Source organism: Amblyraja radiata, chromosome 18 (genome assembly GCF_010909765.2).
Source record: "Amblyraja radiata isolate CabotCenter1 chromosome 18, sAmbRad1.1.pri, whole genome shotgun sequence".
Lineage (NCBI taxonomy): Eukaryota > Metazoa > Chordata > Chondrichthyes > Rajiformes > Rajidae > Amblyraja > Amblyraja radiata.
The window spans coordinates 17,987,724-18,131,902 of record NC_045973.1 but is presented as its reverse complement, the minus strand read 5'-3'; the positions used below and the strand labels follow the sequence as shown (position 1 = coordinate 18,131,902).

The 144,179-nt window shown below is 43.0% G+C and overlaps 1 pseudogene; it reads left to right on the top strand.

The window, feature by feature from the left end:
• The first annotated feature begins 35,336 nt into the window (after positions 1-35,336).
• LOC116983605 lies at positions 35,337-35,443 on the top strand (annotated as a pseudogene).
• The last annotated feature ends 108,736 nt before the right edge of the window (positions 35,444-144,179 follow it).

Here is a 144,179-nt window from a genome sequence, read left to right as displayed (position 1 = left end):
GAATTTCCCCTGAATAAGGGGATTAATAAAGTTTAATCTAATCTAACCGCTGCTCCACATCACTGCAGGAAACATCCGTTCCATGTGCACAGCCACTTGGCTAACGCTCTTGATCTAATGGAGTTCCAGGCTGCTTCATGGCCTCCAGAAGTTCACTCTGCTAATGTAGCCTTGTTTTTCTTCAGCACTGGGTAGTTACCCGTCTTACAAAAGCAGGTGGGTTTTTCGGAGAGGATTTTGACTTTAGAGATATAGCGCGGAAACAAGCCCTTTGCCCCACTGAGTCCGTGCCGACCAAAGATTGCCCAGTATACTAATAATTTTCTGCACACTAGGCACTATTTACAATTTTATCAACTTTACTTAACCTACAAACTTGCACGCCTTTGTGTGGGAGGAAATTGGAACACCCGGAGAAAACAGCAGTCACAGTAAGAACATACAAACTCCATACGCACTGCACCCAAAGTCAGGATCGAACCAGGGTTTCTAACGCTGTAGGACAGCAACTCTACCGCTTCACCGCTGTACTAACCTGTTACAATTACTGACGTTGCAAATACTTCCACCGGGTTCCTTGCATCTGCAATCTCTTGTGCCTCTAAATAGTACATTGTACCTGCCTTGGGGGCCATTATAGCTCTGCTCAGTTACAGTTATCATGAAAGATAAAATCAAGCAATTGTGGCACAGAACCATTGGCTCAGATTCTCAGTATAATTTACCTTCTAACAATATACTGTATGGTTTCTGATCAACTATATCTTCATGATTGTCAAATTTCTTATCATCTCCTTGGGTCTTTTGCAAATCATTTAAAATCTGTTCCCATCTCCCTCTTACTGCTAACTGTTACTTACTATCCTACTTCTGTTACTGTTTCTCTCTGACAACTCAATAGCAAACTTATCATTTGAACATCTCTATTAAATCGCCATTCAAACTGGACAACTCCAAGACAAACGGTCTTAATCCAGCCACCAGTCTCTCCAAATAAAGTAAGTATTGGATCATTGGTACAGTCTGAATAACCTCCTTTCCAAATCCTAGAAGTCCTTCTAAAGCGTGGAATCAATTATTAGATGCAATAGGGCAGATGAGGCTTGGCATTACTCGCTTATTATTAATTGACCAAATATATTTAGAATCATTTTGCCACATTTTGGGCCTTATGATATGTTCACATTCAATAACAATAATGTTTAGTTCATTTTAGTTTAGAGATACAGCATGGAAACAACCTCTTCGGCCCATCAAGTACTTGCTGACCATCGATCACTTGTTCACACTAATTCCATGTTATTTTACTTTCTCATCCACTCCCTACACGTAAGGGGCAATTTACAGGTGGTGATTAACCTACAAACCCGCACGTCTTTGGGATATAGGAGGAAACCAGGGCAACCAGACGAAACCCACACCTTCACAAGAAGAACCTGCAAACTCCTTACAGACAGCACCCGAGGTCAGGACTGAACCCGGGTCACTAGTGCTTTGAGGCAGTAGCACTAACAGCTGAGCCACTGTGCTGACCACAATGTGTGCAGACCACAATGTTTACAATCTAACACTGAACTCACAAAACAGAAACACTTTTCCATGCTCTGACATGTGGAGGGAGTTTGAGGCGGGTGACAGAGGGGGATTTGGGGGGGGGGGGGGGGGGGGGGGGGGGGGGAGGGGTGTAAGGATGTGTTGAAGAGATTAACAGGCAGGTTACATAATATACTCAAAGCATCCTTTTATAGAAACAAATGTCCTAGCACATGGCTACTCAGTGGCAAAGGGCATTAACTAAACTAAACAGGATGATGTAGAGAACTACAAACTGCATGCATCAGGAGCAAAGAAGCTGTGTGCGGCTCAGTGGCGCAGCAGTTGAGTTGCTGCCTTACAGCGCTTGCAGCACCGGAGACCCAATTTCGATCCTGACTACAGGTGCTGTCTGTACGGAATTTGTACGTTCTCCCCGTGACCGCGTGGGTTTTCTCCAAGATCTTCGGTTTCCTCCCTGACTCCAGACGTACAAGTTTGGAGGAAATTTGGCTTGGTATAAGTGTAAAATTATCCCTGGTGTGTGTAGATGGTGTTAATGTGCGGAGATGGCTGGTCGGTACAGACTCGGTGGGCCGAAGGACCTGTTTCAGCACTGTATCTCTAAACTAAACTAAAGCCACAGAAGGAGAGCACCATGTCACAGATTCTCCTTTCCCTTAACCCATGAGGCTCCTCCTGCCTCAAATATGTAAGAGACTGCGATTCACACATTGATCTTATCAGTCACTTCAGAACCCATTGACCCAGAGTGGATGCAACTAATCATCAATTCCAAGGGCCCACTCAAGAAGACCAAGATCCATGGTTAGATTTATGTCCATGTTTACCCATACTCCAAACATTATTTTCTAGTACGTTCTATATTTACAATTCGTTTCCATCCTAGACTTAGTGATTGCACTGTTTATTAACTCATTTAAGCAATGAAGATGGAAAGAAAAATATTGGGCCTATGCATGATGATATTCAGCTACATCATTCCTAATTATTGGAGAAAGATGAGGGCCCTTAAGCAACATTAATCAAAGTGTAAGAGGTGCAAGTCTCTACATTTCCTGGCTGTCTGTTCAGTCTTTTGCTTTGAAACATCTTCATTGGCACAAACACAATGCAAAGTCACAAATAATTACCAGTACTTTAATAAGCTCATTCTAATTTGATTTCTTGTTTGTATTCAAACAATGCCTACTATCATTAGAAGGTTGTAGAGTCCTATGGGTGCCAAGCAAAAACATAGCCAATGCTGAAATGTAATCATTTATTTGTTCACAATTAAATGTTCAAAAAAATCAATATATCCTTATAATATATTTCAGTGCTTGTTATTTCAATTATTTGCTGCTCTCGCCAATCCTATTTTGCAACTGACAGAACAGCTTTCTCCCCCAACCTTAACATCTTCTTGTCTATCTGCCGTACTGATAAACTCTGGACCCAGTGATTAGATGCAGCCACTTGTGGCTCCTGCTGGGAAACATCTTGTTCTCTGTAAGTCTACCATTAATATTGTCCATGTCATTGATGTATAGTTATGAAATCAGAGGAATGCACGTTTGTCTGCACAATCAATACTATTCTGATTGGTATTTCAAGGTCAAACATCCCGATTGGAAGTAGAAATAAGGAACTGCAGTTGCTGGTTTACACAAAAGGAGACAAAGTGGTGAATTAACTCCACAAGTCAGGTGGCATCTCTGGAGAACTTGGATAGATGACATTTCAGGCCCCGATCCAAAACTTTACCTACCCATGTTACTGAGTTACTCCAGCACTTTGGATCCTTTTATCCTTATTGGCAAGTATGATCGTTTGTTCATTCAATCAGAAAGGTGTTTGAACTGTATCACTTTACCCCACAATCAAAACAATACGTTAATCAACTAAGTTGATGAGAGGTCGGGTGAATATATTGGCTCCGTTGCAAAAACACCCAATTTTACAACACTCCCTACTTTTCTTTCAAAGATAGACACAAAATGCTGAAGTAACTCAGAGGGACAGGCAGCATCTCTGGATAGAAGGAATGGGTGACATTTTGGGTCAAGATCCTTCAATCCAGAGATGCTGCCTGTCCTGCTGAGTTACTTCAGTATTTTATGTCTATCTTCGGTGTAAACCAGCATCTGCAGGTTCTTCCTACACTACCTTTCTTGCAGTTGATTTAGTTTAGTTAGAATTACAGCGTGGAAACAGGCCTTTTGGTCCACCGAGTCCGCGGTGGCCAGCAATTCCCGTACACTTGCACTATCCTACATGCAAAGGACAATTTGCAATTCTTACCAGAGTGAACTGACCTACACACTTTTATGTCTTTGGAGTATGGGAGGAAACTGGAACATCTGGGAAAACCCACTTGGTCATGGGGAGAACGTATAATCTACATACAAACTGCACCCATAGTCAGGATTGAACCCGGATATCTGCCAGGAAAGATTCCAATTCACTATCGCCTCCTCTGCATGCCAACTACAGCCAAAATCTGATTGTCAGAGAATTTGGGAAAGTTTGTAAACTGAGTTACCTTAAACTAACATGAGCAAACTGCTTCAACTGAAATAAGCATGAATGATTAATGAAGCACAAAGACTTTCTCTTTGAACCAACAGGAACTTTATGTCTTGGGAATGGTCTTTGAGGAATCTGGAACATAAGGGATCTGGTTCTTCAAATTGTTTTTGTAAGTTTGATTAAAAGGCGTGGCATAATGCAGTGGGCGACATAGTGGCACATCTGGTAGAGCTGCTGCCTCCCAGCACCAGAGACCCGGGTTCATTCCTGACCTCAGATGCTGTCTGGGTGGAGTTTGCACGTTCTCCCTGTGACTGCATGCGTTTCCTACAGGTGCTCCGGCTTCCTCCCACATCCCAAAGATGTGCAGGTTTGTAGGTTAATCGGCCTCTGTAAATTGTCCCTAGTAGGTTGGGATGGGATGAGAAAATGGGATAACATTGAACTCGTGTGAACGGTTGATTGATGACTGGCATGGACCCGGAGGGCCGAAGGGCCTGTTTCCATGCTGTATCTCTAAACTAAAGAGAAATGATTTATTTGCTTTGGATCTGTCTTTTCTACTCTGTTTCCGTATTGTTCTGTTCCTGAGGTAGTTTTGACTAAATGATTCCGCCCTATCTCATGTCTCAACAACAATGGAGCTAGTTTTGCTTCGGGGGGGGGGGGGGGGTTGCCAATATTAGCTGGATGAGTTGGCCAGTTCCGATGCAAATCCACTCCTTAAATATTCAGGATATTTAAATAACAGATTATTCTATGCAAAGACATTTTTATATCTAGCAACCTGATTCTTTGCAGTAATATATTGTTTTGTTTGGATTAGATAAAAATAAAGCCACAGCATACAAAAAGCTAAAACAGTAAATATACGAGCACTTAGAATTTCCTTCGGGTGCAACACTGTGGGGAACTCTAGTTAACAGGTAATGAGAAGACCTTGAGCTCAATACCTTGACTGAACTAAAGAGCTTAAAATTGCAGCTTCAGCTTGTTCCCAGAAACTCATTTCACAGGCGATGACCAGTGCCATAGGAAGTTCACATACCAAGCTCATCAAGAATCTCCCCTATTCCCCTTGCGCTAACTGGTCTAAATTTATAACCCAAAGTTCTGAAAGAGCTAGATGCAACAAACATGAAGAGGCATCAAGCAATACATGAGCCAATTATGCTATCAACATTTTATAACACAATGTGATTATTCAATCTTTCTTCGCAGTACAGATGTCAGAGGTTATCTGGAGAAGGCAGGAGAATGTAGTTAGGAGGGAGAGTTAGCATTGATTGAATAGCAGAGTTGACTTGATGGTCCGAATGGCCTAATTCTGCTCCAATTCCTTATGATCTTATGAGTCCGTTTCCCTCGGTATTTTGAAGGACACATACTGTAGTATAGCTGGTGAACCTTTAGGATAACATGGATAGGTGACATTTTGGGTTGGGACCCCGCTTCAGACTGATTGTGTGTGGGGAGGGGGGAAAGATGCTGGGGAATCCCTCCCCCCTTGACCGCCCACAATCAGGCTGAAGAGGTTCCTGACCCAAAATGTCACCTATGTGTTTATGTTCTCCAGAGATACTGCCTGACCCGCTGAGTTACTCCAGCAATTTGTGTCCTTTTATGTAAACAAAGCTTCTGTAGTTCCTTGTTTCGACTCCTAGATTTTTGGTCTCAATGGGATTTGATGACCACGTGTGGTGTTTATGTTTATAAATTATGTAGTAATATCAATAAAATTGAACGTATACTGTTGATGATGCTCTCCTCCATGCTAGGAGGGTCAAATCTCTTTTATGTTAGGGATACAGAGCGGAAACAGGCTCTTTGGTCCACCAAGTCCACACCGAGCAGCGAACCCACATATTAACACTATCGTTCACATATTAGGGACAATTTACACGTATAACAACCCACTTACCTTTGTAGTGCGGGAGGAAACCAAAGATCTCTGATAAAATCCATGTGGTCAATGGGAGAACATACAAACTCCATACAGACAGCACCCATGGTTGGGATCGAACCCTGGTCTCCGGCGCTACAAGCACTGTGAGGTAGCAACTCTACCACTGCGCCACCGTGCCGCCTTAACTTGTGCCACTGCTTTGGTCTTTGGTAGACACCATTTTGATTGATGCCTGAAGGTGGTTAGATTGCAGGCATGTGCACTCAGCAAGCCTGAAGAAAAGAAATAAATATGCTGATGGACATATCTCAGCCTCCACCTTCTTTGCATATTAAGATATAACAAAGTGTCGTGTGAACTTTAATGTGACTCTGGTACATGCCGAGGTGAATCGATGGGCGGCCATGTTGCTAGTGAGTTGTCATTGTCCCTACTGTGGAAGGGGCATTTAGCATCTCAGCCAGCTCAAAATCTGGGTTCCAAACTTATCCATCCTACGGCCAAATTCTATTTTGACATCTGCCTCAGCCAGAAACATTATTAGATTTCCTTTCTTGCCAATCGAGACTGATGAATTCCCATGTTCAATCTACACAGAATTTCACAGATTCACCTCCCTCTGGCCAAAGAAATTCTTCTTCACTTCACCTTCATTCTAAAGGTATATATTTGTATTCTGAAACTGTGCCCTCTGGTCCTAGACTCCCACTATTAGAAAAATCCTCTCCACATCCACCCTGTCTGGGCCTATGTAGGCCTATCCAAGCAGGAACCATTTATTTGACTTGAGAAAGAGAAATAAATTAGCCTGGGTAGCAATGAAATGTGGACAGGAGTGAAAGGGATTACTCTGATAGAGTTTTGGAGAGATAATTTATTGAAAAGATCATGGAAGAGAGGAGAAATGTTCAGGGAAGCAATTTCAGAGTTGAGTAAATGATAGCTTTTGCCTCTACTATAGATAATGGAAAGGATTTGCAAAAAAAAGAGCAGATTCTAGAATATGAAGATAAACAACTAAAGTTCTCCGCAAGCTTCTTAAGTAATGTTTTTATTAGATTTTTTTTCTTCACTTAAACAGCAAAAATGGCATTATATATCAGCACACTAATCAACTTATTATTTATATTACACCATATAACTTCAAGCAATATAGGTAATATTTTGTAATTTCTTCAGATTTCTCTATTACAGGATGTTTCTGCTGGTGTTAGGTATTGTCACTTTAGTTGGATTTATTCTTACTGCATTTAACAGATTTATTGGCCATTCATAACTTTTCGCTCTTGAGACTGACTTAGTTCCCATGATAACCTGTCATCATATGTTCCTATTTTTTAATTGATAAAGTTGCTTATTGTAGGTCAATCCAGAAGATTAAGATGCATGAGATCTATGGTAGTCTGGTCATATGGATTCAGAATGAGGTTACCCGCAGAAGGCAGAGGGTTGAGGCGGAAGGGTGTTATCCTCTTTCGATATATATATAGAATATAGACTTTTCTTACTTCTAGTTAGCCTTACTTTCCTTCTCTCTCCATCTTCTCCCCTTTTATCTGTTTGCTTTGTTGTTACCTTCTTCCAACTAACAATGATCTATTCTACATTTTTCCTTGATCTCCATTCCCTCTGTCCTGTTTTCATGCCTTACTTTTCCTTACCTATACTCTTCCTTATCTATATACCTCCATTCCCCTGACATCAGTCTGAAGAAGGGCCTCGACCCGAAACATCACACATTCCTTCTCTCCAGAGATACTGCCTGTCCCGCTGAGTTACTCCAGCATTTTGTGTCTACCTTCGATTTAAACCAGTATCTGCAGTTCCTTCCGACACATGGTGTTATCATAGCTGGATATCTGTGACCTGTGGAGTTCTGCAGGAATTCATGATGTTTGTGTATATAAATAACTTCCCGGAGACTATTCTGAGGGATATAACATATATGCACTTGGATAAACAGGGGTTCATTGGGGATAGTCAGCATGGTTTAGTACGTGGAAGATCTTGTCTTACAAATCAGATTTTTTTTCTTAAAACGCACATTGAGGTTTTTAAAGAACAAAAAAAGGGTGATGAGGGCAAAGCTATAGATGTTGTCTATATGGACTTCATTTGATATGGTTCTGCATGATAAGTTGCTCTGGAAGTTTACATCACGAGATCTATGAAGTGCTAGCTGGATAGAGAATTAGCTTCAAGAAAGGAAGCAAAGGGTGAATGTGAAAAGCTGTTTTTTGGACTGGAGGCCTCTGACTAGTGGTGTGCCTCCGGGATCAGTGCTGGCCCAATTTCTGTTTGTGGTTCATATCAAAGATTTGGATGAAAATGTACAGGCATGATTAGAAAGTTTACAATGACACTAAAGTGAGTGGTATCGTAGATAGTAATGATAGTTATCAAAAATTACAGCAGGATCTTGATCAGTTGGGCAAGTGGACTGAGGAATAGTTAATGCAGAGTAATGCAGATGTGCAAGGTGTTGCATTTTGGGAAAGTCAAACCAGGGCAGGCCCTACACAATGAATGGCAGGACTCTGGGGGGTATTGTCAAGTGGAGGAATGCAGGGTTATGGGTCATATGCAGGCAGAGGAGGTTAGTTTACTTTGGCATCATGTTCGGCACCAACACTGTAGACTGAAGTACTTGTTCTTGCATTATACTGTTTTACGTTCTATATTCTGGTCCTTTTCCGAGTCAGGAAGTAATTGGTTAACCTTGACCTTTATATCATTGTCTTTCTTCAAACTTATATTATTGTATTTTTGCAGAAGCAGAAAATAATTTAATTTCACAAGCTTTCTTCAACTGAATCTGTTTATGTGTGTTGGATGACTTTCTACTCTGCAGGTTAATGCCTAGTTGAAACAGAAAGACCCCTGGTCTTGGCTGGGAAATAGGAGCAATGAATCAAAAGTGAAGATAATTACATTTTGCCCTCCTCATTTCTGCAAATTTCTCACACACTAGACGTCTCAAGATTTATGATTCCTAAATATTCTATTTGGATTCATGTTCATAAGACATAGGAGCAGAATTAGGCCATTCGGCCCGTCGAATCAACACTGCCATTCAATCAAGGCTGAGCTATATTTTCCTCTCAACCCCATTCTCCTGCTTTCTCCCCATTACCCTTGATATGAGTGAATGAATCAGGCCTCTTATTCACACCCAAATGTAATCACTCCACTAATACCATATGTTCACATTTTTCCTCATGACACATTAGCTGCCATTTTGTGCTATGGAGATTAGGTTGTTCACAGACCTATTAACCAAATAGGTCCCTGTAACCTGTAACCAAACAGGGTGGCATGGTGGCGCAAAATTAGAGTTACTGCCTTACAGCACCAGAGACACGGGTTCAGTCTTGACCACGGGTGCTGTCTGTACAGAGTTTGTACGTTCTCCCCATGGCCTAAATGGTTTTTTCCTGGGAGCTCCGGTTTCCTCCCACAATCCAAAGACGTACAGGTTTGTAGGTTAATTGGCTTTGTAAATTGTCCCGAGTGTGCGGGGATCGCTGGTCGGCATGGACTCGGTGGGCAGAAGGGCCTGTTTCTACGCTGTATCTCTAAACTAATCTTTAATGCAATATAATCCATCCTATTGTGGTATCTAAACATCAGGAATAGTAAGATTAAACGAGAACTTACCAGTTTGAAGTTTGATCTGTATTTTATGAGGAGTTACGATGAGGGATTACGTGAAGAAGCCCGCCAGGCGCATGCGTGTCATTCTTCAAAGCAGCGGTGTGGAATCACAGATAACTGTAATGACTAAACATAGTAAGATTAGAGAAGAGGTACCAGTTAAGTATATCATCTGGGTGGGAGCGGAGGGCACGTAATCCCTCATCGTAACTCCTCATAAAATACAGATCAAACTTCAAACTGGTAAGTTCTCGTTTAATCTTACTATTTTACTTCGGAGTCACGTGAGTGACTACGTGAAGATTTTAAAGCTCTGTGATTTCATGCCGTGGAACGAGTCCATGCATCACATCTGCCTTGACTGTTGGGAGGATTGTGTTAACATAATTTGGACATGAATTCGACATTGAAATCATAAAAATTTTAACACAAGTTTATAACCCCTTTATATGGGTTTAAATTAATTTACAGAACTTAAATTGTTTCTGCAAATGTTCCAGGTTTCATTACTGGTTTATTACAAATAATTGGAATGTTTTTCCCCTCCAGACCATCCTGCTGCCTTGAGGATTTGGTCCATTGGTACATCCAACTGTATCGCTGCCGATGTAGCTGCAGCCCTGGTGGAAAGAGATTTTTAAAATTTTAGTATCCACCCCAGCCTGTGTTTAGCAACTGTTTCAGCCATCTTGAGATGGTCTGGACCGTCACTCTTGGTGTGGTTGCTAGTGGCTGATAAAAAATGTGCCTTTTCATTGCCTCTTAGGATATTCGTTTTCTCCATGTGTAAAGACAGATGTTTTATTATACACAGACGGTCATCCGTTGGGTATGACCTAATTGTATATAGAGGCCTGCTGATCCCTTTTTCTGTTCTGCTTACTATCTCATAAATATGAAACGTAATATTTCCCGTTGAGAAAGTCATGTTGTCCAGTCTTGTTTTGCAGTGACTGTATCCTCTGTGCCGTGACCAATACCATTAGCATGACCGTTTTAATGTCAGTCTGTGTAAGGACAGAACTGTTGCTGGAGACCACTCCTGAGCATCTTCAGGATTATACTCACATCCCATATATGGGAGTATCTGGTACTCCTCATAGGCTTTGTACCAGTGGGTCAGTCCCAACAGTGTAATGGTCTGTCCCCTGCCATAGGTAAGTCGATAGGGCACTTCTGGCGCAGTTGATGGCACTGTAACTGAGCCCCTCATCGTAGTGGAGGCCTGCCAGATATTCCAGAACAGATGGGATGTTCATGTCTCTGATTCCATGTTTGATACCACTGGGAACCATGGTTGTGTAGGCCAATCGGGTACTACCAATTCCAGATGCAGAGTCTGTTGTATTTCCTTAATACCCGACTGATGAGGCAGGAAAAGAGGGAATGCGTAAATAAACAATTTCCCCTCCCCTCCAATGCAGCGAAAAATGCATCTGTCGCCGCTGCCCCAGTGTCTGGTTCCTGTGTAACATAACTTGATAACGGGACCTGGTGTCTGCCACTGAATTTAGTCTTCCTGGTAGATAAGTGGTTGATATCCAAATATCTTTCTGGAGACACCATTGCCAATTTGTATGGCCAGATTGTCACATGATGTCGATTTGTTTCCACCCTGTGGTTAATGTATGCTACCACGGTGGTATTGGTATTGGTGGCTCCGCACCAATTGTACTGGCATCAGTTTGTAGTACCATGGAAAAGGTTACTGACAATGCTTGGATAGGAACAAGGCTAGAGTTATCTATCCACCATTTTAGTTCCATTTTAGCCTGATTGGTAGTTTCACAGATCTGTCAAAGTGACCTGCATAATTTAGAGTGCTTGTTTTTTGCTCTCTGTATGTTTTGGTAATGTAGAGGTCCAAATTGTGTGGCTGGAAAGGCAGCCATCATTATGCCAATTACTTTGGCTACCAATCTGATGGATGGTTTGCTGATGTCAGTGAGGTTTTTATAAGCCTCTATTAAATCTGTAGCCTTTCCCTTAGGCAGAGTCACCGACATGTGAACTGAGTCAATGGTGAAACCCCAGGTAGTCCATAGTAGTGAAAGACGTTAGTTTAGATTTAACTGGATGAAATGAATCCCAGTTCCCCAAATAACTTTTTTGTGGCTGTTACAGTTTGTTTGGCCAATTCCAAAGTTTTTGCACATAATGAGTATTTCATCTAAATATGCCATGACCATGTGTATACGTTTCCGTAGAAACGCTTGGGCTGGTTTCAAAAAAAAATTGTGAACAACCTGGGCTGATGATAACCCATTTGGCAGTGCTTTATACTGCTAGAGTTGTCCCATCCAGTTGAATTTAAGTAACATCTGTGGTCACCTCGTATAGGCACTGAATAGTAAGCATCTTTAAAATGATGCTGGCCATTGAAGTAACCTTTGGGAATTAATTGTTAAGCAGTAACAAAGGTATCTATTTTGTTAGATCTATGATGATGCGATGACCATCATCTTTTTGTTTATATATCGGACACAAATTTTAATGGTTCGTGTTGAGTTTTCTCAATTACACCTTTTATGTAAAGCCGCTTCAGTTCAGCTTGCGCTTTTGATTTCTTTTATCAGAAAGCACGAACATTCGGTTCAGTATATGTTGAACTCGAGGGCTGTACTTGTGTATAAACTCTATTGTATATCCCTGGATGCTGCTTAAGATATAGATATCGGTTGTTATCATGCTCCATGCATTCAGAAGAGAGTGTTATCTCCACCCAATCTCCGTGCCCACTGTTTGTAGGGAACCAGACCCACCTACCTCCATAGTTACCAGTGGCAGGTTTACATTTTTGTAGGTTCTTCGCTGTTGTAGCGCTGGATTTACAGTTGGTTTGCGTTGGAGGTCCCGCATCTTCCGAGAAGGCCGGTCTGGGCCATGGCCTAAAAGACTCATGTTTTTGAGTACCGGTCCTTCGAGCTTTCACCAGTTTTGCTGGTGGGTGTGCTAGGTTCCAGTAGGTTCTCTTGTTCCTGCACCCCTTGCACACTTTCTTCTGCGGACCCCTCTTCCAGGTCAGCCCAGAACTGACCCGCAGTGCTTCTCTCTGATGAGGTAGAAGCACTGTGCAGCCCTCAAAGAGGTACTGCTGTGGGTTATCATAGGGCCCACAGTGACCCGACTCCATGTCCCGGAGTCTGTCACGTTGGAGCAAAGCTCCATACACCGCTTCTTCCCGCTCCAGCGCTCTCGGGCGCTGGCCGCCGGCGGTGATTCAAAGTCGGACTCCTCTGAGTCCACGACCTTGTTTGTTTTGTGTCTAGCTTTTCCGCCCGGCCGCGTGGATCTGGCCGGTGCGGAGGCGACATCGGGCACAGCTGATCCCACTATGGGTGATGCAAGTGCCGCTGGCTGCCGCCGGCTGGTGCCGGCTGCCGCCGGCTGCCGCCGGCTGCCGCTGGCTGCCGCTGGCTGCCCGTTGCTCCACGGTCCTCCTTCTCCAGCTTTGTCCTTACTGTCCTTCCGTGGAGTGGTTATGGCCGGTGTGGAGGACATCTGGCACAGCTGATTCCATCTAGCCACCAGCTTTGTCGCAGCCCGTTGTTTCTGCACCTGCAATCAGCATAGAAATGCAAAAAAAGACCGCAGCTCTTACCTGCAGGTCCAAGTTTAAATCGTTGCTACGGGTGAGCGTCATTCTACCCCGTCTGCTGCCGTTAATGACTGGTCAAGTCAACGGCCCTATTTGAATGGTCTCCCGCCCGGCCGTGGTGTTCTGGCCGGCGCGGGACCAAAAGTCGGCATTGCTCTCCTTATAACGGGAGATAAACGTGCCTTTGGCTGCTGCTGCCGGCTGCCTGCGACTCTGCTGTCTTCCCCAGCCAGCTTCACTAGCAGCACTGTGGACACTCCTTTGTCCAGCTTCCCCTCCTATACAGACCTAGCGCGGGGAAACATTAGTTTTGCTCCCTCTCCCGCCCGGCCCGGTGCGGGAGCGAGTCGGGAGCGAAAGTCGGGTACAGCTATTCCCATTACGGGAGCCGATTCCGGCCGCAGCTGTAGTCCCCTGTTGCGCTTACCCCACCTGGCTTAGCCACGGCAGGAGCGCAATCACCTTTTGTCCCCTAATATTAAAAAAAAAAGGGGACAGAGCACAAATACAACCCACTGTCTTTGTGGGTTGTTGGCTCCGATTTCCTCCACCCGTTTGGGGTGAAGTTTGGCACTCGCTCCCGTTATGGGAGATAGTGGTGCCGACGTCCGTTGCTGGCTGCCTGTTGCTTTTCAGCGGCAGCTCGGCAGCCTTCCTGCAATGAAGAAAAAGGTAAGGAAATCTCTTACCTGTGTTGCTGGTTCTCAACCTGCCGTTTCGGGAGGAACGTCCTTCCTCCCGCTGTGATTTCCGCAGCTCCACGGACCCATGTAGCGTCCTCGGAGCTGTTGTCCGAGTTTGTCGGACTGACGGCTCCGGAGTTGGAGCTGAAGACGCACGGACTCCCGCTAAGGGAGACTGTCGTGACACTGGCCGTTGCTGGCTGCCTGCTGCTTGCAGACTCCTCCCCCGCCAGCTTTCAGCAGCCTTCTGTAGAAAAAAGGTAAGTATGGAACGAAGTTCCCTTACCTTACTGTTGCAGGTTCGAAATCCTGCCGTTCGGGAGGAACGTCCTTCCTCCCGACAATGACGAGTTGCAATGCGTGTAGCGCAATGAAACGCATGCGCCTGGCGGGCTTCTTCACGTAGTCACTCACGTGACTTCAAAGTAAAATCAGCATTAAACTGCATTAAGGAAGAAATAACTAAATTTAGTTTTTTTACTGATACTCATTATGGAATGAAGCAGATTAATCCATTGGAGCGCTTCTGGACTTTGTAGATTCATTAACTGTCAAAATGTATAAGACATAACATATTAGGATATCTGCCCTATCTGTGATTAAGAATGTAAGAGATAGAAATAGGAGCCGACCTTGCAACTCTCAGTAGATCAGGGGGGAAATCTATCTCAGCACTAACTGTTTACCTGCACTAACCCCATCTACTTTAATGCCCTTAATATCCTTTAAATTAATTGTCAGTACTATGTGTGTGCAAGCACAGCCAAATCCTGTTGAATATCAATGGGCTTCAAGCTCGCATTATTTAAAAAATATATCCTAATGGGCCTGTCCCACTTAGGCGACTTTTTAGGTGACTGCAGGAGAATATGCAGTCGCTACAGGGTCGCCACATGGTCGCCACATGTTCGCAGGTGGTTGCGGGGAGTCGCCTTCATGGTCGTGAGGTGTTCCCACATTCTGGGAACTAGTCGCGGCCTTATGTTGAAAAATTAGAGGCGACTAGAATGAAGCCGCCACGGAGAGTAACGAGAATTCTCGAGCCGTAGGTGGGTCGCCAGGAGGTCCTAGTGGGTTGCCAGGAGGTCGAAGGTTGAAGGTTCTCGTAGGTTATAGCCAGTGCTGACCGGTGAATTTCATTGACTGATTGGGGAAAAAAAACGTAAGCAGTAGTTTTCAGAACCAAAGATAACCAATGGGTAATGTTAAATGTCCGCCGAACTTCACAGCTGTGTATCTCTGGCTTATTAAAACTTGTCTAGCTTCTTAAAAGTTGTCTCCACTCCTTCTCCCTCCTTCTCCCCACTCTTCCCCCCCTCTTTTAAAGTACTTACCGTACACTGTGCTTTAGCTGTCTTAATTACAGCGCCAACCTTCCTGTTCATCGCGGTGTGTGTCTGTATCACCTTGGCTTTGCACCGTGTGAATTTCAGACAGCGCTCCCCCTGCTTGCCCTGGCCCCCGCCTTCGCGATGTATTTGAGATGTGTTGACAGTCGCCGGCAGTGCGCTGAAAAATCGCCTAAGTGGGACAGGCCCATAAGTTGTCGATGGGGCTGTTTCTGTGCTGTACTGTTCTATGTTTTATGTTATACGTTTTATATTCTATATTCTATATTTTATCCTCTATGATCTGTGCTATTTTTTTCCATCAAAGTATATGGCCTCACATTTTCCACCTACCATGTCTTTGCATAGTCATTTTAAGTTCTCACCTCTTAATGTAGTTTCCCAATCCTCCATAGTCAATTCACATCTCATGTGTTTGTAGTTCGGTCCATTCAGATTTAAGGCATCGGTTCTCGATTGAACTAAATCATTCTCAATCTTCAAATGGAATTATATTATATTATGATCATTATTCCCTAAAGATGCCTTAACTACCACTTCTGCAATAAACCTTTTCTCATTACACAGAGCTAGACCTATAATAGGTTGTTCCTTACAGCATATCAGTCTTGAAAACCAATTCCTAAATGCACCACTCCATAAATGCATCATCCATCCTAGCATTTCTGATTTGATTTACCCAGTCTGTTTGTTGATTCTTGTGATACCCATGTTACACCAACCTCAATTTCCTGATTTATATTGTTTGAAGACCTACAGAGAATTCCTACCCTTGTTTTCTGCCCCTTGCTGCAAATTGCTACACTAAGTACTCACCAATCAATATAAATTTCCTGAATGGTGCTCTCCTTTGTAAACCCAGAACAATTATATTCCCTGTATTTATAGCAAGAGTTATGGCCAAGTGCCAGAAATGAAACGAGACATCAGTAATGGGATTGTTTGCAAAAACATGGCTGGATTTTGCTTACGCACAGCATTGCCTACATAACTGCCCACATTTACTGTCCTGATCCAATTGTAAACATGGCTCATCTTTTCTGTTCACGTCACGGTGGAAGTATCTCTCAAAGATCTCAGAAGATCAGAGACTCTCATTGTAACACATAAAAAAACAGAAAGGGATGAGAACTGTGCTGCACTTAGACTTTAGACTTTATAATTTGGGGATGCAGCGCAGAAACAGGCCATTCGGCTCACTGAGTTTGTGCTGACCGACAATTACCCCGTACACTTGCACTGTCCTTCACACTGGGAACAATTTACATTTTAACAAAGCTAATTAAGCTACAAACCTCTACATCTTTGGAGTGTGGGAGGAAACTGGAGCACCAGGAAAAAACCCACGCGGTCACAGGGAGAACGTACAAATGCCATTCAGACAGCACTCATAGTAGGAATCGAACCTGAGTCGCTGGTGCTGGAAGGCAGCAACTTTACCGCTGCATTAAAAAAAAGGGTCAAAATTAAATTAATCACCACCTCATCAGCATCTATTCTTTCTGGCATCCTTATACCTGCTCCTGACCCAATTACCTGGGTATAATTTTGAGTCTGCAATCTGGCAATTTCTGGGTACAATTAGCTTCATACGATTATGAAATCCTTTAAAATGGCATTGTAGGGAGCTGCTATAAAATCAAAGTATATTAATGAATGGACTGTGGGATGAGTGGTACAAGGTACTGGCTCACCCGCTGCGGAACCTGTAAACCCACCTGTAGAGGGAAGCCACTGAGCCTGGCCCCTGTACGCTCTAGAGGACGGTAGAACCGAGAGTCGGCGACGGTGGATGTAAAACCAAAGGGTTAGTAAAAGGAACCAGGGTCTTACCTTGCATGCCCTTAAGGTCGGCTGCAAGAGGCGCCCTCATGGTACTAAGGCTGGATGGTGGCCAGATGAGGAAAAGGATAATGGTTCGCTGAATGGAGGCCTTTATGGCTGCAGCTTGGACTCTTGTATACTATCTCAATGTATTATCCCTATACACCTGTACTGAACTAAGATTGTGCTTATGTATAGTAATTTCAAACTGCATGCAAAAAAGGAATTTCACTGTACTTTGGTACATGTGGCAATAGAGTACCATTGAACCATTGGACCATTGGACTTAGAAAATGGCACCAAACCTGGTGACTGTTGTACATGATCTCAGTGGGCTATTTCTATACACTTTAACTTAATCTGGGATTGTGTTTGTACATAGTAATAATGTATTCACTGTATACACAAAGTGAATTTGACTGTACCTCGGTACATGATAATAAAGAACCATTGAACCATTGAATGGGCAGAAGATAGACTCAGAATGCTGGAGTAACTCAGCGGGACAGGCCGCATCTCTGGCAAGAAGGAATGCGTGACGTTTCTGGTTGAGACCATTCTTCAGAAGTGACCCTAAACATCACCCATTCCTTCTCTCCAGAGACGCTGACTGTCCCGCTGAGTTACTCCAGCATTTTGTGTCTATCTTTGGTTTAAACCAGCATCTGCAGTTCTTTCTAACACATTGAATGGGCGGCACAGATTGCTGTTGCAGACGTATTTGGATTTACTAAAAGCCCATCATTCGTTTTATAAATGTATTTGCTTGTTGAGATGTGGCCATTGAGGGCAAGGTTTTTGCCTCATAAGTGGACTTTGCTTTTGATGGGACCACATGGATGCAGGTAGATTCCAAGCGACTTAAAAGAAGAGAAAACAGAGAAAACAATTATAAGTAAATTGTATGTGATGGCAAGTGATGGGTTTGGTCCACAAGAATCCGTGCTGGAATCTTGAGCTTTAACAAGTAGACATATAATGTCAAGATTTTCAGTACATTTGATCATAGCTACACCTCATTGGGCGGCACGGTGGCGCAGCGGTAGAGTTGTTGCCTTACAGCACTTGCAGCACCAGAGATCAGGGTTCACTCCCGACTACAGGTGCAGTCTGTACGAAGTTTGTACGTTCTCCCCAAGACCGCATGGGTTTTCTCCAAAACCTTCAGTTTCCTCCCACAATCCAAAGACTTACAGGTTTGTAGGTTAATTGGCTTGGGTTTGTATACTTGGTATCTGTGTAAATTGTCCCAGGTGTGTATAGGCTTGTGTTAATGTGCGGGGATCACTGGTCGGTGCGGACTCGGTGGGCCAAAGGGCCTGTTTCCACGCTGTATCTCTAAACTAAACTAAACCATGATAGAAAGAATATTAAAAATGCTGATCAGAAAGTCCCTTCCAAAATGAATCATATTAATTTGACAATCTTAATTAAGGTGGTTCTGCCATGAACCAGAATAGGTAAAGCGTATTCCTACGTCCAATAGTTTATTAGTCAAGTCAAGAGAGTTTATTGTCATGTGCCCCAGATAGGACAATGAAATTCTTGCTTGCTGCAGCACAACAGAATATTGTAGGCATAAATACAGAACAGATCAGTATGTCTATATACCATAGACCATATATATACACATAAATAAACAGATAAAGTGCAATAGGCTGTTATAGTTCAGAGTTTGTTTGAAGTGATGTTTAACAGTCTGATTGCTCTGGGGAAGGAGCTGTTCCTGAACCTGGATGTTGCAGATTTCAGGCGCCTATACTTTCTACCTGATGGCAGCGGAGAGATGAGTGTGTGGCCAGGATGGTGTGGGTCCTTGATGATGCTAGCAGCCTTTTTGAGGCAGCGACTGCGATAGATCCCCTCGATGGAAGGGAGGTCAGAGCCGGTGATGGCCTGGGCAGTGTTTACAACTTTTTGCAGCCTTTTCCGCTCCTGGACGCTCAAGTTGCCGAACCAAGCCACGATGCAACCGGTCAGCATGCTCTCACCTGTAGAAGTTCGAGAGATTCCTCCTTGACATACCAACTCTCTGTATCTTCTCAGGAAGCAGAGGCGCTGATGTGCTTTCTTTATAATTGCATCAGTGTGCTGGGACCAGGAGAGATCTTCGGAAATATGCACGCCCAGGAATTTGAAGTTCTTGACCCTTTCCACCATCGACCCGTTGATATAAACGGGATTGTGGGCCCATATCCTACCCCTTCCAAAGTCCACAATCAGTTCCTTGTTTTTGCTGGTGTTGAGAGCCAGGTTATTGTGTTGGCACCATTTGGTCAATCGGTCGACCTCACTTCTATACTCTGACTCGTCCCCATCAGTCATACATCCCACACCAATGGTGTCGTCGGCGAACTTGATGATGGAGTTCGCACTATGTCCGGCTACGCAGTCATGAGTATAGAGTGAGTAAAGCAGGGGGCTGAGCACGCAGCCTTGAGGTGCTCCCATGCTGATTGTTATCGAGGATGACACATTTCCACCAATATGGACAGATTGTGGTCTGTAAATGAGGAAGTTGAGGATCCAATTGCAGAGGGATGCGCAGAGACCCAGTTCTGAGAGCTTGGTAACCAGCTTGGAGGGGATGATGGTATTAAATGCCGAGCTGTAGTCAATGAATAACAGCCTGACATATGAGTTTTTGTTGTCCAAGTGGTCCAGAGTGGAGTGGAGAGCCAGTGAGATTGCATCCACCGTTGATCTGTTGTGGCGGTAAGCGAACTGCAGTGGGTCCAGGTTTTTGTTGAGGTAGGAGTTGATTTGCTCCATGATCAACCTCTCAAAGCACTTCATCACCACAGACGTTAGTGCCACTGGTCGATAGTCATTGAGGCACGTCATCACCTTGCTCTTCTTGAGCACCGGTATTATTGATGCCCTTTTAAAGCAGGTGGGAACCTCAGACCTCAGTAGTGAGAGGTTGAAAATGTCCGTAAAGACTCCAGCCAGTTGGTCTGCACATGTTTTTAAAACACGACCGGGTATACCATCAGGTCCAGACGCTTTTGGAGGGTTCACCCCTCTGGAGGATCTTCTGATGTCGACCTCTGTGACTGTGACTGAAACTGAGTGACTGCCATTTTGGGATGATATGGTCTAGAAGGCTGTCATTCAGAGGCATAATGATGATCGATACCCATTTACATGTAGCACAAATGTTTAATTTGCTAATTCACATTTTGTGTCATGAGGGAGAGGGTCATTCGGGGACCAGATGCTACCTGTTCATAGACTGTCAAAGCCTTTGATCCTGGCTGCATCAGAGAATAACAGCACAATATCAACAGAAACCTGAAGCCGCTGCAATCAGCAGATACAACCACTGCGTGTCTTTATTTTACTCACACCTTCCTTCAATCTGCAGTGATGAACCCGAGTGACACTTTTGATTGGGAGCGATGACATTTTGCTCGAAGAATTTTACCTTCTGGCAAGATGAAGCCAATTCTTTTTCCAGCTGATAACTATAAAGCCAGGCTTCCCAAACATCAGCTATCGCTGCCTCCCATAATCTGTCCACTGAGATAAGGAGAGTGGTGTTAATATATTTTGTACCTCTCCAGGATGAAATGAGAAATGAATGGCAAACTTCAGATTAATTTTGCTGCAGTGCCTTGCAGCCCATGCATGAACAGAGGATATGGCATGGGGCCGCATGATGGCGCAGGGGTAGTGTTGCTGCCTTACACTACCAGAGACCCAGTTTGGTCCTAACTATGGGTGTTGTCTGTACAGAATTTGTACGCTCTCTGTGACCGCATGGAGTTTCCCCGGGTGCTCCGGTTTCCTCCCACAAAGGCAAAGGCGCACAGGTTTGTTGGTTGATTGGCTTCAGTAAAAATTGTAAATTGTCCCTAGTGTGTAGGATAGTGCTAGTGTAATGGGTAATTGCTGGTCAGCATGGTCTTTATAGGCAGAAGAGCCTGTTTCTGCCCTGTATCTCCAAACTAAACTAAACACAGGAGATGTTCATACTGCCGTGGTAGCAGCAATGAACAGGAAAGTCCACTGCTACAATGACATACCTATACCTTGCCTAGCTTAGAGGGCTGTAGCCCCATCTTCCAGATGACACTTCCCATGGAGTGTTCACTGCGGCTAGTGGCTGCTATGCTCAAATAGCCCATGAAGTCAAACCTATTGAAAATAGAAATTGGGTTGCTATGGGTGGCACAGTGACATGGCTATAAAGCTACTGCCTTACAGCGCCACAGACCGAGGTTCGATCTTGACAAAGGGTGCTTGTCTGTATGGAGTTTGTATATTCTCCTCATGACCTGTGTGGGTTTTCTCCAAGATCTTAGGTTTCCTTCCACACTTCAAATACGTGCAGATTTTTAGGTTAATTGGCTTGGTATAAATGTAAAATTGTCCCTAGTGTGTGTAGTGTCAGTGACTCAGTGGGCCAAAGGGCCTGTTTCTGCACGGTTTCTCTAAACTAAACTAAACTAAACCAACATTAACATCACCACCGATGCTAAATTTGCTTGACATTGGTTGGAGCATGCATCATGCACTCTCCACAGTCACCCATCATCCAGTATCATTCAGCAGTCATAGAGTCAGAGTCATAGAATGATACAGTGTGGAATCGGGCTATTCGGTCCAACTTGCCCACACTGGCCAACACGTTCCAGCTACACTAGTCCCACCAGCCCGTTTTTGGTCGATATCCCTCCAAACCTGTCCTATCCATGTATCTCTCTAACTGTTTCTTAAATGTTGGGAGAGTCACTGCCTCAACTACCTCCTCTGGCAGCTTGTTCCACACAACCACCACCCTTTGTGTAAAAAAGTTACCCCTCAGATTAATATTAAATCTTTAAGCTTAAACCTATGTCCTCTGGTCTTCGATTCAACTACTCTGGGCAAGAGGCTCTGTGAATCTACCCTATTTATTCCTCTCATGATTTTATACCCATGTGAGTCCATGTGAGATAGAACCAATGGACCATTACCCCATGTTTGTGAACCAAGAACAGCGGAAACATTCCTCCTGTCCCCACAACATCAGTCTTGATCTCTGAGGTTTAGCTCACTTTTCTGTGGGTTAAGTCCTACATTCCATGGACTTGTTAGAGATACAGCGTGGAAACAGTCCCTATGGCGATCCCCGAACATTAACAATATCCTACACATACTAGGGACAATTTTTAATTTAACCAAAGCCAATTAACCAACAAGCCTGTATGCCTTTGGAGTGTGGGAGAAAACTGGAGCTACTGGAGAAAACCCATGCAGGTCACGGGGAGAATGTACAAACTCCGTACAGAGAGCACCCATAGTCAGGATCGAACCTGGGCCTTTGGCGTTGTGAGGCAACAACTCTACTGCTGAGCTTCAAACCCAGTGCTGGTAGTGTTTGAGGTGAGGTGACCTGACCCAAGGAACACCATTTCTGACCAACTTTCCCAACCCAGTGAAAGTTAACCCCAGGATTGCTGAAGACATGTATATTTTCTCACCATTACTAAGTTAGAGCATGTTTTACTGAACACTCCTATGTTACAAGAAAGTGAAGTTAAATAAGAGTCAACTTGAGTCTTTTCCAAGATTAAGAGAAATACTGTGTAGGAAGGAACTGCAGGATGCTGGCTTACACCAACGATAGACACAAAATGCTGGAGTAACTCAGTGGGTCAGGCAGCATCTCTGGAGAAAAGGAATAGGTGATATTTCCTATTCTTAAATGTCATCTATTCTTTTTCACCAGAGATGCTGCCTGGCCCGTTGAGCTACTCCAGCATTTTGTGTCTATCTTAAGAGAAATACTGCTTGCATAAGAGTCATGTTTTTTTAAAATCACTCCTTGCATAGGTTTGTTCTTGATCCATGGACATAGCTAAATTGATCTTTATAGAACCTTCTATTAAACTGCATAGGGCTAGAAGATCCAGATTGCTGTGCGATGCTTTCATGTAATAATAATAATAATGGATGGGATTTATATAGCGCCTTTCTAATACTCAAGGCGCTTTACATCGCATGATTCATTCACTCCTCAGTCACACTCGGTGGTGGTAAGCTACTTCTGTAGCCACAGCTGCCCTGGGGCAGACTGACGGAAGCGTGGCTGCCATTCTGCGCCTACGGCCCCTCCGACCACCACCAATCACTCACACACATTCACAGGCAAAGGTGGGTGAAGTGTCTTGCCCAAGGACACAACGACAGTATGCACTCCAAGATATTCCGCACCAGTCTTGCAGTCACTAACATTTGTACAGATGCTCATCTGATTATAAAACAGCAGAACATTAACAACCATAGGAAAATACCCTGTAAGCTATCATTTTCTAATCTCTCAGAAGGTCAATAATGTTGTACGAGGAACGTTGGAAAAAAAAGCAATAAGCCATTTAGACTCATAAGCTTTTTCACTATTCAATAACATTATGGAAGACCTGTGGCCGAAATCCATCTACAACCCTTTGTCTTGTCATTCTCAGAACATTTGGTTGCAAAAACCCATCAGTCTCAGAATCTAAATGTAACAATTGATCATCCATTAATTGTGGTTTGTGGAAAAATGCTCCAAATGTCCACTATGGTTTTCAGAGTGACATTTCTGAATTGCAGGGATTATACAGGAGTTATGGAATTATGCGGCTATGGCAAGCATTAATTCAAACAAAAACTGGTCTTCAGGAAAATCTGTTCTAATGAAAATTAGATTCTATTATAAATTAGGATGGCACAATGGTGCAGCTGGTGGAGCTGCTGCCTCTCGGTGCCAGATAACCTGGCTTGATCCTGACCTTGGGTACTGTGGGGGTGCTGTGTGGCAGTCTCTGCTGCCGCGTGTATCCCACAGCAACTTGCCTGCCCAGATTGGAAGGACTCAGACAGAAGGCCGGTGAGCAGAACGGCTGCGGGAGAGAGTGCAGTGCCTCGATGGTGGAGTGGGCCGCCGGAGGCCCTGCAGGAGCCTGGAGCTTGGCTGGATTGGCGCCGCTCCAAGAGGCCAAGCGCATGGAACGGATGCAGCCTACAGCGATGGGGTAGCGGCAGGGGACACCATGGCTATGCTTGACAGGCCTTCCAACGCGGCCAGGGCAACGGGCCTTCATGATCAGGTCAAGAACCCTGCACTAATAAACTAGGACTTGAAAATGGTGCCAAATCTGGCGACTCTGTGTATTGTCTCAGTGTATTACAGCTCTATATTTGTACTGCATCTGAGATGTTTATATAATGCTTATCTAAGTGCTTATGTATAGTGATATTTGAACTGAACTGTATACATAAATGAATTTTACTATACCTTGATAGGTTTAGAGGGTATGAATGCTGAGTTTAGTCGATGAACAATAGCGTGACATATGTGTTCAAATTGTCTCAGTGGTCCAGTGTAGCGTGGAGAGACCGTGAGATCCCACCATATTGATCTGTTAATTGATCATGTAATTCTGTGAACGCAAAAAATTGAAGTAAACAATGTCATTGTAGCTATTAAAGTTGTATTAAATCACCTGCTGTTATCTTTGTTCTAAATAGTTTAAAAACTCGATGTATTTGACTCGACTTGAGTTCAGAGAGATTCCGCTGAAAATGGCTCCAAGAGAATGTCTGCATGTCATGGTGAATAACGACTTTATATCCTCCAACTTCAGTGTCTCCAATGGTTTAGTTCACTGTCACAACTCTACTTTATCCCTGCAAGCAGGATGCTGCAGATATTGGAAATCCGAAATAAAGGCAGAAAATACTGCAGATATTCAGCAGGTCAGGCAGCTTCAATGGAGAGAGAAACAGAATGAATATTTACAATCAATGACCCTTCAGGAGAACTTTGGATGAAAGGGCTTTCTTGTTTTTATTTATGCACTTACAATAACGTTACAATATACAATAAGTCTGGTGGAATGTCAGCCTTTGACATTGTTGGTGCCAATTTGCATCAATTGTGCTGGAGTGCAGGAAGGCGAGAATCAATAACCAAACTTTGGTTAGAATTATCCAGAGTATTGAAAACACTTCTGGGCACTGCACCTCAAGAAATGGAGCAAGTCAGATGCACATGGCTGATCTAGGGCCCAAAAAAGAGTTTAAACATCTGTTAGCGTTGTTTAAGCATTTTCTCTCATGTTTACAGAACATGAACAGACCACAATCTGCACACATTGGCAGCAACACTTTCTCTTGATAACTATCAACACAGGAACGCCTCACGGCTGGGTGTTTACATATCTGTTATGCTGCTGCAAGTAAGAATTTTATCGTTCCATTACGGGATATATGACAATAAAACACTCTTGACTCTTGACACTTGACTTGATTGAAGGGTTATCAGTTGATGTGCTTGATCCTTAAAAGAGCTGCCAGGTTAAATGGGTAGAAACAATGATCTCCAATGGGTAACCAGATCAAAAGGATGCCATTTTAAAATTAGTCCTTGATTGTTGATGGTCCTGGGTTGCAGCCAGGCAGCATTTATTCACATAAAAGACGCTCTTGTAAAAATCTAATTGAGGACAGAGGTCAATTGCAAATTTTAAAGTTGGGGATTAACCCATTCTTATCAGGTGTGGCTGTTAGGGTTCTAGAGATAAGGCAGAAAGAAAATTAATGGTTACTTATGAAGGTTGCTGGGTCTACAATGCAGCAGCTCCAACGCTAACAGCATTGCGGAAGCATTTTGACCAGAAGAACTGCAGCAGTTCAAGAAGGTACCGCACCAGCACCTTCTCAAGGACAATTAGGGATGGGCCATAAAAGGTGGCCTTTCCAGTGATGCTCAGATCCTGAATAATGAATACATTAAACAAATGATTTAACTGAATTATGGAGTAGCGTTAAGGGTCTGAATTGCCTATGCCTATGCCCATTGCAAGAGTCCTAGATTAGTAAGAAATCATTTGATTCTAAGGTGTTTCATCTTTAATCAGAATCTGAAGCACTCTCTCCTTCCTTCCACCATTTCTCAAAGTACCAACATTACAAATTGATGAGTTTAAAATGTCAATTCAAAATCATTGACCCTGGTCTTTTCAAGGGCATTTCTTACACATTTGAGTTACTCAACCATAATTATAGGAATTAAGTGTGGGGACCGGCACTGCTTCGAGACATTGCTGCCACACTAGTCCCACTGCTGAAAGATTTGTTAATATATTGAAGTATTCATTAAAGAAAATTGAGCAACACATATTCATTTATATCGGATCATTACTCAGGCTTTTCGGAAGCTATGCAATAGGAAGAAATAAAAAGGCCAGGAATTCTGTTGGATTGTATAACAATTTTTGTGTGCTGAGGAAGTAAAAATTGAGAAAAACAAAGTAAAATGAAGCAATTCATGCAGTCCACAAAATTCTATCGTCACATCTTGCTCTAAGCTTTCTTTTCAAAAGCAGTCTTTGAGAAGAGTTTGGTTAAGCCTAGAAAGTGACATAACAATGTACAAAACAAGGGCGGGAATAGGTCAAGCAGTACCTTGAATTTGTCAAGAGTTCTCAGAAAATCTAAATTTAACTTATACACTGGCTCCCTTATTTATTCATCAAGATCATGGCTGATCTTTTCCCAAATCCCTTAATTTACAGAAATCCATGTCAGAGGTTATGGGGAGGTAGGAGAATGGGGTTAGGAGGGAGAGATAGATCAGCCCTGATTGAAAGGCGTAGACAATGGGCCGAATGGCCTAATTCCACTCCTATTCCTTATGATATGATCTCGGCTTTGAATTTTGCTGCAAGGAGAGATTAGGCAAACTTAGATTGTTTTCTCTAGCATAGCAAAAGTTAAGGGAAGACCTGATTGATGTATATCAGATTATGAAAGGAATAGCTAAAGTAGACAGTCAGAATCTTTTTCCCAGGGTAGAACTATCAAAGACTTCTTCTTCTTGCGATTGAGGCAGCAGGCATCTGCAGCAGGGTGATGTGATCCGGTTCGACATCCGTAGGTGCCCGCCCTAAAAAGGGCGCAATGTCCGGGTTGGCGACTGAGGTTGCATTTCTGCTGCTGTCTCTATCTGTTGTTGTTCTGAGGTCAGTTGACAGGGCTCACCACCGGGAGGTCGACAACATGAGCCTGAGACTAAGGCATAAGGGTAAATTTAAAGGAGAGGTGTGGGGCAAGTTTTTTACACACCCGGAGGTTGGTGACGGAATGCATTGCCAAGGGCGGTGGTGGAGGCAGATACGATAGTGGTGTTTAAGAGGCTTTTAGATAGGCACAAGGATACGCAGGGAATGGGGGGACCTGGATCACATGCAGACAGATGAGATCAATTTATCTTGGCATCATGTTTGGCACAGGCATAGTGGATCAATGGGGGCAGTTCCTGTGCTATACTTTTCTATGTTCTATCTTCTATGAATTAACTCAGTGAATGAGCACCCACAGCCCTTTAAGGCAGATAATTCCAAGGGTTTGCCACCCTTTCAGTGTAGGGATTTCTCCTCATTTCAGTCGTAAGTGGATTCTGAGTAGGAAGGAACTGCAATGTTGATTTATACCGAAGATCAACACAAAGTGCTGGAGTAACTCAGCGGGTCAGGCAGCTTCTCCTTTTTCTCCAGAGATGCTGTCTGACCCACTGAGTTACTCCAGCACCTTGTGTCCACCCTTCATTCTGTGTCAGTGACTCCTAATTCTGGAAAACACAGCCAGGTACACCTTCTCATGTGATAAATTTCAATGAGATTACCAGTAACTGTTTTAAACTCTAGAGAATACAGGCCCTCGTCATCTGCTAAATCTGCCTTAGCAGAACTAGACGGGTAGATTTTTTGTTTCACTCCCCTATGGTAAGTATATCTTTCTATTGTTAAGGAGTACTAAATAGCACAAAATCACCAAGTGCAATCTCACCAAGGCCCGATAATTGTAATCAAACATATTTACTATTGTGTAGGAACGAACTGCGGATACTGGTTTACACCGCAGATAGACACAAAATGCTGGAGTAACTCAGTTCAGACTGGCAGCATCTCTGGAGAGAAGGAATGGGTGTCGTTTCGGGTCAAGTCCCTTCTTTACTACTATATTCATATCCTTTTGCAATGATGATCAACATACCATTTGCCTCCTAGTTTTTTCTGCATGGCAGTTGTCAATGCCTTGTTACAAACAGACCCCGGTCCTTTTGATCATTCACATTTCCCAATATATCATCATTTTAAAATAACATGCGTTTGCTTCTGCTTAGTGCACTAAAGTGGATGATCTTTGCCGACTTAACTTTTCCATATTGCTTTGAATGAATTCCCTTTACATTTTACTCCTTACTCAAGTACAGATCTCTGGGGTACAGCACAAATCACAATCTGCAAACCTGAGAAAGGCCCATTGATTCCCATTCCTTGCATTTCATTTGTCAACCAGTGGCCACTCCAACTCTGCAAAGTTTGTTGATCAGTTATCTGCGCTGGACCTTATCGAACGCTCACTGAAAGTCTAAATACACCACATCGACTGGCACACCTTGTTTATTCTACTAATCACATCCTCAATGAAATGCAATCAATTAGTCAAACATGACTTCTTTTTCTTAAATCCATGCTGATTCTGTTCGATCCTATTGCTCTTTTGTTGACGTTCTGGTATTAAACATTCCAGTACAGATTCCAGCATTTTCCCAAGTATTGATGCTTGGCAAACAAGCCAGTAATTTCCTTACTCTCTCCCTTTCTGAAGTAATAGGGTCGTAAGATAACCTCAGCATATTGAATATTAAAAGTTAATAGTTAATCCCATCTATCTCTTTCGATAGTTATTTTCACAATCTGGGATATGGATCATCTAGACCTTGGGATTTCTCTGCTTTCTGTCTCATTATCCTTCTCAACCCCTATTTTTAAGCTCATACTATGTTCCTTCAGTTCCTCTGTTCAGGCTTCCAGACGGGTCGCGCGGTCAGAAGGCTTCCCGGCGGGCTGCGGCAGTGGACAGGGAATGTGACCAGAGGCCTTTATCGAGGTGCCGCGGTCTCGGTGCCGCCCGGATCGCCGCATAGAAGTCTTGTTCGGGGCCACAGATGCGTGAAGTGTGGCGTCAACAGTGGTGAAGCCTCGCGACACTGGGGCCTCGGTGGTGGTGAAGCCTCACCGCGGCGGCGATGCCTCATGGGTCGATGAGAGAGTGGAGGACCACTGTGAGGGAGGAGGGGATGAGCAATGGTGGACCCGGTGTGGGGGCACTGCCTTGAGGGAGGTGGGGGGAGAACAATGGGCAATGTGGGGGGTCAATGGAACTGTTGGGGGGGGGGGTATCAAAAGGGGGAGCTGGCATGCATTGTAATGCCCCTGTCCCACTTAGGAAACCTGAACGGAAACCTCGGGAGACTTTGCGCCCCACCCAAGGTTTCCGTGCGGTTCCCGGAGGTTGCAGGTGGTTGCCGGAGGTTGCAGGTAGTGGAAGCAGGTAGGGAGACTGACAAAAACCTCCAGGAACCTCCGGGAAACGCACGGAAACCTTAGGTGGGGCGCAAAGTCTCCAGAGGTTTCTGTTCAGGTTTCCTAAGTGGGACAGGGGCATAACTTTGTCATCGCCGTAGGTGTCTGCTATTTACATTGTGTATGCAAGGAAAGAACCTCATTGTGTCTAATCACATGTGACAATAAAATATTCCTATTCCTGTTCCATCCTCTTCTCACTAGACTCTCGATTCCCTTGTATTTTGGGCAGGGTTTCGTTTTGTGTCTTATTCCCCAAAGACAAATTCAAAGTACTTGATTAATTTCTCTGCCATCCCTGTTATGAATCCTCCAACTTGTTACATGCAGCTATTTTCAGATGGCTTTGATGTCTCTTGCTTTGCTTTATGAATATGAACTATTTGAAATTTTGGATCTGCTGACCCTGGCCTGCTGCCTCATTTCTCCGACCCACAGTGTTATTACACCTCGTTTCACCTTTGCTGAATTCTATACAGATCACAATCCTTTTGCTAGTTCTACCTCTAAACTTTATAAACCTCTTCCACAAAGTTAACATGAACTTTTCTTGTCAGTCTCAGATGGGCCATCTTGCTATTGATAAAAAGGAGACAAAATGGTGTCAGACAAATGAAGAATTCAGCCCGAAACGTTGCCTATTTCCTTCACTCCATAGATGCTGCTGCACCCACTGAGTATCTCCAGCATTTTTGTGTACCTTCAGACAAATGATTGCTGTTTTTATTACAACTCTAAACTGTTTCCACCCATCTGCCAATCACCCCCCCCCCCCCTCACCTGTATCCACCTATGACTTGTCATGCCCCATTTTATTTCCAGTTTTCTCCTCTGAATCAAGTCTTAAGATGCCTGACCTGTAATGTTGCCTATCCATTCCTTCCTCAGATGCTGCCTGACCTAGTGAGCTAACCAACTATTCGGAAATAGTTTTGCATTTGCCTCACCTAGTTAAAGTTTGTTACCTTTTCCATTCAGTGGGGCTCCAATTCCCATGCTTCCTTTGCACTCACCATGGACACAGATATTTGCGCTTTTTCTTCTCATCAGGGCCCTTGTTCCTACATCCCTTTTCACTCACCAGGCTCCCATCCCTGTGCTACATATACTCCCACCAAAGTCCCAATTCTTTGCTCCTTTTGACTAACCAGAGCTTCATTGAGCTGAAATCTCTTTCCACTTACTTCCTGCACTCCTTTTATACCCACTGAGGCCCTCGTTTCCACAATCATTTTCAATTTATCTGGTACACTTGAAAATATATTATCATACTATGTAACATCTTAAAAAAAAGTGACTAAACAAACTGCTGAGATGTTAATAGAAATACCATCCAACAGTTTGGAAAATCTGACCGTCAAAGTTCCAGAAATACTGAATTATCAGACGTTTACAGACGTTTACCCCTTTGCAAATATGATGCCTGAGTGACCTCTTTGATGCTTCAGGGAGTTGCAAATTGTGAAGGATTACAGATAGAATGTAGGATGTGGAACAGTTCAGGGTGGACACAAAACGCTTGAGTAACTCAGCGGGACAGGCAGCATCTCTGGAGAGAAGGAATGGGTGACGTTTCGGGTCAAGACCCTTCATCAGACTGTATCAGACTCAGTCTGAAGAAGGTTCTCGACCCGAAACGTCACCCATTCCTTCTCTCCAGAGATGCTGCCTGTTCCTCTGAGTTACTCCAGCATTTTGTGTCTGCCATCGATTTAGACCAGGATATGCAGTTATTTCCTACACATAGAGCAGTTTAATACAGCAACAGACCTTTCAGCCCACAATGCCAACCCCAAACATGATGCCAAGACCAACTGTTCTCTGCCTGCACATTATATATATCCCTCCTTTACCTGTATATCCAGTTGCCTATCTAAAAATCTCTTAAATGCCAATGCTATATCTGCCTTCATCACTACCCCCAGTAACACATTCCAGACATCCTCTGTTTAAAAAATTGCCAGTACATCTCCATTAATAAGGAGATCTGATGTAATTACTTGAAAAGTCCCTGTGGCAAGAAAGTTGAGAGTCAACATGACCTTGACACTGGCAGAGAGAGCAGCGCAGAATTGAAATAATGTCCTCAGGTTCTCCTGCAGCCTGCAACATATGTCATTAAAGACAGCCTTGCAAAACCGAACTGTGCAAGCGTATTATTCATCAGAGAGGAATTGGTTTGGTTCGGGAGCGATGTCTCTGAAGATGTTTTGGGTGTGATTCATCACTGATGGATATATCGTTGCCTTCTACTGAGAAGTCCCCAACCCATCCTGCGTGGCCAGCCATGGCAATCATTATGTGTCTAATAATAAGCTAAGTGTAGAAAGGAACTGCGGATGCTGGTTTATACCGAAGATAGACACAAAGTGCTGAAGTAACTCAGCAGGTCAGGCAGCATCTCTGGTGAAAAAGCATGGGTGATGTTTTCGGGGTCAGGTCCCTTCCTCAGACTGAAATTAGAGAGAAGGGAACTGGAGGTAAGAAATGAGCAGAACAAAGCAAGACAGGCAACAGATGACCACAACAGGGTGGAGCCCATAATGGCCCAATGCTAATACACCCAAAATGCTGCTGTAACTCAACGGGTCAGATAGCAACACTGGAGAAAAGAAATAGGTGATGTTTCAGGAAGTCACCTATTCCTTTTCTCCAGAGATGCTGCCTGACCCGCTGAGTTACTCCAGCATTTTGTGTCTACCTCAGTGTCAACCAGCATCTACAGTTCCTTCCTACACACTTGGCCCATTGTTGGCTGGGGAAGAGGTGATAACAAAGGTATACAAGGATGGAACTAGTAGGATGACTAGGGCGAGGGAGAGGGGGGATGGGGGGGGGGGGGGGGGGGAGAAGGGGAATGGAGGGGTCACTGAAAATGAGAGAAATTACCATTCAGCTGCCCAAGAATAATAAGTTAAGTTTAGTTGATTAATGACACCTGTACTGAGGTACAGTGAACTAAACTAAACTAAAGTGCCTCCACAGAATCTTCACAGAGACACCTGATACATTACAGCAAGCATTGGAGAAAACAATTTTAAGTGGGTGAGGTACACTCTCCAGACTCTGATGTGTGTGTGAGATGCCTGCTTTTATATCTGGGACAGCACAGACAGACTTCCCAGTATCAGAGGATTGCTTAAATAACAAGAGGAGCCTTAGAGGAACACCGTGTGCCACAGTTCTGAGACTGTCTCTCTCCACAAAGCGTCAATATGATGGAAAGTGTGTGTCACACAAACAGCGATGTTATTAGGATCATATCTGAAGCTGGGAAAACATTGGAACATGTAACATAAAGCGGACTCACAAGTGTCCTATCTAGATCTCCAGCAGCCATCTGTAAATATTTGCTCACACAATCTGCTCCAGGTTAAATAGATTTGTGTATGATCAGGGCGATGCAGTTTCCAGGCTGAGATGTCTGACATTTGCTTCTACATCTCATTTCAACTACAATGCATTTTTATCAACATGACAGGAGTATTAGTGCAGCCAATAATCACAAGGATTTCATAGTTTTCCACAGTAAAATTTCACAAGATTTTAAATGGAAACAGTAGAGTCTGACAGTTTCACTACCTTTCCTTTGAACTATCGGGTGCTGAAATACAGAATCAGAGCATTCCATTCATCAAGTCTGCTCTCGTGTTTATCTCCACAGTTGCAGTTTGCACCTTTTGTCCTTTAGTATTTCTGTCTTTAAGGTTAATTCCTATTTAACTGAGCTGTCTGGCTGCTGTTTTCAATGATAGTCTGCAAGAGACTTCTGCATTTTAATCATCTGCAGTGGAAAGAATATTTTCCAAATTGTTCCTTTAATTCTATGTTTTACTTCGGAGTCACGTGAGTGACTACATGAAGAACCCGCCACTACGCACGTGTGTCATTATCGCTACACGCATTATGAACAAGTCATTACGAGGGGAGGACGTTCCTCCCAAATGGCAAGGTTGAACCTGCAACAAGTAAGGTAGGAGAACTTAGTTTCTTGACTTACCTTTTTTACAGGCAGGCTGATGAAAACTGGCTGGGGAGAGTCTGCAGAACTGCAGGCAGCCAGCAATGGCCGGCGGCACCACTATCTCCCTTAAACGGGAGCCGGAGCCGACCTCAGCTCCAGCAGGACGCCGACAGCGGTGGAGCATTCTGGAGCCGTCATTCCGACGGCTCGGACAACAGCCCCACGGACCTATACTACATGAGTCCGAGTGGCTGGAAGGTGCTGGGGTTTTCCACAGCACTAAAAATAGCGGCAAGCGGTCAGTGCCCGAGAGCACCGAGTACGCGTTGGAGCCGCTGGGCCTGGGTCGCGAGCGGCCAGTTCCCCGAGAGGACTGGACCACGTTGGAGCACCCCAGGCCCAAGTGGAGAAGGAGCGGCACAGTGCGGGAAGCACTGCACCGCGTTAAAACTGCCAGACCTGCGGCTGCGAGCGACCAGCTCCCCGAGAGGACTGCACCGCGTTGGAGCACCGCAGGCTAACGGCAGTACGGGCGGCTCAGTGCTGTGAGCACTGCACCGCGCTTTGGAGCACCGCAGGCCAACGGGGAAACAGGCGGCACAGTGACCGTGTACACTGCACCGCATTGGCACTGCGGGGCCTGCACCTGCGAGAACATACCGTTTTGCAGCGATGCAGGTCCAAGAAGAAATCCTCCAGTGGGTAAGTCCCATAGCAGCACCTTATACAGGGCTGTATTTCACTTCTACTATTACAGGGAAGTGGTTGAGGAAAAGACAGACTCAGGGAGAAGGAAGCAGCACCTTTTCTATAGGGCTATAATCATGCTTCTCTCTCCCCAGTAGACTCTTCTGTCAGAAGAGTGCTGAGGTCAAGTCTAGGGCAAACCCTGGACAGGTAAACAGATGTAAGAGCTGTAACAATGAGGTTATGCCTTTTCTAAGTCACAAAGTACATAGAGTGCATTATTGGTAATTTCCTGATAGAAATACAAGAATACTTATGTTGTGACTGAAGGATTTAGCAGTCCAAAAACAAATTCCATTCCCATCTGGGACGTCACACGGGACTGTCTGTCTATGTTTCAGGGGGAACAACAGTACAGCTGTGAGTAAAGCTAACTGGGAAAGATCTACAAACCAGGTTAGAAGCCAGCATAGACCATATGTTTTCTATCTACTGCAGGGGCAAACATTAGCTGACACCATAGCTGTCACTTGCCACCGGGGATTGTAAATCCCTGAATGTACTAAACTAATCAATTTATGCATCTGGTTACATCCAACCGGGATTGGCGCGGGCCTGTGTAAACCCGAAACCTCCTAGCAAAATCTATTTATTTGGGGGTGACCTATCTAGAAGGTCAAGGAGTTGGACAATGAAGCCAAACTGGAGCTCATCTAAACGTCCAAACATCATCCTCAAAGGTATCGCCCCTATGCTGGAAGATTTGTACACCCACAACACACGGCCTCGGGGATTCAGAAGAAAACAGTAAAACCAGAAGGAAGCAAGAGGTTGGTGCGAGAAGACATCGAATAAATAACTTTTTGACACTCATATCTTAAACAGTATCCGGGGATACACAATAGAATTTTACAACACATAATCTTCTAGTCGAGCTGATATATCGAGAGAGGAATTTGGAGGAGAACACCAAATGGATATTGGGCTATAGTATTTGCTGATGTTTCTACACGATATGGAACACCAGATGCCGATCTACTCGTATCCAGACATAATCACCAATTACCAAATATGTCATATGGGATACAGACACTGGACATCAGCAACAGATGGGGTTTTAGCTGCATTGCAAGGGAAGAATTATTATCTACGCATTCCCTTCCTAACAAAATAGGATATGGCGCTTGACGCATCAATCATAGATCAGATCTCGGCTTTTTGGCTAAGATCAAGTATAATATCTGTTCTTATCAGTTTAAATCTGATATGTCCCTTATCTAGTGACCATGTATTATAAAAATAAATAAATAAATACATAAATAAATAAAGATGAGCATTTAAAAAAATAAAATAAAATTTAAAAAAAAAGTGGAAAATAAATAAAACGATATATTCGTTTTAAGAACAGAAACCTTTTCTATTGTTAAGTATATCTGTTTTAAGAACGAAAATGGCAAGCATTGATTCAAAGGATGCTTACAATTTCAGTACCCATAACAGGTGACCACGGACGTTATTTTTATCTAATTGGATGGCTCAGCTCTAGCAATATAGAGCACTACCTAATGTGTTTACATTAGCACCTAGGTTATTTACAAAATATGACAACCAGCCACACAATGGTAATGGCTTCTTTGGATGACATACTAATTGTGTGGAAACTTAGGACGGGCTGAACAAACGGTAACAGCCACTTAACAATTATTTGGAAACTAGGATCATTATCCATCCAATTAAATCAAAATTAAAGCCTTCAAACTAAAGGGATTATTTGGGGTTCACCATTAACTCAGTTCCTCATGTCAGTAACTTTGCCAACAGAGGTTACAACCTTAATAGAGGCATACAGCAAAATCATTGACATGAGGATAAACCATCCATCAGACTGGTAGCAAGAATATTGGCAACATATGGTTTCCAGCCACATAATTCAGACCCTTACATTATAAAGATTTACAGAGGGCCAAAATATGAGCTCTTAAAATTAATGGTGATCATTTCAATAGAATGATGAAGCCATACAGAAGCCATATTGGAACTAAATGGTGGAAAGATAACATTGGGCATTGCTCCAATCCTATCATTGTCAGCAACCAGTCTATGGTCCTACATATGGATACTATGCACTAGGATGGTGTGTTACCAATTCCATCTCCAGCTGTGGAGGAAGATGGAATACACAGCAAGCATCATTATTACTAACACTGGGCATAACTACCTGGAAATGTTGGGTGTTTTTTTTTTTTTTTTTTTTTTTCATGGCCTAAAGTCATGTTGCTCTGGAATATATTAAACAGGTTATTAGATTATAAATTAACAACACTACTGTGGTAGCACATATTAACCACATGTGTGAAAGGGAATCTACATCATGTAACAATCTGGCCAACACAATTTGGCAACCTCATCAGGGGGGGGGGGGTACTAAGGGAAATACTACGAGACTCTGCGTCTGGTGTTTTTAATAGTACCCGACTGACCTACCCAACCATGGTTCTAGGTGGTATTAGGGAATGAGATTAGAACCATGCAGCACCATCCAAAACAGACGGCCAGAGCAATGGACATGATCACAGCGGGCCACAGAAAATCAACCTAAAGACAATGTCTAAAATACATAAACTATTGGGAGATGTGTTGCAACCATAATACATCATCCAGCCTGTTTGGAAGCTTTGTTAACCTACAGGGGCTTAGTATTAGTGACATCAACTGTGCCAGAAGTGGCGCATCTACTTACCTATGGCAAGAGAACGGAACAACAGCTTATGAGGGACACGTTTTATGAGAATTCCCCAAAGACCAGGTATTCCCAAATATGGGACATCAGCATCGTCTTAACGTTGTTAAAGAACTGGGCTCCAGCCACAGCGCTGTCATTACAGTTTTTGACATTTTACAAAACTGTCATGCTGATGGCTTAGGTCACGGCACTAAGGACTCAGTCCCTACCAAATTAAGGCTGGATACCTTGACCAGTTCACCTGGCAACTTACACTTCTATATTCAGGAATTAGGGAACTAAACAGACAGGGGTCAGCAGGCCTTAAAATAACATTTTTTTTTTAGAGCCTACCCTACAGATGATTGACTGTGTTGTGAGACATCTACAAATATACATGGAACAAACCCAGACCATCAGTGGCACAGAAAAGGAACTTCTCATCAACGACAGACAGCCTCATTAAAGAATAACAGGCCAGGCCAGCTAAATGGCTAACATAGTATTGACAAAAGTTGGTGTAAACACTAACTGGGTTAAAATCTCACTCCACCAGGCTGCAGCAACGTCGGCAGCATTTAAATTGGAGTTTCCTATGGATAAAATCCTCAGGACTGCAGGATGGCCATCGGAAAGAACATTCTAAAGATTATAACTAACCAGTAATGGAAACTGGAATTTTTCAGAAACATTGTTAAGTTTCTGTACCATAATTTACCCCAAAAAACAGGGGCTATCAATTATTATTAACTTTATGGTTATTTATATATATCATATTGATGTTCAATTTGTTATCACTATTCTCCCCAAAACCAAGGCAGACGTGATGATGGACTCGTTCCACGGCTTGAATCACAGAGCTTTGAAATCTTCATGTAGTCACTCACGTGACTCCGAAGTAAAATAGTAAGATTAAACGAGAACTTACCAGTTCGAAGTTTGATCTGTATTTTATGAGGAGTAACGTTGAGGGAATACATGCCCTCCGCTCCCACCCTTGATCATAAACACAACTGGTATCTTTTCTCTAATCTTACTATGCTTAAGTCATTACAGGTATCTGTGATTCACTCCGCTGTTTTGAAGAATGACACACGTGCGTAGTGGCGGGTTCTTCATGTATTCCCTCAACGTTATTCCTCATAAAATACAGATCAAACTTCGAACTGGTAAGTTCTCGTTTAATCTTACTATTAAATCCCCATCGCCTTAGAAATACACAAAATGCTGGAGTAACTCATTGGGACAGGCAGCATCTCCGGAGAGAAGGAATGGGTGATGTTTCGGGTTGAGACCCTTCTTCAGTCTGTCTGAAGGAGGGTCTTGATCCAAAACGTCACCCATTCCTTCTATCCAGGGATGCTGCCTGCCCTGCTCAGTTACTCCGGCATTTTGTGTCTACCTTCGGTTTAAACCAGCATCTGCAGTTCCTTCCTACCCGATCTCCTTATTACTGTTTCACCAGGCAGTGGGAGAAATTTATCACATTCACAGAGTGTAATGTTGTTTGAAGTAGTAAAGCGGAACCAGGAGATGAGATATCTTGAGATGTCTTGATTAACATGAAAACAGGTCCTTCGGTCCACCGAGTCTGCACTGACCAACAATCACCTGCACACTAATTTTATCCTATACACATTATGGACAATTTACAGCAATTAGAACATAAGCAACCAATAACAAGCTGGATAAGTTGGGATGGAAAACCTATTGAATGAAGTGTGAGCCAAAATAGTAAGATTAAACGAGAACTTACCAGTTTGAAGTTTGATCTGTATTTTATGAGGAGGAACGTTGAACCCGCTTACGACGCATGCGTGTCATCCTTCAAAGCAGCGGTGTGAGGTCACAGAAACACTATAATGACCTAATATAGTAAGATTATCAAAGAGATACCAGTTTAAGATATGACTAATCGAGGGTGGGAGCGGAGGGCACGTATTCCCTCAACGTTCCTCCTCATAAAATACAGATCAAACTTCAAACTGGTAAGTTCTCGTTTAATCTTACTATTTTACTTCGGAGTCACGTGAGTGACTACGTGAAGACTTCAAAGCTCTGTGACCTCATGCCGTGGAACGAGTCCATGCTTCACAACTGCCTTGGTTGTGGGGAGAATGATGTTAACATCATTAAACATAATACGATATTGAAACCCAACTGTAAAATATTAATTCCAATTATTGCCCCTATTTATGCGGTGAATTATATGCAGAACTTAAAATTGTTTCTGCAATTCTTCCAGGTTCAATAACTGGTTTGTTATAAAGTCGTTGGATAGTTTCCTCCGTTGACCATTCTACTGTCTTGAGGGTTTTGTCCATTGGTACGTCCAGCTTCATAGCTGCCAATGTAGCTGCAGCCCTGATGGAGTAAGATTTAATTTCTCCTTAGAGTCCACTCCAGCCTTTGTCAGGACTAGCTTAGCCATTTAGAGATGATCTGGACTGTCACTGTTTTGAGTGGCTATTAGTAGCTGATAAACGTGACATTTCTTCCCTCTGATGATCTAGCATACTTCATGTATGATAGTAAATGAGTTATAATACAGCAACGACCATCTGTCGTATAGGCTCTGTACTTTGTTTTTAGGTCTGCTGACCCCTGTCTGTTCGGTTTGACCCTTTGATTGATGTGACAGGTTTAATTCCCTGATGAAATCATCATGTTGTCCAGCCTTAGTTTCTGTAGTGACTGGACTCTTTGCGCCGTGACCAAGGCCATCAGCATGACAGTTTACATAGTCAGTTTCTGTAATGACAGAGCTGTAGCTGGAGACCAGTTTCTTAACTTGGTCAGTACAAAACTCACATCCCATATATGAATGTACCTAGCTCTTGGGGATTAATTTTAACATGCCCTTAATGAGTTTTGTTACCAGTGTGTGTGTCCCCACAGAATGTCGCTCTGTACCTTCGACAGGTATGTAGACAGAGCACTCCTGGCGCAATTATGGTACTATGACTAAGCCTCTCATCGTAATGGAGGCTTGCCAGGAATTCCTGAACAGATGGCTGTTTATAGATCTGTGGGTGATAATGGTTATGAACGTACTTCCTATTTCTAGAGAATACCAAGTACTGTTGAATGAGTGGACTGTCTGCGACCCGCTAAAAAGATTCCGCCTATGGTCCGTCAGTCCTAGGTGTACAAGAGGTGCTTTCAATTGTACAATAAATAGGTTAATATAGATAGTAACATGGGTAACTCTCCATGTTGCTAGAAAGAACCAGTAAGTTAGGTCTATGATGGATGGTGATGAATGGTTCTGCCTTCTACCACCGTTGTTTATAATCTTATATGGCTGCAGGCAATATCATTTCGTTCAGACCTAAATGTCTGAATAAAATAAGAATTCAATTCAATTTACAAATAGAGTTGGCCAGATAGTCACGTGGTGTCGGTAAGTTTCTACCCATAGTTGACATACTACTCTCGGTGTCCATAAAACTGGTCACTGTTAATGTTAGGTTATGACCATGCCTAACAAATGTACCCACATCTAGCGCCATAGTGGCGTCAGTCGGTTACTTCATTAGCCTGTCAGAATGACCCATAAATTGTTTGAATGATGCGTGACTGCGTTCAGAATTAGATAATGTCTGATATTATATGCTTCAATTTGTTGCTTCTTTGTCTGAATGATGTTCAGTTCAGTACATGCTGAACTAAGGAGCAAGTAATGAATACCTCCACATTCTATATCAGTGGTTTGGGAGGTTCCAGGTTTGCATATAAGGCCAGTGCATCCTGGTGAAGTAGTGTCATGTTTATTTCTAATAGTGCGGCCGTTAATATCCCGCTGATAGGACTTTAGAACTTTCTTTCGGTTCAATACCTTGTCCTGTTATGTTTTTGGTTACTGCTAAGACTAAAGGATCCAGCAGTCCAATAAAATTCCTGATAGATAGCATTCCCATCTCAGGATTACACAGTAATGTCTGTTCCAATAATGTCTGTTTCAGGGGAACAAAAGCACACCTGTGAGTAAGGCTAACTGGTCAGATTTGAAGCCAGCATCCTGACCAACGTGTCTCCAAATACTTCAGTTAACACTGGTCACATTCAGAGCCCCACAATTTCCTGGAGGTAAATGTCTTGCCAACACCTCAGCAAAGGTATTGGCTTGCAGGTGATGTGTAGACATGTACTTTTATCCAACCGCTCCTGCCGACCTTCGTGCTCTCGGGCACTAGTCGCACACGGTTTTTGCCACAGCTGGTCCCCATGCCTACGGGCACTGGTCGCTCCCGGCCGCCCCATATAATTGTGCCGTTGCTCGCAGTCCCGGTACTCCCCGGCACCTGTCGCTGACGGCCGAACATGCTGCAGCCACTCGTACCGGTTTCCCAGCTCCGCAAAAGTGGCCGCTGCTGGCTCCGCTATATCCTGCAGCTGCTCATCCTTACTTCGGTATCGGTAAGTATTATCCGGAGGCTGTTTCTCCACATCACTTTTGCAGTGATGTACTTTGCGCTTTGCCTTCCCGCCCGGTCTAGGATTTGATTTTCCCGGCGCGGGGTTTAAATCCGGCACAGCTGATGTCTCCATACAAGTTGCCTGTGCCGGCGGCTGCTGCTGCAGGTCCCCGGCACCTTCGCCACTGACGTCCTGCAGCTTCTTTACAGCCTTTCTACGCGTTGCTCTGTCCATTTCCTACACAGGGTGAAATGCAGAGTCCACTTTCTCCCCTCCTTCAGGGTTATGTAAACATGTGCCTTGGTCAGGGTCTGACCAAATTTGGTCCTGCCCACTCTCCTCCGAGGAGTAAGAGATATCTTGCGGCCCCACACGGGGTACCGCTGTGGGACTTACCTTTTGCCCACTGTGGCTAGCCTCCATATTTCTGGGACTGCCACCATGGAGGAGCTCCTCCAGCCGTTCTGGTGTGATTTGCATTCGCTCCCTTTCGGGAGATGGTGGTGCTGATTCTTTCTTTCTTCCGCCCGTTTTGGTGTGATTTGCACTCACTCCCTTTACGGAGATGGTGGTGCTGATTCTTTCTGTCTTCCACCCGTTTTGGTGTGATTTGCACTCGCTCCCTTATTGGGAGACTGTGCCTCTCGCTCCCTGCTGCTCTGTCCGCTCGTGGCTGCTCCTAAAACCCCTCCAACCGACCCCCAGTGCGCACGGGCACTGGTCGCTCGCGGCTATTCAGAGTCGGACTCCTCGAAGTCAACGACTCTGATTATGCCTACCTCTCCCGACCAGCCGGGGCCGGCGCGGGAGCGAAGTTGGGAGCAAAAATCGGGAGGGAAAGTCGGGAGCAAAAGTCGGGCGCGAAAAAAACGGGAGCAAAAGTCGGGGGGGGGGGGGGGGTAAGTCTGGCACAGCTATTCCCATTACGGGAGTTCAGCCTGTTGCTGCTGACTGTTCCCCCCCCCCCCCCTGCCTCTGCGGTGGTCCAGCGGGTCCAACGGGTCCAACGTGTACTCAGTGCTCTCGGGCACTGACCGCTCGCCGCTATTTTTAGACCTGCGGAACCCCTGCTCCAGTGACCGTTGTCCTAGCGCTAAAGTCGGATCCGTTCCTGTTTAAAAGCAATTAACGGGCCCCGGCCGCTGCTGGCTGCCTGCAAATCTGCAGACTCTCCCCAGCCAGCTTCATCAGCCTTCTAGATAAAAAAGGGTAAGTAAAGAAAAACGAAGTTTCCTTACGTTCCTGTTGCAGGTTCAACCCCTGCCGATTTGGAGGAACGTCCTTCCTCCAGCGATGACGAGTTCGAATGCGTGTAGCGATATGACACGCATGCGTCGTAAGCGGGTTCTTCACGTAGTCACTCACGTGACTCCGAAGTAAAATGACCTTCGTAGGACTTGACTTTAAGATTCTATTACAATGGAGGATACCTACAAATAATTTAAATTGAATCTGATAAAATTGTTCTTGCAAAGAAAAAAAAGACCTGCACTTGAACTCAATTTCTCTCTTCAATGAAGGTTTAAATTAATACATTAAAATATGCATTAATATGGCTTTAAAAGAATTTTAGTAGGATCATCCTGACCACTGGAATGGGAACGGAATCACTTGGAGGTATATTCCCTAGGATAGATCAGACGTTACAAAACATGGATAATGTGGAAATAGATTTGCTCCACAAATTGTCTGTACATCCTTTGAGATTGGGTTGAAAGAGTTCCTGTGGAAAATTAAATGAAAATCTGCAGTGGATGCAATGCAGTTAATAAGAAACCTAATAGGGAATTCTATCCTTTTCAATAAAACAGCAAAAGCAATTTCTCCATACAGTTTTAAGAATTAATTATTACCATGGGCTGTTGCCGCAAAAGGGAGGAAAAGATCAGATTGCAAGCAAAAGGATAAAACTATTTAGAATATCTAAAGAGGGGCTGTCTAGAGAGACTACAAAATGTGCTGGTTTTAAATATATTGATCATAATAATATGTGTTGAAAACATATTGTAATTATTTATATTCTATGGTGAATGAGATAGAAAATTAATCAGCAAATTTAGTTGAGCTTTGACATAAAATAATAGAGATGTTGGTGTAGATCCTGAATCAATGAGTGGAGGAAATGGTGCAAGTGAGCAGTTGCCTTTTTTTTACATCTCAGCCAATTTATATTCCCCTCCAGACATATGAAGTTGTTCCTGTTGAGCTGCTGCACTAATAGCTTCACATTTTAAAGGAGTTCATTTTACGTGAGATATGTAAAACGTTTATATGTCAGAGATGGTGTGGGTAGGGTGCCCTCATAACTGCCTTTATCTCTGTGCTTGTGAGTTCAACCTGAACCTGTCCAGGTAGGAATGGTTAAGGCTCACAGAGCAGTGCAACTCGATTTTCTTTTGACAATATATTATGTTTTAAACTACGATGTAAACACTGCAGAGCAAGGACTACCCAGTAAGAACTGCTTATGTTATATACATACTCCAAACACAAGGTAAATACCAAGAAATGACAGGAAAAAAAACTACAAAATGCAAAGTAAAAACTAAAAACAAGCTTTGGAAATACCACCCCTTTCATTCATTATTGCTTTTATATGCACTCTCATTTGATATTCTGCCTAAGGGGATCTTCTGCAGCAGTAGAGCTGCTGCCTTACAGCGTCAGAGACCTGGGTTCGATCCTGACTACGGGTACTGTCTGCACGGAGTTTGTACGTTCTCCCCGTGACTGCCTGGATTTCCCCGAGTGCTCTGGTATCCTCCCACACTCCATAGACATAGTCAAAATCAATTTTATTCGCCACATACACCCGAAGTGCAATGAAGTTTATAGGTAAATTGACTTCAGTAAAAAAAATTGTGAATTGTCCCTAGTGAGTAGGATAGCGTATTATGGCTGATTAGCATAGACTCGATGGGCCTGTTTCCGCGCTGTATCTCTAAACCTAACTGTAGCTGATTCTGAACACAACGCACTCTGGTGATCATTCCTGGTTGCATGGTTCTGCTCAGGATGATCAAGTTAGTCAAGGATGATCATATAAAATGTCTTTGCAGTTGCAGCAGCACAATCCTGGAAGTTCCTTCACAGTGGCACTATTTGAGTTCCTTCAAGTCAAGTCAAATTAAGTTTATTGATATATGCACAGGTTCGGTGAGCTACAGGTAAATGACAATGTTGCAGCAACATCATATTCACGTAAAGACAGGCAACACACAACAAACATAAATTATACATAAAGTCAGAAATATACAATTAGTAAAATAAACAAGTCCACGGCCGTGCAAGAAGTATCAGTGTTCCATTGATGACGTAGGTGTTAAAAGTATGTTTTAGTGTTCCTTGGTTTGTTTTATGTAGGCGGGTGGGGGTGGGGTGGAGTTGGGGGAATTTTTTTTTCAATCTCTTAACTCGACGGAGATGTGATTTGTTTTCCATATCGTATCCCCATCCCCAATGGGGCCTAACATCATGTAGTTGGTGGTCTTTCCTGGAGATGAACCCGGCGCCCCAAGCCGCAGGAGTCTGCGGGACTTTAACATCGCGGAGCTTGCGATCCCTTTGCCAGGGATCAAACTCCAACCGCGGGGTCTGTTGACTTTAACAACGTGAAGCCTGCAGTCTCTGGTAAGAAGAGACCGACTCGGGAGCTCCATGTCGCGGTGAGAGTTTCAACCGCCCCGACGCGGGTGTTTCGATCACCCCGACGGGGGCTTCGATCGTTGGATGCGGGGGCTTTGATCTCCCCGACCGCGGATAGTTTGACTGCCCCAACCACTGGAGAACAAAGAGGAAGAAGATTGAACTTTATTGCCATCCATCTCAGTGAGGAATCCACTGTGATAGATGTTTATGTTAACTTTTATGTGGTTGTGTATCTTGTTGCTTTTCACTTAGTATGGCTGTATGGTAGCTCAAATTTCACTGTACCTTAATTGGTGCACGTGACAATAAACTGACCTTGAAACCTTCAAACTTTGAAACCTTGAGGATTGGGGGTGAACGGGTCAGTTCAAGAGCCTGAGGGTTGCAGGCAAATAGCTGCTGCTGGAACTAGTGGTCAGCAGAAAGACTGCAATAGTTCAAGAAAGCAATTTTACTTTGGAGTCACGTGAGTGACTACGTGAAGAACCCCGCCAGGATGCATGCGTGTCATATCGCTACACGCATTGCGAAACAGTGAGGCGGGGTGGAACGACGTTCCCCCGCAGCGGCAAGTTTAAAAGCCGGAACCTGCAGGTAAGAGATACTCTGCGGTCTTTTTTGTTGCTCCCATACTGTTTTACAGGTGGGGAGTCAATGGACAAGTCCAAGAAAATGACGAGGGCTGCGACAAAGCTGGCGGGGGAGGACCGCGGAGTTGCGGGCAGCTACCAGCGGCCAGCGGCACATGAATCGGGAATAACAGCTTTCGCCCGCACAGTAGATGAGAAGGAGATGTCGCAGGATCAACAGGATGTACTGGCACTGCTTTGCAATACACAATACGAAATAAACAGCATCAGGAAGAGTGCCATCCGACCTGCTTTAAACCCGAAATTCGCAGGTCTGTGCAAACCTGGAAACACAAAACCACCAATTTTACTATTTGGAGGAAACCTATCCAAGCAAGTCAAGGAGCTCGATGAGGAGGCAAAAACCCTGGGGCTCATAAAAGCGACATCATCAAGAACCTACTACGGCCATAAACAGCACCCTTATGCTCCCACCAGTAGAACAAGACAAACAGGTGAAAGCTCGAAGGTCCGGTACACCGAACATCGGTCTTTTTTAGGCCATGGCCCAGACAGGCCTTCGTGGAAGATGCGCAAACCTCCAACACCAACCCAACCACAAACCCAGACACCGGCGCCTCAACCTCCACGAAGAATTTACAAAAAGAAGTAAACCTGCCACTGGTAACCATGGAGGTAGGTGGGTCTGGCTCCTTACAAATTACAGGGAGTATGGAGGTTGGTGGGAGATTACACTTCTTTCTGGATGCATGGAGTATGTTAACTACAGACACTTATATTTTAAGCAGTATCCAGGGATATACCATAGAATGTATACACAAATATAGCCCTCCAGTTCAGCATGTACCGAACCGATTGTTCGTACTTTCAGGTAAAGAAAAATCAGAAGCACATGCTGAACTGGACCGGCTTTACGCAAAAGGGGTAATTGAAAAAACCCAACATAAATCGCTGGAATTTGTGTCTAATATCTTTACCAAAAACAAAAAAGATGGTGGTTGTCGCATCATCATAGATTTGACCAATTTGAATACATTTGTACAATATATTCATTTCAAAATGGAAACCTTTGTTACTGCTAAACAATTGATTTCCAAAGGTTACTTCATGGCTAGCATCGATTTAAAAGATGCTTACTATTCAGTGCCTATACGAGGTGATCACAGATGTTATTTAAAATTCAACTGGATGGGACAGCACTGGCAGTATAGAGCGCTACCAAATGATTTAACATCAGCCCCCAGGCTGTTCACTAAAATTTTGAAACCAGCCCTAGCGTTTCTGCGGAAACAAAAACACATGGTCATGGCATATCTAGATGACATACTTATTGTGGGCAAAACTTAGGAATTGGCCAAACAAACTGTAACAGCCACAAAACAATTATTTGAAAAACTGGGGTTTATCATCCATCCAGTTAAATCTAAATTAACGCCTTCCACCACAATGGATTATTTGGGGTTCACCATTGACTCAGTTCACATGTCGGTGACTTTGCCAAAGGAAAAGGCTATAGTCTTAATAGAGGCTTGCAATAACCTAATTGACATCAGTAAACCGTCCATCAGATTGGTGGCAAGAGTAATTGGCAAAATGGTGGCTGCTTTTCCAGCCACACAATTCGGACATTTACATTACCAAAATTTACAGAAGGCAAAAATACGAGCACTCAAAATTAATGCTGGTCATTTTGACAGACCAATGAAGCTACCAATCGAAGCTATAATGGAACTAAAATGGTGGAAAGATAACATTCGGCATTGTTCCAATCCAATCATTATCAGCAACCCTTCTATGGTGCTACAAACTGATGCCAGTGCACTTGGTTGGGGTGCTACCAATTCCATCTCCAGCTGTGGAGGTAGATGGAATGCACAGGAGGCGTCATTATTACAAACACTGGGCATAAACTACCTGGAAATGTTGGGTGCATTCCATGGCTTAAAGTCATATTGTACTGGGTCATATCACCAGCATGTTAGACTACAGATTGACAATACCACCGTGGTAGCATATATCAACCACATGGGTGGAAACAAATCGACATCATGTGACAATCTGGCCAATACAATTTGGCTATGGTGTATCCAGAGAAATATTTGGATATCAGCTACTTACCTACCAGGTAAACTAAATTCAGTGGCAGACACCAGGCCACGCAAATTCAATGAAAACACCGAATGGATGTTGGATAAAAAAGTATTTGCTGACATTACAGCATGGTATGGAACACCAGATATCGATCTATTCACATCCAGACTTAATCACCAGTTATCAAACTATGTTTCATGGGAACCAGACCATGGGGCAGCGGCGACAGATGCATTTTCGCTGCATTGGGGGAAATTGTTTATTTATGCATTCCCTCCTTTCTGCCTCATCAGTCGGGTATTAAGGAAAATACAACAAGACTCTGCGTCTGGTATTTTGGTAGTACCCGATTGGCCTACTCAACCATGTTTCCCAGTGATACTGAACATGGTATTAGAACCATGTATCACCATCCCGAATAGACCAGATTTATTGGTTCATCCCGTAACAAGGGAAAAGCCACCCATGTCATAACTATATGAACTTATTAATTTGTAGAGTCTAAAAGTACCTCTACTGCAACTGGGACTGACGGACCAAACTGTTAACATTATTTGAGCGGCCCACAGACTGTCCACCAAAAAACAGTATCTGGTATACATCAGGAAATGGGAGATATATTGTCACAGAAACAACATCACCTACAGATCAATGAACATCCCATCTGTTCTGGAATTCCTGGCAGGCCTCCATTATGATGAGGGGCTCAGTTATAGTGCCATCAACTGTGCCAGAAGTGCCCTGTCAACATATCTATGGCAAGGAACAGAGCGTTATTCTGTTGGGACTCACCCCCTGGTAACAAAACTTATGAGGGGAATTTTTAATATCAATTCCCCAAGAACCAGGTACTCTCAAATATGGGATGTGAGTATTGTCCTGACTATGCTAAGGAATTGGTCTCGAGCAACAGCTCTGTCCCTACAAAGACTGACACTGAAAACAGTCATGCTGATGGCTTTGGTCACGGCACAAAGGGTACAGTCGTTACATAAATTAAGACTGGACAACATGACTTCTTCATCTGGGAATATAACGTTTCATATTTATGAATTAGTCAAGCAGAACAGACAGGGGTCAGCAGGCCTCAATATAGAGTTCAGGGCTTACCCGACAGATGATCATCTCTGTATAGTAAGACATTTATTGTTATATATGGAGAACACGAAAATCATCAGAGGCATTGAGATGGCACTACTAATCAGCCACAAGCAACCACACAAAAAAGTCACGGTCCAGACCATCTCAAGATGGCTGAAACAGGTTCTAATAAAGGCTGGGGTGGATACTAACATTTTTTAATCTCATTCCACCAGGGCTGCAGCTACATCGGCAGCTATGCAGTTGGATGTACCGATGGACCAAATCCTCAAGACAGCAGGATGGTCAAGGGAGAAAACATTCCAACTATTTTATCATAAACCAGTAACTAAACCTGGAACGTTTGCAGAAACAATTTTAAGTTCTGTAATATAATTTCACCCCATAAATAGGGGCTATAATTTGGTGTTAATACATTTATCATGGATTTCAATGTCGGATTCATGTCTAATCATGTTAACACAATTCCTCCCACAGTCATTAAGGCAGATGTGATGCATGGACTCGTTTCCACGGCATGAAATCACAGAGCTTTGAAATCTTCATGTAGTCACTCACGTGACTCCGAAGTAAAATAGTAAGATTAAACGAGAACTTACCAGTTCGAAGTTTGATCATTATTTTATGAGGAGTACGTTGAGGGAATACGTGCCCTCCGCTCCCACCCTTGATCATATACTCAACTGGTATCTTCTTCTCTAATCTTACTATGTTCAGTCATTACAGTTATCTGTGATTTCACACCGCTGCTTTGAAAAATGACACGCATGCGTCCTGGCGGGGTTCTTCACGTATTCCCTCAACGTACTCCTCATAAAATAACGATCAAACTTCGAACTGGTAAGTTCTCGTTTAATCTTACTATTCACTACCACATTCTCAAGGACAATTATAGATCAGTTATAAATGCTAGCCCTAGTAACAACACCATTCTGTACACACATTTTAAAACAAATTCTATCTTGTGTGCTCGGTTGATGGACCTTTACCTTTACCTCAGAGAGCTAAGTAGACTAGCCCATTGGAAGTATTTAAAGAGAAAGATGGTAGATTCTTAACATAGCAGGAATTGAGGGTGATGGGAATGTGGCACAGGGATGGAGTTAGGACCTGCAGTAGGTCAGCCACAATCATATTGAATGGCAGGGCAAGCTTTAGGGGGCAGGTGATCCATTCCTGTTCCCACTCCCTGTGATCTGGTGTTCTCTATTTATCTCACTGCACAGATGTTCGGGAAATCCTGACAGTTACTGGAACTAATATTGCTTTTCTTTACAGATAATCCCACAGGTAGAATGGTAAAAAAGATACCGCTGCCTGTACACAACTCATTCTCACTTGGTTTTCTTCCTGCCCTGCTATAATTTAAATGGAGAGATCCACAGAGCTGATTAATGCAAAGGAGGAAATTCAATACATTTCTTTTAGGTTTCACTCAACAAACAAATACAGCTAAATAAGCTGTTGCCATCATAATGACACTTGACAACAAATGGAAATATCATAACTTCTTTGTGGTTTGTCATAGACTTATACAGTATGGAAACAGGCCCTTCAGCCCAATTCATCCATGCTGACCAAGATGCCTCATCTAAAGTAGACTCATTTGCTGTGAGGTAGACACAAAAGCTGGAGTAACTCAGCGAGACAGAGCATCTCTGGAGAGAAGGAATGGGTGAAGTTTCGGGTCGAGACCCTTCTTCAGACTGGTTAGGGAAAAGGGAAACAAGTCGTGATATATAGACGGTGATGTGGAGAGATAAAGAACAATGAATGAACGATATGCAAAAAAGTAATGATGATAAAGGGAACACCTGTTTGTTGGGTGTAAATGAGAAGCTAGTGTGACTAAGGTGGGGGAGGGATAGAGAGAGAGGGAATGCCGGGGCTACCTGCAGTGAGAGAAATCAATATTCATACCACTGGGATGTAAACTGCCCGACCAAAATATGTGATGCTCCAATTTGTGTTTAGCCTCACTCTGACAATGGAGGAGGCCTAGGACAGAAAGATCTGTGTAGGAATAGGAAGGAGAATTAAAGTGTTTGGTAACTTGGAAATCAGGTAGGTCCAGGTGGACTGAGTAAAGGTGTTCCACGAAACGATCGCCCAGTCTACGTTTGGTCTTGCCGATGTATAAGAGTCCACATCTTGAACAGCGGATACAGTAGATGAGGTTGGAGGAGGTGCAAATGAACCTCTGCCTAACCTGAAAGGACTGTCATGGATCCCTGGACAGGGTCGAGGGAGGAGGTATAGCAACAGGTGTTGCATCTTCTGCAGTTGCAGGGGAAGGTACCTGGGGAGGGGGTGGTTTGGGTGGGAAGGGATGAGTTAACCAGGGAGTTGCGGAGGGAACTGTCTCTGCGGAAGGCGGAAAGGGGTGGAGATGGGAAAATGTGGCTAGTGGTGGGATCCCGTTGGAGATGGCGGAAATTTCGGAGGATTATGTGATACTGTGTTTGACCCATATCCCTCTAAAACCTCTTTCCAAATATCTGTCCTAATGTATTTTAAATACTGTTATTATACCTGCCTCCACTACTTCCTCTAGCAGTGCGTTCCATATACCCACCACCCTGTGTGTAGACTATGCCCTTCAGTTGTTTTGATTCCCTTACACTGGAAAAAAAGACTACGTACATTCAACCTAACCATTCCCCTCATTATTTTATACAGCACCTAAAGATCATCCCTTAAGGGGCTATCCCACTTGGGCGACCTAACCTGCGAGTTTAGAAGAGTGTTTTCAACCTTCAAACTCTCAGCATGGTCGACATGTGGTCCTAGGAGGTCCTATGAGGCCGCTGGAACTCTTCTTCATGCTCGAGGGAAGTTCCCGAATACTCGTAGCATCAGCCAGGTCGTGGAAAATTTTTCACCATGTTAAAAAAATTTCTGTGAGTAATATTTGGTCGGCATGGTTCTTTTTGACTCGCAGTGGAGTGTAGTGGGGACGCTATTTAGTTACAGGCAGTCGAGGGCAGCCATAGGCAATCTCCTTCGCTGACCGGGCATTTTGATTGGCTCATTGGAATTTTCAGGACCAAGGAAAAACTTTATTATACTTCTTAAAAGTGTCTCCACTCCTTCTCCCCCCCTTCTCTCCCATTCTCCCTCCTTCTCAAATAGAGAAAGCTAGTAGACCGAATGGGAGGCAGGAAGCAGAAAAGGGAAGCACTCGGACACAAGAGGAGAAAGAAAAAAAAGGAAATAAACAGAGAAGAAGAGACGGGGGGTTTCTTAAATGTGCATATTTTAATGCTAGGAGCATTGTAAGAAAGGTGGATGGGCTTAGAGTCTGGATAGACACATGGAAGTATGATGTTGTGGCGATCAGTGAAACATGGTTGCAGGAGGGCTGTGATTGGAAACTAAATATTCCAGGATTTCGTTGCTTCAGGTGTGATAGAATTGGAGGGGCAAGAGGTGGTGGTGTTGCATTGCTAGTCAGGGAAGATATTACAGCAGTGCTTTGGAAGGATAGATTGGAGGGCTCATCTAGGGAGGCTAGGGAAGCGGAAAATCAAAATGTGACAGGAGGATCCAGAATGTGTGAAGATAAAGCTCTAGATGTAAAAGGGGCAAAAACGGAAAGGAAGGGTAGTAAAAATCATCTGAAAGTGCTTTATCTAAATGCACGGAGTATTCTAAATAAGATAGATGAATTAACGGTGCAATTAAGTATATATGGTTATGATATCGTGGCCATTACGGAGACATGGCTGCAAGGGGATCAGGACTGGGAGTTAAATATAGAGGGGTACTCGACAATTAGAAAAGATAGACAGGAAAGAAAGGGAGGAGGGGTGGCCCTTTTAATAAGGGAGGGAATAACGGCAATAGAGAGGAAGGATATTGCGTTGAAGGATCAGGATAGTGAAACAGCTTGGGTACAGATAGAGAATAACAAGGGGAAAAAAACACTAGTGGGTGTAATTTATAGACCTCCAAATAGCTGTGACGCTGTTAGTCAGAACATAAATCTGCAAATAGTTGACGCATGTAAAAAGGGAACTGCTGTAATCATGGGGGACTTCAATTTTCATATTAATTGGGCAAACCAAACTGGGCAGGGTAGACTAGAGGAAGAGTTTATAGAATGTATTAGAGACGGGTTCCTAGAACAGTATGTCACAGAACCGACAAGGGGGGAGGCAATCTTGGATCTGGTCCTGTGTAATGAAGCAGGATTGATTAAAAATGTCATAGTTAGGGACTCGTTGGGAACAAGTGACCACAATATGGTCGAATTCCATATTCAAATAGAAGGGGAGCAGGTTGAAACTCAGGCTAGGGTGCTTAGTCTAAATAAGGGGGATTATGAAGGTATGAGGACTGAGCTGATCAAAGTTGACTGGGATAGCAGACTCAAGAATAAGACGGTACATGAGCAGTGGTGTACGTTTAAGGATCTACTGTATAACCTTCAAGAAAAATTTATTCCTATGAAGAAAAAAAGGGGTAAGGGTAAGAACAGTCAGCCATGGCTCAGTAAAACTATAAAGGATAGTATTCAGCTGAAGGCAAGGGCATATAAGGTAGCCAGAGATAGTGGGAGGGTAGAGGATTGGGAAACATTTAAAGGTCAGCAAAGAATAACTAAGAGATTAATTAAGACGGGGAAAATAGACTATGAAAGGAATTTAGCGAACAACATAAAAACTAATAGTAAGAGTTTTTATAGCTATATAAAAAGAAAAAGGGTGGCTAAGGTGAACGTTGGTCCATTGGAGGGTGAGACTGGAGAGTTGTTGGTGGGGAACATGGAAATGGCAAAGGCATTAAACGAGTATTTTGTATCAGTCTTCACCATAGAAGACACAAAAAATATTCCAACGCTGGATAAACAGGGGGCGGTAGGAATGGAGGAGCTAAATACTATTAAGATCACCAAGGAGGTGGTATTAGGGAAATTAATGAGACTGAAGGAGGATAAATCCCCTGGGCCTGATGGATTACATCCAAGGGTCTTGAGGGAGATAGCGGTGGGGATTGTGGATGCATTGGTGATAATTTTCCAAAACTCCCTGGAGGCAGGAACGGTCCCAGTGGATTGGAAAATGGCCAATGTAACACCTATATTTAAAAAAGGAAGTAGACAGAAGGCGGGTAACTATAGACCGGTTAGTCTAACATCGGTGGTGGGTAAAATGTTAGAGACAATTATTAAAGAAACACTAACGGGGCACTTGGATAAACATGACTTCATCGGACAGAACCAGCATGGTTTTGTGAAGGGGAAATCCTGTTTAACGAATCTGCTCGAATTCTTTGAGGAAGTAACAACCCGGGTGGATAAAGGGGAACCGGTGGATGTGGTATACTTGGACTTCCAAAAGGCTTTTGACAAGGTGCCACATAAGAGACTATTGCTGAAAATAAAAAATTATGGGATTGGGGGTAATATATTAGCATGGGTAGAGGATTGGCTGACAAATAGGAAGCAGAGAGTGGGGATAAATGGTTCATACTCGGGATGGCAACCGGTAACTAGCGGGGTTCCGCAAGGGTCGGTGCTGGGACCCCAGTTGTTCACAATTTATATAAATGATTTGGAGGAGGGAACCAAGTGTAATATATCAAAATTTGCGGTCGATACAAAAATGGGAGGAAAAGTTGGGGATGAGGAGGATAGGAAGAGTCTGCAAATGGATATAGATAAGCTAGGTGAGTGGGCAACAACTTGGCAGATGAAATTTAATACTAATAAATGTGAAGTCATTCACTTTGGGAAAAAAAATGATAGGGCAAGTTATTTTCTAAATGAGGAGGAGCTACGTTGTAATGCAACGCAAAGGGATCTAGGGGTATTAGTACATGAATCACTAAAGGTCAGTATGCAGGTGCAGCAAGCAATCAGGAAGGCCAATGGAGTTTTGGCCTTTATTGCTAGGGGGATTGAGTATAAAAACACGGAGGTCTTGCTGCAGCTGTACACAGTATTAGTGAGACCACATTTGGAATACTGTGTACAGTTCTGGGGTCCATACTTAAGGAAGGATGTACTAGCCCTGGAGGCAGTGCAGCGAAGGTTTACAAGATTAATTCCTGCAATGAGGGGATTGACATATGAGGAAAGGTTAAGTAAGCTGGAGCTCTACTCTTTGGAGTTTAGGAGAATGAGAGGCGATCTCATTGAAACATATAAGATCGTGAGGGGCCTTGATCGGGTGGATGCACCGAGGATGTTCCCAATGATCGGGGAAACTAGAACTAGGGGACATAGTTGCAGAATAAGGGGGGGCTCTTTTAAAACTGAGATGAGGAAGAACTTCTTCACCAAGAGGGTGGTTAATTTATGGAATTCACTGCCCCAGGGAGCAGTGGAAGCAGAAACGTTAAATATATTTAAGTCTAGAATAGATGGTTTTTTAGCTGCCGAGGGGATAAGGGGCTACGGGGAGAGGGCAGGGATATGGACCTAGGTATGGTTAGTATAGTAAGACCTGTGTGATCTCCTGGACAAGTGTCGATCGCCTGGATTGGGGTCGGAGAGGAATTTCCCGGATTTTTTTCCCCGAATTGGACCTGGGTTTTTATCCGGTTTTTTGCCTCCCCAAGGAGATCACGCGGTTCTTGGGGTGGAGAGGGGTGATAGCGGTATGAAGGGGAGGGTAGTGTCTTGTGTTCTGTGTCTTGTGTCTACTGTTTGTGGGTAAGTGTGTCTGTTTAGTGTTCAGCCATGAGCGAATGGCGGTGCGGGCTCGACGGACCTGGTGGTCTACTCTCGCACCTACTTTCTATGTTTCTATGTTTCTATGTTTCTCCCTCCTTCTCCCTGCTTCTCTCCCCTTCTCTCCCATTCTCTCCCCTTCTCCCTCCTTCTCCCTCCTTCTCCCTGCTTCTCTCCCCCTCTCCCTCCTTCTCTCGCCTACTCTCTCCTTCTCTCTCCTTCACCCCCTTCTCTCCCCTTCTCTCCCCTTCTCTCCCCTTCTCTCCTCCTCTCTCCCCTTCTCCCCCCCCCTCCGTGCTCTCTAAAGGACTTACCGTTACTGTGCAGCCCTTTTACCTTCCTCTTCATCGCGGGTGTGAATATCAAACAGTGCTCCCCCGCTTTCCCTGGCCCCTGCCTTTGCGATGTGTATTTGTGTATGTCCGGTCGGTCGATCCAGATCGCGGTTTCAAAGCGGACGATCGATCCAGCTCGAGGCTTTCCAGGAGACTGAAGGTCAAAGACACTCTTCTTAACTAGCGGATTAGGTGGCCCAAGTGGGACAGCCCCTTTAGCCTCCTGTATTGCAAGGAATAATGTCTTAACCTGCCCAACCATTCCCTATAGCTCAAGGCCTCATTCTTGGAAACATCCTCGTAAATCTTCTCTGCCCTCTCTCTGGCTTATGGCATTTTCCCTATAACAGGGTAACCAAAACTGAACACATACTCCTAAGGCCTCGTGCACAACTGTAACATAATGTCCTAATTCTATACTCAGTTCCCAGACTGATGAAAGCCATTGTGCCAAAGGGCAGCACTGTGGCACAGCGGTAGAGTTACTGCCTTATAGTGCTTGCAGCATCGGAGACCCGGGTTCGATCCCAACTATGGGTGCTGTCTGTACGGAGTTTGTATGTTCTCCCCGTGACCTGTGAGGGTTTTCTCCGAGATCTTCGGGTTTTTTTCCCACACTCCAAAGACGTACTGGTTTGTAGGTCGATTGGCTTGGTATAAGTGTAAATTGTCCCCAGTGCATGTAGGATAGTGTCAGTGTGCAGGGATCGCTGGACGGTGCGGACTCGGTGGACTGAAGGGCCTGTTTCCACGATGTGTCACTAAACTAAAAAAAAATCTTTCTTCACCACTCTATCTACGTGCGATGCCAGTTTCAGGGAACTATGTGTTTGTACTTCTCAACCCTTTTGCTACACACCACTTCCCAGGGCCCTACCATTCATTGTGAGGGCCCTGCCCTGGTTTGTCATCCTAAAACATAACACCTCGTGCTTTTCTGAATTAAACTCCATTGACCATTAATCAGCCCGAGCTTGAGCCTTGTACCTGAGCTTAATTTCTCTTGCAATATCTGGAGTGAGTTTGACGATGAAAAGGAACGAGGCGAACAACACATGCATGTAAAGAGCAACAGTGATTTTCCCAAATGAGATGCATCAAGTATGATTAATTCCACCTTTAAATCAAAATGAATTAGCTGTCGCAGGCTGAGTAGAACATTCTTCCCAATGCAACAATGAAACCACACACAAAGTTAAAGCACTGGCACTGAGGATAAGTATCATGTACAGTATGTAGAATCTTCCAAACAAGTCTCAACATACAGCAGGCATGCTTTTCCCAGATGCAATGTAAGAATCTATATTTAATAGATTTTCAGCAATAAACTAACACTACCCAAAACAAATACATCACTGGTTTTATATAACAGATTTTTTTAATTAAACATAAAAGATGATCTAAATATGCATTTCTGTTCAATAAAATGCACAATAAAAACCTGCTATATAATCTAAGAAGATTTCCTTATCCATAATTAATATGCTTTTGCTTCACTCAACCATTTCCACACATAAATATGAAGAAGTGTTTCCAACAGCATCTTGGACATACTTTTCATGAAGATAGTCATTACCTTGTACTTTTTGCAGTGCAGCTGTCTCGCATCCCCAAAGACCCGGTTCAATCCTGATGCCCCTTCAACCACATCCTTGGCGCTACATATGTGAAGACTGCACATTCTCCCTGTGACTGCTGAGGTTTCCTCAGGTATGAAAAGTCATTCTCACCTCACCGTTGGAATTTAGCTCTTTGTTCCACATTTGGATCAGGGATGTTATATGATCTGGAGCCTCGTCTTCTTGGTGAAGACCAAACTGGGCATTGCGGACAGGTATTTTAGGTGCCACTTGGTAACAGTGTTTTGGCAACATATCCATTCTTCGCTCGTAATTGAATGGTAGCAAAAAAGACAAACTGCTAGATGATAAAAAGGGCACAAAGTGCTGGAGTAACTCAGCGGGCCAGACGGCATCTCTGGGGAACACGGATAGGTGACAATTGGTTGGGACCCTTCTTCAGAAATAGAGTCTAAAGAAGGGTCCCATCCTGAAACGTGACTAATCCACATTCTCCATTAGATGCTGCCTGACCTGCTGAGTTACCCCAGCACTTTATGTCCTTTTTTTTGTAAACCAGCATCTGCAGTTCTTTGTTTCTTCAAACTGCTGGAGGAACTCAATGGGCCAGGCAACCTCTGAGGAGGGATATGGACAATCGACATGGGTCGAGACCCTATATCTGGACAAAGAATAAAGGAGAGATAGCCAGTATAACATGGTGAAGGGCGAGGAGATAAGGAGCAAAAGCAAAAAAACAATTGAGCCATTGGGGGTATAAATGGAGACAACAATGAGCTGCAGATAATGGGATCTTATAAGAAAAGGAAAATAAATAAGGGCAGATGGGAACAGTGGGAGTGGACACAGCAGTCAGCGGGAGGAGTGTGTGGGTGGTGGGCAGATGGGATAGTTGGGGGAGAGGAGGAAAATGGGTGATAGGGGGAAGTGGAGGGTGGTTGGAAGGAACAGGAGGAGGTTATGAGAGTTCCCATAAATTAAGGAACAAGACTTACATACCCATCCTACTGTGGATGATGCTAACTCTGCATGTCTTAATCCCTACTCAATTTAGATTGGCTGGTTGGAACTACCCATTTGTAGGAATTAAAGCCTTGTAACTGCGAGTCCTACTGGATTAGCCCAAAAAATCTCTGCACAGGCTGCTTGCAGCAAGTAAAAAGTATTCCATAGTCAGTGGTTAAAAATACAATTTAAAAAATCGTGGGAACGGTGGAACAGACTCTATTCCAATTCCAATCTTCCGAGGTCAGGCAAAGAGTGATTTACAAAGAGTCAGGCATAGCAGAGGTGAAACCATTAAATCAGCCAACTCTAAATGGGATATACAGGATCTGGTGAGAACATCACCAGCACAGTGTGTACCGCTAGATAAACTGAATGAGGAACACCACTTATTGTAAAAAGAGAAAAAAAAACGACCATCTTTGGCACTGCTTTTGACAAACAACAGCAGAGTTTATATTTTGTGCAATTACTATAATTCTCCAAAATATTACAATAGTCTACTTTCCAACTGTAACATTCAAACTCATAAATTAATTTTTGAGCAAAGAATTGTAAAAGTGAAATTTATATGCTGTTTGCGACATAAAATCAAACAGCAATATTTTCATGCCATCTGCAATCGATAACAGTTACCAGACATCCTCCTAATTGGAACTTGTTACAACTCATGTGTGACAGCACTTGTGAAGATTTATAACTGCAGTCATCTCCAACCCAACTGATTACAGGCTGGAATTTATTATAGAGGAAGGTAGACGTAGAAAGGAAGAGACGGGGTGAAATGGACTAGATTATCTCCTTATAAATTGTACCTGACTTGATGGCTTGACCTGCAGAAAAGAAAGGACAATAAAATCAATTCCATCAGAACAAGGAGCACACAGTTCAGTTTGAGACATGAGCCAACGTTTAAAATTACAGGTTCCATTCTGGCAGATCAGTTATCAGCAGATTTGCTTCAAATGCCACTCATTGCAAAGACACCAAGCTCTTTATTTTAAACAGTTCACTCCTCCATTGAAATACAATATAGGATGGATGTTCATTCGTTCACAGTGAATGAAATCTCAAGATCGTGATGTCTCATGGAGTCAGTCCTCAGATCATCTGCAAATCCAGTTCAATTTGGTTTGATTTAGGGAATTTCAGTGCAAAAGGAGTCACTTCACCCTTCCTCTCTGTGCTAATTAATCTCACTCCTATTCTAGTTTAGTTTAGAGGTACAGTACGGAAACAGGCCCTTCAGTTCACCGAGTTCATGCCGACCAGTGATTTCCACACACTAGCACTATCCTACATACCAGGGGCAATTTACAATTTTTACCAAAGCCATTTAGCCTACAAATCTGTACGTCTTTGGAATATGGAAGGAAACTAGAGCACCCAGAGAAAACCCAAACGATCATGTGGATAAAGTACAAACTCCGTACAGACAGCACCCGTAGTCAGGATTGAGCCCAGGTCTCTGGCACTGTAAGGCAGCAACTCTACGGATGCACCACTGTGCCACCCTTTACCTTTCATTTTTAACCCAGAGTGCTGGACTAACTCAAAGGGTCAAGTGGCGTCTCTGGAGGACATGGATAGGTGAAGTTTTGGGTTGGGGCCTTTTTAACTTTCATTGTTTGCTGTTTTTTCAAGTATATCTCTAATTCTTTTTTTGAGTATTACCACTGATTCTCCCTTCACCATGCTGTCAGGCAGCATGTTTTAGATCATAACATTATGTGAAACATTTTCCTCCTGAAATGTTTGCCAATTACATTAAACCCATGTCCTACAATTAGCAACCGGAAATGATTTATTCCTTTCTATCCTCTTAGGGTGGATGTTACATTGGGATTTGTTGGCCAGAATTTGCCTCAAATGAAGCTCACAGATACCTTTCAAAAAGATTGGCTTTGTTTAATCATGTGGTAAAACATGGGTAAAACATCACAGGGACAGCTCTCACCTCCATCAAAACCATCTACACGAGGTGCTGCCTTAGGAAGATGGCATTTATCATCAAGTAGCCCCATCATCCAGGTAAACTCCTCTTCTTACTTGGGCAGGAGGTACAGCAGCCTGAAGTTGCACAGCACCAGGTTCAGGAACAATTACTTTCCCACAACTATCAGCTTCTTGAATCGACCCACATAACCTTAATCCTACAATTGACAATGCAAGATTAAGGACCAGCTCTTGCACTTCTGTGGGGTAGTTTTTTAAATCTCTAATTGTGCTTTTGTATTAATGTTGTGTTTTTTTTTCCATTATACTATCTTGTAAAATTTGCGTGATGGTTTCTGTATGATTTATACAACATTTATATTCCTGTGTGTTGTCTGAGTCAATATGCCTGTGATGCTGATGCAAGCAAGATTTTCATTGTATCTGCACCTCACTGCACTTGTGCAATAAACAATTTGACTTGATTTGAATACAGGAAACTCCTCAACTAGTCCTGGTGTCTTCAAATAGCTGGCTGGGTATGACAGTAAGATCATAAGATGTGGGATGATGACTGGGCTATTTGACCCTTCATGACTATTCCACCAATACCTTTGCTGACCCTATATCTTCATGCCATTTTCCTGCACTAACTCCACATCCCTTCATTCTCTTAATGTCCAAATCGTTTATTCATCTCTGCCTTCATTCAATGAAGAAGTCTCCATAGTAAACAATTCCAAAGACTCGGGTCTCTCTGGATTCAGAAATGCTTCCTCTCCTCATTCCCAAATGGCTGATCCTTTATTTTGAGACTGAGTCCCCAGTTACAAACAACCCAGTCAGTGGAAACAGCATCCACACGTCTAACTTGTGGTGAACATTTCCTGGTCTATCATGTATATTGACCTCCCCATCATTGAAGGAGTCTACAGGTACACATACTCAAGAAAGCAGATAATATCATCAAAGACCAACGTCACTCTGACCATGTTTCATCTCATCACAACCATTGGGAAGAAGGTGTAGGATCCTGCAAACTATTATCACCAGGTTCAAGAACAGTTTCTTCCCATCAACCATAAGGTTCATGAATGATACTAAACATCTCTAACCACCACCCTACTTCAGCATTGAACTGCTAAAGACTTTGTAATGTCCAGGTTACACCACGCATTTTGGCTTGCACTATTATGGCCTGGTTTACCTGCCGCAACAGACTATTTTATCACTGCGTACAGTGGCGCAGAGATAGAGTTGCTGCCTTTCAGCTTAAGAGGCCCTGGTTCAATCCCGACCTTGGGTGCTGCCTGTATGGAGTTTGTACGTTCTTCCCCTGGCCGCATGGGTTTTTTCCAGGTGCTCCGGTTTTCTCCCACATTCCAAAGATGTGCAGGTTTGTAGGTTAATTGGCTTCTGTAAATTGTCGCTAGTGTCTAGGATAGAACTTGTGCACCGGTAATTGTGGTCGGCGTGGACTCAGTGGGCCGATTGGCCTGTTTTTATGCTGTATCTATAAACCACTCTTGACATTCTATCTCATTATTCAAATGAGGAGACTAGTCCTGTATAATATTATAGATGCAGATCAAACAAGGTGATTAGTAATTAATGGACGAAGTCTTTACTCTTGCATTTTCAAAATTCTTGCAATAAATGCTAACACTATATCGCCTTCCCCAATAGCCTGCTGTGCATAAATATTTGGCTTCAGTGATTTTAGTACGAGGACACACAGATTTTTCTGAACACCAATGCATTTCAATCTTTAACCATTGTTAGGCACAGTGAATGTAACCTTCACTAAATAACAACTCCAAGAAAAATGCAGGATAATCGATCACATAAATTGCCCCCAGCACGCAGATGAGTGGTGGAACCTGGGGGCAGTTGATGGGAATGCAAAGAGAATAATATGGGATTAGTGTAGGATTAGAGTACGCAGGTGTTGGATAGACAGTGCAGTCTTTGTGGATTGATGGGGTCCGATTCTGAACGACGTAACTTTATAACTTACCATGGTTCGTAATGGCCGCCTCGCCAACAGTCTGTCTCGTCCCTTCTCTGTTTTTATTGTTTTAAGTATGTCTTGAATGTTTGTTTCAATGTTTCTTGGTACGTTTTATGTGGGGGTGGGGGGAATCACGGGAAACTTTTTTCAGCCACTTACCTTGCCGGAGATGCAATTTTTCTCCGCGTTGCACCACCGCCCCCCTGCGGCGCAACCACGTGGAAAGCTGCGGCCTTCACAGTGAGGAATGTTGATTCCATTGTGGTGGATGTTTATGTTAAATTTGATTTTATGTGGCTGTGTGTCTTGTTGCTTGTCACTTAGTATGGCTGTATGGTAACTCAAATTTCCCTGTAACTTCATTGGTTAAATGACAATAAACGCAAACTTGAACTTGAACTTGGTTTCTTCAGGCTAGACTCCTTCAGGTTTAGGTTTAGGTTTATTATTGTCACGTGCACTGAGGTACAGTGAAAAACGTAGTTTTCCATGTTAACTAATCAGAACGGATAATACTATCCATAAATACAATCAAGGCACAGTCAACTTCAATAGGTAGGGCAAAGAGGAGGCAGAGTGCAGAATGGGAGGGACTGTGGATCACCTCAAAATAGGCCATCCGCTGAAATATGTCTCTATCTGATGTATGGTCCACTTTGGTCTACAAAATAACTGATCTCAGTGGAGAGCATATTTAAATTAGGCTGTGTCATTGCCCCAATACTTCTCTCGATCTTACTTGCTGTAATATAGCATCTTTTTAGTTTAGTTTAGAGATACAGCGCAGAAACAGGGCCTTCAGCCCACCGAGACCCTGCCGACCAGCGATCCCTGCACACTAACACCATCCTACGGACACTAGGCAGAATTTACTATTTTACTAAGCCAATTAACTTACAAACCTGCACGTCATTGGAGTGTGAGAGGAAACCGGAGCTCCCAGAGAAAACCCACACAGGTCACGGGAAGAATGTACAAACTCCGTGCAGACAGCACCCGTAGTCAGGATTGAATCCGGGTCTCTGGTGCTGCAAGGCAACAACTTTACTGCTGCGCCAATGTGCCACCACTTGTTCCATCAAAATTCCAGGGGGAGTAGAGATAATCTTCTAAACTCCAAGTTAAATTGGTTAATCTACAGCAACAATACTCCAGAAACAAAGGTGACCCAGTCTGCTACAGGCAAGATCTGCTTGCACACAAAGGTCCATGATATTTATGACACATTCAATAAAGCATACGAGAGGCTGGGCCTGACACTAATCAACTCTTGCTTTTGTTTTGGATTTAAGATCCTGGTCTCCTCTTGAACTCAATTATTTTGAATTTTGATATAAAAAAGCAAGCAAGCTGATTTCACTCTGTCAGAATGTTTTGATGTCTTCTTTCCATTAGTCCATGACCCTTTTTGTCTAAACCAACAGCAGCAATACAGCAAGACATTAATTATAATTTACTTTTTGTACTCATTTTCTCCTCATGTTTCTCATTCCAATGATAAGCTATCAAGTGTGCCTACTCTTGTGAATAGTTCAATGCTGAGTATAGTTATCACATAATGTTTGTGATTTGCTGAATTTTAATGGCAGCCTTATTTTGAGATGGTCTGACCTCATTCAACTTATAGCAAGAAAAAATCTTATTTACCAATTACTTCTGACAGTTTTTTAATGTTCCTCTTGCTCAGCTTGTATTTTAATATAATTGAGCTATTGTTAAGGTTCTAGCACATTACTTGGATCTCCAAAATTTGTAGTATTTTTTAGTTTAGTTTAGTTTAGAGATACAGCGTGGAAACAAGCCCTTTGGCCCACCGGGTCCGGGCCAACCAGCGATCCCTGCACATTAACACTATCCAACACACACTAGGGAACATTTTTACATTCATACCAAGCCAATTAGCCTACAAACATCTTTGGAGTGTGGGTGGAAACCGAAGATCTCGGAGAAACCCCACGCAGGACACGGGGAGAATGTAAAACTCCGTACAGACAGCACCCGTAGTCAGGATCGAACCTGGGTCTCCGGCGCTGTAAGGCAGCAACGCTACCGCTGCACCACTGTGCTGCCCCAATTCTGCTTTTGAATTGAAGTGCTTCTTCCTCTTAGCAATGCCTGGCAATGTTTGTGTCTGCTACAAGAAATAACTAATTCCCAATAACCTAACATCGTACCCTAACAAACTTTTTCCTACAAATAATGGCTAAATTTGCACTTATTCTGCATTTTTTCCCTTGTAACGTCAATGCCATTGAGTCTTGCTGCATAAAAACAGGCCCTTCAGCCAAACTCGTCCATGCCAACCCAGATGCTCCATCTAAGCTAGTCCTATTTGCCCACATTTGGCCGATATCCTGCTAAACCTTTCCTATCCATATACCTGTCCAAGTGTTATATAATTTCCCAATTTCTGAACTCATTTCCTTGACTGATGAAGGCCAACATGCCAACAGCCTTCTTCACCATCCTATCAACCTGTGATGCCACTTTCAGGGAACTATGTACTTATACACCTCGATGCCTGTTCTCCACAGCACTGTCCAGGGCCCTATCATTCACTGTGAAAATCCCGATCTGCTTTGACTTCGCAAAATGCTGCACCTCACATTTATCTGAATGAAACTCCATTTGCTATTCATCGTGCGTGGCAGAGCCTGTTCCTGTGCCATACTGTTCAATGTTCTATATTCCAAGGATACAGAGATGGAGGAATCCTCTGGTGTGTTTGATTAATTGATTAGTTGATTGATTGATTGATTGATACTTTATTTTCATACGTGACATGTCACCGTGAATTCTTTGTTTTGCAGACCATATGCAAAAAGCCATCACACATAGGGCGCCGAAAAGGTTACGGAAGCATTCAATATAGTCCACATTGGTCTCTCTTTGTTATTGGTCCCCCCCCCCCCCCCCCCCCCCATCCCCCACGCTCCCCCATGCTGGGTCCCTCTTTGATTTTGGCAGAGACCCCACGCTGGTCCTTCTTTGTTCTCGGCGCCCCCCCCCCCCCCCCCCCCCCCTCCACGCCTGGTCCCTCTTTGTTCTCTTGGCAGTGCATCCTCGACTGACCACCAGCACCCACTGCAGGCCCATCTGACCTGCGGCACTTATGTAACCCACCTGTTTAACCCTTCCAACACATCAGCCACGAGTATTGCAGGAGACTAACTGTTCTGCTCTCACATTGCATTGTTTAATTTCCTTATCTAATAAAAGTCCAATGATCTCTTTATCAAAAAATAATTTTAAGGTAACTATCATTGCCATGACCATGATTTGTCCAGTTCTTTTGTTCTGGATCTCATCAACAAGGTAAACAGCTTTCAAAATTAATTATCATTTAGCATTATATTATGTCAGTCTTTAATGTTTTAAATTCAAGTGAACCCAAGCCACTTGGCCCACAATGACCATGCTTTTCCAGCATCTGCAGTTCCTCCTTAAACACAAGCCACTTGGCCTCCTGACTTCATTTCACTTCTTATGCTGCATTTCAGGGAAAAGTCATTGCACCCTCTCCAATGTTTTATTAAAGAATCCATTTGGACCTGTTCATTTGCTGAGAAGCAGCACAGTGGCACAGCTGGTAGAGCAGCTGCCTCACAGCGCAGGAGACCCGGGTCCGATCCTGACGCTGGGTGGTGCCTGTGTGGAGTTTTCCCTGTGACTGAACAGGTTTCCTCCAAGCACCACTGGTTTCCTCCCACATCGCAAAAAACTTGTGGGGTTGTAGGTTAATTGGTCTCTGTAAATTGCCCCTAATGTGCAGGGAGTGATAACAAGAGTAAATGGGTAATCGATGGTCAGTATGGACTCTGTGGGCTGAAGGGCCTGTTTCCATGCAGTATCTCGAAATCAAACTAGGCTAAACTAAAGCAGAATTGCAGAGGAGCTGACATTGGGTAAAATCTTGTCCAGCACTTGCACTTGTCTCTGGGGATGCACTTGCAGGTCCACTTGAGCTGGAGGCCTCGTTGCCATGGTAATCTTGCTGCTAAGGCCTCAGGTGGATAACCTACCTAACTTATCCCCCATAACAATCCTGGTGTCAGTCTATCAGTAATATTCCCTTTGTCCTATCCATCTCTCCCTGACTTCTCGGCAATATAAAATTAAAGGGCCTGTCCCACTTTCTTTGTGTGTTATGTGTGGGGGGTGGTGTGGGGGGGTAAGGGGGAAACCGTTTTGGACGCCTCTTCCATGGAGAGGCGACTTTTTCAGGTCGCCTCCCCCGTGGCCTAACAGCAAGGATCGGCGCGGACTTTCCCGGAGACGCGCCCAGAGCTTCAGCGGCCGGCGCAGCGTGGACTCTCGGCGCGGAGCGGGTGAGACCTCGCTGGAGGGGAGCGCTCCGTTACGCTGGCCCACGGCAGCCGGCAGCCTGAAGCCGCAGTCTGCAGAACTCCAGCTGGTGCGGCGTCTACAGCCCGGGATCTCACGTTGGGGACCCAGGTGGAAGAAGAAGCTTCCACCGCCGGCCCGCGGCCGTCTTCTACCGCGGGCGCAGTATGGACTTAACATCACCCCTGGAGGGGAGCTTCGACCGCCGGCCCTGCAGACTGCGGTGCTTCCGGCTGCGGCACGGCAGGTACTTTAAAACTTTGACCGCCGGCCTGCGGCCTACACCAGCCTGAAGCCGCGGTCTCTGGTTGGGAAGAGCCGATCCTGGACTCACCTTGACTTTGACTTTGTCCCTTACCATCTGGACGCCCGCAGCAACGGCTGTGGAGGGTGGAGGTCCCGACCACGGGGGAAAATGGAGGAGGACTGGCCAAGCTCTGTGCCTTCCACCACAGTGATGAATGCTGTGGTGGATGTTTGTGTAAAATGTTTATTGTGGTTGTGTTCTTTATTACTGTACCGCTGCTGGCAACCCAAATACCACCGACCTTGGTTGTGTGGCAATTAAATTATATCAATTATATCAATTCACAACCTCATTCACGACCTCTTCCGAGTTTGCCCTTGACTCATACTCGCAGCATGGTCGTCACGAGGTCGTAGGAGGTTGTAGGTAGGTTGTAGCAGGTCGTGATGCTAGTCGTGGGTACTCGTGGCATCAAGTAGGTTGCGGCATTTTTCTAGCCTGAAGAAAAATGTCCACGAGTAAAAAAGGTAATTAATTAGGCCGTAAAGTGGGACAAGCCCTTTACACAATTTCTCTCTTTCCTAGTTCACAAGGAGTTTTGAACTGAATCATTAACTTTGCTCTTCTCTCCACATTTGCTGTCTGACCTCTCAGGTTATCCAACAGTTTCTATCTTTATTTTAAAATTCCAGCAGCTTCATTTCTTGTTTTGATTTTGATTTTCATGTTTTTGAAATAACATAGCCAGTTGAGGTGTGTAAAATGACTAGAAATCTGAAGAGAGTGAATTAAATGAACCTTGCAAATAGAAAGTCAACAACCAAGTCCCGAAAGTCAAAATAATTGGAAGAAAGATTGTAAAGGCGTTGACGAGATATATGCCAAGTCTTGGAACCTGCAGATCAAGAGCTGGACGATGACAATAGGCTCTACTGACCTTTCCTAGTTGACAAGGACATTACTTTAAGGTACACAAAAATGCTGGAGAAACTCAGCGGGTGCAGCAGCATCTATGGAGCGACGGAAATAGGCAACGTTTCGGGCCGAAACCCTTCTTCAGACTGACAAGACTCCTCAAGGACATTACTTTTTTGTGTTCCATTAGTTTTGAGCATTCCATACCAGAATAGACCGTAAAAGATATATAGCCTATATATTACTGGCTGCTTTTTACTCTGTTTGAGACTAGACTTCCTAAACATACTTCCTCTGCTTTCCACTAACAGGTTCAACTGGAAAAATCATGCATTTCTTCATCACCGATACTAACACCAAGTACTTTTTTCAAACTTTTCAATACAGATTGAGTTATTTTAAATATTATGAAAGTTGTAAATCAATTAAGTTAAATATCCCCTCAATAGCGGATGATTTTCTTGCATCAGATTAATCACATCTCAGGTGGCTTATTCGATTCTAGCTTTAAGCAGAAAAAATAAATCATTTAAAAAGTATCTTATCCTATCCCTGTTAATAAGCTCCGTTTATTTCCCCTGATCATTCTTCTGACCCTGACTGCCTGATTGTTTGTAACACTGCATTAATTGTATAAGGCTTACTCTTCAGAATGACATAATTGGGAGAGTCTAGGACTGGAGGGCATAGCCTTAAAATAAAGAACGTTCCTTTAGGAATGAGATGAGAAGGATTTTTTTAGTCAGAGGGTGCGTATCTGTGGAATTATTTGCCATAGAAGGCTGTGGAAGGCCAATTCAATGGATATTTTTAAGGCAGAGATAGATAGATTCTTAATTAGTACGGGTGTCAGGGGTTATGGTAAGAAGGCAGGAGAATGGGGTTAGGAGGGAGATATAGATCAGCCATGATTGAATGGCAGAGTAGATTTGATGGGCTGAATGGCTTAATTCTGTTCCTATCGTTTATGACCTTATAATTGACTGTCCAATGCACCTGTGCTCCCATCAAGAAACATGGCGATAATTTTTAATTATTCCAAAATTCAATGATTTCCCACCAGAACTAACAATAGAACCAGTCATCCCTATTTTCTCTTGGCATGCAGTTTATAGCAAGTTTATTCTGTTACTATTAAAACAAAAAAAACTATACGGTAGACTGGGGATGAGATTCTTTCTTTGCATTTGAAATCGATTGTGAACTTATTCCATAAATTTGACCATCCAGTTATATTATACAACTTTATTACATATTGGCTGATGATTAATTTTGTTAAATCATTTGCAAAATCATGATATGATTGCACAACATAAAATATAACAAGTATCCAAGTATATAATAGAAAGATACAATACCAAAAGGTAGATTCAATAAGCACAAACTGAAACCAGTCGACAGGTTTTACATTCTAGTCATACTCTGCACCATTATCCCATCTCTGGTACCACTATTAATGCAAGGCTTTCCAAAGATTGGAACTTATCCAAACCTCGATAGAATGACAAGAGATGTGTCTGAAGACTGGGTTCAATCAGTGGCAAATTATTTGTGGCATCAATGTGAATATTTGACCAGCCTTTGCTACCACATTTTACTAATAGTACATGAACATTGCCAAATATTTAAGGAGTTTCTCAGGCTTATTACCTGACTGACCAACATAGCATAACATATAGATTTCATACATAAAACATGTAAAAAATACCGCATAGGAACATGCCTTTAACCTCAATGTCCATGCCAAACAGGATGCCAATTTTAACAAATCTCCTTTCCCTGGACATGATCCATATCCCTCCACTTCTTGCATATCCATGTCCCTATTTAAAAGCCACTTAAATGCCACTATTATATCTGCCTCCACCACCACTCATGGCAGCATGTTCCAGTCCCCCACCATTCTGTGTAGAAACCAAGTGTACAGTAAATCACTTTAGTGCTACATCTTAAATGTAGCAGCCACATTTTCTGTTTCAGAGTAATAATTTCAAATCAAGTCAAGTTTATTGCCAAGTGCACAAGCAGGGTGAGATATAGGTACAATGGAAATCTTGCTTGAGCATCGCAGGCACATACTCAAGCATACACACAAAAACAAATTGTACATAAATCTGACATTAATTCAACAAGACAGTTTAAAAGAAAAAGGCTGCTAGGAATAAATCAAACCTGCTACTGGAAATAGACCTTCGAATCATGAGAATGAGGCATAAGGAAGATACCAAAATGAAATGCAAAGCATAAAATGTTACATTGTTTGTGGATAAGAAGATTGGGAAAATTCAAAAACCTGGAACACTGCTGAAAATTTGACACTAATTTCATGATAGCTCATTTTCATCAGAGGGGGTTTAGACTGGGTTAATTCAGTTAATTCCAGGGATGAAAGGGGTGACTAATGACACAAGGCTGAGACTGCACTCACTGTAATTTAGAGGAGTGAGCAATGAAGGGGTTATTGAGGCATTTAAGATTCAGAGGAGGATTGCTAGAGTGGACGGAGTAGGGTATAGTCCAGGTGCAATGGAAGTCTTGCTTGCAGCAGCATCACAACCACGTAGACTCAGAAAATTACACAAAATATGAATTATACGTAAATTCGACCAGACAGTAAAAAGAAAAAGAATGTGCAGAAATAAAGCAAATCTTTCACTGGAAGTTCACCTTCAAAACAAATAGGTGAGGAGGAATTAGTTATCTATGAGAGTTACAAATATTTGGAATTCTCTGCCTTGTGGAGCTGCGAATGATGAACCATTGAAGGTTGAGATTTTCAGTTTGTCGCTGAGTCTTAGATTATAGGAAATGAGTAGAACTGGATATCGGAGTATAACAGATATAATCTAATTAAACTGTTGGAGCAGACGTAACGGAGCTATATGTCCCATTTGTGCTGTGTTATATTATGTTTTTATGAATAATTCCAAACATCGCTGTTATTGAGATGTGCAGTATTGCAGACATTGAAATGGTCTTTATTGGCTGACCACATCAAAATCCATTGCCTTTCAGCATTCCAAAGATACTGCATTGTTCCACAAAGTCAACCACACCAAGTATTATACATCCAGGCAGGAATAAGAAAGAAGTATCAAGACTCACATTATGCAGCGACATAGTTAAGTTGACAGCAGTTAAGTTGCTGCCTTACATTGCCAAAGACCCAGGTTCAATCCTGACTACAGGTGTTGTCTGTATGGAGTTTAGATGTTCTCCCCGTGACTGCATGGGTTTTCTCTGAGATCTTCGGTTTCCTCCCACATTCTAAAGACGTGCCGGTTTGTCAGTTAATTAGCTTGGTATCAATGTAAAATAACTCCTAGTGCATGTAGAATGGTGTTAGTGTGCGAGGATTGCTGGTCGGTGCAGACTCAGTGGGTCGAAAGGCCTGTTTCCGTGCTGTATCTCTAAACTAAACTGAACACCAAAGGTTTGTGCCATAGATATGATGGGATAGGGACCATTCAAATAACTATCCCACAGAAAACCAAAATTGCAGGAGTGCCCTTGCCCCTTTTTATTCTATGTGCAAATGCATCAGACTGCTGTTCATTGGAATACCAGCATGGCAAAGATTCAATTCTGTCTCACATGAATATGCACCTTCCTGCATGGCCAACTGAAGGTTATTTAACACCGGAAAAATAGTCAGAGCACCCTGAACCTTTTACTCTGTCATTTTCTAATCATCATCTTCATGAAAACATTCCTTTCACCTTCCACTCATTCTCCCAGTCATAATTCACAGCCAGAACCTCTTAATTGCCATATTATCTCCTGAATATTTAGGATTCCAAATTGCAGCCAAAATCTTTTAATCACGATAATTATTTGACTTTCGAACGCATATTTTCTTTGAGCGTTCTTCTGATTTGCAGATGACACAAAGCTGGGTGGCAGTGTGAACTGTCAGGTGGATGCTATGCGAATGCAGGGTGACTTGGACGGGTTGGGTGAGTGGGCAGATGCATGGCAGATGCAGTTTAATGTAGATAAATGTGAGGTTATCCACTTTGGTAGCAAAAACAGGAATGCAGATTATTATGTAAATGGTGTCAAGTTGGGAAAAGAGGAAGTACAACGGGATCTGAGGGTACTTGTTCATCAGTCAATGAAAGTAAGCATGCAGGTACAGCAGGCAGTGAAGAAAGCGGATAGCATGTTGGCCTTCATAACAAAGGAGTTGAGTATAGGAGCAAAGAGGTCCTTCTGCAGTTGTACAGGGCCCTAGTAAGACCACACCTGAAGTATTGTGTGCAATTTTGGTCCCTAATTTGAGGAAGGACATTCTTGCTATTGAGGGAGTGCAGTAGGTTAACAAGGTTAATTTCCGGGATGGCGGGACTGTCATATGCTGAGAGAATGGAGCGGCTGGGCGTGCATAATCTGGAATTTAGAAAGATGAGAGGAGATATTATTGAAACATATAAGATTATTAAGGGTTTGGACATGATGGAGGCGATGTTGGGGGAGTCCAGAACTAGGGCCACAGTTTAAGAATAAGGGGTAAGCCATTTAGAACGGAGATGAGGAAACACATTTTCACACAGATAGTTGAGAGTCTGTGAAATTCTCTGCCTAAGAGGGCAGTGGAGACCAATTCTCTGGATACTTTTAAGAGAGAGCTAGATAGGGCTCTTAAAGATAGCGGAGTAAGGGGTTATGGGGAGAAGGCAGGAACGGGGTACTGATTGTGGATGATCAGCCATGATCATCCACAAGATATGTGGATCATATCAGCCAAGATATGTGAAAAGAAAGAGATTAGTTAAAACAAATGTAGGTCCCTTGCAGTCAGAAACGGGTGAGTTGATCATGGGGAACAAGGATATGGCGGACCAATTGAATAACTACTTTGGTTCCGTCTTCACTAAGGAAGACATAAATAATCTGCCGGAAATAGCAGGGGACCGCGGGTCAAAGGAGTTGGAGGAATTGAGTGAAATCCAGGTTAGCCGGGAAGTGGTGTTGGGTAAATTAAATGGATTAAAGGCCGATAAATCCCCAGGGCCAGATAGGCTGCATCCCAGAGTACTTAAGGAAGTAGCTCCAGAAATAGTGGATGCATTAGTAATAATCTTTCAAAACTCTTTAGATTCTGGAGTAGTTCCTGAGGATTGGCGGGTAGCAAACGTAACCCCACTTTTTAAGAAGGGAGGGAGAGAGAAAACGGGGAATTACAGACCAGTTAGTCTAACATCGGTAGTGGGGAAACTGCTAGAGTCAGTTATTAAAGATGGGATAGCAGCACATTTGGAAAGTGGTGAAATCATTGGACAAAGTCAGCATGGATTTACAAAAGGTAAATCATGTCTGACGAATCTTATAGAATTTTTCGAGGATGTAACTAGTAGCGTGGATAGGGGAGAACCAGTGGATGTGGTGTATCTGGACTTCCAGAAGGCTTTCGACAAGGTCCCACATAAGAGATTAGTTTACAAACTTAAAGCACACGGCATTGGGGGTTCAGTATTGATGTGGATAGCGAACTGGCTGGCAAACAGGAAGCAAAGAGTAGGAGTAAACGGGTCCTTTTCACAATGGGCATGCAGGTGCAGCAGGCAGTGAAGAAAGCGAATGGTATGTTAGCTTTCATAGCAAAAGGATTTGAGTATAGGAGCAGGGAGGTTCTACTGCAGTTGTACAGGGTCTTGGTGAGACCACACCTGGAGTATTGCGTACAGTTTTGGTCTCCAAATCTGAGGAAGGACATTATTGCCGTAGAGGGAGTGCAGAGAAGGTTCACCAGACTGATTCCTGGGATGTCAGGACTGTCTTATGAAGAAAGACTGGATAGACTTGGTTTATACTCTCTAGAATTTAGGAGATTGAGAGGGGATCTTATAGAAACTTACAAAATTCTTAAGGGGTTGGACAGGCTAGATGCAGGAAGATTGCTCCCGATGTTGGGGAAGTCCAGGACAAGGGGTCACAGCTTAAGGATAAGGGGGAAATCCTTTAAAACCGAGATGAGAAGAACTTTTTTCACACAGAGAGTGGTGAATCTCTGGAACTCCCTGCCACAGAGGGTAGTCGAGGCCAGTTCATTGGCTATATTTAAGAGGGAGTTAGATGTGGCCCTTGTGGCTAAGGGGATCAGAGGGTATGGAGAGAAGGCAGGTACGGGATACTGAGTTGGATGATCAGCCATGATCATATTGAATGGTGGTGCAGGCTCGAAGGGCCGAATGGCCTACTCCTGCACCTAATTTCTATGTTTCTATGTTTCTATCACAGTGAATGGCGGAGTTGGCTCGAAGGGCCGAATGACCTACTCCTGCACCTATTGTCTATTGTCTATTGTCTATTGTCTATAGTCTATTGTCTATATTGCTGCCTTGCAGCACCAGAGATCAGGTTCGATCCTGATGACGGGTGCTGTCTGTATGGAGCTTGTACGTTCTCCCTGTGACCGCATAGATTTTCTACAGGTGCTCCCGTTTCCTCCCACACTCCAAAGCATACAGATTTGTAGTTTAATGACCTTAGTGTATGGGGGTGATCAGTCAGCACAGACTCGATGGGCCAAAGAGTCTGTTTCCCCACTGTATCTCTAAAGTCTAGAGCAGGGGTTCCCGACCATTTTTGTCCCGTTTACCCCTGGCAACTTTAATAGCACATAACAATGTTATTTCATTTATTGATAAACAACTAATGATGAACAGATACCGTTAAACCAGAGCCAAACACAGTCAGTCAATGAGAAAAAATATGTACAAATCAAGGATCCACAAATTTACCCCCTGGGTAGGCGAAATTGACCTCCTGCAGGACTCTTCGGCCCATCGAGTTTGTGCTGACTGGTCACCCCTGTACACTAAGGTCATTAACCTACAAATTTAGCCTGCGGGTAAATTTACCCCAGGTTGGGAACCCTTGGTCTAGAGTCTAAAGTAAATCTGTCAAGTTTGGCAAAATATGTTGAATACATCTACTATTCAAAAACAGTGAACAAAATTTTAAAGCAAAAAAAAAACATTGTGAAATTGATAAAAGATTTAAGTATTTAAAAAGACTTACAAGCCCAAAAATAATTAGCATGTTTATAAAACTCAAACAATTTGAGTTATTTAACAATTCATACCTTGAATCTATTCACCATTGAAATGAATGGAGAACTTGACAGTGCTAAGTTCAAACTTGCACAGCTTTTTCAAGTGGCTCTTTCTATCTAAATGATGGGGAATAGTTGCAACTTCTTCCTTTGGCGCCGGTCACCATGAGAAGGAAGTGACAGTGCCTGACCATGAACATGACAGCAAACATCTGTTAGCACAGCTGGGAACTCTATGCTCTCGTATGGCGCGGTATGGACTTAACATCACCCCTGGAGGGGAGCTTCGACCGCCGGCCCTGCAGTCTACGGTGCTTCTGGCTGCGGCGTGGAGGGAACTTTAAATCTTCGGCCGCCGGCCTGCGGCCTACACCAACTTAAAGCCGCGGTCTCCGGTGGGGAAGAGCCGACTCTGGACTTACCTGGACTCGTACCTTGTCCTTACCATCTGGACGCCCGTGGCGACGGCTGCGGAGGGTTGAGGTCGTTGTATCGCTGCTGACATATCCATTTCACTTGCACTTTTTGTGCAATGTGGCAAATAAACCGTATTGTATTGTATCGTATTGTATTGTATGAGCAGAATTCCCAACCTGACTGGCACTCACTCACGGACCAGTACAACAGGGATGTAATGCTGAGGCTTTATAAGACACTGGACAGACTGCATCCGGAGTATTGTGAGCAGATTTGGGCCCCATATCTGAGGAAGGATGTGCTGCCGCTGGAGAGGGTCCGAGAAGGTTTACGGATATGATCCCAGAAATGTTTGGGGTTGACATGTGATGAGCATTTAACGGCTTTGGGCCTGTATTCGCTAGAGTTCAGAGGGATGAGGGGGAACCTCATTGAAACTTGTAGATTAGTGAAAGGCATGGGTAGAATGGATGTTTCCACTAGTGGGAGAGTCTAGCACCAGCCTCCGAATAAAAGGACATAACTTTAGAAAGGAGATGAGGAGGAATTTATTTTTGTCAGATGGTGGTGAATCTGTGGAATTCATTGCCACAGAAAGCCGTGGAGGCCAAGTCAATGGGTATTTTTATGGTGGAGATTGATAGGTTCTTGACTAGTGAGGGTGTCAAAGGTTGTGGGGAGAAGGCAGGAGAATGTTATTGAGAGGGAAAGATAGATCAGCCGCAATTGAATGGCGGAGTAGACTTGATGGGCTGAATAACTTAATTCTGCTCCTACACCTTATGAACTTAAATCTGAATAGCTTTTAACAACTCACTCAAACGTGATCAAATCTCCCAGTTTGTTTCTGTTTTCTCTCTTCTTCCTCCTGACCTTTTTTCTTGTCTGCCTGCTGATCAACTGGCTCATTATGTGAACAACAAAGATGAATAGTTTGTCCTGTGTAGTTTTAAATTGAAAGCGAATGGAAAAAAAACTCACTTTAATCATATTTCATTCCAGACTCACTTATCTTCATCGCCCGTTGTTTAGCCCCGTCACATCTGATCAGTCTGAGAATGTTTAGATCACTGCACATTCACTTTGGCAGAACCATGCTACTTATTCTTAAATTTTAGCTGCCAAGAAGAGAAACTATGGGGAAGCTCAATGGAGAAAACACGTGGCATGGGCAATTTGAAAATAAGTTTAAAGAAAGATTGAAAAATAAGGTGGCTCACGTCCTTGCATTGCATTTCCCCTGCAATGTAACCGATTTCCAATGATGCTGAGATCTACTGGACAATCAGCTTTTTTAATCTTAAATGGAATAGTAACCATGAAGGTGCCTTGGGGAGAGAGGAGGAGATAAAGGGCATTAAAAAAACACACTGCATTTCCTTTGATGAACTTGAAATTGAGAATGTTCAGCAAACCATTGCAGACATCCTCTTAGCCAGCTTCAATATTTGGACAATAGACAAAAGGTGCAGGTGTAGCTCATTCGGGCCTTCAATCATGGCTGATCATCCACAATCAGTACCCCATTCCTGCTGTCTCCCCATATCCCTTGACTCTGCTATCTTTAAGACCTCTATCTAACTCTCTCTTGAAAGCATCCAGAGAATTGGGCTCCACTGCCTTCTGAGACAGAGAATTCCACAGATTCACAGCTCTCTGGATTTCTCAATGATGGTAATCCCTATCCATACATCCAGTTTTGTGGCAAGAGTGGGCAATGTTTTCTGCCTCTGTTTCTCCTAAGTGTTTGCATACATTTTTCTGTATCACATACGAGATTATGGGATGATGTAATAGAGGTGCATGAAACGCTGGAGAGATTCAATGGAGTAGATGCAGAGAAATGGCTTCTACTAAGAAGGGATGTCATTCATGAGAGAAATCAGGTGGTATTGTGGATTTCTATCATCGTCAATGACTTTAGAATTTGGAGATACATCATGGAAACAGGCCTTTCAGCCCACCGAGTCCACACCGACCATCGATCACCCTGTGCACTAACGTACAAAGGACAATTTTACAACTTACCAAAGCCAATCAATCTACAAGTGTGTGAAGAAACCAGAACACCCGGAGTAAACCCACGCAGTCACAGAGAGAACGTAAATGTCTATGAAGACAGCACCTGTGGTCAGGTTTGTACCCGGGTCTCTGGTGCTGTAAGGCAGCAACTCTACTGCTGCACCACTGTGACACACTAAATGGATGGTAGAAATTGCTCTAGTCACACAAAAAGATGAGGAGGGTTGGATAATTTAAATTTTCAGGACAGAATTCAATTGCTTTGCTTTGGTTGGGTATCAAGGGATATGAAGCAATGTCACATAAATGAACTCAGATTCAATTGAGTGGCTGTATATTCCCTAGAGACAGAAAAGCTTACACCTCTTCCTAATGTTCTACCGCCCAATACTTGACAATCACAGATCGAGGCTGGCAGCATTACTAAGGCTGTCTCTGGCTGCATGTGGCAGCTGAGGAAGAACCCTATGAACTCAATGAGTCAGAGCATGCTCAATCCACTGCTCACATTCCCCAGCATGTAGTAGTTTAGTTTAGCTTAGAGATACAGTGCAGAAACAAGCCCTTTGGCCTTTCGAGTTCCTGCCGACCAGCGATCCCGCACACTAAATCTATCCTACACATTTTAAAGGCAATTTACAATTTTATCAAAGCCAATTAACCTACAAACCCGTACGTTTTTGGAGTGTGGGAGGTAACCCGGAGAAATCACCCGGAGAAAGACCATGGAGATCACAGGAAGAACGTACAAGCTCCATACAGACAGCACTCGTAGTCAGGATTGAACCCGGGTCTATGGCGCTGTAAGGAAGAAACTCTACCGCTACACCATGTATTCTTTCTAGTTATTCCACTGATTCCTATAACAATGCTAGGTAGCTTAGGTATATATACCACATCCTTCTTTCCACCTTTTAACCTTAAGGTAGAGCAAGACAAGTTTCTTCTGCATTGTACTGGTCAATAATAATCTATTCTCCCCATTGGAGAATACTAAAACTCCAGCTGCGGCTCGACAGATGCTGTACAATGGAAGAAGCATGGTCTTGTCACTGCTGAACTGAGTCCCAGTGAATATAACACACATATATATAATCTATGTATACAGTAGATATAATCCACTATAATCCACAAGAAAGCCCAAGAGTCCACATACTGTTTTGATTATTTTGCTGAAAAAGTAGATTACTCTTGGAAAGGATACAGTGTAGATTAATGAGAAAAACACCAGGGTTTAAACGTTCAGTTCCATGACTCTTTGACTCGATGACATGAAAAAGGAAATCTCCTGAGATAAGATGCTCACTGCATTTAATTTGGGCAGCTTGTATTCTTGTTGAAATGATTCTGCCTGACCCAGGATAAAGAATGGGGAAATTATCCAATTTTCAAAGATTCTGAAGGCAATGGATGATAAGGATAGTACATTCTGCAGATGGAACAGTATATTGTGACCATAGATTTAGCACATCATTATCAATTGACTTCCCCTCAATGTAGCTAGATTCCCTAGCAGTATTCATGAAATTATTTCGCCAAATGTATCTGAATCTACAAAATAAAAATACAGAACTCCAAGAAAATATGGTTAAATATTCAAGCAAAACCTCTCATTAATACCACCATTCCCTGGGGTTGTAACTATTTATCACTCTTGAAAATATAACGATGAGCTATCAAGATAAATGAATCCCCGGAAACAAATGACCAAAATGTGATCCCAAGTGGATTAGTAAATACACTGGAAGTGGAAAAGAGGAAAAATGGTCCAGACAGATCTCCCGTGTGGAAGGGTTGACCATAAAAAATGTAGAAGCTCATTAAAAGTGTGATTATGTTGGTGATGAACGGTTTTGCAAAAGGCAAATCTGTTGAGGCTAAACATAAACAAAGTCCCTCACAAGCACAGCAACAAACCATGGTCAGAAAAAAAAGAAGAGCACATCTGAAAAGATGTAGATTGAAGAGAGTAAGTGTCTAAATTACCTTTTTAAGTCACGTACTCCTTCCAAGCAGATATCCAGTGTAATATTTACCTGACTTTGCAGCCCGTCAGAGAGGTTGTACAGTACTGATCTTGAAGGAAGCTTCACACCAAATCAATGGATCCAAGATGTGTAGTGGCAATGTTGCCCTGAGCAGCCAATTAACATCATAAGCAATCTTATTAAGCAAACTGGAAACATTCTGCAGAGGGAACAACATTAGGATTTAGATGTGAAATTATATCAGAATATGAAAATTCATAATGATAACTTCTTAAAATTGTTTTTATTGCTGTAAAACACAAAACAAATAATATAATTATCGGGGAATTCAAACCCATTGACATGAATCAATGTTTAAGGAGCAAAGACTGCTTTAGCTTGCTATTAAACTATTAGCAGAACATCAAGCACCATAGCAGGACCTGTTCTGATGAAGGGCCCTTGATCTGAGAAGTAATTTCTGTTTCACTCTGCCATTGATGCTACTTGACCTGCCAAAGCTTCCACCATTATTTCATTTAGTTATAGTATACTGTAGTTCCCTCCCTCCTCCCTCCCCCCCCCACCCCCACTACCCCCCAATATTTACACATCCCCAAACCTTTCCACTCGTCACTTTCATTTCATGTTTCATCCATCTTGTGTTTTATGACTGCTGGCAGATCAATTTCCCTCCTGGGATGAATAAAGTTCTATCGTATTGTATCGTATCGTAGTCCAGCACCATCACCCTCTCTAAGTTTAACGTCAAACTCAGGAAACTGGGTCTATGGAATTGTGCCTGTTTCCATGCCGTACCTCTAAAACTAAAACTAAAACTAAAAAAAACTAAGCACGGTGAAAATTGGCACGGTTTGACCAAATATCATTGAATGTGCAGGAAGTAGAATTTGATTTGAAGCCTTCCAACATGATGAATAGATATCAAATAGCTTATGAAGCAACTAACTAATTAATTACTTTCACTTCATGAAAAATGAGTCAAGTGTCAGGATCACAGACACGAGTTAAATTAATTTCTCATTCACCCTTTTACATTGTGTGGATCTTTAATATGTACAACTGATTGCTTGTTTATGTTAATACAGCACCCACTTCAAAGGCTTGAATGGCATGCACCCTGATGGTGAAAGAAACTAAAGGATTGCAAAGGACTGAAAGTTGATATAAAGGTTTCATTAGATACTGTGAATGTGCCCGTGTGTTAGAAACTGGTTGATGCGGTGATCACATTGAAGAATGGTAACGAATCAAGCAGCAAAAGACTGATCAGTCTTATTTATTTTCTCCTTCAACATAAGATATAAGGAGCAAACAAGTGGAGGACTTGCATAACAATCAAGTGGAGGATTAGGAAGTATATAATCTGATGAGGAATAGCCTGTCTGCTAACTGCAGCTTCATTGAGGAAGTGACAATCCTGGTGAATTGTTGGAAGCCCTTAATTTCCAAGAAGCTTTTGATAAAAGTTCCACACCAAAGCCAATTAACCAAACTTCATCGTTGTGGGATATCAGAATAAACTTTGGAAAAAGATGAACAACTGTGATTGTAAAGACAAAAGTTAGTATTTGTTGGAGAGGTTTTGCCAGAGTAAAGAGAAGCACTGAGCAAAATAACTCAGGGAGATATTGGAGTGCATTAATTGTATAGCTGAAATTCTCTCTCTTTTATTTAACCCAAATGTTACTAATTATCTTTTAACTTGTCTTTCAGATATCAGCATTCTCTTAAAGAAATTATCTATTAGATATTAGCATCGTATGTTTCAATTCTGCCCTGAAGAATAAATTCACACCTGTCACAGTTTTAGAAATGATTTTATGGATTCCCCCTTCAATGGATAATGGACAACGCCTTCCACTATCCATGTCTAACACAATCCAATATGCCCTCACGATAATGGAGCACTGGAGGGGAGGGTGTCTGTTATTACCAATTGTCTACTATAACCGAGTGAGGGGGAGTAAAGTTTAACCCAAGGCCAGGATGGTAGAAACGCAATGTTAGAGAGGTCCGCAGAGCCCGTAGCCCCGCACACAGTGTGCCAGGGACGGGCCTTGTACAAATGCCGCCCTAGTGCTGTTTGCTCAGTCCACTCCCACAATGTGCCAGCTCATCGGGTAACTGGTGGATGTGAGTGGGCGGTGCAATGGGACCCTTGGTCCGCTATAAGCAAGAAAAAGGATCTCGACTCTAAACGTAACCCATTCCTTCTCTCCAGAGATGCTGCCTGGCCCACTGAGCTACTCCGGCATTATGTGCCTATCCACTATATGGAGGTCTGTCAATTGCAAAGATTTACTGAATTAACAGTTTGACCCCAATCCCACATCCCGCGCTTGTAAATGTTATAATTTCCTTAAACCCAGCTAATTTATTTTAGATTTTCAAACTTATTTCTAGCTCCCTCCTTGGATTCTTCCCCACTATTTCAGCTACAGATGTATACTTATGTATTGCTGGTCACAAATCACTTTGCAATTAATAAAGTTTTTCTTTACTATTGTAATGCAGGATCCATCTTCACTAAGGAGGACACAAACAATCTTCCTGATGTACTAGTGGCCAGAGGATCTGGGGTGACGGAGGAACTGAAGGAAATCCACATTAGGCAAGAAATGGTGTTGGGTAGACTGATGGGACTGAAGGCTGATAAATCCCCAGGGCCTGATGGTCTGCGTCCCAGGGTACTTAAGGAAGTGGACGCATTTGTGATCATTTTCTATAGATTCAGGATCAGATCCTGTGGATTGGAGGGTAGCTAATGTTATCTCACTTTTTAAGAAAGGCGCTAGAGAGAAAACGGAATTATAAACCAGTTAGCCTGACATCGGTGGTGGGAAAGATGCTGGAGTCAATCATAAAAATGAAATAACGGCATTTGGATAGTAGTAACAGGATCGGTCCGAGTCAACATGGATTTACGAAGGGGAAATCATGCTTGACTAATCCTCGAGAATTTTTGGAGGATGTAACTAGGAAAATGGACAAGGGAGAGCCAGTGGATGTAGTGTACCTGGACTTTCAGAAAGCATTTGATAAGGACCCACATAGGAGATTAGTGGGCAGAATTAGGGCACATGGTATTGGGGGTAGAGTGCTGACATGGATAGAAAATTGGTTGGCAGACAGGAAACAAAGAGTAGGGATTAACGGGTCCCTTTCATAATGGCAGGCAGTGACTAGTGGGGTACCACAAGGCTCGGTGCTGGGACCGCAGCTATTTACAATATACATCAATGATTTAGATGAAGGGATTCAAAGTAACATTAGCAAATGTGCAAATGACACAAAGCTGGGTGGCAGTGTGAACTATGAGGAGGATGCTATGAGAATACAGGTTGACTTGGACAGGTTGGGTGAGTGGGCTGATGCATGGCAGATGCAGTTTAATGTGGATAAATGTGAGGTTATCCAATTTGGTAGCAAAAACAGGAAGGCAGATTATTATCTAAATGGTGTCAAGTTGGGAAAAGGGGTAGTACAACAGGATCTGGGGGTCCTTGTTCATCAGGCAATGAAAGTAAGCATGCAGGTACAGCAGGCAGTGAAGAAAGCGAATGGCATGTTGGCCTTCATAACAAGAGGAGTTGAGTATAGAAGCAAGTAGGTCCTTCTGCAGTTGTATAGGGCCCTAGTGAAACCACATTCGGAGTATTGTGTGCAGTTTTGGTCCCGTAATTTGAGGAAGGACATTATTGCTATCGAGGGAGTGCAGCGTAGGTTTACAAGGTTAATTCCCAGGATGGCGGGACTGTCATATGCTGAGAGAATGTAGCGGCTGGGCTTGAATACTCTGGAGTTTAGAAGGATGAGAGGGTATCTATTGAAACATGTAAGATTATTAAGGGTTTGGACACGCTAGAGGCAGGAATGTACCCGATGTTGGGGGAGTCCAGAACCAGGGGCCACATTTAAGAATAAGGGGTAAGCCAGTTAGAACGGAGATGAGGAAACACTTTTTTACACAGAGAGTTGTGAGTCTGTGGAATTCTCTGCCTCAGAGGGCGGTGGAGGCCGGTTCTCTGGATACTTTAAAGAGAGAGCTAGATAGGGCTCTTAAAGATAGCGGAGTCAAGGGATATGGGGCGAAGGCAGGAACGGGGTACTGATTGGGGATGATCAGCCATGATCATATTGAATGGCTCGAAGAGCCGAATGGCCTACTCCTGCACCTATTGTCTATTGTCTATTGAAATGCAGCAGTCAAATTGCACACACCAAAATTCCAAAAACAACATTGAAGATCAGATAATATGTTTAAGTGATGTTGATTGAACAGTTAATATGAATACTCCCTTCAATAGAGATTTAAAATAAAAACAGAAAATACCGGAAGCTCTCAACAGTCACAAAACATCAGCAGAAAGAGAAACAGCTATTACTTCAATACTAGGTCCCTCATAAAATTTAAATTTAGGGTGGTAAAAGGGTAAAAAATAGGAACAGGATTACGTTATTGGGCCTCATGAGCCTTTATTTCATTCAGTAAGATTGTTGGTGATAGTCCACACCGACCAAAAGTCTACAATCCCCTTGGGAGAGTAAATTCCAAAGATTTACCACCCTTCCAGTGAAGACAGGTTCCTGATTACAGCCCAACATGTTCTTTTCCTCAGGCTTTTGACCTTGCAATTGCAATGAGAGTGTCTGACAAAAAAAATGAGTACCATGAAAATGCCCTTGTGACTAATTCCAATTTACTCCTCACCATTATTCAGTATCTCATTCCCCAATAATTTAGCATTATTACATCATTTGAACCATCATCAACTCCCAAATTTTGAGCCTCATTTTGGCTTGCAACTTCTTTTTCAGCTGTGTGTTAATCCTTAAACATCCTCATCTTTGCTCTCGTGTTCGCTTTTGCAAAACACTCAGAGGCTGGGCTGATATATGGATGCAATCTGCAATCCCTTTCACCAATCGCATATTTGACATCCACAATGATAATGGCAGCTCAAGGTATAGATTCATTTGGCCGACTGGCAATTTATGCAATTGCATTCCACACCAGTAAACTATTTCTTGTTGTTTCTGTTAACTGAAGCAAAATAGAGAGAATTGACCCCAATGGAAAATAGCAGCTTACCATTATTTTTTTTTTTAAATCATGTTGCCAAGGATAAGAGTGTTAGCTGGGAAAAGGGGCATTGGTTTGCTGATTTGTACTTTGGGTTTTGTCAGAAGTAATTAGTCTGTCAGTCCCTACCATTACTTCTTCAACAAATAAAGTCTGTGATTTGCCACAAACAGGTGCAAGCCCCAGATTGTTTGAGTCACACATTAAATGAAATAACAGGCTGTGTAAAGTATAAAAAGAGTCAGTATTCACACAAGAAATGAGAAATTGCACCCCATTAAACTGTTGCTTTTACTACTTTCTGAATTGGCATGAATATCTAAAAATATTAACGTTCCACTCTTATTTCTCAGTTAATGATTTTGGAAATAGCATTTATCTTTTATTCTAAGGAGAGTATCAAACTATTTGAATTAATAATGTTCTTTACATTCATATTACATTTTTAACGCCTTCCGGATTCCCCTTTACGATTGGCTATCATACTCTCACATTAATGGTTGCTATTCTATTCCCTGTGTTAAAAATAACCTGGAATCGCTTGATCAGTTGGGCAGGCATTCAAGACCAGGGAAGTTTGGATAGAATGACTTTAACAGAAAAAACTGGATAAACATCAAGCACCAAAATCCAGCATGGTCATCAGAATGAAGTTACACACATCAACACTGTATGTAACAATTGGTCCAATTATCCATGAACCAATTGATCTCCTCCGTTTATGTTGCAGAAGAGCACACTCAAAATTGCACACTGAAATTGCAGAGAAATGTTGAAGCAGTCCAGACCATCACACAAACCAACCTCCCTTACATCGATCGGATTTCACTGGACTTTATCTTGCATTAAAAGTTATTCATGTTACTTGCTTTATTGTTTATCTGTACATTGTGAATGGCTCGATTGTAATCATGTATAGACAATAGACAACACACATTGCCTTTCCGCTGAAAGGTTAGCATGTACTGTAACAAAAGCTTTTCACTGTTCCTTGGTACACGTGACAATAAACTACACTCAACTTGAAGAGCAAGGAAGATAAATTTTCTAGTCAGAGAGTCAGAGAGTCATACAGTATGGAAACCTGTACTTCGGCCCAACTCATGCATGCTGACCAAGATACCCTATCCAACCTAGTCCCATTTCCCATTGATTGCCTCGTATCCCTCTAAAACTTTACTATCTATGTACCTGCCTAAATGTCTTTTAAATGTTGTTGCATCTGCCTCAACTATATAACAACCATGAAAAATATGCCACTCAAATTCCTATTAAATCCATCTCCTCTGGTAAACTTGTGCCCACTAGTTCTTGATTCCCCTACCCAGGGGAAAAGACTGTGCATTCACCCTATCTCTTTATGCTTTTAAACACCTCCACAAGATCACTTCTCAGCCTCCTGTGCTCCAAGGAATGAAATCCTAACCTGTTCATCCTCTCTCTATAACTTCGGCCCTTGAGACCTGACATCATCCTTGTAAATCTTCTCTGCTTCTCTGCACTCTTTCCAGTTCAGGAATGGTGAGATGGCACCAACTTTGTGCCTTACTATGTTTGCTCTTGAGATATAGATGTTTCTATCTTGTGTAAAATATACCATCTATAGTTGGTAGTGGCTCTTCCATCTGAACTACTGTGATCCTTGTGGTGAAGATACTCTTATAACGCATCAGGAATGGTAATATGTACTGAACGTGGGATAATTTGAGACTTGAAGACAAATTAATGGATAGGGATCCCCATGCACCTGTTATTCTTGTCTATGAGAAAACAAGCAGGGAAAAAGTGACTAATTGGCCCAGCCAGTATGTGTGACAATAAATCACCTGCATCACCATCAATTCCCTCCAGATTCATCCACTCGCTCACTCACTAGTGACAATTTACATTGGTCAATTAGTCAACCAACCTGTATGTCTTTGGGATAAGGGAGGAAAATGGAGCACCTGAGAGAAAACCAAGTTTAGTTTAGTTTAGTTTAGTTTAGAGATACAGTTCGGAAACAGGCCCTTCGGCCCATCGAGTCCTCGCTGACCAGCGATCCCCGTATACTAACACTATCCGACACACACTAAGGATAATTTACAATCTTTTTACCAAAACCAATTAAGCTACAAACCCGCACGTCTTTGGAGTGTGGGAGGAAACCGGAGCACCCGGAGAAAACCCATGCAGATAATGGGGAGAACGTATAAACTCCACACGGGCAGCATCCGTGGTCAGGATCGAACCCGGGTCTCTGGCGATGTGAGGCGGCAACTCTACCACAGCTCCACCATGCCAGTGGTCCCAGGGAGATAAAGCAAACTCCAATATTGAACCTGGGACACTGTATCTCTGCGGAGAAGTCCCTAATAGCTCCAACAGCGTGCCGCCCAGAGGTGAAGACAGATGGTTTAAATGAAGAGTTGATAAATTACTGCAACATATCCTCTTATACACAGCAACATATTGTAGGCTCAGGCACGAGAGAACAGATCAAGTGAAGGGAAAGATAAGTAGTATACAGCAGAATTTGGTGTTTGTTATTAATGTGTGTAACAAGATACAATAAAACTTTGCTATTCACGCCAATCATGCTGTACAAGAGTATAATAGCTAATGCAAAAGTGAAAGGATACAGTACAGAATATAGTGCCACAGCTGCAGATAAAAAAAGTGCAAGGGCCAAAACAAGGTAGGATGGGAGATGGAGAACGCACCCCTTAGCTTATGAGAGGTCTGTTCAAGAAAACCAATTGTACTTGAATGTTAACATAAATGCATCAGATTTTAATCCTAGTTCTACCTCGATTCAGTTCTAAATTGAACGACTAGACCAAAACCCTTGGCCACCTATCATCTGTTTGGTTAATTTTAATCTGACCCGTCTCTGCATGCTGACGGCAGTGTAAGGCATAGCGCTCAACCATTGTGGCGCTTTCACCTGCTTGAATCTATTTAAATTGCTCGACCATGAAGTCCATCAGAGCGCAACATTAATCCATCAACAGTGCAGTCACATTGCATCTGAGCAATGCAGAAAATGTCATGTTTGTTCAACATTCACAACAGGTGATGCAGGTTGCGTTGGGAAGGACCTCAGCTATAAATGTAAAAAGATCAATTATCAGCAAATAGTGACTTCTTGTTTTTTCTCAAATTTTATAGTTGAGCAAAGGGGACATGGGAGTCATGAGGGAGGAGATTGTGGGTGATCAGCCATGATCTCATTGAATGGCGGTGCTGCCTCGAAGGGCCGAATGGCCTACTCCTGCACCTATTGTCTATTGTCTATTGTAATCTGTCGAGGAAAGTAGTATATGGTGTCCAGTGTTTTTCAAAGACTTCAGGCGGAATGAAAATGTGTGAAACTTTGCAATGAATTCCAGACCTCTGCTATACCTAGGAACTCCTTGGCATGTGCAGGCTGGCAGAAATGGCTGGGAGTGTCAGAGCCAGTGCTGGAAAAGCATGATGACTTTTAGTTAGGATTCCCTGACCATGCTGGCTGCAAAAGGAGAGAGGCACGAAATGATGGTTGTGGCGAGGGGCCAGTTTGGAAGCAGATATTGTTAGATTGTTAGAGTTGGTTCACCATCAGGGTAGTATATTTATATTAACAGGGCGGCACAGTGACACAGCTGCAGAGTTGTTTGCTGCCTTACAGGGCTGGCAACCCAGGTTTGATCCTGACCATGGGTGCTATCTGTACGGTCTGTACGTTCTCCCAGTGACCTCATGGGTTTTCTCCGGGTTCTCCTGTTTCCTCCCACACCCCAAAGATGTGCAGGTTTGTAGGTTAATTGGCTTTGGTAAAATTGTAAAAAGGTCCCGAGTGTGTAGGATAGTGCTAGTGTACGGGGTGATCGCGGGTCGGCGCTGATTCGGTGGGCCGAAAGGCCTGATTCTGCACTGTATCTCTAAAGTCTAAAGTCTAAAGAGAAGGCACTATGAAACATATGCACTACTTGCATTGGCTTGAATGGCTATAACTGAATCACACATTCTGATCCATGCACCTGGTATTGATTGACATTCAATCTATCCTGCACTATGATTGTTTTAGATTTTTTAGTTTTTAGAGAAACAGGCCCTTCGGCCCACTGAGTCCGCACCGACCAGCGATTCCGGCACATTAACACAAGCCCAGGGGCAATTTACACGTACACCAAATATACAAACCCAAGCCAATTAACCTACAAACATGTATGTCTTTGGAGTGTGGGAGGAAACCGAAGATCTCAGCGGCCATGGGGAGAATGTACAAACTCCATACAGACAGCACCCGTACTTGGGATCGATTCCGGGTCTCTGCCTCTGCAAGTGCTGTACCTTGGTTGTGTGGCAATAAAATTATTTCTATTCTATTCTATTCTATTCTAAAGGGGCTGTCCCACTGCGCCGACCTAATCTGCGAGTTTAGAAGAGTTTGCCCTCGACTCAAACTCGCAGCATGGTCGACACGTGGTCCTAGGAGGTCCTATGAGGTCACTAGAACTCTCCTTCATGCTCGAGTGAAGTTCCCGCATACTCACAGTCTCAGCTAGGTCGCAGAAAATATTTCAGCATGTTGAAAGATTTTCCGCGAATAAAAATTGGTCGGCATGGTTCTTTTGAACTCGTAGTGCAGTGGCGTGGGGTCGCTATGTAGTTAGAGTCGAGGGCAGCCGTAGGCAATCTCCTTTGCTGACCGGACATTTTAATTGGCTCATTGGAGTTTTCAGGACCAAGGAAAACCGACCGATAGGTTAAATGCCTGCTAAACATTATTAAACGTTGTCTGACTTCTTAAAAATGTCTCCATTCCTTCTCCCCCCCTTCTCGCCTCTTCTCTACCCTTCACTCCCCTTATCCCCCCTCTCTCCCCTTCTCTCCCCCCCCCCCCCCACCCCACCCCCCGAGCTCTCTAAAGGACTTACCGTACACTGTGCAGCCGTCTTTTACCTTTCTCTTCATCGCGGGTGTGAATTTCAGACAGCGCTCCCCCCACTTTCCCTGGCCCCCGCATTTGCAATGTGTTTGTGAGGGTGTGTGTGCGGTCGGTCGATCCAGCTCACGGTTTCATCGCTGACGTTCGATCCAGCTCAAGGTTTTCCAGGCGAGTGCCCTTGAGCTTGAAGGTCGTAGACACTCTTCTGAACTCGCGGATTAGGTCGCCACAGTGGGACAGTCCGTTAAGGCAGCAACTCTACTGCTGCACCACCGACCACCGTGCAGTTAAACATTTAGTGTCTGTTCCTGTGTTCAGCATCTTCATATAACTTGATTAAAAGTTCAGCGGGGCATCAGAGTATGCATCAAAAAGGGGGGACGAGAGGATTAACACTGTGCTTCGAATTTACCACTTCCAGTATCTATTAAATACTTTCCCCAGGCAAAATATTGATGCTGGATTATGGATGTCGTAATGTTGTAGAATGCATTCTGCGAAAATGCTAAATTAAAGCAAGTATTCACTTGAAAAGAAAGTACAGTCACAATGTAATTATATCACAGTAATTGTCTGAGGCAAATGTGCTGAATTAAATTGATTGCTCCTTGCCAATTTAGCCACCTTTTCAGTATTTATAAAGTAACTGTTGGATTTGTCCTCTGGTCCACTGCAACATATCACGCCTTATGACTAACTAAATGCATAAATTGTAGACAGCTCATGGCAACAACTCCCTGCACAGAGACTTAGTTAGGAAAATAATGGTGTGCTTTGGACCCATTGATTACAAAAGCTAACGTATACATTTTTGGTTCTAGATTTTAATTAAAATATGGATTGATGAGAATTTACAGTTATTATTACGTTAACAATGATTTCTGAAAGTGCATCTTGCATTTAAACAGAAGATAGACACAAAATGCTGGAGTAACTCAGCGGGTCAGACACCATCTCTGGAGAAAAGGAATAGGTGATGTTTCGGGTCAAGACTCTTTATCAGACTGCGTCAGGGCATTTAAACAGTATGTTGACTGTCCAGGCCTGGTCTGTGAGCTTTGGAGAGATGATTAAAAGCATAAAGATTTCAAGTCTGAAGAAGGATCTCCTGTGATGCAGTGCTCATTAGAGAGTGAGGTGCATAGTTTTGCTCGCCATTATAAACCGTCCATGCTTCAGCCTCTGGAGGTAGGCAAAAGCTGGATGAAGGGGATACACAATAGTGATTATCTTATTGCACAGGCTGTGGCATGAGTTAGTTTGAGTATCAAAATGATTTTTGTAGAATTTGAATTTGGAAGCTGAGTGCAACATACCTGTGCTACAATATTGGAAATTTAACACATGCAATTGAGGACTCATTTCTACCCCAGTGTTCGTTAAGCCCTGCTTCTCAGCTTATTGCAATATCACTCAGGTTTCTAGTGCCCACTGTTTTGGGCCTTTTGTTTTAAAGTGATATCCACGTGGCACTTTGCATCAAGCTTACTGTTCAGCAGGACAGGAAAGCAAGGACTACTTTACGCATTTCCAATCACGGTATACCTGTAATTTTAATTCAGGATGCCTATCGGGAAACCACTGAGAGTAATTCAGTAGATTGTTTGGCCATCCACCCTGTTGTATTCTCACTAGCTTTAATGGAGATTGGAATCAGCAAGAGTTTAAGACTGTGGATTCAGTCCTATCAATCTTCTATATTAGGCAATGTAGGAATAAATTACACCCACATATCAAATTGGCAGCTGTTCCAGAATTAATGGTACTTGTTATATATATATCCAGAATAAAGAGTACAGTGTAATTTCATCTGCAAACTAGTCAATAAAAATGCCCAGGTCTGTCCGACATGATTCCACCCGTTCTTTTGTGTGACATGCAAGGTCCAGAAACAGCAGCTATTAAATTAAATACGTTTCATAATTAATTTCTGCTGCATTAGTTTAATGAAAATGAACACAAAGATGACAAATGACCTATATTTCTGTCAAGTAATCAGATAATTAAACAATCAATTAAAAATTGCAACATGTTATCTTTAAAAAAAAAATTAGCACTTTATAACTAAATAGGGGTGGAACATAATTGATATTACCCTGTTTCATCAATAGAATACTTTTAAATTCAGTGGAAATGAAAGAGCAAATAACCATTTCAATGGCGGCTTGTGTTAGCAAGCTGGTAAATATTGGAAATTGGAATTGTAAATATTGGATATTGGAATTGAACATTACATTTTCATGCTGCAAAGATGAAATGACAAGTTGTTGGGCAAACAGTATGGGTAAACTGAGTCCTGTGCCAATTCTTCATTGCAATATTTTGGCTATGCAGCTTTCTTCACATCTGCTTTGCTGTTGCAGCTGGGGAACATTGTCCAGGTCTATAGGTTCCTCTGTTGCCATCACTGAAGCTGCCCCAGTATGGACTACGTATTGTACAGTGAATGCTCTCTGGCGTGGCTGTAGTGAAAGTTCAAACTCTCTTCAAATTAATTGACCGAGCCAACAACAAAAATTGCTAAACTTGTAAAATCCACAACAGAACTGGGTGGCACGGTGGCACAAGGGCAGAGTTGCTGCCTTACAGCTCTTGCAACACCAGAAACCCGACTACAGGTGCTGTCTGTACGTTCTCCCCGTGCCAACATGAGTTTTCTCAGAGAACTTTGGTTTCCTCCCACACTCCAAAGACGTACAGGTTTGTAGGACAATTGTTTTGGTATAAGTGTAAATTGTCCCTAGTGTATGTAGCACACTCAAACATTTAACACGTACTGAAAAACAACAAAGAAGGGACGAGACAGACTGTTGGCGAGGCAGCCATTGCAGGTGCCACCCAGTGGATAAACCTGCAGTGAGGTATTTTAAAAATAAGTTTGAATGATAATTATAAGATAAACCTAAATTAGTTGAGATAGTTAACATAAAACTCATAAATGTAAATTAGAATATATGTCACAGCTGAACAGATGTTACTTAAAGCAGATGTAAGCCATGGAAGATATTGAACAACATAACAGGAAGCAATGGGATATGTGCTCTCTTTCAAAACAGATGCGTTCATGATTTTAATACCTTAGATCATTACACTGTAATCTCTGCAGGCCATTGTTCAACTAATATATCTGTAAGAACATTCCTAAAATGGGATGTGAACAGCCTTTGCAAAACAATGAAAAGTTTGGATTAATGAAGATTGCAGGGACTTCAAATTTAGCGAAAGACTATAATTTGACATTTTGTTATGGCATATGAAGCCACAATATTCTTACTGAGGAAAATTATTATTATAGTATCTGCATGAAGTAGAAAATAAAATAGAGAAACAAAATAACATGAATTCAAACCCATGTAGTTTCAGTTTAGTTTATTGTCATGTGGACCATGGTACAGGGAAAAGCTTTTGTTGCATGCTAACCAGTCAGCAGAATGGCAATACACGATTACAATTGATCCATTTACTGTGTATAGTGTGTAGGAAGGAGCTGCAGATGCTGGTTTAAACTGAAGGTAGACACAACATGCTGGAGTAACTCAGCAGGACTGACAGCATCTCTGGAGAGAAGGAATGGGTGATCATTCACCCATTCCTTCTCTCTAGAGATGCTGCCTGTCCCGTTGAGTTACTCCAGCATTTTGCATCTATCACGAAAGCAAACACACTTGTTTTCTTTGTTGGCTGAGGTTGCAGATTTAATTTTTAACTTTTATCCTGAAGATTCTTTTTTTTAGGATGAGCTGTTTTCAATCTTTCCAGTCTGTCCATCTTTGTGTGATACCGTCATACTGGATTTCTCTATTTACAATTTTATCTGATGTCGGCTGTACTTTAATAAGCAGCAACGATTGTCCACAAAGACTGAGCAATAATGTATGAAAAATGGTGCCTTGTGCTGCTTTTCAATCATCTGAGAATAAATTGGAATGTTTTACCCCAACTTACAGATTGTTCAAACTTGTTTTATTTTGCAGGAAGAGAAGTTAGTTTGATTAATGGGCTCTCTATTTTCCATTCTTGAACCATGCATTATAATGATGGTTAATTAGCAGTGGCTGCTTCAATGGAGAAACCAAAGTGTCAACACAAATCTAAGCTGCTGGGAGTTGGCAGCGAGAAGTTATTCGATTTATTGCCTTTAAAACAAAAAGCGACATTTTGTGAAAAGGGAAAAGTACAAGTGACTTTCTGATTTCTTCACCACTGACCAGTTCCTGGTAGAGCTGCCACCTCACAGCACCAGAGACCTTAGTTCGATCCTGACCTTGGGTGCGGTCTGTGTGTGGAGTTTGCAAGTTCTCCCTGTGACCGTGTGGGTTTCCTCCGGGTGCTCCAGTTTCCTCCCATATCCAAGAGATGTGCAGGTTTGTAGGTTAATTGGCCCTCTGTAAACTGCTCCTATTGTGTAGGGGGTGCAGCAGCATCTATGGAACGAAGGAAATAGGCAACGTTTCGGGCTGAAACCCTTCTTCAGACTGAAGAAGGGTTTCGGCCTGAAACGTTGCCTATTTCCTTCGCTCCGTAGATGCTGCTGCACCCGCTGAGTTTCTCCAGCACTTTTGTCTACCTTCGATTTTCAAGCATCTGCAGTTCCTTCTTAAACATCTATTGTGTAGGGAGTGGATCCGAAAGAGGAATAATGTAGAACTAGTGTGAACGTGTGATCGATTGTCAGCATGAACTCGATGGGCCGAAGGGTCTATTTCTGTGTTTAACAGGATGGCACAGTGGTGCAGCGGTAGAGTTGCTGCCTTACAGTGCCAGTGACCCTGGGTTTCCTCCAGGTGCTCCAGTTTCCTCCCACATCCCAAAGACATGCAGATTTGTAGGTTAATTGGCCTCTGTAAATTTTCCCCGAGTGTGTGAGTGCACAAGAAATGGGATAACATAGAACTGTTGTGAACAAGTGATCGATGGACTGAACAGGCCAAAGGGTCTGTTCCTTGCTATATCTCTAAAACTAATAGTAAAACAATAACATTTGTTCACATCAGTCCAAACACCAGAGTTAAATGCAGATGCCCACTCACATTTGGCAGAGGCATAGGGTCAGGTGTCTCCCTAGGGTCCCGATCATGTAACTTGATTGTGACTCAAGTACAGAGCAGAGAGTAGTTTCGAGGAACAATCCTTGTTCCCAAAACCGAAGGAGGACACTTAGTTCACTGCACTTGTGCTTGCAATTAAACTCAGGCACCTGCAGCTGTGAGGCAACAGCTTTATGCCACTACTTAACAAGCAAGAGCCATGTTGGAATATTGGGTGGCACATTGGCGCAGCGGTAGAGTTGCTACCTCACAGCGCCAGAGACCTGGGTTTGATCCTGATTACAGATGCTGTCTGAACAGAGTTTGGACATCCTCCCTGTGACCAGAGGAATTTTCTCCAGGTGTCCTGGTTTCCTCCCACATCCCAAAGATGTACAGGATTCTAATTTAATTGGCTTCTGCAACTTTTGCCTTATGGTCGGCATGCACTCTGTGGGCCGAAGGGCCTGTTTCCGTGCTATATTCATGCTAAAGACTAGATCTATTCCATCACATACCCAGGGGATCTTGTCTTCTTCAATAATATTATCTCTTATTTTTCATTAACCTCCTGGCCAATATGAAGACTTCAACAGCACACCCCTTGTCCTATTGAATCATCATTTTACAGTACGGTACCATTGTTTCATGTGTATCTCACATTTGTTTATTGCTGAGTGTATCGCCATTGTTTCAGTTCACTGAAGAGGCGCTTTGCAATGTACCGGATTTGTATTTAAATGAAAGGGTTAAGCACATGGATGATTTGGGGGAGCCTAGAAACTGCCATCAATGCATAAGTTTATGTTTTTTTTGTTGGAAGTTTTCAATCATGATCTTGAATGCAACTCAATAAGCATCTGCCATCATGAAGTGGAGCATTACAGCACATATATTAGTTAGATAAGCATGCATAACTTAAGTGTATTAGACCCTGCCAATAAATATTGGCCTCATGCCCAGAACAGGTCTCTAAATCAGAATGTGTTTTATCTCTTGGCTTTCGGTGTTTAGCATTGTACAAAATAAAAACCATTGCTGAAGAGGCAATGGTGAAAATCAAATAAGATCCAGGGCCGAGTGTGGCATGGTGGCGCAGCAGTAGAGTTGCTGCCTCACAATGTCACAGACCCGGGTGCAGTCTATACAGAGTTTGTACGTTCTCCCTGTGACCTGCGTGGGATTCCTCCGGGATCTCCAGCTTCCTCCCACACTCCAAAGACATACAGGTTTGTAGGTTAATTGGCTTGGTATAATTGTAAATTGTCCCTAGTGTGTGTAGGACAGCATTAGTGTGCGGGGATCGCTGGTCAGCGTGGTCTCAATGGACCGAAAGGCCTGTTTCCGCGCTGTATCTCTAAACTAAACTGACCTAAAAATGAATTCAAGGTGACATTTTTACATTACTTTTCTTATTAAACAATGGACCTTCTGTGCAATTGGCTTGCTCTCTACAATAAATCTCTGATAATTCTCCACCCCAAGGACTGGCAGATTTCCAGAATATTGGATATTTCTCTTATTAATATGCCAACACAATTTTAATTCACGTTCTTCAAAGTCGATGTGTGGCTTAACTTAAAATTGCTCTCAAAGTCTGTCAATTTAGAAAATATTGATTAAGAATTGACATTCCCTTTCCATAGTTGGAAAATTAATTGGTTTGTATAACCATGCAGCACAAAAGAGGCCTCAAAAGTGCTTTTTCTTTGTAAACATAAAGGTGCCTGTACACTAGATTAATAAACAAATGTGGCCCTTGGCCAAAAAACAAAATAATGATATTTAATGTTTCTAGTGATGCCGATATGCCATGCTGGTATGCACTGCTACAAAATAAAGCACTGCACAAAAGTGTCACAAAGATCTGTCTATGCTACCTCGTTGAGAGAGCTATCCCTAATAACCCCACTCACAAAGTTCTTTCCACACCAACCCACAAACATTTCTTTGCAGATTATCAATACCTAACCCCATTGCTATAAAATAGACACAAAGTGCTGGAGCAACTCAGCGAAGCAGGCAGTAACTCTGGAGAAAACGGATGGGAGACGTATTAGGTCGAGACCCTCCTTCAAACTGCTCGACTTTTGTCATAACAGAACACGAAAAACATTGAAAGCACTCAGCAGGTCAGACAGCATCTGTGGTGTCAAAAACAGAGTCCACATTTCAAGTCCGTGATATTTCAATCTGTATATTTCAATCAGTATATTCCAAGTTCATAACAATTTCTTGCACGACATCAAGAATTATCTGCAAGCTCTCTGGTATCCTTACTCTGAATCAATGGGAATAAGTTCCTCTCACACACTTGGTTATTTAATATTCTTGCTACTTTGAAAAATTTGCACAAAAGGAGCAACGTCAAGCTAAACCTTTATTAGACACGAAGTGCTGGAGTAACTCAGCGGGTCAGGCAACATCTCGGGAGAAGAAGTATGGATGATGTTTCGGGTCAGGACGTCACTCAAAATGGGCACCGACCCGAAACATCACCTATCGTTTTTCTCCAGAGATGGTGCCTAACACACTGATAGTATAACACGGTATAAACCACCATCTATAGTTCTTTGTTTCTACAAGCTAAACCCTTAGTTTGTATATTTATTAGCACTATTTTCAACGGGTGCTGGTAAAAATGAGGCGATCATCTTCAACAACTAAGTCTAGCAGAGTGGGCTGGCTAGTCAAACGTAATCCTGGTGCCACCACTAACAACAATCTTAAGGCCTGATAGCATCCACCTGCATCGAAAATGTGGGATGATATCAGATGGGTTCCTGTTTAATAGCTTGTCAACTATCCATAGTCATGGCTATCCATGGCTAGAAATCACCTCCATGATATGCCCTAACCTATTAGCGTTAGCACAAGCCTGCCAAGTCAAATACCTGTCTAAAATGACATGTTCTGTCAGGATATCCTCACCAAATGCATGACGCATTCTATTATGCTGACTCAAATTCTCAGAACTCCCCCACCCCGTACCATTTTCTTCACAGACCACGTAAAATGCGGCATAAAAGAACACTGTCATTGAAACTGGGCCGCATGCTGTCCATTATCAGTGCCACAGGTATTGATGGACCCGAAACACCTTTGGTCAACATTGACTGCAGGCTGCTCAACCCACTGAATTCCTCAAGCAGTTTGTATTTTACCTTAGGTTCTGGCCTCTCGTTCTCGATAGATCTTCCACCTTGCAGTGGAAATTGGCAGCGTATAATTTTAGTACAACATATCTGGCTACTTAGTTCAATGCAAGGAGATAGAATGAATGATATCAAACTGTAAGCAGCAGCGGATTGTCACACACCTCACTGATGTCAGTCTTTCAAAACCACAATCTGCTGCAGCTCTGCCTGCAGGCAGAGGGGATAATGGTAACTTTAGCCATGGGGTTGAATGACTAGGCAATGAAGAGTTTTGTGCTTCACAGTTTCAGAAATTGACTGAAAGCGCAGCATCTCAGTGTGCCCTGTGCAGTGAGCTAAAAACAGAACACGCTGCAAACAGTCAGCAGCAGCTCAAACAGCATCAAAAGCATAAAACACAAAGTACTGGAGGAACTCAACGGGTGAGATGGCATCTGTAGAGGCAATGGACTGATGATGTGTCAGGTTAGGATCCTTCTTCAGACTGATTGTATCAAAAGGGTTACTGATTCAGATACGTAGCCCTTTTTCAGAATCGAGAAAGTAGGGAAGTAAGTGAGTCTTCAATTGCAGAGAGGGTGGAGGAGAGTTGAGCATCTCTAAGGGAAATATCTTTTAAGTTTTTGTTTTAGAGACAGCGTGGAAACTGTGCTCTTTGGCTCACCGAGACCACAGCGACCAAGAATCATCACCCATACACTAGTTATAGAGTCATAGAGTCATACAGTGAGGGAACAGGCCCTTCAACCCAACTTTCCCACATCGACCAACATGGCCCATCTGCACTAGTCCCACCTGCCTGTATTTGGCCCGTATTCCTCCAAGCCAGTGCTATTCATGTACATATCAATTGTTTCTTAAACATCAGTTCTATCCTACAAACTAGGAACAATTTGCGGAATCCAATTAACCTACATATCTGTACGTCTTTGGAGTGTGGGAGGAAACTGGAGCACCCAGAGAAAACTCACCTGGTCAAAAGCAGAAAGTACACACTCCGTGCAGATAGTACCCGTAGTCTGGATCGAACCTGGGTCTCTGGTGCTGTAAGGAGGCAAATTTACCGTTACGTCACTGTGCTGCCCCTCATAGGTCGGTGGGGGCACTGCGAGACGCCTGCCCTGCCAGCAGCATGTTCATTATTTCTGCTTTTTAGTTTTTTTTAGTGTGTCCAAATGTTTGTTTTAGTGTCTCTAGGTGTATTTATTGAAACTGATTGAAACCTCATTGAAACATACAGAATAGTGAAAGGCTTGGATAGAGTGGATGTGGAGAGGATGTTTCCACTAGTGTGAGAGTCTAGGATTAAAAGCCATAGCCTCAGAATTTTACTTTGGAGTCACGTGAGTGACTACGTGAAGAACCCCGCCAGGACGCATGAGTGTCATATCGCTACACGCATTGCGTAACGTCAGATGCGGTGGAAGGACGTTCCCCCGCGGCGGTAGTTTAAAAGCCGCTAATTGCTGGTAAGGGTTTACTCTACGGTCTTTTTTTTTTGTTTTCTTTCCCAAATACAGGCAGGGAAATGGAAAAAACAAAAAAGACAAGGGCTGCGACAAATCTGGTGAGGGAGGACCGCGGAGTAGCGGGCAGCCAGCAAGAGCAGCCAACGGCACTTGGATCACCCGTAGTGGGATCAGCTGTGCCCGATGTCGCCGCCGCACTGGCCAAATCCACGCGGCCGGGTGGCAAAGCAAAATACAAAACTAACATGGTCGTGGACCCGGAGGAGCCCGACTTTGAACCACCGCGGGCGGCCAGCGACCGAGAGCGCTGGAGCCGAATGGAGCGGTGTATGGAGCATTTGCTCCAACGTGACAGACTCCGAGAGATGGAGTCGGGTCACTGTGGGCCCTATGACAAACCCACAGCAGTACCTTTTCAAGGGCTGCATAGTGTTTCCACCTCACCGTAGGGGAGCACTGCGGGTCAGTTCTGGGCTGACCTGGAAGAGGGGTCCGCAGAAAAACAGATAAGTGTGCATGGGGTGCGAGAAAAAGACATGGTGGCCAATTTTATACAGCCGGAACAGACTGGGAAAAATCTGGAGCCAAAGCTTGCTGCCAGTATTGACTACATGTCACTAAACCAGTTACAAGAGCAGGCTGTACTGGACACCACAGGAAGACATCTGGCACCGGGCAATTGCATTTCCCTGAACGTTCCAATTATCAACAACTGTATATGGAAACACATCGGAACAGGGGTCAGGAGTATGGATGTAAAATTACAAAAAATACTGAAATTACTGACTGCAGGGATAACAGCATTTGCCCGTACAGTGGACGACAGGAATATGTCCCAGGACCAACAAGATGCGCTGGCACTATTCTGTAACACCCAGCATGAAATAAATAACATCAGGAAAAGTGCCATACAACCCACACTGAACCCAAAATTTGCGGGACTGTGCAAACCTGGGGCCACGAAACCACCCATTCTCTTGTTCGGTGGCAACCTATCGAAGCAGGTAAAAGAGCTCGATGAGGAAGCCAAAACCTTGGGATTAATAAAAGGAACACCAACAAAAACCCACTACAGCCAAAGACAGCGTCCCTACGCACCCACCAGCACAACTGGTGAAAGCTCGAAGGCACGGTTTTCCAAACATGAGTCTTTTTTAGGCCATTGCCCAGGCCGGCCTTCTTGGAAGATGCGGGGAACCCCAATGCCAACACCAACCAACCCGAAAAACCAGGCACCAGCGCAACAACAACAGCGGAAGAACTACAAAAAGAAGTAAACCTGCCACTGGCAACAATGGAGGTAGGCGGGTCTGGTTCCCTAAAAGATATGGAGAGCATGGAGGTTGGGGGGAGACTACACTGGTTCTTGAATGCATGGAGCATGCTAACAACCGATACTTACATCTTAAGCAGTATCCAGGTATATACAATAGAGTTTATACACGAGTACAGCCCTCAGTTCAACATAGACCGAACCGAGTGTTCGTACTCTCTGATAAAGAAAAATCAGAGGCACAAGCTGGACTGGAGCGGCTTTACATAAAAGGTGTCATTGAGATAACCCAACACTTAGAACCATTAGAATTCGTGTCCAATATTTTTACCAAAACCAAAAAAGATGGTGGTTGTCGCATCATCATAGATCTGACAAAATTGAATACATTTGTACAATATATTCACTTTAAAATGGAAACCTTTGTTACTGCTAAACAATTAATTTCCAAAGGTTACTTCATGGCCAGCATCGATTTAAAAGATGCTTACTATTCAGTACCCATACGAGGTGACCACAGATGTTACTTAAAATTCAACTGGATGGGAAAACGCTGGCAATGTAAAGCACTGCCAAATAAACTATCATCATCCCCCAGGCTGTTCACGAAAATCTTAAAACCAGCCCTAGCGTTTCTACGGAAACGTAAACACATGGTTATGGCATATTTAGATGACATGCTCATTGTGGGCATAACTTTGGAATTGGCCATACAAACTGTAACGGCCACAAAACAGTTGTTTGAACAACTGGGATTTATCATCCATCCAGTTAAATCTAAACTAACACCGTCCACTACTATGGACTATTTGGGATTCACCATTGACTCAGTTCACATGACTGTGACACTACCTAAGGGAAAGGCTAGAGATTTAATAGAGGCTTGCAAAAACCTCATTGACATCAGAAATCCATCCATCAGATTGGTAGCAAAAGTAATTGGTAAAATGGTGGCTGCTTTCCCAGCCACACAATTTGGACCTCTACATTACCAAAACTTACAGAGAGCAAAAATACAAGCTCTCAAAATTAATGCAGGTCACTTTGTCAGATCTATGAAACTACCAATCCAAGCCAAAACGTAATTAAAATGGTGGATAGATAACATCTGGCTTTGTTCCAACCCAATCATTGTCAGTATCCCTTCCATGGTACTACAAACTGATGCCAGTGCACTTGGGTGGGGAGCCACCAATACCATCACCAGTTGTGGAGGTAGATGGACAGCACAGGAGGCATCTTTCTTACTCACACTGGGTATAAACTACTTGGAAATGTTGGGTGCATTCCATGGCCTTAAGTCATATTGTACTGGATCATATCACCAGCATGTTAGATTACAAATAGACAATACCACCGTGGTAGCATACATCAACCACATGGGTGGAAACAAATCGATATCATGTGACAATCTCGCTAATTCAATTTGACAATGGTGCATCCAGAGAGATATTTGGATATCAGCCACTTACCTACCAGGGAGACTAAATTTAGTGGCAGACACCAGGTCACGCAAATTTAATGAAAACACCGAATGGATGTTGAACAAAATTGTATTTTCTGATATTACAGCAAAATATGGAACACCAGATATCGATCTATTCGCATCCAGACTAAACAACCAGATACCTAACTATGTTTCATGGGAACCAGACCCTGGGGCAGCAGCAACAGATGCATTTTCGCTGCATTGGGGGAAATTGTTTATCTATGCATTCCCTCCTTTCTGCCTCATCAGTCGGGTATTAAGGAAAATACAACAAGACTCTGCGTCTGGTATTTTGGTAGTACCCGATTGGCCTACACAACCATGGTTCCCAGTGGTGCAAAACATGGTATTAGAACCATGTATTACCATCCCACATAGACCAGACTTGTTGCTACATCCCGTGACAGGGGATAGCCATCCATGCCATAAAAGCTTGAACCTGTTAATTTGTAGAGTTTAAAAACACCACTGCTACAACTGAGACTAACGGACCAAACAGCGAACATGATTTCGGCGGCCCAAAGACAATCAACTAAAAAACAATATCTGGTCTACATCAGGAAGTGGGAAATGTACTGTCATAAGAACAACATCACCAACAGAAACATGAACATCCCGTCTGTTCTGGAATATCTGGCAGGCCTCCACTATGATGAGAGGCTCAGCTACAGTGCCATCAACAGCGCCAGAAGTGCCCTGTCGACTTACCTATGGCAAGGGACAGAGCGTTACACTGTAGGGACTCACCCTCTGGTAACAAGCTCATGAGGGGAATATTTAATACAAATCCCCCAAAAACCAGGTACTCCCAAATTTGGGATGTAAGCATTGTCCTGAAAACGCTCAGGAACTGGTCTCCAGCATCAACTGTGTCCCTACACAGACTAACTTTGAAAACAGTCATGTTAATGGCACTGGTCACGGCACAGAGGGTTCAGTCACTGCATAAACTCAGACTGGACAACATGACCTCCTCACCTGACGATATTACGTTCCACATCTACGAACTGGTAAAGCAGAACAGACAGGGATCAGCAGGCCTCAATATACAATTTAGGTCATACCCTTCAGATGACCGTCTCTGTATAGTTAGACACCTGTCATTATACATAGAGAAAACAAAAATCCTAAGAGGGAATGAGAAGGGACTGCTGATCAGCCATAAGCAACCTCACAAAAGAGTGACGGTCCAGACCATCTCGAGATGGCTGAAACAGGTGCTGACACAGGCTGGGGTGGATACTAACGTTTTTAAATCTCATTCCACCAGGGCTGCAGCTACATCGACAGCAGTACAACTGGATGTGCCCATGGACCAAGTCCTCGAAGCAGCAGGATGGTCAGGGGAAAGAACTTTCCAGTTATTTTACAATAAACCAGTGATGAAATCTGGAACATTTGCAGACATTTTTTTAAGTTCTGTAAATTGATTAAACCCATAAAAGGGTTATAATTTGTGTTAATAAATTTTATGATTTCAATGACGAATCATGTCCAAATTATGTTAACACTATTCCTCCCACAGTCAAGGCAGACGTGATGCATGGACTCGTTTCCAAGGCATGAAATCACAGAGCTTTAAAATCTTCACGTAGTCACTCACGTGACTCCGAAGTAAAATAGTAAGATTAAACGAGAACTTACCAGCTTGAAGTTTGATCTGTATTTTATGAGGAGTTACGATGAGGGATTACGTGCCCTCCGCTCCCACCCTGATCATATACTTAACTGGTATCTCTTCTCTAATCTTACTATGTTTAGTCATTACAGTTATCTGTGATTTCACACCGCTGCTTTGAAGAATGACACGCATGCGTCCTGGCGGGGTTCATCACGTAATCCCTCATCGTAACTCCTCATAAAATACAGATCAAACTTCAAACTGGTAAGTTCTCGTTTAATCTTACTATTAAAGGACGTTCTTTTAGGAAGGAGATGAGGAGAAATGTATTTAGTCAGAGGGTGGCGAATCCGTGGAATTCTTTGCTATAGAAGGCTGTGAAGGCCGTCAGTGGATATTTTTAAGGCAGAGATTGATAGATTCTTCATTAGTACAGGTGTCAGAGGTTATGGGGCGAAGGCAGGAACATGGGGTTAGGAGGGAAAGATAGATCAACCATGATTGAATGGTGGAGTAGACTTGATGGGCTGAATGGCCTAATTCTACTCCTATCACCTATGGCCTTATGATCTGGCATGACTTCACAGTTAGGTAAAAGTGTAATTGCTTAGTGCCGGCAAACCCAGAGCTGCAGGATCCTGTTCCTTGTCTGGGAGTTTTTCTTTACTCATGGGCCACCATGTTTTACTAACCCATTTCCCCAGAAACTATGCAAAACTCCAACTGCTATTTCTCTTTTGGCTTCACTGAAATCTGTGACCACCAATTTCCTTAAAAACATGGAGATCAGAGTCAATAATATGCTCAGCTTCAAGTCCTAGTATCACCAGTAATGGAAAGCAAGGGAACTCACAGATAGTTGATGTTGAATACCATTGCACTGACACACATTCACATTAGTTAATAACCTTGTTCATGACAAGTACTGAACATCTCCAAGTGAATCTAACTACCCATCCCTGACATTCAGTGGCATTACTGTCACTGAGTCTCCAAACATCATCATTCTGTAGGTCACAATTGACCTGAAACTCCACAAGTCCAGCCAAATACATACTGGCAACAAGAGCAGGTCAGAGGATGGGTATCCTACATCAAATCACTCACACCTTGATGCCCCAAACCCGTTATACTGCCGTATAAACACATATCAAGATTATCAAGATTATCAAAATGCTGAGAGGATCACTCTATGCTTAGCTGGATAGCTCTAACATTTCCCAAGAAGCTCAACACCGTACTGGATAAAAGATTCTGATTGATTGGTACTCCTTCTTAAAAATGTACTCTGGGTTACTCTGACCATCAACCTCTACCAGCAAGAAGACTAGGGGTAGAGACCCTTCTTCCGACTCAGAGGGTCTCGACCCAAAATGTCAACTTTTCCTTTTCTTCAGAGATGCTGCCTGACCCGTTGAGTTATTCCCGCATTTGTGTCTATCTTCGGTGTAAACCAGCATCTGCAGTTCCTTACACAGAAGACCAAGGGCAGCAGGTGCATGGGAACACCACCACTTGCAAGTTCCCCTTCAAGCTGAACACGTCTCTGACTTGGAAGTACATGTTTTTTCCTTCATCATTGCCAGAGTTATAGAAGTCCCTTCCCACCAACAATGTAGAAGTACCTACCTTCATCAAAAGGGTTGCAGCAGATGGATGAAGTGTCTTGCTGGCAAGATCAGTCTGGGGCAGCATGAAATGCTGATCCTCTCAGCAATGCCCACCTCCTGAAAAACAAATGAATAAATAGATTTATGGTGTGCATGTCCTGATTCCACCACAGCTTGTTGTCACCTCTCTGACGGGTGCAGATCTTGATGTATTTTCAAGCAAACTTGGTGCATTTCCAATTCAGCCGGTCTCTGTCTGAGTTCTTACGAGGTTCAATATCTTCACAGTGACAAGAATTCTCATTGCCAGAGGGAGCTGACACTAGCTGCAATGACTCTAGTTTCCATTCAGACAGGAGAATCACATTTAATTGCCTACTCGAGCTGCATCTCAAACTCACCTCTGCTGATACCCTCTGCTTTCCCACTTATTATTGTATTGTTACAAAATCATGAGAGGAATAGACCAGGTAGACGCACTGAGTCTCTTGCCCAGAGTAGGGGGAATCAAGAACCAAAGGACATAGAGTTAAGGTAAGGGGGGGGGGGGGGGAGATTTAACAGAGGCCCGAGGGGTAACGTTTTCATGCAAAGGGTGGTAGGTGTATGGAACGAGTTGCCGAAAGAGGTAGTTGAGGCAGGTACTATTGCAACTTTTAAGAAACATTTCGACAGGTACTTGGATAGGAAAGGTTTAGAGGGATATGGGCCATATGCAGGCAGGTGGGGCTAGTGTCGATGGGACAACTTGGGCCGAAGGGCCTGTTTCCACACTGTAAGACTCTATGACACTATGACTTATAGTAGCCTTCTTCATTCTGTCGATAAATTTCTATTCCGCATTCTATTCTGAAACCTCCCTTTCCTCATATTGCAGCAAGCAGATCCAAACTCATTTATGCTGGGATTATTGTAACTATCCTGATGATAATTCTCTTCTTGGGAAGATTACCCAGCTAGAACCCAGCGATGCAAATCTTTGTTCGCAACAAGTTTCTGTTTTTATGGTTTGTTCATTGAATCCTATGAGCTGCTAAATGGTGGGACGAATTTTGATTAACTTACTGGCCTGCTCGAAATACCAGGATGCATTCGAAACAACAGGGCAATTCATTATTGTGCTATAGATATATCGTCTCGAATAGTCCTTTGTGAACAGATTTCACTTCCACATTTAGATGTGAAAGTCTTGCTACCCACAGTGTTATTGGCCTGCACTGAGTCACAGCAGTTCACTTCTGCATTGAGTGATGGCATATACATGAATACATTTGAATCTGTTCGTCAAGAGGTCCATACATCTGTTAAGAAGCCTGGTGTGACCATTAAAAGTACTAATCACTTGAAATGTATTTTGCTAATGCAGTAAATGATAAATTAATGCTGCTTTGTTTCCAGGAAGAACCAGGTTTTGTTACAAACTTTCCAGCAGTTTTGTTTCCCCCTCTGATCAATTTCATTGAGGTTAAAGAACAACCTGCTGAGATCTGTTAGATTTTTCTCAAAGCGGCCTCTCTAGTGCATGTTCTGTGCATTTAGGAAGCTGAACACCAATAGTCAATATATTATCAAGATCTCTTGAGAATGCGGGTTTGCAAGATTTTGAGAGAGAGAGAGAGAGCTGTGATTTAACTGCAAGCGCACAAATATTCAGCTGCACAGCTCCTACAATATTGACCTATCACGCTTCCAAAATAGCAGGCAGAAACTATACTCTCGTCCAAGTTAGAAGCACCAACACTGGAAAAGAAAATGATATTTCTTTTGTGTATCTTTTCAAAAAAGACCTTGGGATCGTGGGATTTGGATTAACATGGAACAAAAGAATAACCCACACAGTCTGTTCTCAGGTCAAATATTTATTCAATCGATCTTTTATCTTGAAGAGGGAGAGAGAAGCCCTTTCACTTTATTAGTGCGGAGAATTTTCTCTCTCTCTCTCTCTCTCCCTCTCCCTCTCTCTCTCTCTCTCTCCCTCCCCCCTCCCTCTCCCCCTCTCCCTCGCCCCCCCCCTCTCTCTCTGTTAGCATAATACTACAATTTTATATTCGAAATTCGAAATTGTGCTTTATTGTCAACATGTACAACAAAATTAAAAATGCCAACCAGTCAGTGCACCATTCACACATTATCTAAAAGCTAACGATACGTAAAAGAGAAATATCTGAAATAAACAACTGAAATAAATAACATGAAAAAACCAAGCATAAACACACAACCATACATTCTTCTGTCGATTTCACAATCCCTTTGGTATGTAGCGCACCTGCGCTCATTTGGTGGCTATATTAAGTGTAGTTATTGCTGTGGGATAAAAACTGTTTTTGAGTCTGTTTGTCCTTGTCCTTGTAGATCTGTACCGTCTGCCTGACGGCAACAGTTCAAACAGGGAGTGTCCGGTGTGGGAAATGTCCTTTATAATGTTCTGGAATATCTATTAATATGTAAGGTTGAAACATTTTGCCATTATGCAGACATTCACTCATTGCCTTCTGACCAACCCAAGAGCAGAAAGGCTGGAATGTAATTATGTCTAGTCTTTCCACTCACTGGTTAACACGCAACAAAATGTTTTACTGTACCTCGGTACATGTGACAATAAACTAAATTTAAACTCAAACTCAAAGCATGTGATCAATTGCTCCTGACATCACCACCCCCACTTGGTCATCTTGTGTTCACAGACCTCTGTCCTTGGTCAGGTCAGGTCAGGTCAGGTCAGGCAGTCTCACACCTAAGGTACCTCTTTGTTCAGCTCAGGCACTGGTTACCATGGTGATCCATCCTGGAGCAGGCCCAATATCTCCAGTTACCATGCTCTTCAAAGGTGTATTGTGGTAATCTAAAACTCTATTGAACAGACCAGGTTTTACTTAAGTGATAGAGAAGAAATTATTTTGTCTAAAACTGTGTAAAACAATAAACAAGTTAGCTAACAGGTTCTCCCTTGGTTAGGATGTATTCTATTGAGCTGATCTCTAGAAGTGTGAACTAATGAGAGTAGGGCAAAGGCAAGGTATTTAAGAGGTTTTTAGATGGACACATGGATGTCCAGGGAACGAAGGGATATAGATCACTCACATGCAGAGGAGATAAGTTTAATTTAGCATCATATTCGGCTTTGGCATTATGGGCCGGTGGGCCTGTTCCTGTGTGGTACTATGTTCCAAAATCATGAGTTCATGTTTCATCTCTCTCTCTGTTTGCCACAACTAATTCAAAACCGCAGATTTTTAAAAATTTAGTTCAGAGATACAAAGCGGAAACAGTCCACCAAGTCCATGCCGACCTGCGATCTCCACACACTAACACTATCCTACACACACTGGGTATCATTTTACAATTTTACCAAGCCAATTAGTTGACAAACCTGTTCATCTTTGGAGTGTGAGAGGAAACGGCAGCTCTCGGAGAAAACTCACGCAGGTCACAGGGAGAACGTACAAACTCCATACAGATAATGTTGTGAGCAGCAGCACGGTGGCACAGTGGTAGAGTTACTGCCTCACATTGCTTACAGCACCAGATAATCCGAGTTTAATCACGACTGCGGGCACTGTCTGTACGGAGTTCGTATCTTCTTCCCGTGACCGTGTGGGTTTTCTCCAAGATTTCATCCCACACTCCAAAGACGTTCAGGTTCGAAGGTTAATTGGCTTGCTCGAAGTGTAAACTACACAAAGTGGGTGAAGGATAGTGTTAATGTGCGGGGATCGCTGGCCAGTACGCACTCGGTGGGCCAAAGGGCCTCTTTCTCTAAACTAAACTAAACTAAGACGGCACCCGTGGTCAGGATCGAACCCGGGACTCTGTCGCTATGATGTAGCAACTATACTGCTATGTCACCGTGCTGTCGTTTCGGTCAGCATCTCAGATCACTGAGATTTAATCTTACTTCCTGACTGCTGGAAATGATAAAATGTAGCCTTGGGTAATTGCAAAACTGGCATAAGTAAGACCCTTTAATCTGTTACTCCTGCTTTGCACCTCTTGATAAGAAAACTGCTATTACTGTTCAGAGTTTAACAAGTGTCAGGACTTTCAGTGGATTGATGTATCCCGGACAACACAATTGTTTGTTGAAATATACATTTAGATGCTTCTACCTTGAGGCTGAGATCACAGATAGAGTTTGGCACAAACAACCCCGACAGTTCCAGGGCACAAACTGTGGACAGGCTGGCAAAATGATACTATTTGTCATACTTTGAACTATGAATGATGGAAATGATGGCTGATGTCAACAAATGGACAGCTAACAGAGTGAATGATTATGGGGTGTCAATAACTGAGCTGTTCCGCATAAAACAGGGGGAAACCATCTAAAAGTGGGCTGAAATGATTTATGTGGGGAACGGTCTAACGTATGTAAAACAAGTTGCTGATTCACATCGCGGATATATTCATGGTCACATCAATTGCCTCATTTCTTTTTGGTTAAAACAATTTCCATTCTGCAAAGTCGATTTTGCAGGAGTTTTCAATCCTTCTGCGCTAAGACAGTCCTTGGAAGTAGTCTAAAACGTAGTCTATTTACGTTCTGTTTGGCTGTGAGCTTCCACTGTGGGAAAAATATGTTATCATCTCAGAACAAAGAAGAGGCTACATTGTACCTCAGGACTGCTCACTGTCAGCATGATTAGTTTGACCTTTCATGCAGGAAGATAAAAGAGTTTGTGCACATCAGGAGCGGGTTAGGCATAATTTTCCAGCCATCACCCAACATTACTTGAACATTAAGGTGTTAGTCTGCATACTATGAGCCTGTAGAATGGGAGTAATACTGGATTGAATTATACATGGTGTGAATATAATACTGCATGAGCCTGTAGTCATTTGCAGTGAATCTGGGTTCAGATTCAGGCTTTGCACAGAAAACATCAATAAATTGCCTAGATTCCCTTGATCTTGAGTTTTTATAAATCCAGTTTTCTGTACAAAATTGTACTTTTACCATTTAGTCATTTAGAGAAACATACTTTGTTATAGCTATTATTAGGAATAGCTGTGATTTCAGAATACTACAGGCAGAATACTACAGTCTGCATCCTTAAAGGAATCTTTTTACTGCTCTTGCTGTCTGATATTCTCCTTTCATAAACAGCTATATATTGTCCACCCTCAGGGTAGCACAGTATTGCAGCTGATAGAGCTACTGCCTCCCAGTACAAGAGACCCAGGTTCGATCCTGACCTCAGGGCTGTTGACTGTGTGGAGTTTGCACATTCTCCCTGTGAATGTGTAGGTTTCCTTTGAGTGTTCGTTTCCGTGAAGGTCGGAGAGGAGCAGCAGCCTGAAGCAGTGAGAACGAGTATTGGCTGGAAGTAGGTGAGTCAGAGGGAAATAAATTTAAAAAGAGAATCAAAGGCCTGGGTTTGAGTGACTTACAAATTAGCCCAAAAGTAGTTGATTAGGAAACAAATAAAGAAGTGCAGCTATAGAGGTGAGGTGCCTTGACGAGTAAAGTGTGACTCTTTAGCTTGAGAATCTTCGGCGAGGAGGCTGAGGCAAGGAGGCTACACTTGATCGAAATTTGTGATTTGTGATTTTTGTCCACTGAAGAAATCTCAGGTAAGTTGGTGCTGTGTGCTTCCTGCAGGGTGTGGGAAGTCAGGGATACCTCTGGTGCTTCTGGAAACTACACCTGCAGAAATTGTGTCCAGGTTCAGCTCCTGAAAGAATGTGTTGGGGAACTGGAGAAACAGCTGGATAACCTCTGGGCCCTACGGTAAAACGAGTGTTTCCTGGACAGGACCTACAGTGAGGTTGTCACGCTATGGATACTGGATGAGCGGAGGTGGGTGACTGTGAGAAAGGATAGTAAACGTGGAGTGCAGGAGTGATGGCTGTACCTAATGAAAACAGGTACACCCTCTTGGGAGCTGTCGGGGCGGATGATGCTTCCAGTCCGAGCCTCGGACAGATTGGTGGTTCCAATCCTAGTGATGAAACTCGACCGATGTCAGGCAGAGCCATAGTGCTGGGTGACCCCATTGTCCGAGGTGCAGACAGGAGATACTGTGGCGGCAGGCGAGACTCGAGGATGGTCTGGTGGTGCCAGGGTTCAAGATGACTCGGACCAACTTCAGAACATCCTCAAGAGGGAAGGTGAGTAGTTTCATGTGGGCACAAACGACGTAGAGAAGAAGAGGAAGGAGGTTCTGCAACGAGAGTTTAGGGAGTTAGGAAGAAGACTGAAAAGCAGGACTTCCAGGGTGGTTATCTGTGGATTGATTACTGTTCCTCGTGCTAGTGAGAGCAGGAACAGGGAGATCAATGTGTGGCTGGCGGGCAGGTGCAGGGAGCTGAGATGAAGGGATTAAGAGTAACATTTGCAAATTTGCAGTTGACACAAAGCTGGATGGCAGTTTGAACTTTGAGGAGGTTGCTATGAGGATGCAGGGTGTCTTGGACAGGTTGGGTGAGTGGGCAGATGCATGGCAGATGCAGTTTATTGTGGATAAAAGTGAGGTTACCCACTTTGGTGGCAAGAACAGGAAGGCAGATTATTATCTGAATGGTATCAAGTTAGGAAAAGGGAAAGTACAATGAGAATTGAGGGTCCTTGTACATCAGTCACTGAAAGTAAGCATGCAGGTACAGCAGGCAGTGAAGAAAGCTAATGTCATGTTGGCCTTCATAACAAGAGGAGTTGAGTATAGGAGCAAAGAGGCTTTCTGCAGTTTTACAGTGCCCTACTGAGACCACACCTAGAGTATTGTGTGTAGTTTTCGTCTCCAAGTTTGAGGAAGGACATTTTTGCTATTGAGGGCGTGCAGCATAGGTTCACAAGGTTAATTCCCTGAATGGCGAGACTTGTCATATGCTGACAGAATGGAGCGGCTGGGTTTGTATACTCTGGACATTAGAAGGATGAGAGGGTATCTTATTGAAACATAAGATTATTAAGGGATTGGACACGCTGGAGGCAGGAAACATGTTCCCGATGTTGGTGAACTAGGGGCCACAATTTAAGAATAAGGGGTAGGCCATTTACAACGGAGGTGAGGAAAAACCTTTTCACCCAGAGAGTTATGAATCTGTGGAATTCTCTGCCTAAGAAGGCAGTGGAGGCCGATTCGCTGGATGCTTTCAAGAGAGTTAGATAAAGCTCTTAAAGATAGCGGAGCAAAGGGATATGGGGAGAAGGCAGGAACAGGGTACTGATTGTGGATGATCAGTCAGCCATGATCACAGTGAATGGCGGTGCTGGCTCCAAGGGCCAAATGGCCTACTCCTGCACCTATTGTCCTCCCACACCCCAAAGATGTGTGGATTTCTGGATTAATTGACCTCTGTAAAATTGCCCCATGTGTGCGGGCAGTGGGTGAGAACATAGAACTAGTGTAAATGAATGATTAATGGTCAGCATTGACTCGGTGTGCTGAAGGGCCTGTTTCCACGCTGTATCTTTAAACCAAAACTAAAGAAAACTAAAATATTTTTTCTAAATAGCTGTAGGTGCTAACTAAGGTGGAATTCAACTGCCAACATACAGCTCACACAATGACATTTGCCCAATTGAATTGTGTAATGTTAAAAGCAAATATCCAAACAATGTTTTTTTCTCGTTGGTGGCCATGATGCACCTAGTGGAGATGCTGCCTCATAGAGCTTGTAATGCTGCTTGTATATCGTCTGCACGTTCTTCCTGCGATTGTGTGGTTTTACTCCAAGTGTCTGGATTCTTCACAATGACCTGGAGGTTAGTGGATTATTTGGCCAGTGTAAACTGTCCCTGCCACACCTGCCATATCTCATCCTCCAATTAAAAGCTAAAGTTTCATTTAGCCTTTTTCATGGCCTTATCGAGGTCTTTGTCACCAGACTAGAATTCCCGCAACCTAGTCCCTAGAAGATTGCGGGGCTCTTGTTTCAGCTAAGGCTTCTGGTTGGAGAAGACTTGGATGACACAATTTTCCTTATGGAGTCGGTAACAACCGCGGTGCATTCATTCATGTCCGTTACTGAGTCCTTGTGCTTCACCCAGTTTACCCACTCAAAGCAATCCCAAAGTCATTCCTTTGCCTCTCCTGTCCAGCTCTGGACAGTCCTCACCACTGGAGCTGAGCTCTTCTGTGGCTGCCTAGACACAGCCACTGTGGAAGAAGGTGGTCAGATTTTCCAAAATGAGGATGAGGGATGGAGCGATATGCATCTTGGATGGTGGAATAGCCATGGGAGAGGATATTTGATATCTGGTGCTGCAGGATGCGTACTGGTGGAAGTTTGGAAGTCACTTCACCAAGCCGGCCTTGTCGAACTCCCCTGTAGTGATCGGAAAGGTGTCATGGTACACCGACTGGTGTTTGTTGACCATGACATGCAGCTCCTCCAGTGCTGGACAGACGCCTGCCAGGGGTGGGATGTAGACCACAGTCATGATGATGAAGGTGAATTCCCTTGGGAAATAAACTTCACTGCCATGTGCGGAGAGCTGGAATCGGACAGCATCGCTACATACAAGCAACAGAGTTAACCATGAGACAGGTGCCTCCGCCTCTACCTTTCTTCGATACCCCTGTTCTGTCCTATGGAGAAACCTTCAGGCTGGAGGGCTGAGTCTGAGAAGCTGACGGTGAGTCATGTCTCACCAACACAGAGCATACAGCATTCCCTCATCTCTCGTTGATATTGTAGTCTCGCCGTTAATTTAGTTTTCTTCGTTTAGTTTAGAAACACAGTGTTGAAACAGGTACTTCGGCCCACCAAGTCCACACCAATCAGCGATCCCCACACATTAACACAAGCTTACACACACTTGGGGCAATTTACACTTATACCAAGTATACAAACCCAAGCCAATTAACGCACAAACCTGTACGTCTTTGGAGTGTGGGAGGAAACCGAAGATCTTGGAGAAAGAACGCTTTGCTGATACTCCAATAAGTGTACCTCAGATATGGGCACACAGCAATACAGAGAAGATGGCAATTGGTGACTCTGACCTCTGCGATACGCTGCAAGGAACGCTTGTTCCTGTCACTGGGTGAAAAATTGGAAAGAGCTTCAATTTCTCAGCACCTCCATCCCTCAACTTGATAAGCAGAAGCACGTAAAGAATAACACATAGCAAGTAACAAGAGCACAATGTACTATTTCTGTGTTTTTCTGACACCATTTGTCATGAGTCACAAACATTTAAATCATGTCTCTGACAATCTCCTTTTTTTGATCTTCTTATGTCAAACTTAAGCAAGATTGATTATTGCTAACTTTCAAAGCCATGTTGCAGAAAATATGTATTAGCCATTTTTATTTATTTATCCAGTGCTACCATTGTTTCCTAGTTCTGATATCATTATGCATGATAAACAAACACTCATGGCAAAAGGGAATCTTAATGATTAAAAAATATGTACTCCATTGAAAAGGGTTCAATTGAAGTCAGGTTTAGAGAGAAAACTAATATCAATTAAAACCTGATGACCAACCAAACTCCCTGGAGTCTGAAGAAGGATCTCGAGCCAAAACGTCAGCCATTCCTTCTTTCCAGGGATGCTGCCTGACCCATTGAGTTACTCCAGCATTTTGTGCCTATCTCTTTAATGGGCTTAATGGTGTTATAGCCACTGGATAGAAAGCAGGGTTTGAAGAAGTTTTAAACTTGGCATACCTCGTTTAACTTTCCAATCATCTCACTGATAGAATTTCAGACTGAATAAGTAATTAAGTATTGATGTACGTCTGGAGCTGGATTTAAAAGGTTTGTCAGCTTTGTCAGTAACAATAAAGATAATTGTCACCCTGAACTTCATTGCCACTGAGAACTTTACAAGATCAATCCAGTAACAGCATAAGAATCAGCCAATCTATTACATGTCTTTTTAATATATTTTTTAACTCCTCTTTAAATTATTATTTTTTTGTAGTAAATCAAGTGACCCCTACTTTCATCAATAAAATCAATATTGATCTCATTTTGTGGTTTAATCTTTTCAACATATCTCCCTTTCCCCTTTAAATGGGTTCCTCAGCTAAATAATGGTACCGGTCATTGATTTACCTCCATTTATTATGAATGGTCAACATTTGGATTAGGATTTTGGATTTGGATTCAATTTTATTGTCATTGCACTTTTCAGTGCAACATTGGTGATCACACACAAATATTTCCTATCAACAGTTTAACAAAAGTTTATCGATGCATTTGGTGCCTTGGATTTTAGAGTGATATTATTTTCTGTAACATGAAAGGAATTTACTTGGTGAAGAAGAGTAGTAATGTAAGAAGAGAGCAAAGAGATATAAAAGTCTAATGGGATTGAACAGGTTATATGCAGGAAAAACGTTCCAGATGTTGGAGTCCAGAACCAGGGGTCACAGTTTAAGAATAAGGGGTAGGACATTTAGGAATGAGATGAGGATTTTTTTTTTCACCCAGAGAGTTGTGAATCTGTGGAATTATTTTCCAAGAGAAGGCAGGAGTGGGGAAAATTCCCTGGGTGTATTCAAGAGAGAATTAGATATTGCTCTTGGGGCTAACGGAATCAAAGGATATGGGGAAAATGCAGGAACAGGGTACTGATTCTGGATGATCAGCCATAATCATATTGAATGATGGTGCTGGCTCCAAGGGCCAATTGGCCTACTCCTGCACCCACTTTCGATGTTTCTAGTAATAAATAGAGCAATCATATCATTAAGCAGATTTTACTCATTGTTAGGCAAGGAGCGAAATAAATCCTAAATGCTACCAGCTTAATAACAGTCTGAAAAGAGTCCCGACCTGAAACGTTATACATCCTTATTCTCCAGATGTCCTGCCTGACCCGCTGAGTAACTCCAGCATCTACAGCTTAACAACAACAATCATTTATATTGTGCCTTCAACATCATAAACTATCATAAGGTACTGTCAGACACAATATTTCTCGAGAAAGCTTTTCTTTGTACCTGGCATGTGGTGGGGAACAAACACTTTAGAACGGAGGTAAAGGAATGGGACATGTTGAAATTCTTAACTAACAACACGGAAAACAGATTATGTAGGAAGGAGTTTAAGAAGGAACTGCAGATGCTGGAAAATCGAAGGTAAACAAAAATGCTGGAGAAACTCAGCGGGTGAGGCAGCATCTATGGAGCAAAGGAAATAGGCAACGTTTCGGGTCGAAACTGCGGATGCTGGTTTACACCGAAGATAAACACAAAATGCTGGAGTAACTCAGTGGAACAGGCAGCATCCCTGGATAGAAGAACTGGATGACATTTTGAGTCTGAAGAAGGGTCTCAACATGAAATGTCACTCATTCCTTCTCTCCAGTGATGCTACCTGTTCCGCTGAGTTACTCCACCATTTTATTTCTATCTACGGAAAACAGATTGCCTGGCAAGATCCACAATGCGGTTCTTGGAATCTTGCTACATACATATTTAGTTGTTGTGATCCATACAATCTATCAGTGATTAAGTGTATACCAATAACTGTAAGGTGCCTCGTGATATCCGGGAGGTGTTTAGTTAAATTTAGAGGTAAGGCGTGTAAACAGGCCCTTTGGCCAACCGAGTCTGTGCTGACCAACACTACACTGGTGCACGACACTAACCCCTACACACTGAGGACAATTATTACCAACGCCAATTAACCTACAAACCTATACGTCTTTGGAGTGTGGGTGGAACCGGAGCACCCGGAGAAAACCTACGCAGTCACAGGGAGAAGGTACAAACTCTGTACCGACAGCACCCGTAGTCAGGATCGAACCCGGGTCTCTGGCACTGTAAGGCAGCAGCTCTAGCGCCATGCTGCTGCGCTGTCTGGGAGGGTCCAGTTTAAATGCTTACCTTGTTCCTTCCTTTAACGGAGGGAAGGATGATTGAGGGGCAGGCAGACCGACAAAGGTGATAAGAATCTCATTGCCATCATAGCAAGCGAAAGTGTGGACTTTAATTTACTGTCAACCCTAAGAACATCATCAGCTTGAGTGTGCAGTTGCGAAGGTAGGTCTTCTCACTGGTATAAACTCCGTGGGTTCAAGATCACAACATGTTCCTTTACTATCTAAGGAATCGAGGGAAATAAATCACCATGAAAGGAGTTTTGCTTTTTTTTGTGGTCTACAAGCCCTTTCTGTGCTGGAACAAAGATATTTCCATTCCTGCTGCTAAACTAAACTAATGATCTAGTCATGCTGTGTCAGTGTGGTGTATGTGGTTACATTGCTAGACTATTACCAGACTCAACAAAGTATGCATCGATCAAAAAACGATGCCTGTTATGAGGTGATAAGGCAAGTAAGAGGGAGGTGGAATGTCAGATACTGAGAACTCAATACCATACAAAGCCTGGAGGATCCTAACAAGCACAGGAAAGAAAGTATAAAGGAAACTAAGGTAACAAAGAGAGGGCAGCTACAATGAAGAAAAATCTGAGGTTTTCTTTACAAGTATATAATGAGAAATAGGATACCTGAATACAGATATAGTAGGGACTAAAAATCAGGCTGTTCTGTGTAGTTGGTAGATGTACACACAATGTTCTGTCTGCCTTCATAAAAGAACAGGGGAATGCAAACATTGCAGTTGAGCAATGGAAAATCTGGAATATTTGACAAAAACCCACAGAGAGGGAATATTAAGGGATTTTTTATCTTTGGATGTCAGTAAATCACAAAGCTTGGATGAATATTATTGTGGGCTTGTACAAGATGCAAGGAAAGAGGTTACAAATATCATTCTCAAATCCTCTCTCTTTGCAAGCATGACTCCTCTATACTGGAAGACTACTGCCTCCTGATGCTACAGATTTGCAGTAATTGGTTGAAAGGAGTTTAGGAGATGTTTTATTCTCTGAAACCATACAGATGGGTATAGGATGAGAGTGGAGTAGTGGCGTTGGTAGAGGTATAAACCCCAAGTGCTTTAAAAAAGCCAGTGAATATGTATTTTGTGGGCAATAACCCACAAGGTTACAGATGGACTAGGCTGGAGCAGCTGGTGAGCTGGTGCAGCAGGAACAACCTTCTCCTAAATGTGGACAAAACCAAGGAGATTGTCGTCGACTTCAGAAAGAAAAATCAGCCCAGTCACACTCCGCTGTGCATCAACAACTTAGCAGTGGAGCAGGTGAAAAGCATCAAGTTCCTGGGAGTGCATATAACGGATACCTTAACTTGGACTACAAACATCACATCTCTGGTAAAACGGGCACAGCAGCGTTTGTACTTCCTCCGCAGGATGAGAAGATCACACCTCCACCCTCCCATCCTCACCACATTCTACAGAAGCACCATTGAATCAGTCATGACCAGCTGCATCTCTATGTGGTGCGGCGGCTGTACAGCTGCGGACTGGAAGTGCCTTCAGAGAGTGGTGAGGACAGCGGAAAAAATCATTGGGACTTTTCTTCCTTCCATCATGGACATTGGTTACAAACGCTGCCTGACAAGAGCTAAGGGCATTACCAGAGCCCCCACACACCCACAATATGAACTGTTTACACTGTTGAACTCTGGGAGGAGGTACCGCAGCATGAAGAGCGGGACAACCAGGTTCTGCAACAGCTTCATCCCCCAGGCCATAAGACTATTGAACTCACAATCAAACCGAGGCTAGAACTTTCTTATACATTGCCACTTTTAAAAACTTTCCTACATATCTATTTTACAGAACTATGCACATGAAGCACGTTTTATGGACACACTAAGCACTTTTACTGATCGCCTGATATAAATGTTATATTCTGCTGCTACTTTGAAGAGTCAATGCAACGAAATTTCATTCAATGTGCACTGTGTCTATGTGTATACCTGAATGACAATTAAAGTTATCTTATTATTATTATTATTATTACTGAATACCTTGTTCTTGACTGGCGCAGACACGGTGGGTTGTATGGTCTCCTGCTACTTTTTACACTCATATAATTCGATAATTTCACCTTCAAGAATTCTTTTGTCAGGCCGCATTGGCTGCAAAAGGTTGTCACAAGTAAGAGTTATGCTTGCTTTTAACTCATCAAGCCAAGAAATGTTGACAAATTTGCAATTCGTACAAGTGCACAGTAAGAATGCAAATCACAGGTGCTTAATGTACATAGGAATTGTCATACAGATGTACATACAGACCCACACACGTGCCCTCAAAGACACACATTGAGAAAAGATGGACATACAGAGATGCGCAGGCACAAGGAGTGCCGCAATGCTCGCTACTGGGACCGCAACTATATACAATATATATATATTAATGATTTAGATGATGGGATTAAAAGTAACAATAGTAAATTTGCAGATGACACAAAGTGGGTGGCATTGTAAACTGAGAAGAGGATGCTAGGAGGTTGCAGGGTGACTTGGACAGGTTGTGTGAGTGGGCAGATACATGGCAAATGCAGTATAATGTAGATAAATGTGAGGTTATCCACTTTGGTGGCAAAAACAGGAAGGCAGATTATTATCTGAATGGTGTCAAATTGGGAAAAGGGGAAGTACAACGAGACCTTGGTGTCCTTGTACACCAGTCACTGAAAGTAAATATGCAGGTAGAGCAGGCAATGAAGAAAGTGATTGGCATGTTGACCTTCATAACAGGAGGATTTGAGTTAAGGAGTAAAGAGGTTATTCTGCAGTTGTACAGGGCCCTGGTGAGACCACATCTGGAGAATTGTGTGCAGATTTGATCTCCTAATTTGAGGAAAGACATCCTTGCTATTGAGGGAGTGCAGCGTAGGTTCACGAGGTTAATCCCAGGGAACACTAAACGGTCATATGATGAATGATTGGAAAGACTGGGCTTGCATTCAATGGAATTTAGAAGGATGAGAAGTATTCTTATAGAAATTTATAAAATGTATAAAAGGACTGGACAAGCTAGATGCAGGAAAAATGTTCCCAATGTTGGGGGAGTCCAGAACCAGGGGCCACAGTCTAAGAATAAAGGGAAGGACATTTAAAACTGAGATGAGAAAAAACTTCACCTAGAGAGTTGTGAATTTGTGGAATTCTCTGCACAGAAGGCAGTGGACACCAATTCACAGGGCGAATCTAAAAGAGAGTTAGCTAGAGTTCTAGAGGCTAGCAGAATCAAAGGATATGGGGAGAAGGAAGGCATGGGTTACTGATTGTGGATGATCGGCCATGATCACAATGAATGGCGGTGCTGGGTCGAAGGGCCAAATGGCCTCCTCCTGCACCTATTTTCTTTGTTTCTACACTCACAGACCTCTGTGCCAACAAAGATACACACAGATACAAACACAGACACACGGACACACACACACACACACACACACACACGCACACGCACACGCACACAGAGTCCACACGCGCGTGAGAGAGAGAGAGATAGAGAGACATATGCCAACAAAAACATAGATATAGACACAGACGCGTGGATTTTCTCCGAGATCCTCAATTTCCTCCCACACTCCGCAGACGTACAGGTTTGCAGGTTAATTGGCTTGGTATAAATGTTTTTAAAAATTGTCTCTAGTGTGTATAGGATAGTGTTAGTGTGCGGGGATCACTGGTTAGTACGGACTTTGTGGGCCGAAGGGCCAGTTTCCGTGCTGTATCTCTAAACTAAGCTGGTCAAGAAATTCAATCAGAGAAAACGGGTTGGTCTGGATAATCACTAAGGACCTAGGCTCTGTTCACTCATGAGTTCAACCGAGCTCAATGGATCTTTTTATCATGAAGCTACATTTCTAGGTCAATGGGGTCAACAATTTATTCCTCTAAGTACAACCCATAATGCAAACTTTAATTTATTTCCACAGTGTAACATCTGGAGGGATTGAAAGCACTCAGGCAGTCTGGAAACATTCTCAGTACCATAATGATCTGTCCTTCCCACTGCAGCCATTTACATGGTTACAAAGTTCAGTCAAACTATATTCAAAAGGGTCCTCTTCAGATGAGATGTGCCGGATCTATTTTAGCGGCAGGCTTTCATTTGTTTGATGATCTTTCATTGCAGAGCTTAGTAAAAGGAGATTCTGCTATTGTATAACAATGGTACAATACAAATAAAATATTTATGATGAGACTTCAATTATGCAATTGCTCTTTCTCTCTGACTGTCAGTTAGATGTGACAGCTCATTCGTGACCCCCACAATATCTTTCTATCAAACATCAGCCTCTTTGCTGTGAAAATTATTATATACCAGCAGTAGGTTGTTGCACATCACCTGTACAATAATCTGTCTATCAGGGTAATCGTGAGTCCAGATCCTGTTCTGGAGACCTGAGTGCACATTCTAGGATAACATTTGCATCAGGTTGCATTGAGATACTTGCACCTACACTGTGAATGCACACAGAGAGAGCTCGTTATCTTTCAAATTGTGCTTTTTGGTGTAATTCTTCTTTACCTTTTCTAGTTTTCAGAAGAATTGCACTAACAATGATTATAGCGATTTACTCTTGTTAATTTATACCATTAGATATTTCCAATCTTTTGTTTTCTCCACAGAGAGATAGTGCTGGCCAAAGGAGCTCTCTTGTGCAATTGTACTCAGGCAGAAAAGAAAGCAAAGCCCAATCACTGAAGAAGTCACCGAGGATTCTGAAGAAGGGTCTCGACCCGAAACGTCACCTATTCCTTTTCTCCAGAGATGCTGCCTGACCTGCTGCGTTACATCAGCATGTTGTGTCAATTTTAGGTGTAAACCAGCATCCAGTTCCTTCCTACAATGTTGATCTATCACGATCTGTATGTTCTTACAAAGTGTTGCTCATTAGAAATAGAGGTGGTGGTTAGTGTATTAAATGCTGCATATTGTTCAGTAGGAAAGTAAGTATCATGTGTACAGATTTGGTGGAGACTTTTGCACAACTGTCGACTGATGCAAGGGCTCATTGCTGCTCCTGTGAATAAGATTGAATAAGAATAAAAGTGATCATTGGCTTCAAAGTCAGGATTCAAATAAGAATTAATCAGCTTCAAAATTAAGAATAAGGGGCAGGCCATTTAGGACTGAGATGAGGAAAAACTTTTTCACCCAGAGAGTTGTGAATCTGTGCAAATTCTCTACCACAGAAGGCAGTAGAGGCCAATTCACTGGATGTTTTCAGGAGAGAGTTAGATATTGTTCTTAGGGCTAACGCAATCAATGATTATGGGGAGAAAGCAGGAACGGGGTACTGATTTTCAATGATCAGCCATGATCATATTGAATGGCGGTGCTGGCTCGAAGGCCCGAATGGCCTACTCCTGCACCTTTTTTCTATGTTTCAATATTAAACGAGCTTTGCCACAAATGGGGCTGCCAATTATGAAATGGATTCCAAAGAAAGGTGAAGTGAAACAGAGGCATATTGTAGAGGGACTATAAAGAATTTGCAATGCCATATAATCAGCTGAATAGATCATGCATACATTTGCAATTTTCCAGTGAAGACTGAACATCCATCACTCACATTGTTCACTTTACCCTGAAGCCATTTAAATTTTTTTATTAAGAAATGAAATTTCTGAAATAATTTTCCAACAGTGCCTTTCAATTTGCCAAAGCACTGAGTTATTTCATCACCTTATTTTTTGGGGAGAGTTCATTGAAACACATTCTCAAATATTCAGAAGTATCATTTTTGTATTTCTTTGCATCATTAAAGCAAGTCATTTAGTCCATTGATGCCTCCGCTGGACCACGGAATAGCTGAGGCCGGAGCCCCTGCGGGTCAGAGCCCACGGCCAGCAAGAGTCGGCGAGGCCCGCGGCTGACAGAGCAGGTGGCTGATGGAGCCTGGGTCGGCGGAGCCCGTGGCCAAGGTCAGAGCCCGCGCGCTGCGAGATGACGGAGCCCGCGTCTGTATGCTGGGGCCTGGGTCGGTGCCACGGAGGCGTCCGGAGAGGACCAGGCAGCGATAGTGGAGAGGTCGGTGCGGCAGTCAATTATGGCGCCGAACGCTGGACGAGGACGGAACACGTGGAAATGAGGGCGCCGCTACCGAGGGAAGGAGCAAAGGAGGACCCACATGGGGAGGCCAATGAGAGAGACGGGTAAAGAGCAATGTGGACCCAGCGTGGGGGGACCGCCGTGAAGGAGGAGGAGGGTGGGAGAATTTGTACCTTTGTAGGCGCCCTTTATGGGCGACTATTTGTATACCTTGGGCATGCAAGCAAAGAATTTCATTAGGACTTCTCACATGTGACATTAAAGTATTCAATTCAATTCAATCTATGGTGGCCCACTCCCCTTTTCCAATACCCCACATTTTCCCCATGGTCTATTACATCACACATGTTCATAAACATCCATTGGATTCTCTCACCAGCCACTCACACCGGGAATAATTTACAATAACCAAATAACCAAACAAGGTTAGTTGTGCAGTGTTAGAGCTGCTGCTTTACAGCGCCAGAGCCACGCGTTCGATCTTGACCCCAGCTGCTGTCTGTACAGAGGTTGTACGTTCTCCCCGTGACTGCATGGGTTTTCTCCGGCTGCTCCAGTTTCCTCCCACACTCCAAAGTCGTACAGTTTTGTTGGGTAATTGGCTGAGGTAAAAATTGTAATTGTCCCTAGTGTGTAGGATAGTGTTCATGTACGGGGTGATCGCAGGTCGGTGCGGACTCAGTGAGCCAAAGGGCCTTTTCCTGCACTGTATCACTAAAGTCTTAAGTCTCTGGAAGGTGCAGGAATCTGGAGCACGTGAGATAAACGCATTGGCACTGGGCGTGCAGGTTAGCTCCACATAAACTGTACCAGAAGTCAGAAATGAACCTGGGTTACTGGAACAGTGAGGCAACTGCACCACTTGCTCTACCACTGTGCTGCCCTTCTTAATAAAAAAGCCGCACACATCAATTAAATGTCCCTTTTGTGAAAATGTAAAATCATATTATATTCTACAAAGACAGTAACATAAATTACTATAGGCTGAAACCACACATAAAGTCTGTTGTACATGGATCAATTCCAGAATCAACTTGGGAAGTATTACCATCCAAGATTTGACAACTGGCAATATATAATAGCAGATGACCCATGGTTTGCACAGAGAGGAAGGTTATAAGGACCAAGTGAAAGTGAACAAATGAGACAATCCCTGAGCTTGGCAGTTCAATTTAATTTAGGAATAATTTAGCCCTGAAGAAGGGTCTCGACCCGAAACGTCACCCATTCCTTCTCTCCAGAGATGCTGCCTGTCCCACTGAGTTACTCCAGCATTTTGTGTCTATCTTCGGTTTAAACCAGCATCTGCAGTTCCTTCCTACACATTAATTTAGGAATGCACTGGAAGCCAGAAGTGGAGGGGTGTCAGACCACAGAGTGTGGTAGGGCTGGGGGAGATTTTAGAACTAGAGAGGGGCAAGGCACCAGTTGAGTCTTCCTATTGACTGGAATGTGACAAGTTGGGTTTGTGTTGAGGTTAAGGAAACATTTCAGGAAAATCAAAATTTGTCTATGTCTACATTCAAATACTTTGTAAATCGGATGGGAGTTTCTGCTTGTTGTTGCCTAGCTACGGTTCCAACGTAACCTCCTTGATCTAAAATATCATACTTCTGCTAATAAAGAAAATTACATTTACCTTCAAAACAACTAACATAACTCGGGCGGCACGATGGCGCAGCGGTAGATTTGCTGCCTTACAGCGCTTACAGCACCAGAGACCCGGGTTCGATCCCGACTAAGGGTGCTGCCTGTACACAGTTTGTACATTCGCCCCACGACCTACGTGTGTTTTCTCCAAGATCTTCAGTTTCCTCCCACACTCCAAAGATGTGTAAAAATTGTAAAAATTGTCCCAAGTGTGTGGATAGTGTTAATATGTGGGGATCGCTGGTCGGCACGGAACCGGTGGGCCGAAGGGCCTGTTTCCGTGCTGTATCTGTATCGCAGATGCAATCACCGTTCCTGAACATGGTCTCACTAATCCCTCTGTTCAAGAAGAGAAGGGAAGTGAAAGGAGGCAACTATAGGCCAGTAACCTGACATTTGAAGTGGGAATATTAACACTATTGACAGGAGACCTGGAAAATAACAATCTGATTAGGTCAGCATAGTTCTATGATTAGCAATTACAGTCTGGCAATCTTATTAATTGATGTCATTAGCAGGATCAATGCTTAGAAAATCAATCTGTGTATATTTGAAATTTCAAAAAGTGCTCGCTAATATTCCACACAAGGTGTTACTGTGAAGTAGTCACCATGTTCTTGGTCCATCTCTCCACATTCACCAGCCCACACTGCCTGAACCAGCATTTGCCAATTTATTCTGCCTTCCCTTGTCATGTATGCCTTTTCTAAGAATGTATAGGTGCAAATGTAAAGGCCACTTGTAGCTGTGTTTGAAGTAACAGGCGGTTTATTAAACTGGTGTGCACCAGGAGGCCAGGCCAAGGCCCTATGTTGTTGTAGGGGAAAGATTAGTGAGAGCTGATGACCAGTAAATAGTCTCTAAATTAAAATTGAAATTAATAATGTACGCTCTGATCAGTCAGAGCTCAGCACTGAGCTCTGTGGTATTCCACTAGAAAGTGAGTTTGAGGCACAAAGACACAGGTTGGCCACTGCACTGTTGTCTACCGCTGGGCTAACATTGGATCTAACAAGGCATGTTTGCTTCAGTCCCATAATTTCCATGAGAGAGTTTGATGTATGTTTGGCACCTCAAATTCTCCATCATTTGCCACTACTGTCAAATTAATTGTCACTACCCTCTCTCATTTCCCATAGAAGCACAGAATACTTCTCAGCTTAAATGGAGACCAATAAACAAACTGTTGGAGGAATGCAATGGGTCAGGTAGCAGGGAAACGGACAACCAGTGTCTCGGGTCAAGACCCTTCCTCTGGTATGAAAGAGTGGAGGGGAGGAAGCCAGGACAAAGAGGTGGCTTACAGCTGGTGAAGCCAAGTGAGGAGGAATGGATTGATAGATGGTCAGGTGGGAGAGAGAGAGAGAGAGAGAGGTGGAGATAACAACAGAGGCAGGGAAGTAATTGGTGGAGGTAAACATGGGCTGCAGATGTAAGAATTTGATCAATCAATCAATCAATCAATCAATCAACCTTTATTGTCATCTTGCAAGCAACAGTTGTACAGTGCAAAATGAAAAGACGTTTCCCAGGGAATAGCGGAGCATCGCACATGAAATTTAAAACATTTCACACATAATACTAAAAACAATCCAGTCCCTGATGGAACAGTATAAATAGTTAAAAGCAGGTAAAACACAACGTTAAAATACAATAAACCAATCATAAAATGTCCGGGGCAGCTGATTTGAGTGGCCAGTGCCAGTTATTAAAGTGTCCGTGCCAGCCGCAGAATCAAGTGACTGAGTACAGAGGGACTGTTTAGCAGCCTCACAGCCTGTGGTAGGAAGCTGTTTAGCAGTCTTGTAGTCCGGGCTTTGATGCTTCGATATCTCTTGCCTGATGGCAGGAGATCCAGGTGTATGTGGAGGGGGTGCAGTTTGTCCTTAGCAATTCTCTGAGCTTTTTTCAGACAGCGGCTCTGGAACAGTTCTTGTACCGAGGGTAGGGAGACGCCAATGATCCTCTCTGCTCCCCTCACTACCCTCTGCAGAGCCTTCCTGTCCGAGCAGTTGCAGGTGGAGTACCACGTATTTATGCAGTACGTGAGTACAGACTCCACCGTACCCCTGTAGAAAGTCCTGAGGATGTTGGTGGGGAGTGAGGCCTGTTCGGAAAGGTAGATGGAATATGTGGACTAAATAATGGAGATGGGCTAGGATGGGTTCAGTAGGGGGGAGGGACTAACGAGAGGAGAGTGTGGGTGATGGTTGGAGAAGAAATTGGATGAGATGACGTGGGATGTTAAAGGAAAGAAGGGTATGTGCGTGAGGATCTAGGTGAGTAGAGGGACTAGGGAGGCTAGGATACCTGAAATTAGAGAGCTCAACATTCATGCTGTTGGGTTGTAGACTGTCAAGGAAGGATACAAGATGTTGATCCCCTAATCTACTTTAGATACTTTACAGATACAGTATGGAAACAGGCACTTTGGTCCACTGAGTTCGTGCCGACAAGTGATCAGCCCATACACTAGCACTACCCTGTACACTAGGGACAATTTTACAACTTACCGGTCAATTAACTCACAAGCCTGTAGGTTAATGGAGTGTGGGAGGAAACCAGAGCGCCCAGAGAAAACCCATGTGGTCACAGGGAGCATGTACAAACACTGTACAGACATCACAGTGTTAAGGGGTTGGATAGGCTAGATGCAGGAAGATTGCTCCCGATGTTGGGGAAGTCCAGGACAAGGGGTCACAGCTTAAGGATAAGGGGGAAATCTTTTAAAACCGAGATGAGAAAAAAAATTTTCACACAGAGAGTGGTGAATCTCTGGAACTCTCTGCCACAGAGGGTAGTCGAGGCCAGTTCATTGGCTATATTTAAGAGGGAGTTAGATGTGGCCCTTGTGGCTAAGGGGATCAGAGGGTATGGAGAGAAGGCAGGTACGGGATACTGAGTTGGATGATCAGCCATGATCATGTTGAATGGCGGTGCAGGCTCGAAGGGCCGAATGGCCTACTCCTGCACCTAATTTCTATGTTTCTATGTTTCTATCACCGGTAGTCAGGATTGAACCCAGGTCTCTGGTGCTGTAAGGCAGCAACTCTACCGCTGCACCACTGTGCCGCCCCTTTACATTTGGCCTTGTTGTAGAACTGGAGGAGGCTAACGTTTAGGGTGGGAATAGGAAGAGGAATTGAAATAGATAGCAATTGGGAGTTTCAGATGACTAGAGTAGACAGAGTGCAGGTGTTCAGCATTGCCACAGATGATATCAGAGCACCCAGAGCCACTCTACCAGAAGTCAAGAGATCATGTCCTCACAGCCAGCCATTTAAGGTGGATCAAGCCATATCTGAGCACAACAGGGAAGAACCCATTCCAGACCAACACCATCAGCAAATATCAAAGTAGCAACTTGGGACTTGTCCAATTTGAGTAAAGCTGTGGGGGAAGTTGGATGTTGGACAAGTACAATCCTGAAAAGTGTCTGGTTTGGGAATTAATATTCTCAAATGTTCAACCATCTATTCTTGATCAACATATTCTACCTGAATTCTGCTGGTAGTTTTTCTGCTAGCAGATGATTATTGATACCAATTTGTTCTGAAGCACCAATCATTTTGTTTTTAATTGGTGAAACAAAAGTTAATTTAATCCCGAAAATATTTATCCCAGTGATGAGTGATCATCTTGCATCGTATTTTAAGTCAGTTCCTGCTTGCTCAATAGGTTAGCTATGCAGATTTCATTTGAAAGCAACAGCCATATATCAAAATCGCAAGAATAGGCTAAAATTATTATGGGCTGCTTTTATAGATTTTATGTTTTTTTGGTCAGATTACAGAATTTATTGGGATATATGCTAGTTATCCATCTTCGATTCTGCCTGACCATTATATCTGCCTCAGTGAAGCAGGTCAGATAAGAAAACAATACCCAAGGGGAGCATCTAATTACAGATTCACAGCAAGGCAAAAGATTGTTACAAATATGTACACATCCATGCATCAGCTGTATATTTCCAAACATCGAGCTATGATAGGTCTCTGATCATTCACTGGGATTAGCCGTAATAGCAAATGAAAAGAGGACCTCTTTACCATCTGATAGGTGGCTGCATACAGCAGGGAGCAAAATTGGTTAGAAATGTCCCATGATCATCAATATACAAGTGCAGTGGAGTTCAGCGGAACTTGCGTGAGAATACGCTTCAATTCAATTAAGGTGCACAAATGGATATCCTCACCACTTGGATAGTTCTGATTTTTTTTCTGGACTTAAGTTGCCAACATGATTTTTCATTTATGAAAACACTATTATAGTATAAATGGACATATACTTATAAATATTATATCTACTGTGTGGTATGGCGTTTAGCACTCTATTGTACGAGTCACTGCTGTGAAGGAAGGAACTGCAAATGCTGGTTTACCCCGAAGATAGACACAAAATCTGGAGCAACTCAGCGGGTCAGGCAGAATCTCAGGAGGAAAGGAATAGGTGACGTTTTGGGTCAGGACATATGAGGTGCTGTTCCTCCGATTTGCATTTGGCCTCACTCTGACAGTGGTTACTAAACCAAAATATGTTGAAGACTGGCTTCGACTAGCTTTGACTAGCGTCGGGAAAATTGGACACAGTGGAGAGTGAAGACTTTGTTCTCCTTTGACCTTCTTTGACTATGTTGAAGACTATCTACGACTACCTTCGATTATCTTCGATTACCTACGAATAACATGTCGACCTACTACAACCTACTTCGACTAAACTTACGAGTAAAATAAATATCGATTTTTTCCATGGCGACCTTTTTTTACTCGCGGGCAATTTTCAGCATGCTAAAAAAAATGCTGCGACCTAACTGATGCCTCGAGTACGCGGGGACCACTCTCGAGCATGAAAGAGAGTTACAAAGACCTCCTAGGATCTCATGTTGACCATGCTGCGAGTATGAGTTGAGGGCAAACTCTTATAAACTCGCCAATTAGGTTTTCGCTGTGGGACAGGCCCTTTAAAGTGTTTGACAACCGGCACGATCATGCAGGCCAAGGTGGATGAGTGAAGGTGTTATCTGTGTCTCTTTCCTTAGTGAACAGGAAAACAAAGGCACCTATACACATTACATTGGCAATGAAGATGGAATGTTTCAACTTCACAGAGTAGCAGGGCAGTATTGCGAGTGAGGTAATAGGGAATGGGTTCTCCAGGTAAGGCTGATGTGGACCTGGGTGATATTTTAGGTTTAGCTTTATTGTTGTCAGTGAAAATGCTTTTGTTTTCATACTATCCAAACAATTCAGATAATACTATGCATTAATACAATCAAGCCAAACTTAAGTACAAAAGGTAGAATGAAGAAAAAGATAGAGTGTAGAATATAGTTCTCAGCATTGCAGCGTAACAGTTCCTGAGATAAAGTCCAATGTCTGCAATGAGATAGGTTAGAGAATAGAGACTTTACCCTAGCTTACGGAAGGACCATTCAGAAGTCTGATACAGAGGGGAAGAAGCTGTTCCTGAGTATGGTGGTGCATACTTTCAAGTTTCTATATCCTCTATCCAACAGGAGTGGGGAGAAGACGGAATGACTGCGGTGGGAATGGTCTTAGATTATATTGGCTGCTTTCTTGAGGCAGCATGGAGTACAGATAGAGTCAAAGGTGGGAAGTCTGATCAGTGTGATGGTCTGGGCTTCATCCTCAACTCTGCAATTTCTTGCGGACTTGGGCAGAGCTGTTCCCAAACCAAACTGTGAAACATCCTGAACGCATGCTTTCTATGGTACATCTGTAGAAAAGATGATAACAATCAATGGAGACACGCTGAGTTTCCTCAGTCTCTTGAGGAAGTAGAGTTGTTCTTAGGCTTAAGATAGACACAAAAAGCTGGAGTCACTCAGCAGGACGGGCAGCATCTCTGGAGAGAAGGAATGGGTGATGTTTTGGGTCAAGACTCTTCTTTAGACCTAGGCTTTCTCAGTTGATGCTCTTTCTCTCTCCCCTCTCCAAGGTTGGTTCTTCTGTTTGCCTGTATTTGCTTCAGTTTTATTTGTTTAAGTGTTGTTTATCACATTTTAGCATTTGAAAGATTCAAGCAGGTATCAGACGCTGAACCAGCCCTTTTGCGGGGCCTTTAATTGCCCAGTGTGGCTTAAAATCAAGCTGCTGCATCGAGGCCATCGAGGCTCCCGATGTTGAAGCCCCCGCCGGCCAAATTTAAACCGTGCCGGGCGATGAAAGGCCCCGCAAACGGGCCGATTCAAGCCCCACAATTCTGGGTGGACAAAGCTGCTGTTGCTGGAGTTCGGAGTCGGTCACTAACCAGGTCAGCTCCTGATGTTACTGTCTACAGGGTCCACGGCCGAAGCCGCACGCGCGCGCGCGCGAGCGTGCGTGTGTGTGTGTGTGCGCGTGCGCACCACCACCCAAAAATTGTGTCCCCTCCCCATGGTTTGATAGTAATTTCCGACCCCTGAATCAGTGTAAACCAGCATCTGCAGTTCCATCCTACACATCCCAATGATATTGTCTGCTCTTCGGCAAACAGCTGCCTTCTCAGGGAAAATGATTGTTTCCTCTTATATTCACCAAGCTAGGTAATGAAGGGCAAATCTAAATGTTGATTTCATGCACAAGGATATATTCCAGCTCCCAGCAAAAATACAACTACATGGTGTCACAGTTAAGCTTATCACTCTGTACACCAGGTGAAATGTGCAGTGATTCCTTAGGGCCAGTATCATTTTTGAGTCAGAGTGATTCTAGATAAGGTTCTAATTTCAGTGGTCATTTGTGATAGTGTTTAGATATGAACACACCACTGCACAGCACACGCATTCCTTAGCTAAGAGTGGTGTGACATTGATGAAACCACCGGTCTGGTCGAAACTATCTGTCTGCTTCAAGCTCTAGTTGTGGAGGTGAAACATCAAAGCCCAAAAAACAAACAGATGCAGAAAATATAAATGGCTCTCAAGAAAGAAAACATCTCAAATGTAAATGCTCCCCTTTTTTTGTTCATCAACCAAAGTTAATCTTATAGTGACACCAGCAAGTTTGCAATGAGTAAAACCAATTTCGACCTAAGGAAGATTAATGACCAGAATGCAAAATGAAGACTGATGGCTGGATTGTAAAGGATTTGGCTTGCGCACTTTGCAAGAATATTGATTCCCGAAACTAAAAGCAGCGTTCATTTACTAATCGGCTTCCATTAACATCAAAACTGCACTGCTTCCAGTTTATATTTCTGATGTGGCCCTATTATTGTTAACATTTGATGAGATATTTTTATTAGCATTGCCTTGTCATGCCCAGCTGGATTGGAGTGTATGTGTAAGGACAAATTAGAACCAAATGTCCAGAGATGATCGAGCGATCAATACCTTTGCACATTGTTAGCACCAACATTCAAAGATAAACTTTCTGCATGACCTTCAACGTGCATCGCATTTATATCACAGTTCTGTCCCGCTGTGGCAAGTTTATTTGGTGTCACAATTAATGACATTTGTCAGGTAAGTCAATCATTCATCTCCTGATACCTTTGGCAAGAGGCTAATGCCTTGCTTGCGTTGTCATATATTACCCTGCCTGGGGGGAAGGGGGAGACAACATGAAAGAATGCAGCACTGCTACTGAGTCCCAAAGTTCCCAGATGCGTCTTTGAAGGAAGCAAGGAAAGAAAAACACAAGGTAAATATATATTAGCATCAGGAGTTTGCAGCAGTCAGCTTGACATCATCTGCCGGGCATTTTTTACTTTGAAGAGGAGTAGCTGTTCTGATTTGCAAAGATTGCAATGTATTCTGGTCGCAATTTATCACTCTCATTTGCCAGGCGCTGAGCACATTCTGTGACGGCTTTTCTGTAAGGGAGCAGATCTGGCAGCTCGTTAGTGGAGCTCGGAGGGAAGAAGTGCGCAGGCAGGGAGCAGACTACAGAAGAAATGAGAGGTAATGGGAGTCATCACAGGGCACAAGCGGTTTGAAGAACCAGGCAACTCCACTCTGCGTTGATTACTTGGATACATATAACGCCTGCTGGGGTAATGTTCTAGGTAATAGACAGCCTGGTGGTAGGTAATAACATGGTAACAGATAAAGGAGGCCCAGCAGTGTTTCTGACATCAGCCAACATTAGAGACTCATACTTTTGGAACCACGAGGCAATGCATTAGCAGTTTTTCCTCTTGTGAGCTCTCTCTTCCCCAACTGCAAGCTATAAACAAGCTGCCTTTCCAAATGATGCACACACAACCAAAAGCAAATCTCTTGATATTAGCACAGAATGACTGTGAAATGAGACATCAATGAACCTGTATTAATATAGCACCTCATTACATCTCCTGGAAACATCCCAAACCTCTTGCTGCACAATGAATTCCTCCGAGCATCTAATGTTGCTCGAGGAACTTAACGCAATGACCATTTTACACACACCAACATCCCAAATATCTGAAGTATGAAGAATATTGAGTTTAAAGAAGGGGCTCGACCCAAAACATCACCCATTCCTTCTCTCCAGAGATGCTGGCTGGCCCGCTGAGTTACTCCATCTTTTTGTGTCTATCCCAAATATTATACTCGGAGGGGAGCCAGAACGTAAACAACCTGTCTGTGCACGTTATTGGTTTATCTATACATTACAATCTGTTGTCTCTACGGAAATCTGGCCCCTGTTAGTCCACTGTCTGCAGTCAGGTACAACCACAGTAACAAAACACTTCAGTGGCATGTCCTAGCTCATTAGAGTTAACACAACTGTTGTGTATTGTGGCAACTAAAATACTGAGCTACCTGTTCAAAGTAACGCCCACTGAATGTCCCAAAATTGCTGATAGCAGCCTCCTACTTTCAATAATAATTTAAACCAAAATATGTTATTTATGACCTAAATAGAAATAGGCAGTGAAAATGGGCTCCATGGCATTAATTTCACTGGCTCTGTGGTTTAGTTATAACTTTCATTTGCTGCAAGGCCATTGACCTGAAATGTTAACCCTATTTTCACTCTACTGAAGCTGTCTGAACTGCTGAGTATTTCCAGCAGTTTCTGCTTATGTCAGCAGAGATGGCTAATGAGGTAACAAATGCATCAAGCTTATCTTCTAGAATTCTGTGGATCTTAGGATTGTCTCCATGACTGGAAAGTAACAAAAGTAAACCCTCTTTTCAAGACAGTCAAGTACAAGTGAACAGCTTTATAGTTGTTTGTGGACATGCTGCAACCTGTCAAGAATATGATGAATGTTCATCTGATTGTCCCATTAGTGGAAATATATGAAGACATTAGAGAGGCTGTATATAGGTTTACCAGGATGCTCCCTGCATTAGAGGATATTAGCTGTTAGGAGAGGTCTGACAACATTGGTTTCTCTGTTACTTTGGAATGTGTGTAGGTTAGTGTTAATGTGCGGGGATCGCTGGTCAGTCCGGACTAGGTGGGTCGAAAGGCCTACTTCCGAATTGTATCTCTAAACTAAACTAAACTAAACTTAATAGCCATGAGATCAAAGGTAGAATATGTTAAGGGGATGTGCAGGAAGGCTTTTTTACACAGTGATAGGAGTTTGGAACACCCTGCCAGAGGTGGTGGTGGAAGCAGATATGATAATGGTATTTAAAAGGCTTTTGGATGGGCACATGTTTATTTAGGGAATGGAGGAGTATGGATAACATGCAGGATGAAGTCATTAGTCTAAGTAGGCATCATGTTCATCAGCCAGACATCATTGGCTGAAGGACCTGTTTCTTTGCAGTCCTGTTCTATGTTATATAATTGGAGAAAGTCACTATGGTTTTATGAAAGGAAATCAAGTTTGATAAATTCAAAATAGGACATACCAAGCAGAATTGATACTTGGGAGGCCAATATTGAATTTTAAAAAGCATGTACTGATGCGCCACACAAGGTGTGATTATAGAGTCATTACAGCCTTCCTTAAGCTTCTCTGTAAATGACCAGCCCACACAATCTGAACCAGCTCTCTGCCAATAAAAAACAAAAATAATTCCAGATTTTGGATGCAGGAAATCTGATGTGCTAGATGCTAGAAACACTCATCAGGTCAGGCAGCATCCGTGGAGAGTGAAATAGGTTTAATGTTGCAGCGGCTTACCAGAACTTGCTATTTTAATTATAGGTTTCTAGCACCTGCACTGTTTTATTTATGTATACATTTATTTAATTAATTTTGGAGATACAGCATGGAAACCGGCCCTTCGGCCCACCAAGTCCATGCTGACCACGGTCACCCATACACTAATTCTATCCTACACACCAGGGACAATTTACAGAAGCCAATTAACCTACAAACCTGCACGTCCTTGGAATGTGGGAGGAAACCAGAGCAGCTGGGAAAAACCAAAGGTGTCACGGGGAGAACACACAAACTCCGTACACTCAGCATCCATGGTCAGGATCGAACCGATGTCTCTGGTGCTGTCAGGCAGCAGCTCTACTGCTGCGCCACTGTGCCGATAGTGGCAATTAATTTTGATTAATATTGCAAGGGCTGTTCTTTATTGCTTCACACCTTCGTACCCAGTAGCAATTTGAAGCAACAAAGCCTCAGACAAACGATGTGATGACTCACTGCACAAATCATGTTTACCAAAGGTCTCACTGCAGCAACATCTCCAGATTGGAATCCAATTGTGTTGGGCTTTGATGAAAACACATTGTACATAGTTTTGATTTTTTTTTTCACAAGGAAGTATATGTTTGTCTTGGAGGCAGAGCAACTAATTGTTTTCTGAGATCAGAGGTCACTCTTACTATTGGAAATTGAATTGAGTGGCTTTATAATGTGCAGCATAGATCAACAGATAATCTCCTTGAAGCAACAAGGGAATAGATGGTTTGTGTGTTTTTTTCCCTTGGTTGGAGAGTCAAAAACTAAAGGTCATGTATTCCTAAGATAAGAGGCCAGATGTAGAATATTTCACGGTAGATGCAAGTCTGCAACTCCTTTCAATAAAGAATTCTGATTGGTCAATCAATGAGGACATGCAAGAAAGGGCAATAAAAAAAATCTAATGATATAGAGATTGTCCAGGCCGATGGAGAGGATGTGAATGTTCAGCCTCATCTTAATGGAGAGCAGACCAAATTCCTGCTCCTATTTCTTAGTAAGAAATGATGTGTTTCCATGGCTTTATACCCAAACAACACAAATCATGCTGCTGATTACATTAATGTGCTAGTGGGAGGCACAGTGGCACAGTGGCACAGTGGCAGAGTTGCTGCCTCACAGCGCTAGAGACCCGGGTCCAATCCTGACCAAGGGTGCTCTCTGTACAGTGTTTGGACATTCTCCCTGTGCCCGCATTGGTTTTGTCTGGGTGCTCCAGTTTCTTCCAACATTCCAAAGACATGCACATTTGCAGGTTAATGGGCTCCTTTGTTCTGTAAATTGTCCCTAGTGTGTAGGATAGTGGTCGTGGTCGGTGCAAACTCATTGTGTTGAGGGGTCTGTTTCCACGCTGTATCCCAAATCTAAACAAAACTAATGCAAATCCATCAGGTTCAATTCTTAGCAATAGAGTTGCTGCCTTATGGCGCTAGAGACCCGGATTCGATCCCAACTTCCGGTGCTGCCTGTATGGAAATTGTACATTCTCCCAGTGAATTGCATGGTTTTTTCGCCGGGATCGCTGGTTTCCTCCCACAGTCCACAGGTTTGTAGGCTAATTGGCTTGGTACAAATTGTAAATTGTCCAAGTAGTGTGTTCGGGGATCGCTGGTCGACACGGACTCGGTGGGCCGAATCGCCTATTTCCACGTTGTATCTCAAAACTAAACTAAACTAATGCCCATCCCTAAGATTCAATTTCAGGAATCTCTAGCACCATAGATGTCAGTCTTTCACAGTAAATACCAAAGATCTTATAAATACTGGTTGAGTGCCTGTTGAAGAGTTTACGGCCAGAGGCAGTGCTCAGATCAGTGAGGATGATGGTGCCCTGCATATTCTGCTGGTGTGGTGCAGAAAACAGTAGAGGGAGAGGCCATCTTGGGTGCTGGCTGGCAGGGCATACAAGTGGTCCTGACTTCACACAAAGAGTGGTGGGTTTATGGAACGAGCTGCCAGATCAGGTAGTTGAGGCATGAACTATTGCAACATTTAAGAAACAATTAAATAGGACAGGTTTAGAGGGATATGGGCCAAACGCAGGCAGGTGGGACCAGTGTAGATGGGACATGTAGGTTGGTGTTGAGAATTTGGGTTGAAGGGCCACACTGTTTCACTCTATGACGGATGTCAAAGGTTATGGAGAGTAGGCAGGAGAATTGGGTTAGGAGGGAGATATAGATCAGCCATGGTTGAATAGCGGAGTAGACTTGATGGGCCAAATGGCCTAATTCTGCTCCTAACATTTATGATCTTATGATGACCCTATGACTAATTTGAACATGAAGTAAAGAGTTTGGTGAAAAAGGACACAAAGTTCTGGAGTAACTCAGCGGGTCAGGCAGTATCTCTGGAGAAGGTGACGTTTTGGGTCGGGAGTCTTCTTCAGACTGACCCATTGAGTTACTGCAGCACTGTATCCTTTTGTGTAAACCAGCATCTGCAGTTCCTTGATTCTACTCAAGAGACTGGCGAGTCTCTAGTGACAGAAAGCATGAGATACTGTTTCCAAGTTAAGCTTCTGGTCTCCGATATCCTCTAGAATGTTGATAACGGGACACTTATCAATGAAATTATGTACCTAGTTCCTTTTTGTTGGATTGTGCCATTATCTATTTGTTGTATGGTGTGATCTCTTCCTGCTCTTCTGCTATGGATCAGGATGTCTTGCACTGTGTATAAGTATCATCTGGATATGATCTCACACAATGTTGAGCATTAGAGGAGTGAAACCCAATGAGGCTTCGATGAAAATCCACATTAATGGGTGGAGCATTTCACACAGAGTGAATTCCCACCCTCATTCCTTGCCACACAGGAAATCAGGCAGTCAGCAAAGCCAATCACCTACACAATCCTACCAAAGGCAACTAGGTGAATTCCTGTCTCCCTGGGTATAAAGTGTGTGTCACCTATCTTGAATACATAGTGCATGTGACACTCCTAACAATTCTTGATTAGTACGGTTGTCAGGGGTTATGGGGAGAAGGCATGAGAATGGGGTTGAGAGGGAAAGATAGATCAGCCATGATTGAATGGCGGAGTAAACCTGATGGGCCGAATGGCCTAATTCTAGTCATATAACTTATGAACACAGCAAAAAAACAAAAAAAATTGATATTTTATCACCATCTTCAGCTGGAAAGGTTATGAGCACCTATTGTAAGGGAACAAACTATCATGCTTTCACTTAGTAGGATTCATACTCCAAAGTCTGAAGTCTAACTGGTATTTTTCTACCTTTTTATTAACTTTCTCTTGCAAATTCAAATATAAAATAAATTCTCACATTCCAAATTAAATGAAATTTAATTATGATATCTCCAGTTCTAAGCAAATTTGGCAGGTACTTGACCCTGTCATAGGAGCACGCAGTTGTTTCTTCACCCAGTGTGTGAAACAACAGCTAATATGTTTGGTCAGTCGCTGTCATTATTTGCCAGGCACACTGCAGTGTTAATGAGAGGCTTGTCGGAGTGCAGAGATGAAGCTTGTCAGAGACTTTGATAACCAGGGAGTTTAGATTGAAGCTCGTAGACAAGAAGAGTAGAGAGAAGTCGAGGAACAGATTTTCACTGAGAGATATTTGGGGGTATGGAACTCACGGAAGAAAACCTAGTGGAGGGAGAAACGCCCATCACAGATAATGATCACCTCAAGATAGTCCGTAACCCTCAAGGCAGAAGACTCTTTAGGGAATTGGCCTAAATAATTCCTATCCAGCCAGCATCAAAAGGATGGACACATAACCACAACTTCTGTAATAAATGTCTATGATTCTATGATCTCACTGATTCTTTGCATGTTTTTAAAATTAAAAAAAATACCAGTTGTATCACTGTGGATTAAAATCTAATCACAGTCAATTATATTTACTTTAATAACAAATCCTTTACATGATGGAGCTTGAATTGAAACAAAATGATAATAAAACACACCATTCAATATCTTGGGTATAGAAGATGCATGCAAGTCTAAAATCATATGAAAATCAAATTTGCCAAATCTTATTGTGGATATTCTCTACACTGTGGAGTAATTAATAGAGCTGCTTCATAGCTCCAGTGACTAGGGTCCAATTCTATGTGAAGTTTCCATGTTCTCTCTGTGACCACGTCCAGGAACTCTGATTTAATCTCACATCACAAGATCTTGAGTGCATAGGTGGGAATATTGGGAATATGGGGGGAAAATAGATGCAGGTAAAATTAGTGAAGTATGTGATTGGTGGGGTCAGAAAATACACGGTGAACCAAAAAGGGCTTCTTCTATGTCTTTGGGAAATATGGAAATGTGCACCAGAAACTATTCTCAAGGCAACAATTAATTTAACAACTGTATATCAGATACAGAAGAGAAAAACACATTGAAAGCAAAAGATACAACAACATCTGTGGAATGATCAAGAAGGGTAGTTACGTATCTGAAATTGATAAATTTAATATTAAGAGCTCAGAGCCTTTCAGTCTGTAAGGGTGACCAGTAACTTCTGACTCCCATTCACTTTAATTCTCTATCATACTTCCAGGCTGATTCTCTCCATGTTTCTAGGTTGCTCTAATAATGCCCAATGTAAGGTTGAAGGCACTAAGATGTAAAAAGCCTTTGTGCATTTTGGCTGACTTGCTCTGGAACCTTTAGAAATTCTAATGCTCAATAATTACTGAGTCGCCAAGAAAGACTCGGTAAGAATGGTGAAGAACTTGATTATTGACTTGCGATATCTCATATCAACATGTGCTTAGCTTGGTTTGAAATAGAGAGCAGGACAATTTTCCCCACCTGACACTGTATGTAACCCAATTATGAATATTTAATTGCATTAACACTATTTTCCCATATGACACTCTGTGGAAGTGAGGTAAAGTCGATAGAGGTGTTTAAGAGGTTTTTGGATGGGCACATGGAAGTGCAGGGAATAGAGGGATATGGATCATGTGCAGGCAGATGAGATCAGTTTAACTTGGCTTCATGTCCGTTGCAAACATTGTGGGTCAAAGGGCCCGTTCCTGTGCTGTACTGTTCTATGGTCTCTTTCATAAACCGGTTGAAAAGGTGTTTGACCACCTAGAAAGTAATTCAGAATTGTGACATTGGAACATTTTAATTCATGTATTAAACAGCAGGTTCAAATGTAGACAGGAGAGGGAAGATAGCCAAGTCCTGATTACTGAGGCTAGCATGGGAGTGAGGAGCACAAAACCTGGTGTGATATACAATGGACAGCTCCAATTTCAGTTGATTTTGATAAATTTATGTGTGTGTGTGTGTGTGTGTGTGTGTGTGTGTGTGTGTGTGTGTGTGTGTGTGTGTGTGTGTGTGTGTGTGTGTGTTTGTGCATGCGTGCGTGTGTGCGTGCATGTGTGCATATGTGCATATATGTGTGTGTGTGTGTGTGTGTCGTGAGTGAGTGTGTATTTAGTTTAGTTTAGTGATACAGCGTGGAAATAGGTCCTTTGGGCCATCGAGTCTGTGCCAACCAACAATCCACTGTACACTAGTTCTATCCTAATAACTAGGGACAATTTACAGGAAACAATTAACCTACAAACCTACAGTTCATCTCTTTGGAATGTGTGAAAAAAACAGAACTCACGGAGAAAATCCACACAGTCACATGGAGAATGTATAAATTCCATACAAACAGCACCCGTAGTCAGGATTGAACCCAGAACTCTGGCACTGTAAGGCAGCAACTCTACTGTGTTGCCCCTATGTATGTATGTATGTATGTATGTATGTTGCGTGTGTATATACGTGTGTGCATATATGTGTGTGTCTCAAGCCAAAACGTCACCCATTCCTTCTCTTCAGAGATGCTGCCTGTCCCACTGATTTATTCCAGCTTTTTGAGTCTATCATCGGTTTGAACCAGCATCTGCAGTTCCTTCCTACACGTCTCCATTTGTGTATTTGAACCTTGTAAGGCTAATACAAGCCAAACTGCATTTTCAAATTATTCAGTTGCCCTTTCTATAATTTATCTAAATTATTTTAGATTACTTATTGAATAGGTATTTCTTATTTATCTCATGTGAGCTTTAGTGTGGAATGGCAAAGGGGGGGGGGGGGGGGGGGGGAGGTGGCAACTGGGGGGTGGTGAGGGAGTTGGTGCATTTTATTGTTGAATGTTAATGTGCAGACTTCTACCCTGGTAAAGCAACCAATAAGTTAGATAACAATCTGTTTGAAATGATAGTTATTGCTGTTTCACACCCACACAAATCCTGTAACGTGGCATTAATAGCCCTTATTATTAGCTCCAAGCAATCATTTTCTTCATTTGATGTCACCGATAAATTAAATTATTTATAACAGTCTGTAGCTTTGGGTATGTGCGGTGTGTGTTTGTAAATTATATTTATATACCTGCATATGTAGTTTTGAGTGTGTGTGTGTGCATGTGTGCATGTGTGCATGTGTGTCAGTGTGTGTGTTGTGTATGTTGTGTATGTTGTGAGTGTGCTCATGCATGTGTGTATCTACAGTGTATGTTTACATTATATTTGTATGTGCCTGGGTCATTTTGCAGATATTTGCATTTGTATGTGCTTGCATTTAAGCATGTGTGAGCGTGCATGAATGAGCATGTGCATGTGTGCATATGTATTTGTGGGTGAGGACGTATGTGTGCATCTGTACATGTATGCATTTATACATGCATGTGAGTGTTTGTGCATCTGTATATGTGTGTATTTGTGTGTGAGGATCAGTTGCTTTTGATTCAGTTTAGTGAAGGTTACAAATTAATGATTTTAATCAAACACAAACCTTGAGGGCTGAAAATGTATTTTGAAAAATATGTATTTTTCTGTATTTATAATCCAATCTAATGAGTGGGGTAACATTTGAGGAAAATAGCTATATTACTTGACTATTTGTGGATATATAGCAGAGCTATAATAAATATGATTCAAGCCACATCAGAATCCATAAATTAATTTGGAATTCAAGTCAGACTAGCCTTACTGGGTGGAAATAGAAGAATGAATGTTGGCATTAATGTATCTCAGTAAGTTTCCTTGAGTTTAATAGTTGTCACGTCTCACTCCAGCTGTGAGCTCATAAACCATGCCTTGGCTGTCCAAAAATACTTGGAGCCATGTAAGGCCTGAATGATGAAGTGCCTCGTCAAATAGTGAGATTATTTTTTGACTGGTCGGCCCACCAAGTCTGTGCCAACCTGTAACACTATCACACACACAATCGGGACAACTTACATATACACCAAGCCAATTAACCTACAAAACCTGGCAGGTAATAGGCCATCACAGGTGAAGAAGAATATTTGATAGGCAGATGGTTGAACAAAGGTCAGAGATTTAAAAAAAAAAAAAGTGTGCGACAAAAGGATTGAAGTTGCAAATTGTAAAGCTAGAGGAATGAATGAAGGCGGACGGTGAGGGAGGGTGGAGAAATCGGTGCAGGTTCAGAAAGGACACAGGGGAGGGGGTAAAATGGGGGAAGAAAGGAGGGGGGAGGGTTATGTATTTACGTAAAATTGGAGAATTCAATGTTCATATCGTTGTTTTGTAAGTACCAGTAAGCAAATCAAATTGTGTGCTCTTCATCGTCCTTTTTCAGGATCTGAGCTTCTCTGGAAAGACCAGAATTGATTGCCCATTCCTTGTTACCCTTGAGCTACCACGGAAATGCAACAATCCTACTGTTGCAGGTAAGTGTTGCCATTGGGCCATTTTTATTTCCCATACCATATAATATAACCATATAACAATTACAGCACGGAAACAGGCCATCTCGACCCCTCTAGTCCGTGCCGAACACATAATCTCCCCTAGTCCCATATACCTGCGCTCAGACCATAACCCTCCATTCCTTTCCCATCCATATAACTATCCAATTTATTTTTAAATGATAAAAACGAACCTGCCTCCACCACCTTCACTGGAAGCTCATTCCACACAGCTACCACTCTCTGAGTAAAGAAGTTCCCCCTCATGTTACCCCTAAACTTCAGTCCCTTAATTCTCAAGTCATGTCCCCTTGTTTGAATCTTCCCTACTCTCAGTGGGAAAAGCTTTTCCACGTCAACTCTGTCTATCCCTCTCATCATTTTAAAAACCTCTATCAAGTCCCCCCTTAACCTTCTGCGCTCCAAAGAATAAAGCCCTAACTTGTTCAACCTTTCTCTGTAACTTAGTTGCTGAAACCCAGGCAACATTCTAGTAAATCTCCTCTGTACTCTCTCTATTTTGTTGACATCCTTCCTATAATTAGGCGACCAAAATTGTACACCATACTCCAGAATTGGCCTCACCAATGCCTTGTACAATTTTAACATTACATCCCAACTTCTATACTCAATGCTCTGATTTATAAAGGCCAGCACACCAAAAGCTTTCTTTACCACCCTATCTACATGAGATTCCACTTTCATGGAGCTGTGCACAGTTATTCCCAGATCCCTCTGTTCACCTACATTCTTCAATTCCCTACCATTTACCATGTACGTCCTATTTTGATTTGTCCTGCCAAGATGTAGCACCTCACACTTATCAGCATTAAACTCCATCTGCCATCTTTCAGCCCACTCTTCCAACTGGCATAAATCTCTCTGTAGACTTTGAAACTCTTCTTCATTACCCGCAACCCCACCTATCTTAGTATCATCTGCATACTTACTAATCCAATTTACCACACCATCGTCCAGATCATTGATGTACCCTAGACACTTCCTGTTTTCTGCATATTCCTCTCTACCTACTTTCCTACTGAAACCTAACTTGTGTACCTCTGTTTCCCAGTTCTGGTCACAAACCAGTAACTGTATCTCATTTTTCACATGCTGCCTGACCACTTGTGTTTCTCCAGCATTTTCTAATTTTACTTAAAATTACAGCATCTGCAGCTTCTTTTATAGGTTAATTTTCTTCAGTAAAAATTGTTAATTGTTCTCAGTGTTCGTGTAGGACAGTGTTCGTGTGCGGGGATTGCTAGTTGGTGTGGACTCGGTGGGCCAAAGGGCCTGTTTCTGCACTGTATATCTAAACAAAACTAAAAATAACCTAAAGTACACACTGCATCCACTGTGTGCTGATGATCAAGAGTGGCTAATGGGACACCCAGCAAGTAGACTGTTTTTTTCCTGGATATTGATGTGCTATCTCATGAATAAATCTTTCTGACAATATGCTGTTTAAGTATTCTCTAGGTAGCATTCCAAACATGCACCAAATGCCTTTACTTGATGATGAAATAGTAAGCACCAGCTCCTCAGCTCAAGACCCATCTTGGACACCTCACGGTGTCAAATGAAGCCGCCAAACATTTCCTCGCATTGTTTAAATATTTATTTCAATTTAACATCAAAGACAGGAAGTAAAATAAAGCAATGAAAAGAGAATTGGGGTTAAAAAAGTTGATTAAAAAGATTTTTTAGAATGTGTTTTTTACAAATCTCCAGCAATAATTAAGATTTGTTTGAATAAAACTCCACATTAAGATCTGTTAGAATAAAACTACACTCTTCTACAAAACATCAGCGATATCGGAAATCAAATGAATCCCACACAGCTTGCAAACCTGCACTTCACATTTCATTATTGGATATTCTGGGCGCAGCTGAAGGCCCTAATGTGACAAAATATACATTCTTAGCTGCATCTGAACGTTGGCTGTACATGGAGTGTGGTGATTTGTATGCTAGCTAATTTAGACAATGCTCAAACTTTCCTGTCCAAATCATTGGAAAACAATCATCGC